This window comes from Xiphophorus maculatus, chromosome 20, assembly GCF_002775205.1.
Source record: "Xiphophorus maculatus strain JP 163 A chromosome 20, X_maculatus-5.0-male, whole genome shotgun sequence".
NCBI classification, from domain to species: Eukaryota; Metazoa; Chordata; class Actinopteri; order Cyprinodontiformes; family Poeciliidae; genus Xiphophorus; species Xiphophorus maculatus.
The window spans coordinates 9,204,168-9,331,164 of NC_036462.1; the positions used below are offsets into that span (position 1 = coordinate 9,204,168).

The 126,997-nt window shown below is 37.8% G+C and overlaps 4 protein-coding genes and 1 non-coding gene across 14 annotated transcripts in view; 1 reads left to right on the top strand and 4 right to left on the bottom strand.

The window, feature by feature from the left end:
- Positions 1-310: 310 nt before the first annotated feature.
- On the bottom strand, positions 311-62,136 carry eif4g3 (eukaryotic translation initiation factor 4 gamma 3). 7 transcript variants are annotated; one of them, XM_023353547.1, is made up of 35 exons: positions 61,557-62,136; positions 42,376-42,445; positions 38,588-38,755; positions 34,915-35,007; positions 32,242-32,274; positions 26,855-26,875; positions 24,769-24,948; positions 24,139-24,250; positions 23,834-23,994; positions 22,715-22,840; positions 21,586-21,739; positions 19,993-20,724; positions 19,195-19,283; positions 17,148-17,430; positions 16,899-17,023; positions 15,028-15,147; positions 14,253-14,408; positions 13,946-14,143; positions 13,682-13,828; positions 13,380-13,616; positions 11,851-11,955; positions 10,152-10,290; positions 9,733-9,839; positions 7,706-7,796; positions 6,537-6,654; positions 6,226-6,458; positions 5,933-6,045; positions 5,545-5,717; positions 4,413-4,538; positions 4,214-4,295; positions 3,865-3,963; positions 3,532-3,678; positions 2,977-3,058; positions 2,718-2,864; positions 311-1,363 (listed from the first exon to the last, which is right to left on the bottom strand). In XM_023353547.1, exons 1-35 carry the CDS (start codon positions 61,709-61,711, stop codon positions 1,182-1,184), a joined length of 5,304 nt encoding a protein of 1,767 aa, XP_023209315.1. In that variant the 5' UTR covers positions 61,712-62,136; the 3' UTR covers positions 311-1,181. The 7 variants fall into 7 exon arrangements, with proteins under 7 accessions (XP_023209315.1, XP_023209314.1, XP_023209317.1 ...); XM_023353546.1 differs by having other exon boundaries at positions 22,715-22,849; XM_023353548.1 differs by having other exon boundaries at positions 312-1,363; positions 6,238-6,458; positions 22,715-22,849.
- A 1,394-nt stretch (positions 62,137-63,530) lies between these two features.
- On the bottom strand, positions 63,531-84,579 carry ece1 (endothelin converting enzyme 1). Of its 3 annotated transcripts, XM_023325174.1 has the most exons (19): positions 84,465-84,579; positions 75,856-75,942; positions 74,325-74,463; positions 73,021-73,233; positions 72,050-72,174; positions 71,789-71,935; positions 71,352-71,417; positions 70,948-71,136; positions 70,685-70,827; positions 70,426-70,540; positions 68,550-68,660; positions 68,361-68,459; positions 68,136-68,213; positions 67,920-68,023; positions 67,498-67,608; positions 67,038-67,105; positions 66,732-66,922; positions 66,104-66,199; positions 63,531-64,388 (listed from the first exon to the last, which is right to left on the bottom strand). In XM_023325174.1, the coding sequence occupies exons 2-19, from the start codon at positions 75,940-75,942 to the stop codon at positions 64,212-64,214; spliced, it is 2,259 nt and encodes a 752-aa protein (XP_023180942.1). In that variant the 5' UTR covers positions 84,465-84,579; the 3' UTR covers positions 63,531-64,211. The 3 variants fall into 3 exon arrangements, with proteins under 3 accessions (XP_023180942.1, XP_023180941.1, XP_005802241.1); XM_023325173.1 differs by lacking the exon at positions 84,465-84,579 and having other exon boundaries at positions 73,021-73,209; positions 75,856-76,445; XM_005802184.2 differs by lacking the exon at positions 84,465-84,579 and having other exon boundaries at positions 75,856-76,443.
- Positions 84,580-88,053: 3,474 nt separating this feature from the next.
- Positions 88,054-107,189, top strand: alpl (alkaline phosphatase, liver/bone/kidney). 2 transcript variants are annotated; one of them, XM_014469945.2, is made up of 12 exons: positions 88,054-88,211; positions 94,085-94,250; positions 97,788-97,904; positions 98,972-99,087; positions 100,350-100,524; positions 101,266-101,441; positions 101,648-101,788; positions 101,905-101,974; positions 102,105-102,239; positions 103,002-103,193; positions 103,295-103,414; positions 105,178-107,189. In XM_014469945.2, the coding sequence occupies exons 2-12, from the start codon at positions 94,178-94,180 to the stop codon at positions 105,441-105,443; spliced, it is 1,581 nt and encodes a 526-aa protein (XP_014325431.1). In that variant the 5' UTR covers positions 88,054-88,211; positions 94,085-94,177; the 3' UTR covers positions 105,444-107,189. The 2 variants fall into 2 exon arrangements, with proteins under 2 accessions (XP_014325431.1, XP_023181036.1); XM_023325268.1 differs by lacking the exon at positions 88,054-88,211 and adding an exon at positions 88,794-89,058.
- Positions 107,190-125,523: 18,334 nt separating this feature from the next.
- Positions 125,524-125,595, bottom strand: trnap-agg. The gene has a single exon. It is a non-coding gene; the product is annotated as a tRNA-Pro (tRNA).
- Positions 125,596-126,565: 970 nt separating this feature from the next.
- LOC102238127 (guanylin-like) overlaps positions 126,566-126,997 on the bottom strand; it is a 2,463-nt gene continuing 2,031 nt past the window's right edge. Inside the window, exon 3 of the mRNA XM_005802182.3 lies at positions 126,566-126,997. This exon is cut by the window's right edge and continues 273 nt beyond it. The gene's annotated coding sequence lies outside the window, so the exon portion shown is untranslated.

Consider the following 126,997-nt stretch of genomic DNA (forward strand, 5'->3'; position numbering starts at 1 on the left):
AAAACAAGAACATGCTCATTGTTAATATTCTGGATTCGGTGTGAACTTGCACTTAAAAATTGTCGCTTAAAATTTGCTAATAAGCTGTCAAGAACCTCCTTAGCTGTTCTGTTGTTTAATGGTGTACAGTAAATATGTATATAGCAGCATATTTATGAAATGAAAGCCCATTTTGTGACGTAAAAGCCACTATCTCAAAAAATGTAATAATTGCAAAACATCTGACTGAGTGGAGATTAAATTAGGATTTTCACTGCTGCTCTTTTCTCCATCCAAACCTGAACGCACCACACACCAGTCATCAGAAGCGACCTCTGTAAGCCACACCTCCCACAACAATAAGTCACAAGAATCAAAACCTTTTAAATACATTTTTTGTCTTTAATGTATTTACAAGCTTTACTCTGCTCTGTAGGTCGGAAGAAGTATTACAAGCATCTTGTTTTCAGCGACCCTGGCCTTTAGCTTTTGAATGCTGAACTTTTGTTCTTTATCACTTTGTTCATCTGCGTAACTTGATAAGTTCTGATTTGCATCAGTTCCTAGACGCATATTTTCCCTCTCTTGAGGTGTTCATAACGCAGAGTGAGCCAAGGCAGAAGAAAATAACTTCCTGGTAATGACAAGATGACCTTTGACCAACAGAGTTATGAGTTCTTGTCTATTCACTCCTTTCTTTCATTTCTGCTTCCCCTTCATCCTAAAATAAAGATGCTTTTTACCCTGTTCTCAACCAGAGTGAAATCCAGGGAGGATATTTATCTCACAATTATTTTGTTATTATAAGTAATTATATTGTTATTTCTGTTGTCGCGTTCTTGTTGTGAGCATCTGCAAATGTTAAATAATTTTCGTATTTGCAGTCCTTAAAAAAATAATAAATTAAGGAGTCCAGAACCTATTTATCTTTAAGTCTCTTCTTAAAAAGTAACAAAAAAAGTAAGTTAAAATTTAAAACAAAAATATTTTCTATGTATGATACAGTATTTAGTGCTTCCATCGTTGGAATCCAAACTGAAGATGGCGGTAGGCTTCAGGACTGTACCGCAGGGGGAGGGAAAACAAAACAAAAACAAAGTTCCAGCCGTAAACACGTCGCCCTGTCCGTGCAGCCACTTGAAAAATTTGTTCTGCTGTTAAGGTTGCCGTTCCACTACGCCGTGTCCCGGGAGTCGCCCTTGTCAATTATCCTCCGACTCCTCCTCGGCTTCCCGCAGCCAGGTGAAGAACGCCGTGACGGACTTGAGGGCCACGCCCTTCCCGTCCTGCTCGGCAGGGTCTTTGCTCGACTCCCACTTGTAGAAAGCGTCCTCTGAGATGACGTCCTCATCATACAGACAGTCAAAGAACATCCGGAGAAGGTCTGCAAGAGAGCAGAAACGCTGAACCTCGATTCCCTCCCACATCTTCCCTCCATATCTATGATCAACACATGCTTTACAAAAACATTTTAGGCAAAAGATTTTTTGTCTTTACGTGAAAGCTGCAGTATGAAACTTTTATAAACAATATGCTTTTGACATATTAGCTAAAACTGTCACTATGTTGTGACAGTATAATTTGATTCAATCAAAAAAATAATAATAATAATTGAGCTCCTCTGCATCCATCCTGTTGTCCTACTGCCATCTGCAAAAATACATCTGCAGTCAGAAACAACCAATCAGAGAAGGAGTAGGTCAGTAATCCTCGTGTTCACGCTGCTTACACTTCCTTCTTGCTCTCTGCTAATCTACAGCTAGTTCCCGACATCAGAGTTCATCATGAATGCTCAGGGTAGTTACCATGGCTACCGATTATGGTGGATAAACACCTTCCCTTTAACAGTAAATTGTTTCTCTGTTATTGACACAGCTACGGTGCATACACAAGTGATTGAGAGCGCTAAGACCCTCCCCTCCTGGATCTGATTAATTGTTTCTGACATTGTGGTGTATTTCTGCGGGTGGCTGTAGGACCACAAGGAAAAGGTAGAGCTCAATTTCTTCAATTTGCGATAGTTTTAACAAATATGTAAAAATAAATGCGCATAAAAGTTACATACTGCAGCTTGCTACAGAAACATATCAACCAGGTTGAGCCTGCTTTCCTTTCATTAAAGACTATAACACTGAGAACATTTTGTTTGTGTTCCTGCTATTCTAAATATTAAGGGATATAACACATTTTTCATGCCCAAATTTAATACTTTTCACACAAAATGTCAAAGATTTTTGTGGTTTTCATGAAATTCTGGATAACAAAACATTTGCCTATCCTATTTTGGGTTTATGAGTTGAATGTTTGAAACCTCAACCAACAACACACACTTAATCTGAATTAATTACTAACTGATTAAATTCTCCGTAAGTAGCTCAAAAAAAACTAAACGATCAATAAAATGCGCAAAAACCAAAGCTGTGAAAAGATGTCAGTTAGAGATAAATCTGTCAATGCATTAAACCCTATTTATCTGTCTAAAAAAGATGTTGATATTTTAGGAGGTGGTATTTTAAACATAAACAAATTTTTATACTTTCAAGTCAGTAGTAGCCCTATTTTGTGCTTTTTGATTTTATAAGGTAAAAGGTAAATAATTGTAAAGCCTAATACTGAAAACTTTGTAGTTAACAGCAATTTTTTTAATAATATCTATAACATCTGTGTTCAGTACTAATCACCCTCTTATGTTTTAAGGATTAAAACCATGGCAATATTTGCTTTGTTTGAGCACTTACTTGGAGGCTGATCGAGTGAAACGATCAGCGCCTGAAGTGCATAAAGTGCTTGCAGCTGTCGCTCAGTGTCTGAGTTAAGGTACTTGAGTAAAACAGGCAACCTCTTCTGGATGATGGCCGTGTCCACACGACAGTTAGGGTTCTCATCTGTGGGCGAAGTGCAAGAGGCAGGGTTGGTGCATGGAAGGCTGCTCTGCTTGGATTTTGCCGCTGCGTACATGCAGACATTAACGAAGCGTCTCTTCGTTAAAGTGCTTACCTTTCACTGCTGCTTTACACACGGCCGTCATCAAAGCCCTCAGGAAGGGAGACGAGCTCGCCTGGGACTCATCCAGGTTTGCCTGGAGAGAAAAACTAAATCAGCTCAGATAGCTCATGCCACTAACGAAAAGAAATCTAGTTGGAAAGAAAGTTTTTTTAAAAGCACACACGTGTGGATATTCGGCTGGCTGACTACGCTGCCAACTCCATGTTAAACTTTAATGGAAGCATTAGCGTTAGCAGTGCTCTTCAGACTACAAAAAAAGCACTTAAAGGGGATTAAATAACTGAAGTGCATGTGACAGAGTACGGCTGATAGAATACCACAGCTCTTCTTTAAGTACTTCATAGAAATACAAAGGCAATATTGACTTGGCTCCTCCTCCTTTTAACCAACTGACATCATAAACTGATTTTTTGTCAATATGATTTTGATATATTGGAAATAGTTCAATATAAACGGTAATCAGTCAAGTATGAGATATATATGTTGTGAATTGGTGTGATATAAATAAACCCAACTGGTCTTCTGGGTGATTTTAAAGTGGCGTACCTCTACCCAGTCGAAGATCTGCTCGTCGCTCGCCATGTCCTCCAGGAGGAGCTTCTCTAGCTGCCGACGCAGCTCCTCAGGAGACAAGATCCTTTTGGTCTGCACCTCCTCAGGACTCGAACCTTCAGACTGAAGGAACTGGAGTTTCTGTTTGGAACAAAGTAAAAATAAAAAGGAGAGGAGAGGGGAGTGACAAGGATGAGATGGATAGAAGAACATCTGAGTGAATGGAAATGGTAAAAGACTTAAACCGGTAAAATAATAATAATAATAATAATAAAAAATGTTTTCTCAGATGAGGGATCTACAGCTCCTTTTTTTCCCCTTCCAAACCTGTTGTGAGATGAAAGCCTGGACATCCTCGCCTTCTGGTAGCAGGTCGGTCCAGTTCAGGCCCGATTCCCTCCATAATGATCCCACATTCCTATGGCTCTGTCAAAACAAAACACAACAACATCCATTTTTTCTGTCTGGACTGTCTTGTTTACCTCACTTAGCCAAAAATGGATAGTAATTCAACATAGTAGAATTGTAGTAAATCAAACTAAATGCTATGAATAAAAGTTCATACAAGGTAAAAACTTGATGGTTTATTGTAGAAAATTGTTCACTATTTTGTTATAACTAAACATGCTACAAAAATGAGTGTCAGGTGACATAAAAAAAACCTTGTGCTGCATACCATTTGTTTGCATAGTATGTGCAGTATTTCAGATATTAAGATCCCAGCTCTTCCAACAGGAAGCAAAGGTTTGCTTAATTCACTGTAAACAAACAGAAAGGAGTCATGAAGGTTATGTAAAAAGGTGGAACACAGAAAAAATACGCACTTTCTTTCTGGATAAACATGTGAAACATTCATGCAGGATCGGCTGGACCACCTGAAGAGCTCTCTCATAGAGAAGCATCCATCCTTCAGCAAAGGGCTGAGCAGCTCAGCCAGGTACAGCCATATGTGGGGAATGTCGATGGCCATGTCGTCGGCCAGCTCCAACGTGTCTGCAAACCTGAGGAACCACAAACAGCAGCAAAGCTTAGAAATAGAAGGCTCAAAATGAAGTTAAGATGGTGAAATACACGCTTTACAGAGAACATCTGAAGGTCTGAAGTTTTTCTTTTAATTATTTGTGTAACTACTTGTCTTCACCGACAAGCCATTTCGATTAGTTTGGTAATTGCCATTACCAAACTAATCTCCATTAGTTTCTACCAAAAATGGTTACTAATCTTCTTGGGGTTTAATTTATAAAATATTGAAATGGTCATAAAAAATATGGGATAATTTTAACATAAACTCAATATGTACAAAATTAGTGAAACCTTTTTACAAAAAGCATATGAACCTGAATTAAAAGAAAAATCAGGATATCAGTGCTCTTAAAAGGAAGTGTGGAATTTAAATCTCTGATGTTTTTATGCATCTTATTTCATTCATGAACTTTTTTGTAGACAACAGATTTTAGTGCATGCCACAAGTTTAAAAAAATTAACCATTCTTTTTCTTAATCTTTTCACATTCATGTGTAACTTTATACATGATTTGATGAAGAAAAATATATTTAGTGCAATAATTAAGCTAAAACTGTACAAAACATAGATACATTTTGCACTTAATATGAAAACACCTTTGTCTATAAATACATTCTACTCAAAACTCAAATGGCTTCACTCAGCTCAAATTCACTAATGGGATGCCATTGTTATTGCATTTAAGGAAATAAAATGTTATTTTTTTATTTAAAAAAGAATAAAACAATTTTTTGTTTATGTGCATCTTTTAATGTATTTCTAATACCCTTTAAAAAGGCTTAAGTTGTTAAATACAATTTTTTTTGAATGTGACTTTTTTTTTTTTACCCGATTAATCATCAAAATAATCAATTACTAAAATAATCATTAGTTGCAGCCCTGATATGTACAAAAATATATTTTTCCTAATTTACAGAAACAGTTCTGGTGCAAACTTCTGCTGGCTTCCCTCTAAAGCCTGAGGCCTGCAGCAGGTGGACTGACCCTCGGTATAGCTGTGCTTTGGGCAGCATTCCCTGCTGCACCAGCTGGAAGAGGAGCTGGCCCATGTGGTCCCGTGTGATCTTACTGCGCTCCAGGGTCGACTCCACCCCGACGCGCACAAAGATGTGCAACTGAGAGCCCAAGTCCAGCTCGTCCACACACTGGACAGCCTCCTGCAGGAAAACGAGATATCATCATCAAAACAAAATCAGCAGGACAAACAGGACAACTGGAACTGGAGCAGATTACACTGGAATAAACTCTGAGAGTCACAAAACTGTTCTAATGATTGCTGGTCAGGACTGACCCTGAAGGCATACTGGGCTTTGAAGGAAACGTTGCAGGAAAACACTCCATTTAACTAGCAGTGTGTTGAATTCAGAGCTACCTTGTAATCGTTTATGTGCAGAAACTCGTCAATAATGGACTTTGACTTTCGTTCGATCTCCTCCTCTGACCGGGCAGGTCTGTCTGGCTTCTGAACCACTGGCTCAGGTTTCACTGGAATAAGAGCGACATATAGATCAATGCTGGGTCAGAGCTGATAAAAGCCACATAGAAACGCACCGGCCACATCTTATTCTAGCAAAACAGAGTCTGTTAGTGAGTCATCTTGTTCAATCTGTAACTACACAACGACAAAACAACAATCTGTCGATTTTAAACATGTTAGAAACACACCAGTGTTCTCACCAGGTTCCCTGACTTTGCTGCGCTCCGGCTCAGTTTTGTCCTCAGCGACGCTCGGCCTCCGGGGTTCTGCTCCCTCCCGCTCTCTTTGCAGCTCCTCCGGGTTTTGAGTCTCCAGCAGCTCTTTGGAGCTACCGCCCCTGACGAACGGGCCGGGCCGCGACGACGACGGGGCCGAGATCAGCGGCTTTTCGCTGCGTTCTCTGGCTGCGTTGTTCCGACTGCTGCGAGGTGGAGAAGAAAAGGTCAACAAAGCGGAGGAAAACCAGTAGCTATAAGTTCCAGGTGGGCTCATGTTCTACCTTCCCAGAGTTCTTCTGGATTCATAGTCGGGGTTCTGTGGAGGCGTGGTGGAGGGCTGAGGTAAAGGTGTGGACTGCAGTGCAGAGAAACGGTTCAGGCCGGCGGTCCGAGATAGTTCTGATGGTTTGGGAATGAAAGAGAACAATGACAAAGAACACAATAAAATTGTTTTTTTCATCTATTTGTCAAGAAAGGCAGGATTTGTAATCATTTTTCCATAGTAAAATTCAAGCAATTTTCAAACATGTACCAGAAAAGTTTTCAAACTTTTCCAGCACCACATTTGGGAGATTAAAACAACATAAATGAACAGTTTTAATTCACTATTATATAATATAATTTATTACTGTTAATAATGTTTAGTGAAAGTGTTCTACATTATAAAACTGAGACAAAGTAAACTAAAACATAACAAAATGTTATGTTTTGTAATCTCTCTCACACACACCTTATACACCCGACTGGTCAAATAAAACACATATTTAACAGAAAAAGTCCCCTAATTTCAATCATGTTGTTTACCATACAAAGCATAAAACAATCATTGACCCATTAGGAATAATAAATAATTACATTGAAAAAATCCAAACAAATTGTGTTTCTGCTCAAATTAAATGCTCAAACACAATATACAAAGAAAGTTATAAAAAACCTGATTGTATCTAACCTAAAACAAGAACTGTTTAGCCTGGTTTAACTTCACGCAGTGAGAAAAATGTGTCTTTTGATTGAATGAATGAAAATATCTGCTTTCAATTATAATAAGATTTTCCAAATTTAGTCTTTTAATAAACTTTTAATACAAAACTGTGCAGTTTAGAAATCAAGCACTTTCAAGAACTTTATACAGAAATCAAGCATTTCCCAAACAACAAACAAACACCTAATTCTAATTCTAGCATTTTTAAGGATTTCTAGCATTTGTACAATCCCTCTAAATTGAAAATGCATTTACATTTTTCTTAAAATATAAAAACTGATTTTTAAAACGTTGAGGAAAAGGTTAGATATTAAGAATTTTTCTAGTTCCAGCTAATGTGAAAATAATCAAGTTAACCTTGACCACTGGGTCTTATTTGAACTTCATTTCACAACTGAATCAACTTATGATTCATGTTTAGGTCAATGTTTTAAATCTTGTTCGTTCGTAAGTCGGTTCCCCTCTTACCAGAGTCGCTGGCTTTGGCCCCTCCACTGCTGCCCTTCACCCACGTGACTTGAGCCCGAGGGCCCAGCTGGATCTTCTCATCCATCTGAGGCTGCAAATGCAGTTTTTGTTACATTAAACTGGGAAAACCTCAACAGATTTAAAAAAAAAAAAAACAACGCAATGAGAATGTTCAGCCAGTGATCTAATGATTTATAAATGAAAATAGCTGAAAACTAACCAAAAGTCCCCAGAGACAGCATTTAAAAGCAGAAGTCAAAATAATAATTAAATGTCCCCATAAACCTATGGAAAACTTGGGAGGTCAAGAGAGGTGTTAATTAGTCCATAAATCCTGGAAATGAAATCAAGAAGTAGTTACAGTCTATGGTAAAAAAAGAATTATTTGTTTTTTGATTTTGGTCAATCAGTACCCAATCCATCCAGCAGGGGAGGCAACTAAATGCACTGCAGAAGCTAAACCACAATAATGCAGACCAGATGAGGGCAGGCAGCCTTTAAAGAACAGTTCTGTTCCACAAGACCCATCCTGTCGGTATGGAAACGGTAAATTACATTCTACCAAAAAAAAAATCCAGCTGTGAGTGGCCGTGGAGGACAAACGCTTAATGAAGGTGAGAGACGTGTCGCGACATGACAAACTAAAGTACAGTGCTGAAACAGTTCATCACACTGCAACAAAACATTGGCTTGTTACCGGGCAGTTGCATACTTTCTTTGTGAATTAGTTTCTCATTTCATAACATTGAATTTAAAAATTAACTTATGCAGAGTTAAGGCATTACAAGAAAATCTTCTATTGAATCTAGTGTCTAATTTGCAACAACTTTGCAAAGTTTTTCTTTTACTTCAATTTAAGAGTAAAAAAAAAAAAAAAAATCACTCAAAAAATAATGAAGCATTATCGCTTCTATTACAGAGAGAGGATATAAGCTGGAAAGATGATTCTGTGGCTGCATAAATTATTCCAGTTTTATGTTTTTATATTATAAAAATCTTGCATGGATTATTCAGGTATAACATTATTGCATCTTCTTGTCAGAACCAGAATCAACATCTTCAATAGTCTGAGCTGCCGTAGCTTTTTGTGGAAGCACACACCTCAGCTTCACTTCCTCTACTGTCACCTTCCTAAAAAATGGCTAAAGTCATTTTTTACCAAAAGTGATTTATGCAAACCTCTTTATTGCCAAAAGATGAGTCGACTCTTGTCAAACTTGCTCAAAGTCTTTTGCTCGTCCATTTTCCCTGCTTGTAACACAGCAACTTTGAGGACAAAAAAACAAATCGCCACCTGGATTTAACTTAGCGGGCCTCCGATTGGATAATTACTGCAGGGCAATTATCTTTTAGCTGGCAACAAGTTATTTAACTCCAACTGATCCAATGAGTCACTTTATGTTTTTTCATGGTCATGGAAAGATGTTGGTCTGTTTAGGGCCAAATGAGGAGATTGAACACTTTGGGTAAAGAACTGTCCAATGCACTGGATTGGGTCTGAACAGCTGTAATTGACAAGTTGTCCCAAAAGATACTTTGATAAACGGCAATAATGTGATTTTGACAAATAATACATTGATAAAGGCATAATAGTGCAAGTTTCACCTTTAAAAGACCAAGTAACTTTAATTTTGTAAAGAGCACTTAACACTGGAACCAAAAACAATAAGTAAAGTAGGAAATATTCCATTATGAATACAAAATATCAGAATGGAAACATTAATAATCAGAATGGAAATTATTAAGCTTATTTAAATTTATCATTCAATTAATTGATTAACTGCTTATTAGAACAGATTGCTTTGACTGCAGATTGATTTGAAAACAATCAGATGAGTATCCAAATTAGTACCAGATATGGAAATGGCACAGATTGGATTTTTTGGGGGGTGAAAAGATCAGAATCTGGCCATTCAGATTGCCATGTAAAAGCTGAATATGGGTAGCATTTGGGCAAAAAAAGAGGATTTAGGCCGAATTCGCCGGCTGTGTGAACGCAGCCTATGAGCCTCAGGCGAATGGCTCACCTTGGAGATCTTTGGGATCTTATTGGGGTCGATGGTCCTGCTGTTCTTTGTCATGGGCACAGTGCTCCAGGTTTCCTCTTTGCGGGATTCCCTCTGCTCTCGTGGATCTACATCACCAAATAAACGCACCACAAACAAGAAGAGAAAATAGAATTTAATCATGAATTCAATGATGCTGTGAAATTGTACCTTTTATACAAAGGACATTTGAGACGTTTTCCACAATGTCTGTCGCATATGATGAAATATTATAAGTCAGGTGACAGATGGAAGACAGTGAGGGGGGCTTCCTGTCTGCTGCTGGGCACAATGGGATTTCTGCAGGCTGTACGGACAGGAAGTGTGCCTGTATGCCCGCAGGGTTCCCGAGCCGATGTGTGACTCTAAGCTTTAAAGAGGATTCTGACTACAGGACTGACCCGGCCGTCTCTTGCTGTCTTTGGAGAGCAGCTGCTGGTGAACCTTTCGCTGCTCTTCCTGCTCTTCAATCTTGGCCTCCTTGTGGATCTGCTCGATGGTCTTTGGGCCCGAGTCGGCTCTCCTCGACACCCAGTTGTGCTGTAGAGGAAACAGCACGACATTTGACAACACATGATAAACAGCAGCTCAACATCAATGCCATGATTTAATACTCTAGAGCTGAAACAATTAATCGGATTAATCGTGACAAATCGACTACTGAAATAATCTTCAACTAATTTAGTAATCGATTAAATGTTAACAACTGGCGTATGCTCACAAAAAAGGCAATTTTGCATCTAAGCATATTCTAGCCAGAAGTCAAGTTTCATGGTTTTAGCTTCACCTGGTTCAAATTCCATGAAAAAAAAAAAAAAAATCACATTAGGAACCTTTTGCATCAAATTATTCATCAGTTAATTGAAAAGATAAAATAAAATCAACATTTGAATCCTATGCTGTATTGATGTAAAGTCAAGGAGAAAGGACTGAGCTTTTCACATCATAATATTAGTATTTCTTTAGCTGCAGATGCCTCCTTTGCTATAACTGATCTAGCAAACACTAATGGAATTCTTTGTTATTTAATGTTAGGCAAGAAAAAATGTATTTTCGTATTAAATTAATTGTTTATTTGCGTCTTCTAATGCATTTCTAATATTGTATAAAAAACGTTAAGTGCTTAAATGACAAATCTAATGAATAAGATCATCTGATTCATCAATTACTTGTCAGAATAATCAGTAGATTAATGGATTAGTAAAATAATCATTAGTTGCATCCCTGATTAAAACCTGTTCAATGGCTGCCCAAAGTAGTAATCTTACTTTCTTAAATCATTCAACTGTTCATTGTCCACAAATCAATCTAAAAAGTTGAAGAGTTGTTAGTAAAAGGCTCAAGAGCCATAAATTTAAAAAAAAATTAAAATCCATGTGTTAAAACAAGCAGCAGTCGCTGACTAACCAACCTGTTATTGTTGTTGAATTGATAGGTATGAAAAAGTAAGTGTTAAAGCCCCTTAAAATAAGAGGATACAAACATATATCCTCTTTAATTTTTTATAAATCAATTCTGGCTGATAAAGCCATTTTTCTAGTTATTCTTAATTAATGAAAATATTTCTTATTTTAATCATCAGTCAAAAATTTTGAATAGAAAACTGCCTAAATTAGCTCTGAGGACATAAACTGAAGAGTTGATAGGTTTTCCTCCTTAAGGTTTTCCTCCTTGTTCCTTCACATAAATTAGTTTATTACAGTCCATTTGCTTGCTTGTTTAATTTAACTGGGCCATGATTTAGGGTTTCTTCTCCTGATTTTTTTAAAACAGTTACTCCATTAAACCACATAACTGGTTTAATCATCCCGATGTTGTTCATCTTAAACATGACAGTAGACTCTGGATAAAAACCCATCATTAATTTTAGAATGCGATTGGGAGACTAATCAGTCTTTCTCGTAAAAGAGTTGAAATTTGACTCCAAGGCTGATGGCATACAACAGGTTCAGCACAACACGACCTGAACAGCCAAGGTTGACATTCCAATATGTGAGAAAAAAAAAACAGATACAATGAAACAAACCTCTGTGGGAAAGAGGGCACAATGAAATCTTAAACGTATGAAACTAAAAATAAAGTACCAGAATACACACTTACCAATCTTAGGTCTATAACATCCTGGAGCATAAACCGTATCCTAGATGATGTCTTCCGCTCCTTGACAATTTTTTCCATTTGGTTGAAATACTGATCCATGCGAGGCTGCAGAGGAAAAAACAGTGTTTGGATGGTTTGAAATGAGCTTCTGTTTCATTAGGAAGACGATGCCAGAAAATAAAATCTTCTATGGATGCAATCCCAGGTACTGGATCTGGGTACCGATTGGGAGATTTCTGAAGAATCAGGATTATGAATTCCTGATACCCGCTCTTCTCCAGTGAGAGAGACAGACGCATTTTGCACTGCCCTTTTTTTATAAACCCTTGATTATTTTTGCCATGGATCCCAAAACTGATTTACATTGGTGACTGAGCGGTAGTGTGTCCTTTGACTGCACTTTAAAACATATGTATGACATTTATTTCATTAAATTTTACAAAGGACCTGAACAGGACTCACTACCTCCCTGTGGCTGTTTTGAAATGACTGACCAGTATCTGAACAGAAAGTTCTGAACAGATCATCGTCAGCTCCTCCAAGAGCCATTAGCAAACACCTGGTGGAGCTTATCATACAAACTACTTCTCAGTTCTACACTCCAAAGAACAGATGCAAATAAAATAATGTAGGAGCATTGTTGTGGTGACGTGTTGAAGACGGCGTGTCGGAAAGAGTAGGAGCTTCTTAAAGAGACAGAAGAAGACAGAGGCCCAATTTCAAAGCATCTAATGGTGAAGTCACATTTCTTATAAGTTATCGGTGGTATGTAAATAAATATATAACATTTTTATAACAGCTGAAGTTAACAGTTACTTGATTGTGCTATAAACTGGCACTAAGTGCCTAGAAAATACATAATACTACCCTTTAAAGTACTGACTAGTGTTTAAAAAACCCTCATCACTCCAAGATACAGAAGAATAGCTGTATAAATTAAACAGGCATGACAGAAAAATATTGGCACCATTTAATGACATTTATCTAATTCATTTTTCTGTAACCTGGAAACACTTTTCAGAAGGAACACTGATGCAGCAAAGCAGATCTAAGTCACATTTAGTTTCCATGCTGTTGAGAAGATAAACCACATCCCAATGTAAATGGCACCCAAGCACTGCTAGATCAAATCCTACCACAGACCTCACTTTTATGTCTTTAGAACCTTAGGAGTCTAACATTCAAACTGCAATAAAAACACCAATGGCACATCACGTCAAAAAGATTATAGGTGGCAAAATGCAGTCTAGCTGTTAAAGAGTAAACTAATCCCAAATAAAAAGCTAACCTGACAGAGAACAGTGTGTATTTTTGCTCTGTGTCCAACAGAGACGCCAGGCACGTTTATGGGAACACGAGGTGCTTTTTTCCAGTTGCCTTAGAACATTTTGGGGCAATTAAGTCTGTTAAACTGAGCTACTAACCTCCACACTAACTTTATAGTATTGCACCGACAAGTGGTATCAGTTGAACGGTTTGCTCAAAGCTAGAGCGATCAAGTATATTTCTTTAAACCTCCTGCTGCTCACCTTGGCCTTTTCAAAGTCCAGGTCCTTCCCAATGGTGGTAAGCAGCCTGCACAGGCACTCTAAAGACTCCTCGTCATGGTTCTTCAGTAGCTTGACCACGCAGTCATGCATGATGGCTTCGGTCAGCATCTTGAGCTTGAAGAGCTCGCCGATGAACTTGATGTTGCCAATGGAGCGCCGCCTGGCCTTGTCTTTGGCTTCCTCCAGCTCCTCCTGAAGCCGCTCGCGCTCTGTCGCCTGAAGGACAAACATCAGCTCCAGTAGCTGGAAGCAGAATAGAAAATGCTAATGAGAAGACAAACCGATGCAGCAGAGTCCAGCTCTTTCTGCTTCCTCTCGAACACCACGTCGTCTGCCTTGTCTTTCTCAAACTCCTTCTGGCAGCGATTTAGCAGCAGTTTGCGAAAGTTTACAGTGGAGTTGGGTTTGTCCGTCATCTGCACTTTGAGCTGCATAGAAACAACAGATAAAAGTCGGATAAGGGAAACCATTTAACTAAGATGCAGTACTCTCTATTCTATTTTTTTGTTGTACACCTATGCTAGTTGATTAAACGCATTGCTTACTGTAGCTAAGCACCGACACATTTGTCCATAAGCCACAGAGAAGCTGGGCTCATCAATGGCCTTCTCAAAAACCAGGTCGATGACCCCTTTGAGCCTCTCCTCGGTATCGATGGTCAGATCGGTGACCTGCTTCATCAGCTGGTTGAATTTTTGTGGCGTCAGCTTGTTCAGGATGCTTCGTACCTTCCTGAAGAGCTCCTGCAGCAAAAAGAAAACAAAAATACCCGTAAGGGAAGATTGAGTTCAGACATTAAGGTAGCTTAGTGTTGAGCATTTCCTTTGTGTTTGAGTTGTTTTGTTTTCCTGCCTGTGTTTTCTGCATCTCTGGATCCTCTGGAAGGCCCTCCCTCTTCATGCCGGGCTTCCAGGCGTTCTCCGACTTCTTCAGCTGAACATCATCGTTGACGGGCACGTTGACGATAATCTTCCTGGGTGGAGGCCGGCGTGTGCCCATGTTCATCAGCTGTGGTTGCAGAAAACACAGGGGCAGGACATTTATTGTACCGTTTATCGAGAAAGATTTGTTATAAGAATTGTGATTTATTGTAATCTACTGTTACGATAGATTATAGTTACTATTCAAAAAATTGACTAAAATTTTGTTTCTTATTTTCTCCCTTTTTTTCCACAAGAGCAACAATAAATATCAATAAATTCAAAAATATGATTAAATGAAGCCTGTAAGTGACGTTTAGTGATTTAAATCACACTTCTTTAAGTAAAGAAGCTTGAACATTTTTCAAGAACAACATTTATCCAGTCATCCAAAAAAATTTGCAATAAATAGCTTTTTTATGGTCACTTTTATCGCTATTACAATAGTACTACAAAATACTGTAATAAAATTCTATTTCTACAAAGGCGGTCAGTTTTCCTCTTGGTTTGTAGGTGAAAATTCTTGGTATAAAAGTAGAAATCCACATTTTTCTTAAGATTTTATTACCTCTATTTTTCCTTCATAGCAAATTTATATCACTCAAATATATTTACCTTCTATAGTTGCTGAAAGAACATGTTTTTCTCACCCGAAGTGTGTGTGATTTTATGAATGGCTATCGTCTGGATTTGTGTGTGTGACTCACAGCCGCTCCTCGTCCTCCGGTCATCTGCCTCCCAAAATCGGCGAAAGCAGGTGTGAAATCGGGACCCCTGGAAATCACCCTGGAGTCCACTGCCCGAGATGGCAACTTGTTTTGGTTCATCTGCGTGACACAAAGCATACACACCGTTACGCATGTGTGCACACGCCAGGCTGAGATAAACAGCAGGGGGCGCAGTGATCTTCTAACAAATCTGGCAACAGAGCAGAAGGGGCTCAGCATGCCCTGTAAGAGAGAGAGTGTGTGTGAATTTCCTCCTCAGTAATCCTCTATAGTTGACCTGCTATTAATGATGGGAAGACCAAAGCATCAGGGTTTGATTTATGATCAGCATTTTCTAAACTGATATTAAAATATGCTTGGCGTGTCGGAGAGACAATCAGTACTTTGGAACCAGATGTGGTGGAAGTGAAGAGGAGGGGGAAAAAAAGAAGAGTGGAGTGTGTGGGGGAGAACAAATCAGACTTTTTGTCGTTCAGCTGTCCATGACTTCCTGTCTGAGCTTTTCCAGAAAAACTCATCTCTCTCCCTGTGAGAAAAACGAAACTTTGGGACGGCACCAATCAACTGTTCACCGTTCTGTTTGAACAAAGTGGGGGAGGGGCAAGTAATCCTAACGCTGCCAAGAGTGACATAATAGCAATGTGATTTTAATCAAAACAGCATTTCAGCGGGCCGTATGCTCCACCCATACAAAGACGTGGATCTGAGCAGCAAACCAAGCTACTTCAACTTTGATCAAGACGTTCTGACAAACTAAAACCACGTCCATGTTGTTGTACTGAACAGATTAGATTAATTTAATACATCACCCAAAGTGGAATCCGCAGCACAGATTATGCTCATAATTAATTTGTTTATTCTTTATTGCTTCATCTTTAGACACATTTACGGCAAAGTCCCAGCACAAGCTTTCATAAGTGATCTTTTCTCCAACTAATAACCTATAATTCAGATTAAACAATCATTTTAGACACATTAAAATGGATGAAGCTTCATAATAAAAGACTTGATTACTTTATTATTAATGTAGCTGATGGATAATAATTATCTACAGGAGATCCAGTTACATCATGAATTTCTCACGAACATGAGCAATTTTACTTAGCAAAGAGCTTCAGACAAAACGGAAAACTGCAGCAGAAATTACTGATTATGTCAAACCCATTGGAAATCAAGCTGCAGGAAGTCTGACAGTTCTTTGTGTAAATAATGCGAGTGAAAATTTGTGGATGTTTCAACAGAATATGTTAAGTTTCATTTCAATAGCACCAAAATAACCTCATACGCAACTGAAACTAATGGTGATGTATTGGTTTCTCTTCCATATGGATGAATCAGAATCAATAAAAAGAGAAACTTGTTATCAAAATAAATTACAGAGTGACATATCTGAAGTATTTATTTCTGTTATGTTTGACAAATTAGGGCTCACAATAATGTAAACCAACATTTTAATTTCTCAGAGAAATTGAGAAACCACCACCAAAAAACATATTTATTAAAACATTTGCTTGGCCTTCGAGGCCTTTATTCAACGGCAATTTGAACAAATTTGGAAAGATGGAGGAGTGAGAAACAATTACTAACTAAGCCACATGGCATCAAAAGAAAAAGGGATTTTCAATACAAATACTATGAGTTACCAGTTATTGACACCTTCTGTTAACAATTAGCCAAAGTGGATGATTGCCAAAGAAGCTGGCTGTATCCAATAGCAATAGTAATGGAAAGTTGAGTGGAGGAAAAGCTCAATAGGGAACATGCATGATCTCTTAAGAGGACTGTTTAGTAAGATGTGTCGAACTAAATATGTTCTTTTTAAAAGAATGATCATATCTGCGTCACCTTACCTTGTCTAGCACCACATCGCTGATTGGTGGGAGCCCCTCAGGTTTCTGTATGCACTGAGGCATGAACTGGAAGCCCAACAGGAAGTCTCTACCATACTGTCGCTTCCCACTCGGATCAGCGAGGTCTGGAAAACCAAGCGGGATTGAAACAGAAAAAAACTCAACAGGCAAGTCAAACAGTGTCTTTGCTGAATACTGTCGCATAAAAATAAGAATTTGTAGAAAATCTTGTCTGCTGAGACTTCTTACCTTCCACATCTTGAGGAGTCCCCGTGGAGTTCTCCTTGTCTCCAGGGGTGGCGCCACCATCGCTGCTCTCTGTCTCGGAGGTGTGGCCTGCTCCGTTTCTCAAGGGTTCAGACTCCGCCTCGCCATTCTCCTCAGAAACGCTGGACTTTTCGTCAGCATCGGGGCTGCTAGTGGGAGCGACGGCTGAGGGGAAGACTGATGGCAGGGGCCCAGGGCTGCAGCTGAGGGGGGCCAATTGAAGGGCCTGGTCTCCAGCAGGCGAGCCGACAAATTTGGGCTCCTCCTGAGTGGACACCAGATTCAGTCTTCAGATGTAGGTTTTCTCGAACTGCAGAAAAGATGCTGCTTTTCTGCAGTTTCCTTAACATCTTATAAGAGCATAAAATGTGAAAAACTAAACACTAAATTAGGGCTGGGTGATAAATCTATCTTATTGATTAATCAAATTTTTGGTTTTTGGAGATTTAATTTTTGGAAAACCTGGACAATGCTCTACTTCATAGTGATGTCTGCTTTCTCAAGGCCGCCATCTTGTTTGACAAGGATGTTTTACCGCTTCTATCTATTTGGACTTTGGATTCAGATCAAATCTAACGCCAGATATAAGGGTCAGGTTGAGATTTTTTATTACAAGAATACAGTCAAAATAGTCTAAATAATGCGACCATAAAGATGTAATATTAAAAGAACAAAAGTAGTAATTCTATGAGAAGAAAATGAGAACTGTTGAGTATTTTGTGAAGTGGTACTTTGCTCTAAGTTTTACAAGTAATACTTAGAAAAACTTAATCTTTTAACACATTAATAGCATGAAATTATCATCAGTAGCAGGACATTGAAACGATTCTGTTTGCAGGACAATCCATTTTGCAAAAAAAGAACCACATGAACTGAGTTAGCCACATCTGATCTATCAAAGCATTTTTTCCTCTTTTCTAATTTTATGATGTTTTTTCTGGTAGATTTGCATTTTTTCCTGCCAATACTATGTCTATGTTCTTGACAGTTAAGTAAAAGATTCAGCCTGACCCCAAAACTCTGTTGTACAACTCACAGTGGGAAATATTGAAATAAAAGCCACTTTTAGAGGGATTTAAAAAAAAAAAATCATTTGTGAATTTTGTTTTTTAGGAAAAAAATAGAAAAATTGGAAATCTGCACTTTCATGACAATTTTTTTTTCCAATTCATATCGCCCAGCCCCATGTTAAATCTGTTTCACATGAATGAAAAAATAATGACTTTTCAACAAAACAGCTGGATGATGACCACCCACATAAAAATCCAAGCAAAATAGACAGAAACCTGTAGAGCCAATTTAGGTTTTTTGTTATGCCAAAACTAGTTTGACGTATTTATTTGTTAATTTTAAGTTGTCAAAAAAATGAATGATAACCACATGCTGTATGCCTTCTGTTAAGGTTTGCTGTCACACTGAGGAGGAAAGACCTTTGTCGGCTAACAAAACACTCCTCAAGTCTTAAGGATTTTCTAACTTCTAAAAAAAACTTCAATCAACCTCCAAATGAACCAGAATCGCCTCCACATGCTTCTTTTTGCGTAGCCATTTGTATCACTTAGACAAAACTCTGAAACAGGCGGTAAACTGAACCAACTTATAATCTAAGCCAGTGAGGTGTCTTTCAATTTGGAGCTTTTTGACTTGAAATAAACTCTTTACAGAACTTCTCCTAAAGCCTGAAATAAGCAGCTTGAGGCTATTTGTTTCTGTTTGATGATGTGACAACAAGACTTTGGGGCAACACCCTTAAAAAAAGCACAAATAGCTTAGAGAGGCTAACAAGATGGTTAAACATGGCTGAAGTCGTCTTGCCGTATTTCTTTTGGACTATAACGACCGAATGTCGTTTCTGTCTGCCTCCCTTCTCCACATGTGGAAATATTTTTCTCTTGAGCTTTTGCCCACATTGTTTCTTTTCTTTCCCCCTTACCCACTCTGTCCCACTACATTGACACTTTCAACTGCAAGAAAACCAAATACCAACATTTTGTTTAGTCACCAATTGTTTTGTTTCCAACAAACAGACCTCATCGTCCTTGTGAGGTGCATCTCCAGCACAGAACATTTCATTTGGTTTTCTCCAGGTCTTTGGTATAGCAGAAGAAGTCTGATTAACTGCAAGAAAACAGACAAGTGTTAATGTGCAATCAGAAAACGCATGTAAAGTACATGCAAACATTTCATAGTGTGTAACAATGGTTTGGTCACATTTATTTCTGGTGAAAAGTTTCAATATCAGACAAAGATAACCCATGTTAACTTAAAAAGACATTTAAATTACCTAATTTATTAAGAAAAAAAGGTAACCAGAAACAACTTCCACATATATGAAAAATTTACTTCAACCACCTCGAGTCACAGAATGCAATTAAGATGTCAGCCTGTGACTCAAACTTTGCCTGACAGAAAAGTCTTGTGAGAAAAAAACTAAAATAAAAAACTAAATAGAACATACAACATTAAATAGTTCTTGCAGGACAAAATTTAAGAACTATGATTAATGTATTTAAGGCCAACTAATTTTGTAAAAAAAATATTTTACGACATTTTCAAGCCTTCATTTTAGATACATTCATTTAAACCATTCTAAGGTGGCGGAGGAACCTTATATTTGTTTGTTGTTCGTTTGAAAAGCAATATAAATAAAGTGCCCAAAAAACAAACAAAAATCTATCTGATTATTTAAAATGTCAAAAATAGGACAAAATAGCAACAACACAAGAAATCTATGTACTTGAAGTGTGCCCAACTTATACAAACCAAAACCTCCAAAGTTGAACAAAAGAACATTAGAGTCTTGCTAGTTGAAAGTGAATCCTGTCACCTGTTGTAGGGCTCCTCCTGATCAGCGCCTGTTGCTGGGAATCCATTTTGCTCTCGCTTTGCACCTCCATTCCTGTTCTGGAGATGAGGTCCTTTACGTCGAGGGTTTTGCTCGGCTCATCTGCCTCTGCTGTGGCCTGCACAAGAGGCGGGAGGCCGGGGGGGAGCATGACTGGCAGGGCTGGGAGGGGGCTGGAGGTAAGGGTGACAGGCACCACGGCGACAGGTGACAGAGGGGAGAGCGCAGCAGCAATTGGCACCTCTGGCCTCATGTCAGTGGGCGCGCTTACAGAGGAGGAGGCATCTCTGTAAGCGGGAGCAGAAGCCGGTGGGACAAGGGGGACTTCGAGAGCCACAGCGTCGAGCTCACTCCCTGAGTCGGCGAGGCCATTCAAAGCCTTGGGGGCAGCTGACGGAGAAGCATCAAAAGTCTGCGGCGGTTCTGGAAGAGTTTTGTCCATGTTGGGCATGTGAGGTGCTCCAATGGGTGATTTGCTCTCTCCACCAGAGGAGGCAGCTGAAGCAGCGGGCTCCCTGGCTGAGGGACCAGCGCTGGCTGCTGTAGGTGGCGGAGTGGCTGTGGCGGCGGCGTGGAAGGGAAGCTCTGGCTCAACGGAGGCAGAGGGCTCAGACACAGAAACATCGGCTTCCAGTCTCTCTATAGGGGCTTCAGGCTGCAGGAGTGCAGGAGAGGAAGACGTCTGGACAACTGGCTCCAGTTTTGGCAAATCCACTGATAAGAAGAAGAGAAAGAAAGAAATGATGCAGAAGGATACTAAACAGTGATAATATTAAAGTAAATGTTGAACATGTTTTGTACACATTTCCCACAGTAAACTTCAAGCATTTTTCAAGCATTTTCAAGGTAAGTTTTCAAACATTTTCCAGCACCACACTTTGGATATAAAACAATACAAATGACAACACTTTCAATTCACTACTGTGATCATTTAATCAATTAATGATGTTTTGTGACTAATAAAATATTACTGAATGTTATGCTTTGAAAATTTTCTCTCACACACCCTATAGAACAAAATACTAATTTAGCAAAATAAAAAAAAAATCCCTCAATTTCAATAACTAATGTATAACATTTAAGACAACCTTCATTTCAATTAATATGTCATTGAGTCATTAGAAATAATAAACATGCCATACATCAGACAAATTGGTTTGTGTAAAGGTACCTGAACTTCCTGTACAAATTAAATGCTTAAATCACTTGACTTCCTACATGGAGTTTTTTCTCCTAAAGATTTATTACAAAACTGTGCAGATGGATTAGCAAGCAATTTCAAAAACTATGTACAGAAATCAAGCACTTTCCAAACCCTGAAAACATATTTTTGAAATTTAAGTATTTTCAAGAATTTCAAGCACTGATCAAACCCTGCTTGAGAAAACAAGAGGAGATGTTTTTAAAAGGTCTCCAGTTAAAGTGTTCCAGCTGAAACAAGAAGAAATATTTTGTACATGTCTGAATGTTCATTGTTCAGACCAAAAGTATCATTTTTGTGTTTGAAGTAAAAATTGAAAGAACATTTGAACTTATTAAAGCCTGGGATGTAGGAAGGAGGTTTTTTGGGCAGACCTGGCCCTGGTTTGTTGTCTGAAGCCCCGGTCGTTAGCGGCGGCTGCTGCATCTGCTGCGGCTCAAGCGCCAGGCCTCCGGGATGAGTCTGTTGCTGCTGAGGGGGCGGGGGCTGTGACTGCTGCTGCTCCGGAGTCTGGCTGCTGCTCGGGTGCTGTGATTTGAGGGAGAAAATGCGAAGATAATGAGGGTGCAGCCATAAAGTCCATCAACACAGAAAACCAGAAAATACAGGCATTGAAATGTAGGCAAGTAAACGTACAAATACACAAGACCACAAGTGGGAAAAAAGGAGACAGCGGTGGAAGAGAAACATGATGGGGAGGATGATTGTGGGAGGACTGTAAAGAGAAGGATGAAAGCTCAGGACAATGAAAACATGGAGAACAGGAAAGACACTGTTAAGATCCCCAGGAACACACAAAGAGAAAAAAGTCACTAACATTCCTCTTCAGAATCTAGACGAGAAATTCAATTTGAAATCAGTTTGTCTCATTTGTCTGAGGATTGTTCGCACAATCCAAGTTACTCTAAGCAGCAAGTCAAACTAATTACAGTTTCTTTCTGCAAGGATAGAAACATGCTGACTCAGGAAAGACAGGGGTATATGAGAGGATTCTGCAGGAGTTTACAGACTGATGCAATTGCCTGTAGAAGGCAGGAAAAACAACCAGCAATGGAAAGAAAGCAGGTGGAAAACAGAGAGAGATGTTTTAAACATAACAAGGCCTTGATCCTCTTACTACACGTCTTAATGTTCTAAAGTGCCTTGTGAAATTATTCTATTTGGGGTTCAATACACATACGCACCTCCTTTTTCAGATCATTTGTTGGGAAAATTGTTAAATATTATTAATTTTCCTTCCTGTTTGCAATGATGCATCTCTTAGTGTTGCTCCATCACATAAGACGACATTGAAAACATTCAGATTTGTATTTACTACCAAACATATCTGCAAAATTTAAGGTGTAATAAACCACTGAGTTTTTACTAATAAAGTAACGATTCTTGGAATTATTGTAATAAATTACTAAGAAAGAACATTCGTTTGTTCCTAAAAATTAACTCATGGCTCTTCTCATAATGCGGATGTATCGTAGGTCTCCCAGAGTCTTAAAAGAGTCATACCTGTGGTGGTGTTGGGGTGGAGGGTGGGGGACCGACAGGGGGCGTTGAGTTCCTGCTCCCTGAGCCCCCTGCCAAGATCTCTGCTGTGATATCCTTACCGCCCTGATTCGGGTCGCGGATACAGATCTGTGAGGACAATGGCAGAAAAAAAGAAACAGGGACCTCACTAAAGTCTTAAAGTCTGAGGCCAAGCAGAAGGCAGACACAGTGAATGAGCCTCACCTAACAACCTTAATCGATTATTAAAATAACTGATGAATCATGATTAATTGATTTTACCAATCCATTAATCAATGAATCATGATTAATCAACTATAAAAACAATTAACAACTAAATTAGTAATCAATTAACCATTAACTGGATTATACAGACTCAAAAAAAATGACAATTTTCGGAAAGAGTAACACACTCAATGTAGTAATTAAACAAAAAAAATACATTTGCATTTAAGATTAAAATCTTCCTTATCTGTGGATTTGTTCTACCAAAAACTCCTTTCACGGGTTTAGCTTCACCTGGTTCAACTTCTGTCCTAATAAGCACCTTTTGCTATCCAGTTGATCAAAAAAATAATCACCAGATCAGCCCTACACTGTACTGATGTTAAGTCAAGCAGAAAAGGCTGAGCTTTTCACATATTAAAGTTAGCTACCAATGACCGAGTGTTCAGTAAAGGAATGCTGGATATTGCATGTTAAGTTTGAAAATGTTTTTATTTGAAAAAGGAACTGTATTAGCTGTTTGCATTTTTTGTGTATTTCTAGCTTTGCATAAAAAAAGAATAAAACATTTCCAGAATGTGCCAATGTTTCTTTATCCAATTAATCATCAGAATAATTGATTATTAGAACAAATGTTAGTTGCAGCACTAAGGCTGTGTTCACACTGCAGCCTGAAGTGATCCAATTCCGATTTTTTGTCAAATCGGATTTTTTACCGTGGCCATTCACACTTCCAAAACATATGCAACCTGAATGTGTTTTCCATGGTCACGGGCAAACATCCTGAAAACTGCTGATATTTCTGTTACCAAGTGAATTGGTGACTTAATGTGTACAAATGTCAAATACAAGAACTAGCAAAGAACATAAATCAGAAAAAACTACTAAGATGCTTACTGTTTTCTTCTCACGCCTGGCTGGTTGAGGTTGCTGTTGTGTAGGCACTATGATCGAGGGTGAGTGGGGGAACAGAGTCTGGCCAGGGTAGAAGGTTGGGCCCGCTGTAGGAACTGGAGCAGGGACAGAGGGTGAAACCGGAGGGTGGTACCTGAGGGGATCTGAACCAGATTACAAGAAAAGAAAAGAAAATTTTTCAGTAAAAGCAGGGTTCTGGTTCCAGACTAAAGAGCTGATGTGGATTTATGCTAATGAGTGTTTTTGATTTGAGATTGCATGTGCTTAATGACAGGTGAAAGACTCACGATATGGGTTGGAGTACTCCCCTGGTCCTGGACCGGGGTAGAAGGTGCCAGAACCAGGCGGCTGCACTGAATACTGCTGTGGCGGTCCCACATATTGTGTACTGGGCCGATACTGGAGGGAGACAAGAGAAAGTGAGTGAAAATAACACACACACAAAATGTTTTCTTAATATTTTTAAATTAGGTGAAAAAAACCCCCAACAAAAAACATGACAGATACTGACATTAATAAGCTCGCGACTATGTTTGTGTTCAGCTTACACATGAAAAGATATGTAGTTTATATCTTAATGATTTTTATTGATCATTAAAATTGATCAATAAATTTAATGCGCTGATAAAATTTATGATTTTGCATGGTTTAATTTTCATTTATGTAGATATTAACATTGGGCTTTCACATTCAGTAAATATGATTAAAACTGAAAGATGCAAAATTAATTTCAGCTGCACAAAGTATTAATGAATCAATCTGAATAAAAATTTTAATTACTTTCGTTAAGTTTACAAAAGTAAAAGCAACATAAATAATGCTGAGCAGCCTAGCAAGAACTGTTGAAAACAATCTCCCTGATTCGTTTTTAAGCCAAACTAAACAGGAAAACTAGTTTTTGAAGGTTTGCATTTCACCTGTGGGATGTAGTACTGTGGAGCCTGTGGGGAAGGAAAAGGCATTGGGGCCATCGTCATCATGATGGGCTGATTGGTGGGGTAGACAGCCGCCGTGGGAGCCTGCGAACCCGGACGAATGGAGGGTGAGTTTGTCGGCATCGAGGCCCTCGCAGTCTGCATCTGAGTTCTTTGAAAAAACTGAGGGTAATATAAGAAAGACAGAAAAAAACAAGACATGTCAGTTACTGACTTTTTTTTTTTAAGGTGTCCAGATGTTTTCTCCAACGGGAGCCTTTGTTTTAGTCAGCTTAAAAATGTCTCTTGGATTTTCAGCATTAAAATCAGTTATTATGTTGAATGAAATGCAGAATAATACTTAGAAACATGCATGCTGGCATTAATCTTTGAGCTCCTAAATAAAAATACTGAATATGTCTTATTGGTAAATAATTGTTTTCAGAAACTTGAGATCAAAAAATATTCTATAAAGCAAGAGACCCAAAAACAACCAATAAAAATTTTAAACCGAAGATAAGAAAAGAAAATCCACATATTGTTACTGAAAAGTTGAAGTGCCCATGGTAACAGTTTTATCAGCACAATCAAATAAATGAAAAGTACACAGTTTCAAAATGGCTACCAGTCAAAAAGGGTAGGACAAATACAGATATTTGATTCCAATGGAACGTTTTTTTTTACTCAAACCAAATCAAACATACAATGTGCACTTTTGACAACATGCACCTGGTGACCCTGGCGGGCCACCAGGCTTTACTTGCGCCCCCACCAGGCTAAGCATTGTTTATTTATTTAGGGTTTTTTATGTAGCCTTTTTTAAAAAGACGTCATAATTGGTGTTTAGGTATTGTTAATGTCTTCCAGTAACACATAATTACCTAGTGATATTTTCAAATTTTCTGTCAATTTTAAACATTTTTATCTCAAAAACATGTTGAGCCATTAGATGACTGCTCTAGCATCCCTACCACTGGGGTTAGCAAGTTTTCTGAAGGTAACTCTGTGCACTAATTATGTAATTGGTTAAATGTATTCTGAATTTCAGTTATAAATATATATACTGTATATATATTTTAATCAATAAATCAACATCTATGCCAAAAATTATATTTTCTATGCAAACCACAAGTACCCATTTCTGTGCACAGGCATTGCCACCAAAATTACATTTTTAGAAATCTTCAAAACTTTCTTTGCCATATATCGGTTTGCCTCAGACGTGCTAAAACAGAAATGACTGCAAATGCAGTAACAGTGACTTCTGTAAAGCACGTCACAATGAAGTGCTTAAAATCAGGTAATTCTGTGAGAAAACAACAAAGAAAAAAAAAATACAAAGAAGGCCGCTAGGCCAAACCTGGAATATTCGACCGCAGTCAATATCCCACAAGTGTAGGACACAGGGATAAAACAAGGCTGTAAAACTGTCTAAAAATACACAAGAGTGAAATCACCTTCTACATAATATATTAGCCTGAGTGGTTCTATTGTAAATAGTTGTGGGGGAAATGTGGAAAATGAACAGGAAACTGTTCATTTACAGTCAACTAAAGACATTCTCAGTGAAATTCTCTGGAAAACTTTTGGTTAGGCAACAAATAGTGAAAAGACAAAAACGACTTTATAACACTGGCTGAAAACAAAAAGGGAAACTAAAATAGATCTTTATGCAACACAGAAACCACTTAAACTTGCTCAATACAACACAATTCAGAAACGTCACTGAAAATATTTTGACAGGAAGAAACAAAAACAAAGAAAACGCTTACAAAGGGAATATGCCGCATCTCTCATATTAGGCATGCAATTTATTTCACTGTGCAAGCTCATTAAAGATGAGTAATGAATGGAGCCAATTTGACAAACTTAAAAGTGTCAAAAGAGTCCTCTAGTGGCACTCTAAAGGACATTAGAGAATAAAACGATAATTACAAGCCTCCACACTCTGTTCACTGCGGTAAAGATGGAGGAGGGGTAGGGGAGGTGCACAGGATTAAACGTTAGGAGGGACAGGATCATTTCAGGATGATCCTCTTCATGCCATGCATCTCTGCAGAGACTCGACACAGAGGGATGTTAGTGTTACCTGGATGGGCCTGAATCCTCCCTTGGGGTTTGAAAGCAGTAAAGAAAGAGAAGCCAGTGGGAGGATAAACTGGTGAGATTTAAACATCCACACACAAACAGAAAGCTGAGCATCTTCTTCCACTTGACACACAAATTCATCATCATTCATTAGCCATTTTAACTAGCATTCAATGACAGAGAAAATCTGAGGTTTAGCTACCCTACGGCACAACAGTGCCGGTTTGACAACCCTAACTTTCTCACAAAATCATATTAAACCATGGAGATTGTCACAGGTGAGAAATTCTTCTTACTCAACATATAAAGATTCAACAGTGGTGACTCACCTTTGGCCTAGTATAGACTAAAAAACTTCTGCACCGCCAGACTACCTCATCTATACATATTGCCTCACTTTCATCGTATTCATGCAGCATCAATTCACAACAAGTCATCTTAAAAACGCAACATCCGGTTTGATTCAACAGTCTTTACCCGTAAGCTGTTTTATAGATGGAAAGTGTCTGTTTCAACCAAACTGTTGAGTCTGTTTTTTTTTATTTCCCAGACTGCCATAAAAATTAATTTGTCCTGATTTGATCATTAAAGGAGTGTGGTACTCATTAATCTTTGAACAAAAGTCTTAACTCTGAGCTTGTAACTTGATAGACATTGATGTTGAGCTTGCAGTGTTTCAATATCTTCTATAAAAGCAGGAAACTTTGTCCTTTTAGCATTCCTCTTTAATTTATTTCCAATTGACATGGAAGCATTAGTGGACTTCAATTTCCCCATTTTAAATTAAAAACAAATTAAATATAACAGATTTAAGCAACCACCCGTTAGGTCAGCCTCTTAAAAAAAAGACAATGAAAAAGAGCAAAAAAGATTCGATTCTAAGGTTCTACCCTTGCAGCTAGCTAAATTCTCAGAGTGCTTGCTGTGAACTCTTTCATGATGTAACCTGTTCAGAACATGTTTACTGCTGAACCACAGACCCATTTAGGACTCAACCCCACCTTGCCGCCAAAAAACGCTTTTCCCAGTTTGTGCATGACTTATTTATTTGGGGCATGCACAAGTGTAAACCTGTTCAAGTTCATTTCTGGTTCACGATTGCAAATAGAATGACAAAGTTAAAATTTAACAACCTGTTGGTGTAGTCTGTGCTTAAGCTTGGTGTTAGAGGTCAAAGTTAGAGGTGAGGGTAGCATTCAGGGCGTGAAAGTCAATCTATGAACAATTATGGGAAAGTGTTGGGGCTTGAGAATAGCAGAGCCTAAGAATGCCAACCGCAGATGAATACATCTCCACAAATGAATAAATCTTCATGTATTTACACAAGAGATGCACCGATGAGCACATTTTGGGTAAATATCAATATCCAATATATTGTCATTAAGGGCGGCAACCATTACACACATCTCTAATAATTCATCAGCATCGGCTGATGTCAGTCATTTTTTAACATTTAGGTCCAATAAGTAAAACTGGGCCAATCAACAGCAGATATTTATTTCCATCCTGTTGCCATTTGTGTTATGGGACTGATACCAATTTGTTAAATAAAAAACATATCGGTTTTTATTTTGTTTTTGCCCCCTCTCTTTGAAAAGCCACTTAGCGTTTCAGAGGTACTTTTCTTTTTTGAAATCACATTCTCATCTTTTCTTAAACTGACATTTTTTAACCCTAGCCAGCTGCAAACTTTACTCCAACAATGACTTATAGCCAGTCTGCAGCACATTTGCTGACTCAACTAAACTTCTTCTGTTGATATCAACTCTCAAAGGCTTACATGCGCCTCCACAAGTCTAACACTTTAATAGTTGAGACAGAGTGCAAAACTCCATATCATTATTTATTCCTCACCTATTGCTAAAAACATCCACCTGATAATGTCTACTCGACTCTGCAAAGCTTCATTTAGACAATGCAATGTCTGGTGTCTAATGGCATGTTCCAGCACAGGAAGGTTGCAGCTGAGTTGAGCAAAGATGTTGTTTAAATAAAACTGTGTGCTGCATGTCAATAAGGTGCAAGTCTGTTAGTGCATGTGAGCAACAAAATGTTTTAGCCAGCCTTAGTGGTATATCAGCCATCTCTTGAGTAACATGTTTCCTAAGTGATTGGAAATCATAGCAAACACTTGCTATTATGGCCTGTGGTGTTGCTAGTTCAAATAAAGATACTGAAAGCAAGAACCTTTTATAGAAGAAATACTAATAATAAAACGACTTACTGAAAACAGAAGTTGTTTGTTTTTGTGGTGAAATAACGTCTGACTTAGATCTTCTTCCTCAAAGAAACCGACACAGACGTCATGCTTCAAATCCATAAAAGTTCAAACAGAGTATTTTGGCCAAATCAATTTTCTCATATTAAAGCTTCCTTTTCTGTGCATCGAGAGTGTTTCAGGAGAACAATAGCTGTTTTCTCTGTGAGTATAAAGAGCGACTGTTCGGCTTCATCTGCTTTCCAATTCCACTTCCGTGGTGGCACAAGAAATCTCAGAGCCAGTTTGTGACAGCCAGAGCATGCACTCCAGTGTGTGTACACACACACACACACACACACACACACACACACTATCGCCAACGAACACACCCGTTACGCTTTGACACCATACTATTAATAGTCTACTTAAAATGTGTCCAAAGGGAAACATCCAGAAGGTGAGGATGTTACAGAGTGAGTTATACGGCGGCCGTTCGTTCAGAGCACAATGAATGAACGCATCAGTCTCATGGCAAGCTGCTGTGTGAATCAACACACACAAAGCCAACTCAAAGCCACATGAAATAAATGTCAACACCAAGACAGGTTTAAGACTCTTTCCATCCTCTAGGTAACACACAAACATCGTAAACACTGACCTGTCAGACAAAAACATCAATTTGCCCTTCAAAATCCACAGATGTTTGTTCTGCATGCGTCAGCTGTCCAGTTTCTGACTTCCTAAAGTGTCGGTCAGGAAAACAGACCTGCACTCTATCATTCATAGATATACTCCAAAATACTTCCTACCTGACCAGCAGTGACTTCATATTATCACAAATAAAAAATAATTGTCAATAAGGGTTAATTCTTCTAAAAGTAGTGAGATGTGATTATGTAATTTGCCATTGTTTGTCTAATTTTTTTTTTTCTTATTTGTAGCTTTAAAGAAATCAAATGGCCAAAAGACCAATAAACAGCAGTCTTAATGTTTACATACTGATAAAATCAAAGTCTCATGAAGATTGCACCAGATTTTCTCAATGCAAGCACTGAACTAACGCAGTTCTCATGTCTATGTTCATGTGTGGTGTCAGATTATTGTTAAAACAGATTTAACAGAATCTTACAGCATTATGTCTGAATTTTATGAAAGTAAAGAACATTTTACAGGTTCACACTTTAAATTAATCTGCTTCTGAATTTAGTGAACTGACAAAATTACGCTTGAGAGAACAGAGTGAGTCAGCTGTTCACTGTATGTAAAGTCGCCAAACGTGGAGAAACAGCATTCAGCTTCCAGATTTCTATGCACCACAAATCTGGAGCAAACTTCCAGAAAACTGCAAAACAGCTGAAACACTGAGTTCCTTTAAATCTAGAATAAAAACTCAGCTGTTTAGAGTTGCTTTTGAAACCTAATCATGAAACATTAATCAATAATCTGATGTGCAAAGTGTAATGTTGTTGACTGTGTGTTCTATGACTTTGTATTTATGTGTTTTTATGATGTAAAGAACTTTGAAATGCTTTATTGCTGAAAGGCGCTATATAAATAAAATTTAATTGATTGATAAATTCATAATTGCCAGAAATGTTATTTTAGGTCTTTTGAAGATTTATTTGAACAATAAATTTTTAAGAGTAGAATACTTATACAATATATTTCATTAAAAAGGTGCATATATAATGAAAATTAACTATACACAAACTCCCACACTAGTATTTGGTTCCTGTATCCATCAATGACTGGTGCGATTCTATCTGGCTGTTTGACTAGATAGGCTAATATGGTTTCCTTTGCTGGAACAGACCGTTAACTAGATGCCATGCATTCTTAGTGGTTTGGGTTGAGGTTGTAGCGCTACAACAACCACACATCATGATTCTACCACCACTGTGCTTAACAGTTGGTAACATTTTCTTTGGCTTGAAAGTCTGTACTTGAATTTTCCAAACATCCATCTCATCTTCACAAATTTGAGGTCAAGACGGTCTCAATTCATGACAACATTAATCTGTGACACTGGGGTTCTAAAAGATCTAGTTAAAGTCAGGCTTAAGCTTTTTTAGGTTATTGGGTTGTTCCTAAACATCCTGAGAAATTTTCTCTCACCTTAACGTGACCATTTGGTTCTTCTATATCTTTGCAATGTAGAGACTTTTCTCATAAGTACTACTTAATTTATACTAGTGTAAGACTCGTGGGTGTCATAACTCCAATTTTCACTCTTACACTAGGGCTTTAATCAATCAATTTCAAATTTTGTATAAAAAGGCTCAACTAAAAAAATTTTGCAGAATGTGCCAATGTTTTTATCCAATTAATCATCAGAATAATCGACAGAGCAATCAATAACTAGAAACCATTAGTAGCTCCCTAGTTTATTCTGCTAATTCTGGAATTCACAGCTGTTAAAGTTTTCACACCATCAAACATTCCAACAAGAGGGCACACATTTCAGACATCTGCTTGAAATAATATCATTTTAAATCAGGTGTAATCTTTGCCAAGATATTCCTCTAATGAGGTCGACCGCAGACATAACTAGAACATAACTAGAACTGCACAGAAATCAGGCATCAGAATTTGCACATAACTTTGGATATTAAAGTTGAAATCAGCAGTTTTTACATAACCCATGAAAGTCTTTTTAGTACCAAACACCTGAGCATGTATAAAAACAAAATTTTGAGTATAAATCAGTCCAGTAATTTGGCAACAGGCTTCTGGAAAACAATTACATCTAAAATTGATCACCATCTTTAATAATTCCTTAAGGGATCCAAGCAGAACACTACACTGAAATCCCAAAACCCTAACCCAAGTCAATATAAAGTTAATGTAATGAGGAGCATAAATATAAAAATGAAAAGCAATTAATTTCAACAAGTGTACAGCAACTTATTTAAGGGAGTTCAAGCCAGGTACAGATTGACATGATTATATGCAGAGAACTAAAGTCAGTCTAGATGTCAAAAAAACACACCACCACCCAAACAGTCATAGCTCACTGGAACACCCTTTTATAGTGTTCCAAGGTACTTAAAATGTTTTAAATCTGTATTTTTTAAGCACAAGCAGACCCTCCACAAAAAGCTCTTTTGCCATCAGGGACCAACACACTGCTTTGATGATGATGATGCAAAAGAGGGATGCAGGAGGGGCATCCAGCAGGGGTAAATTACCTGATGGTGGGTTGGTCGAGGGCCCGTAGCAAACTGGTGGGGGAGGGAGGAGAGGTCCAGCAAGGAGAGTGAAGCAGTGATGGCAAAGCGGGGAGAATAGAGAGCAGAAGAGAGACACAGATACAGTTTAGGATGAGCGATGGAGGCAGAGGCTTGAAAATACAATAAAAATACCACAGAGCAAAGCTTTAAAGACACATGGCACAAGATATATGACACGACTTCAGTAATACAAAGTCTACTGAATGCATTGGTATAGATTCAGGAGATATAATAATATGTAAACAAAACATCAAGGTTTTAAATTGTAATGATGCTTACAGAAAATTTCAATCAGACAATTAAAAACACGTATGCCTTGATCATTTTAATTTAATGATCATTGTATAGTCCAATAATAATAATACATGTAAAGTTATTTAAAATTTTGATGAGAAGATCCGTAGAAGAAGAGTGAATAAAAAACAAAAATCAGTGAGCGTGTTTCATGTATGCAGGAGGAAGATTTTAAAATCAGTTTGTTTTAAATATTTAACAACAGTTCTGATCCCACATAATTTTGGACACGGATGTATTTCAAGACTCAACTCAAAATTTCATCTTAAATATTGAGAGAAAATATTAATTTAATATTAATATTTGAAATGAAAAGTGAAAAAACAATTTTCTTAAACACTACAAAGGGGTGTAAAGAAAAAGGTTTTTTTTAAGTAGACTTGGGTTATTTATGTAGCTGTACTACCTGTTTTGTTTGCAACTTTGTACTACCAACAGACATGCTAATCTCATGCGTCATGTGTCAGAAAGTGCGTCATCAAATTGTTATATAAAGGAGTGGTGGGTAGCGCCAGGGATACAGAATAATATAGCATAATTCAACCGTCACCTTGTTGACCAATACAACAATAACAGCATTAATTACAACATTCATATACGTCTCATTTGCTCACGCTTCACTATCTCATTGGTTGTTGTGATGCTTTCAACATCTCCTGCTATGATGATTTCATAGCAGTAGATGTTCACATCTGACACAGAAGATGAAGTCCAAGTTGCTAAAGTTTTCAGACTTGAAATATCACAGCCAACAAAAGTCACATTCCAAATAGTCCTTCTGCATTGCTGATATTGTGCACATTGATAAAAGATATATTTGGAATATACAGCGAACCCTCGTTTTTCGCGGGGGTTGCGTTCCGGAAAGAACCTGTGATAGGCGAAATCAGTTACCTTTATTTTTTACAATTATTATACAGCATAATTAAATACTCCACATTGAAACCAAAGAACAAAACCTGTTTTCAGGCCTAAGCATTTTTTTAACAACTAGAACGCTTTCTTACAAATAATCATTGTAATCATCAATACGAAGTACAGTAGGAGAAATTGTGACTCGCGTATTTCACTGTTCCTCTGACTGTGACGCTGCGGCCTGACTCCGCTCTCTAGTGGCTTTTTCTTCTGAAGCCTGTGGTGCAGGTGTGGTTTTTCGAGAGAAGAACATAGTTATCGGTAGTTGTTGTTGTCGCTCTTTTTTCTTCTGGGCAAAAATATTTGCCAAAATTTGCCAAGCTGTATATTTAAATACCGTAACGTTATTGGCACACAGGTAGAGAAGAAGCGCGGAGACTGTTTAGCCAATCAGAACGCAGAACACAATGCACTGTGAAAAAAAAACTGCACAAAAAACTCCTCGAAGCAGCGAGGCCGTGAAAGGTGAACCGCGTTATAGCGAGGGTTCACTGTATTGTGCAGCGCTAGGTGAGGCTCCTCTGGGGCCAAGTCTGGACTCTTAGCATTTTTAAACATACTTTTTTTGTTTAAACAAGGAAAAGTGTTTGGAGGAATTCTCCTCCTTTGGTGCTGCCATTCAGCTGGCAGCAGCAGGTCAGGTATGATGTTCACTCTGCAACTAGTGACACCAGATAAAACCCAGCACTGCCTCTGGGATTTCTTTTAAAGGAGCTTAAACGAAGGACGGTGCATGAAACACATATTTAGCACTTTTGAGAAAGTGCCTGTCTAAAGTTGGTATACAGTGAAATTGGCCCATTCCTAGCTTACATTACATTACACACTAGAAACGCTCATGAAAAAAAGAGAAAAAACAAAATGGCCTTGGAAAATGACAGTGGCGAAAAACTAAATCTGAGGGAAATGTGTCTCGTAGTAGAAATGTATCTTAAGTACACTGATCCTAATTTAAATCAAGCTGTCAAATATGAATCTAAAAAAACCAAAAACTGCCATAATCCAAACACTGATAGTACACAAATAGTTTAATCCATTTAATTTAGAATTGATGTTTTAATATGCACAGCAGAGACTGCTGTGTGTGCTACAGAAAGGAGTTATATAGTGGTTAACATGAAAGATAAAAAATGACACCAGCATAAACTCATTTCCTGTGTGTCATCAGCGATAAGAACACCCACAGGGAGCTCATTAGGAAACAATACAGTCTCATTGAATTATTATAACTGTGTTAAGTACCTTGGCAGTTCGATCAGACAACAAAGAATCTCCTAGTGGCTTCTAGACTCAAGTTGGTTTTTTTTTCTCCCCCCCCCCATTCCCTCCATTTACAGATGCCTGACTTCAAATAGAATCATAATAGAGCTTAAAGTGTCTGAGGTGAGTCAGCTGGAAGTGTGGAAGCAGAGAGAAACTCACCGGGCGACTCTGTGGCTGTGCATTCATTGGCTGTGTTTGGGGAGAATACACTAAAGGAGTGGAGCCGGCGTTTTGCCCAGTGTTGTATGGTGACTGTCAAAAGAAGAAAGCAGGCGCAAACAGGTGAGAATTCGATACAGACTAGAAAACGTATAGCAAATCAATCATGACATTTCACACCATACAGGAAGTAAATACTAGAATAATACAACCACTGGCAGTGGAGGTTTGTGGGGAAAAGTGGTTTTCAGTTGAAGCTTAAGTACTCGGCGAAGATAATTGGTACCCTGAAGGACTCCCAATCCTGTGTTGCTTTATACTCAATCTAATGCGGCACAGGATGGCTTAGGCAGATCTGCCATCCTTTAAGCTGCTGTCGCTGTGCTTATGATAATTGTAGTTTGTTCTGGCTGACTCGACTATTTATAGAACGCTGGTGAGAGACATCAGCTGCTTTGGGGTGAGGCAGTGGGTCAGTAGACTATGACAGTAAAGAGGAACAACTGGATTCCTCATAAGTCGAGTCACTCGCTTCCAGAGACGCTGAGTCACGGTGTCGGGATTTATGCAAAGTAGGAGCTGCAGAGTTAACGCAGGTGCCAGCAGTGCAACAACGTCACTGTCTGACAGTGTTTATGTCTTTGGGATTCATGAACTGACCTTTTATGTTGGTAGTTTTACCCCAGCGGAGGTAATGCATGTCTCACTAGAGGGGAAGAGCAGCGAGTATTTTATCTAATAACCCACACATTCATGCTCTGTCCCTCTTAATTTAGTTAAGGCTCTGTCGCTCTTAATTTAGTTACGGCTCAATCTTGTCTCTGTTATGCATCCACTGATCTCGCCACAGCTACACAGAAAGAAACTCCAGGCAAATTCATACAAAAAACAACATTCAAAAGGAAAAATAGTCAGAAAAAACACAGGGGTTTTGACAATAACTATGAAACCAATACTGTACACACACGCGCGCACACACACACACACACACACACACACACAAGAGCATCTCAACAAATAAGATTATCAAAAAGTAATTTACTCTCAATACTTCTGTCTAAAAAGTGAAACTCATACCATACACAGAGATATAAGTATAAATGTATATGCCGTTTGAATATGTCAAACAACCCTTCTGTCAACTGTAACATGCAGCAACATAAAACATACCTCAAGTTTTCTTTAAATATTGAATAACTGTTTGCTTTGTGGTGGATGTGTTTGACTTTTTCACTTGATTTATCTTATTTCTTATTTTTAAATTATATGGATTACCGTTTGTCAGGAAATAAAGATTTCTAATAGAGCACAAACGTTTGTTAATTCAAATGATTATGCCTTACAGATAATGACAAATCTAAACATGGAGAATTTTAAAACAGAAATGTTGACCTACTCAAAAGCAATATATCCTCTTGTCTTACTTTATATAATGTTAAGCATGTCACAGAAGCAATCAACCTTTAACTCTGTGGAGTGTTAAAGAAGCCCAGATGTGGCTTAATGGCTGATTCAGCCATCTGCATTGTTGGCTCTGGTTCGCCATCTTCCTCTTGATAACACCCTGAAGAGTCTTTATGGTGTTTGGGTTGGCCAGGTCCAGCACAGGGATCATTAAACCAAGTAATGCAACATTCGGCTTCGTCAGCAGGTGCCAAGTACTGATGGAAACGAAACCAGCATCTTTATAGAGCTCGTCAGCAGAAGTAAAGGAAATGCTCTGAAACTTCTTGGTAGACGACTGTGCAGACTTTGGATTTGATAAAAACACAGAAGGCTAACAGCAGCAGATGGCACGGCTCCCTAAATCATCACAGACTGTGGAAATGGCACACTGGACCTCAAGCAACTTAGATCTTTTTCCAAGTTGGACTGAGCGATATGGTTGGGAAAAATATCACAATATAAGGGTTTTAAATTGGTTGATATTGATAATTAGTAATTAATTTTTGTTTTAAATAAATGAAATACTGTCAAACTGGTGATGCGACATTTTCCATTTTATCCATGGTTTCCTCTCGAGACATTATACTAATTTTCTCCCTTCACTCTACGCCCCTGTTATTGACTTTTAAGCAGCTATGAGGCACGGTGGCAAAACCTGAAACAGCTGCTGTGTAAGTTACTCAGGTTGTTAGTCGATGCCACCAACTTTGTTTAGCTTGCTGAGAGAAGCTGAGCATCTAAAGCTAGTTGTCCAGCCCTATTGGGTACAGACCACTGAACAATCGGGTTCTATAGAAATAAGCTTTTGTGCCTTACCTTCCTTATGAAGGGTCTCAATGACTGTCAACTGTCAATTCAGCACTTTTCCCCATGGTAGCATAAACCATAACATGGTATGAAATCTTTATATAAAACTAATCTTTATTGGTCTTATGTAATAATCTAATTTTCTTACACTGAATTTTGGTCTATCATTTTGTATAAGCCATAGTTAGCAAAAATAAACATTGTAATATATCAGAGTTTGTGTAGTTAATCTTGATTTTATGACATTGAGATTTTCAGAATTGCAGTTCTCTCCAACATTGTTAGTTATTGTGTGCGAACATAAAAGTGTTTCTAACTAGCTTCAGAGTTCACTTATTAAATGTGATTTAAGCTTGCTTATTACAAAGAAATCTGACTAGATTGTGGCTCAGCTTTTCCGATTTAAGATAAACATTAAATTTTACTTCCACTGTAAATATTGGTATTTAAAATATATAACTTTCTTTTGAAATGCTGTTTTCTGAATCATTTAGAATCTTGAAAGTCCTGTTGGGTGATGTCAAATTTGGGTGACGATATCACACAAATTTAAGCCAATAGTAACAGTTGTGCTTCTCTCTCAATCAGATTTCTCAGTTCAGGCATGTGCCAAAATATTTGCAATATGTGAAAGTCATTAGAGTTGAGAAGGCTGAACATGCAGTCATGTTCAGCACAGCAGAGCATGTCTGAGTGGGGCTTTATGATTTTATACTACGACATTAAATCAGTGCACTCATGCACATGATTCTAAACTGGAAAAGAAAAACAGTGAGAAAGACAAAAGAACAGAAAAACAAATGTGAAAAAAATATTTAAGGCAAAAAATGTTATTATTCACATATTCCCTGAAATATCTAAGTAGCATTTAAAATATTTACATTTTTTTCATCTTGCAATTTGAAATTTTCTGAGCCAGAATACAATACAACCTAAGAGTTTTCAGGATTCCAGCACATTTGTTCTCCAGACTCAAATCTTGCAAATGGAAACAATCAAGCTTGTTTTAGTGTACGATTAATTGCTTTATTGCTTATTGCAACAAACTTATCCTTGGTTTGTTATTAAGGATTTCTAAAAATATTTTTTTTTCTACAAGTTTATGAAATAATTCCAGTGATCAAAACTCAAATATGCAATATCCAAAGTCCACATATTAGGATTTGATATTCGCTATATTGCAAAATGACTTTGGCAGTAGAAATTAGGAATACATTTTTCCATACTTTTTAGCTATACCTATCCTTAAATGACAAATTCAATATTTTCCAGACAACTGGGAACCCTATGTTAAATAACAATGCTAACAACTGATCCTCCTACCCCTAACATCCAAAGTCACAGACAGACAAAAAGGACGAATGAAGAGACTGACAGAAAGATGGAGAGAGGATGACGGCGGCCGCAGTAACAAACTCACCCCTCCGCCTGTCTCCCAGCCCTTAGGGTAGCGATATGGGGAAGCTGTGGGTAATGATACCTGAGAGAGCGCTGGGGAGTGGGCATGACCAGGCGGGGTTCCCGCCAAGTTAGGGTGTCCCTTTGTGATGTCGTGAGCTGTGTAAGCGGGGCCAGCGTGCCTGGGTACCTGTGCGGCATAAAAGCAGAGTGGTTAGCCGCCTTCGCAAAATGAGATGTGACGGAGGTATGCAGAGCAGGAACAGCAGTGGCGGGACTCGACAGGTGATTAGTCCTCCCCTCCTGCTGAGGAGTGTAAATTAAGCACTCAAGGTGAAGTATTGCTCCCAGTGTGTGTGCGGAGGTAAAGACCTGCAGTCGATGAAGCTGCTGTGGTCTGACGAAAGACTGGCACAGTGGGCTGCACAAGACCACAGCCCAGACTGTGCAGTGAGAGGCCACAGACCTCAGATGGTTGAATAATTACATTACAACCCTACTCATCTGTAACAGATTGATAACACCTGGTGCAATAAATGCACTGTAGTCATGCAAAGTAAGCCCAGTAATAGTAATAGAGTTGCACAGAGTGTGAACGTAGCATGAGAAACTGACTGAACAGAGTAAGTAGTGATCTGAATACTGTTTCAAGAATAATAAACATGACATTTTTTTCTTTAGGACTTAAAGGAAATTTTTAGGGTTTGATAGTAGTGAAGAATGCTCAAAGTAAAATAACTCAAATTAACTACCTTTTCCCTTGTAACTATTATATCAAAAAAGCACCAGACACTACATCTTTAACAATCAAATTTGTCTGCTCAGTGATCAAGTCTTTAAATACTTCTGAAAGTTAATTTGAAACATGGCTCCTTGTGTTTGATCGCTTATCCCACTCAGAAAAAAGCGGAAAGTGAGTAATGAGGCTAAAAAGGAAGTTATTTTAAACAGATTATGTCAGCAGCTCACTTGTCTGTCTATGAGAGGGAAATATAAAATGATTCAATTTTATATTTCATTTTTAAGTTTAAAATGAAACAGCACTGCTTCAAACAATGCCAGAGATCAAAATTTGTTATGAACAGATGTGTTACTATTATGAAAACAAAATTAAACAATATAGAACAGATTCATCAAAAATGTGACTTACTATCTGAATCTTTGAAAATATAGCATAAACTATCGCCTTATTTCATATCCATGCTCCATGATCCATGATTTGTCTGATTTGCGGTTGATTTCTAGGTACAGCAGTTGAAGTGACATAATGCATCTACAGTAGAGATCCCTGCAGCATCTCTACAGCATAGCCCACTTCCCTCAAATGACCTAGGATAAAATCACTCGCTGCTGTTGCCAGGGGAGGGGCCTGCTCTACTTCAGGCCAGAAGCTGATTCTAAGGACATACAGTTGAGAGTGATCGGATGGGGGAGGGGCAGTAAGCAGCTATATGGTGGTTGTACATGAAAAGAGAGAGAGAAAGGGGGAGCAACAACAGTGACCAAGTAATCCCCACCTCCACCCTGCACAACTACCATCCCATGTCATCAGCACTGGTTATTTCAACCAGTGTCATCATTCTAACACTTTGCAACAACAGGGAAAGAAAAAGCTATTCTTCAGAAGTAGAACATCTTGTAAAACCTTATCTTTTATACTACTGTTGTGTTGTAAGAGATAAATCTGAATGATGAATAGGCTTTCTTTCCGGCAAACAGAGGCGTTCCTGTACGGTTTGCTTAATGTTCCTCCCACATCTCAGAAATGTCCTAAGGACAGCTTTTCATGTCAGAAAGTGCCTCTACATTACATCATTTAGCTCATAACTACTGCATTTAAATACATGAGAAGCATCAAGTGGTAACAATTTAGTAGTCTTTCTTACAACTTTCATTTTTATGCTTAGCGAAAAAACACCAGTCAGTTTCGTTTCATGAGCAAAAGCAAATATAAGGAAAGTGAAACTAACATTCCCATCGCCTTAGATTGCAGTCGAGGCCTATCTAAAACAAGATACATAATATATAAACATTTTCTTTCAAAGAGATTAAGGCAAATATTTTGATTTCAGAATATACCACCATGTTCTTAAAAAAGAACAAATTATCAGAGTCTGAGTAATGCGAGACGTTATTCTAAAGCGTCAGAATTATCTCTACACAGTGTGCTTACAGCATGTAAGACGGCTTGAACATCCAGTGTGTGCTTGACATACCAGGTTACTGAACATTACTATTCAGCAGTATGAATGCTCACATTGTTACCGTCGTGCCTCTTGATGTGAATGACCTTTTAGTTTCCAACTGACAGACATATATCAAAGTCTATGTAGCTTTCAACCAAGTTTAATCGCTGCCCTCCAGATGAAAAATGTGAGGACTAATAAAAGCATTAGCTACAGGGTAGATGGTCTTTCCTACTTGGAATTTTTTGTGCGCCGTACTTTTCTAAATGTTTCCATACGCCAAGTTTTAGTGTGAAAACTGCACACTCTTATGCATGAGACCCCTGATCACCAAAAAATAAATTCTGTGGAAAAATTAGGCGTGCAGCTTGGTGATTCAAAGTGGGTCAAAAAAGAAAAAAATAAATTATATATATATATATAAAAGAAAGGCTTATGATATAAAGAATAAGTACTTGCAGAATACATTTATTACTCATTATTTATCTGAATATTTTTCAGATGCTTCAGTTAATTCTTGGAATTGGGGTTTACAGCTGATAAAAAATGTTTCTGTAAAGATAGGAATATTGCATAAGACTAATAAAAACAATGTCTTTCACAAAAGGGTTATATTATGGCCAACATAATCATGGGGAAGAATGCTGACTTGGCAGATATCCAGAAGACAGTGCCAAGTCTTCTGTTCTCCACGTTGAAGGCAAGCCACATCACCAGATAAATTGGTGGATCACAGAATTTCATATCAGTGGCATGTTGAGGAAGAGGAAAAAGTGAGGTGGTAGAAAAAAAAAAGATACAAAACCAACTGGATTAACTGCAGCCTTGAGAAGTTTGCGAAGCAAGGACCACAAGAGTTTGAGGGAGAATCGCAAGACAAAGACAGTGGCTCAAGAGACACAGAGCAATCAAAGCTAGGATTTAAAAGCTTTGTTCTTGTAAAAAATTTCTCACTTTCCCTATTTGACTCGCTGGACAGTTTGCTGTCCTGCTGTCAGTGAACGTCACCAGATTTTAGCTTTCAGTTGAACCAAGACCTATCTATTTCCACAATTGGAATGAACTCTCACACGTATCTGTAGAAAAACTTTCACAGGAAACAAACTCTGGATTTGCATAATTCCCATTTTGAAAATCACTTTATTGAAGACCCAATTTTCAAAATGAAAAGAAATGAATGTTTGTACATTATTAAAAACTGTGTGCAATAATACCCAAGTGTTTTTTTATTGAACTACTGAAATGAATCACTTTTGCACTGAAATTCTCATCAATTGTGAAGCACATGTAAACTTAGCTACCGTAAATGGACGTCCTTACTTAGAAAAAAAATCTTCATGTCTGCTTTTATTTTATATTTTTTTTAAGAATATATGTTGTACAAACATACTTAGTCATTTTAAACAAATATCCATCAATTTCAATAAATATAAGGGGTAAGTATGATTGATGTCTTATCTGTTCTATGCCGTCACTGAATGAATTTATCCCCGACACATTTGCCGCTCACTGAACCAGGAAAGGCCTGGCAGAGTTATTGTACCACAATGGGGCATTCCTGGTTAGATAAAGGAAAATCAAAACAAAACAAAACAAAAACAAAACCCAGAGTAAAGAGACTCACGCTGTAGACAGCGACTCCAGGCTGTGTGGAGAAGAGCCGTTCGTCCAGTGAAGACTGAACACGAGGAATTCTGGGGAGTGTGCGTTAAAGAAAATTCAAGAAATCTGAGAACTGAAACATGTGTTCCATTAGAAAAAATTTGGACAGCTTTGCAGATAAAAGCCAAAAAAAACACTGTTAACTCTACATGCAGCAAACTGAACCACATGGGTGGAATTTAACTAGTTTATAAAGTGATGCACAGGAGATCTAAGGACTTCAGATAAGTTCAGCCTTTATCAAACAGTGACAGAACTCTGCAAAAAAAAGAGAATTTGATTTGACTGCATTTGCTTCAACCTTCAGAGGAATTCACAGTGAAGGCCTTTCCCTAAACCCCAGTGGCTTGCGTAGTTAATGTGATGGATCCCCAGATCACCCCACCCAAAATGCCCAATCTCCCAGAGTACACTATGTACCTTCATCATTTTTTGAAAGAGTTAAAAGGAAAATCTGACATGGATTTCTGGGCTACTTCACACTGGGTGAATGCCAAAGCAGAGGATTAGACAACACAGGAAGAGCACAATCTGTATACATTCTCCTCTCCCACTGCTTGTAGAATAATAATGATTGCTTATTGATTCCTCAACCACTCATCAAAAAACACACATCTATAATGCTTTTGGCTTTATTAAGGCCCAAGGAACTTTCTTTACAGCTTCTGGAACATGTAATAACGAGACTCTAAGGGGAGACATCAAATGTTAGGACGGACGGACAAAAGAGGGGAATGTGTAATATTCAAACAGCAGAGGGAAGCCCTCCGATTAGTAACCTGCTCAGGCAGCCGTCTGTGACAGGCCGCCTCACACACCACTGATCACATGGTTTAAGGGAAACAGAACGTCTGGCTCTCTTCCTTTCACCCAAATCACGCCTCCTTCTGCTCCAAGCTCCCTTTCTTCACTCCCCTCCTGCCTGGAGGGGCCCGTCATCTTTGCTGGACCCCTGCCAGCACCCCTACCCACAGCCCAGCGATACAACAGGGATGGAGGAAGATAAAGAAAGTGAAGAATCAGTCTTAGAAAAAAAAAAAGTTGCCGGTTCAAAACGCGGAGGCACAGCAGGAAACAAGATCTTTTTCCACTGCTGGGGAAAATTTTGAAAAACAATACGTGCCCCTGCCGCCTCCACTTTACACACGCGTATAGACACACGGATATTTGTAGCAATTAGCGGCTGACGTTCTCCATCATACGACAGTTTAGGTGGGAGGAAGCACAACATGTTGTGTAAAGACACAATATTCTCCCTGAACTGAACTCTAGAGGGGGAAATATAATCCTGAAAGCCTGATTCCTTAATGATTCATACAGCCTGCATCATCCAAGAAATGCAGCACTGCAAGTAATGAAAAATGACTATTTATGACTCAGTTAGAAAAATAAGTCATGATAAAGGAAACACTGTCAAACATTGCAGTTTCAGCACCCTCAACATGTGGGTTTTATTTGTATTTGACAGCATAAACATATGACAGAGCTTTAAACTACTGTCTGAAAAATCAATCAATAAAAAGTTTCTTAACTGTTCCATTAATAAAAAATGTAAATCAGAAAAGGAATAACATGAACAATCGGCTTTATTAGGGAAGGGCATTTATTGTATGGTTTATCATTTATCATGATACATTTCTTATAATAATTGTGAGTTAACATCATGATAATTTCAATTAATGATTTTAAGCCCCTTTAACCCCCCCCAAAAAAACCTATCTGCAGCAATGTTTGTTTTGCTGTTTTCTCAAGAGTTTTTTAAAAATATTTTTATTGAGAGCATCCCTAAATTATTACAGTAACTGCAATTACTATGTGTAGATAGTGATACAAATCACTCTTCTTTATGCGACTGGTGCCCTAAAGCAGCACAGTACAGTATTAATATTTGTGGAGCTGGGATTGCTGTCCCATGCGGTCACAGTCATTGTCACAATAGTACCAGACGATATCACGATAGAACCATGTCTAGGTCTCCCATTCTTAAGCACTAAACTACCACTGGTTGGCAGCAAAAGCTGTGACAACTGGCCATAAACCGTAGAGCTGAAGGTGAACCCAGGTTAAACCTGTCCTGAACAGGTGCACCTCCACCTGCGAACCAGGCGCTGACACAGGCAGGAAAAGCAGATGCAAAAACTATCAGAGGAGGTGAAGAAATCCAGGAGAAAAAAAAACAAAAAAATAAAAACAGGACTTTCTTCCATGTTGTTGCGCAACACCCCCCCCCCTCCTTCCTGTCTCTACTCTCTCACTCTCGTACTTCCTCTTCTGAGAGGGGAGATGTGCTACCAGCTCTCCATCTAACGGGTTAATTGAGTTTCCTAAATCTGCCGGGATTTACCCTGTCCAGAACTGAAGTAAACTCTGTTTAAGCTGGTTTCGAGAAACGATTCACCTGATTTTTAACGGCCTACATCCAGGTGTCTCACCCTTCTTCCCTCTGTGAATTAGCCAGACTGAGCAGCCTACAGCCAACTAGTTTCACAGAGCACACCTGTTAACGGTCGCTCGTTCTCTTATTTTACAACTTGCATTTGTTATTGAACCAGGTAGGTTTTAGTGACTCGGGCGAGTCCCAAGGATGACGTTTTAAATTTGGGCTACCAGCAACTTAAAAACATTTTAAACTTTTTCCTCTCCAGAATCAAACATCACAGCTATTTTACAACCATCAAAGAACTTTAAGGTGACTCATTAACTGAATGTCCACAACATCTTTTAGATTTTCTTTATGCTAAATATTTTATTAGTAAGGCATTTTTGCAAGGGTCAGTACAGCTTAATTCAGTAGCAGAAATAATCAAATAAGTAAAATCAATCATCTAGTCTGTCTTTCCCTACTGCTGACACTGAAAACTAAAAAAAGGGAACCTTTGAGAGAGACGGACGGAGCCTGGCGCCTCGAACCCCAGACCTGGCACGACGACGAAGAAGGTGCTGCAGCAGGAGGAAGACGCCGATCGATGAAGGCCAGGATCTCCGCAGGTCTGATGATGAAGAAGGTGTTGCAGCAGGAGGAAGACGCCGATCGATGAAGGCCAGGATCTCCGCAGGTCTGATGATGAAGAAGGTGTTGCAGCAGGAGGAAGACGCCGATCGATGAAGGCCAGGATCTCCGCAGGTCTGATGATGAAGAAGGTGTTGCAGCAGGAGGAAGACGCCGATCGATGAAGGCCAGGATCTCCGCAGGTCTGATGATGAAGAAGGTGTTGCAGCAGGAGGAAGACGCCGATCGATGAAGGCCAGGATCTCCGCAGGTCTGATGATGAAGAAGGTGTTGCAGCAGGAGGAAGACGTTGATCAGCGAAGGCAGGAATCTCTGTAGGTCTGATGAGCTTCTTCTCCGCATGGATGGTGAGGTCACACAGGACTTGGTGCTGGCAGGAAGGAAGGCACCAGTTCTTCTTCTTTGTCTTTGCCTTTGTCTTCATCTTTGTCTTTGGGGTCTGAACCCAGCCGATGAGAGAAGTGCGATTCGAAGCCACAGGTTGTGGGCCAGACGGGTTGGTCCCCATGGCCGGACAGTCTTCGGCTCTGTGGCTCCGGCTCTTCTTCAGCTGCAGAGTTCTTTGTCCATCTCTTGGCTCGAAGCTGCCCGGAGGATCCAACGAACGGTTCCTCTTTTGCACTCACCTTTTATAGGGTTTCTGACTGCTTAGACAGATGATCTCATATCCATCACTGTCTTACAGACATTTCCTGATGTCTGTGCTAATGTCTCAGGGTTGCTCAACCTCCTATGTCCATTGCCTGCACAACCTTTCACCTACTCTCTAAATAAGGCGTTGATCATCTCTGCTCTCCTGTTAGTTCCTTGCCTTTCACCTTTCACCTACTCTCTACCTCCAACATATCAGTGATGTTTAATTGCAGTTACACCTTTTACACCATTTCAAGTTCAATGTCAAAATCACATTTATATCACATTTATTTTCTTTAGCTTCTTTGATTTAGCATTCATTTATAATTTTATAACCATAACTTATATCACATTTATTTTCTTCAGCTTCTCTGATTTATCATTCATTTATGATTTTATAACCATAACTTATTAATTATACTTATTATAATCTTAATGTGAGTTATTACAGATGTTTTTCTGAAAAGAAACCAAGAATAATACATGATTCTAATTATTTGATGCCAAAGTTACAGTTACTTGTTTTTCTTGTAACTGTTCCCACAAATGTTCGTGTAAATATTATTACAAGTAAACCAATATTAATATAAGTATTTTACTTTGAATCTTATCAAATTACCAAAATGTTTAGATTTCATTCTTTAAACTTTCATGATTTAAAATAAGGAATAGTCTCAGCTATTTTTTATAAATCTGCAGGCTGGAACTTACTTCCTCTTTTTCCAGGAAACCTGCTTTTCCTGTTTAATGACTCTTTCTGACTGACTATGATTTCTTATGATTAGATAGAAAAAAGTAGAATTAAAGCAAAGTTTGCATGAGACAAAAACAACACACACAACTAGATTTATTTTATTGACACTTAAGTCTACTGTTGGGCCTAGATGTCACTTGAGTGATTCATTTTAAAGATAACTTTATTTATTATTACTGTTAAACTAACTTTATTGACACTTAAGTCTACTGCTGGGCCCTGATGTCACTTGAGTGATTCATTTTAAAGATAACTTTATTTATTATTACTGTTAAACTAAAATCTCCAGCATGGGGAAGTGGGATGAGCTCGGATTTTCTTGACACCCCCTCCACGAGGTCAGACCTTTCACATGCTGGGAGTCCATCACCCTCCTGCAGTTCGCCGTCCTCATCCCCTGGAAAGAGAAGAGGTTCGTCTGGGATGTGAAGATGCAGATTCTTCATCCTCAGTTGTCACAGAGGGCTCAGTGTAGTCATCAAAACTCCACTTCTCTTGACACCCCCTCCTTGGAGTTTTGATTTCCCCCATGAGGTGATGAATGTCAAAGAAAACTTGGATCGTTCTGATTCTTCTACAGGAACTTTCGCTGGATGAACTGTCGGTTCTTCAGGATGTGGGATGATTCTTTAGGGAAGGGAAGATGGGCTGAGACAGAAGGCCTCAAAAAAAAAAAAAATTCTGACTGTTCAGCAGAGCAAAGCAAAAAGCATAAGCATCATGACACTTTATCCGTAATCATGATCCTTTGCCATTTTAATCCATCAGGTTGTGACAGGAGTTCTTCTTTAGCATAGTCCAATTTCTTCACGGCCCTCCCAGTCCAAAGCCTTGAAGTTGTTCTTTGAACGGCAACCTTCCTGTAATAGTGGCCAGTCTACTGTAGGATGGCATGGTGCTTGATTCTCTGGCCATCGTCTCGTAATGTTCTGGTTCGCTGTAGCTAAGAACTGGCTTGAGCACTGCTTCCTCATGGACCCCTTTCTTCATCAGTAGTACTGTGTTGAAGTTCAGTACTTGCTTTACAAAAACTCGGGCGTTGAATCTCAGCTTGATCCCCGTAGCTGCAGGCCGATCTTGAGCTTTAATCCAAACTCTCTGCCCTGTTTTCAGTGACACTTTGAGCTGCAACTTCCCTTTTTCTTCTCTGAGCAAAAAGGAGAAGTGTCTTCGCCTCCCTGCTTTCTGTGACGTGAACGGAGTTCCTCTGCAGGGGAAGACCTGCTCTTCTAGCAGTTGTCACTGTGTTCATCAGCACCAAGAGGTACTTCTCACCTCTCTTTCCTGTTGTCCCCATTGGTTCTGCTACATCCATGCAGACTGAACCCCATGGGACTGTGCTCTTGATGAACAAACCTTCCATCCGCTGTCCTGGGTGCCCTGGGTAGCTGTGCAGAAAGTTGATGCAGTTCTGTTGAGGTCTCCTCCTTTTCCAAACGATCTGGACGGCCGGCTTCCTCCGGTTTCTTCCCCAGATTTTCCTCCTCGAAGTGATCATCCATCACTCCGTCTCTCCGTCGGTTCGAGTTGTCTATCCCCCAAAGCCTCTCTTTGCGCTCTTGAGCAGGGATGGGTCTAGACTATGTTGGCTACTAGCTTCACTGTCTGGATCCGGTCATTCTATCCTCAGTAGAAGCTTTCCCTCACCTGTACGCTATACAGTTACTGCGAGGGTTGTGACTGATGGCCTTATCAGTCACCACTAACTCTTTTCCCTAAGAGTTAGTAACCCAAGTGAGCTATTCAGAGTCTCACATCTGTTTTCACTGACTTGGCATAGGGCCCTCCTACTTCGTTAGTCGTGCCCCACGTTGGGCGCCACTTGTTGTTGCGCAACACCCCCCCCCCTCCTTCCTGTCTCTACTCTCTCACTCTCGTACTTCCTCTTCTGAGAGGGGAGATGTGCTACCAGCTCTCCATCTAACGGGTTAATTGAGTTTCCTAAATCTGCCGGGATTTACCCTGTCCAGAACTGAAGTAAACTCTGTTTAAGCTGGTTTCGAGAAACGATTCACCTGATTTTTAACGGCCTACATCCAGGTGTCTCACCCTTCTTCCCTCTGTGAATTAGCCAGACTGAGCAGCCTACAGCCAACTAGTTTCACAGAGCACACCTGTTAACGGTCGCTCGTTCTCTTATTTTACAACTTGCATTTGTTATTGAACCAGGTAGGTTTTAGTGACTCGGGCGAGTCCCAAGGATGACGTTTTAAATTTGGGCTACCAGCAACTTAAAAACATTTTAAACTTTTTCCTCTCCAGAATCAAACATCACAGCTATTTTACAACCATCAAAGAACTTTAAGGTGACTCATTAACTGAATGTCCACAACATCTTTTAGATTTTCTTTATGCTAAATATTTTATTAGTAAGGCATTTTTGCAAGGGTCAGTACAGCTTAATTCAGTAGCAGAAATAATCAAATAAGTAAAATCAATCATCTAGTCTGTCTTTCCCTACTGCTGACACTGAAAACTAAAAAAAGGGAACCTTTGAGAGAGACGGACGGAGCCTGGCGCCTCGAACCCCAGACCTGGCACGACGACGAAGAAGGTGCTGCAGCAGGAGGAAGACGCCGATCGATGAAGGCCAGGATCTCCGCAGGTCTGATGATGAAGAAGGTGTTGCAGCAGGAGGAAGACGCCGATCGATGAAGGCCAGGATCTCCGCAGGTCTGATGATGAAGAAGGTGTTGCAGCAGGAGGAAGACGCCGATCGATGAAGGCCAGGATCTCCGCAGGTCTGATGATGAAGAAGGTGTTGCAGCAGGAGGAAGACGCCGATCGATGAAGGCCAGGATCTCCGCAGGTCTGATGATGAAGAAGGTGTTGCAGCAGGAGGAAGACGCCGATCGATGAAGGCCAGGATCTCCGCAGGTCTGATGATGAAGAAGGTGTTGCAGCAGGAGGAAGACGTTGATCAGCGAAGGCAGGAATCTCTGTAGGTCTGATGAGCTTCTTCTCCGCATGGATGGTGAGGTCACACAGGACTTGGTGCTGGCAGGAAGGAAGGCACCAGTTCTTCTTCTTTGTCTTTGCCTTTGTCTTCATCTTTGTCTTTGGGGTCTGAACCCAGCCGATGAGAGAAGTGCGATTCGAAGCCACAGGTTGTGGGCCAGACGGGTTGGTCCCCATGGCCGGACAGTCTTCGGCTCTGTGGCTCCGGCTCTTCTTCAGCTGCAGAGTTCTTTGTCCATCTCTTGGCTCGAAGCTGCCCGGAGGATCCAACGAACGGTTCCTCTTTTGCACTCACCTTTTATAGGGTTTCTGACTGCTTAGACAGATGATCTCATATCCATCACTGTCTTACAGACATTTCCTGATGTCTGTGCTAATGTCTCAGGGTTGCTCAACCTCCTATGTCCATTGCCTGCACAACCTTTCACCTACTCTCTAAATAAGGCGTTGATCATCTCTGCTCTCCTGTTAGTTCCTTGCCTTTCACCTTTCACCTACTCTCTACCTCCAACATATCAGTGATGTTTAATTGCAGTTACACCTTTTACACCATTTCAAGTTCAATGTCAAAATCACATTTATATCACATTTATTTTCTTTAGCTTCTTTGATTTAGCATTCATTTATAATTTTATAACCATAACTTATATCACATTTATTTTCTTCAGCTTCTCTGATTTATCATTCATTTATGATTTTATAACCATAACTTATTAATTATACTTATTATAATCTTAATGTGAGTTATTACAGATGTTTTTCTGAAAAGAAACCAAGAATAATACATGATTCTAATTATTTGATGCCAAAGTTACAGTTACTTGTTTTTCTTGTAACTGTTCCCACAAATGTTCGTGTAAATATTATTACAAGTAAACCAATATTAATATAAGTATTTTACTTTGAATCTTATCAAATTACCAAAATGTTTAGATTTCATTCTTTAAACTTTCATGATTTAAAATAAGGAATAGTCTCAGCTATTTTTTATAAATCTGCAGGCTGGAACTTACTTCCTCTTTTTCCAGGAAACCTGCTTTTCCTGTTTAATGACTCTTTCTGACTGACTATGATTTCTTATGATTAGATAGAAAAAAGTAGAATTAAAGCAAAGTTTGCATGAGACAAAAACAACACACACAACTAGATTTATTTTATTGACACTTAAGTCTACTGTTGGGCCTAGATGTCACTTGAGTGATTCATTTTAAAGATAACTTTATTTATTATTACTGTTAAACTAACTTTATTGACACTTAAGTCTACTGCTGGGCCCTGATGTCACTTGAGTGATTCATTTTAAAGATAACTTTATTTATTATTACTGTTAAACTAAAATCTCCAGCATGGGGAAGTGGGATGAGCTCGGATTTTCTTGACATCCAGTAGCAGCCAAATGGCTCGAAGCCAGCATGCAGATTTCTAGTTTCTCCGAAGGAAAAACCACCTGCAGTCATGCAAAATGCAACACGTTTTCATACACTGAGCTCTAAATCTCCAACATATGACATTCTGGGGAAATTGTATTCTGCAGAAGAGTATCTAAGAAGAAAGAGGCAGATTTTACTAAAAAAAATAGTTGTTTTTTTTGCACCCATTCAGAGAACTGCACAGCTTTCTCATCTGTAGCAGAGTTCTTTCAGTAAAAACAACTCTGGATTCCTACTTCCTACAGTTTCAGAACAAACAGACCAAAACTGAGATAAAATCCCCCTTCACCACCACAGAACGAAGACTTTTTGAAATCAGTATAAATATTTATTGTGCAATATGTGCAATTATGGGCTCTTGAAGGATAAAGCGGTATCATAACACAAGATCAAATGTCTTGCGGTGAAACATCATCTCAATCAGGCCCTTCTTGAGGCTGACCGAGTAACCAGAAAGATGCAGATGCTTCATAGATAAATGCAGCACATGTAAGTCAAAACCAATCTGAATGAGAGATAAATAACTGGGTTTGAGTCTGTTTAGGTTCTGCAGGGAGTAAAAAGACAAGCATAATGTTAAAATGCTCTAGTGCTGCTAAAACAATCTGCAACTGATCAAAATTACAAAAAAGATTACTGACTGACATTTTGAGACATGGATGTCAAAAATAAATTAACTTTTGTGGTTATAAGGTATTGAGGAAACAATACCTCATCACCTTTCAGAGCATTAAAACTCACATTAAGAATTGCCTTACTGGTACACTGACTGGCCAAAAGGAAAACAAAACTATATTTAGTTACGATGCATCCCAGAGATTTTTAATCCAAATAGAACCAAGTCTTATAGGTAGTTGTACTTCGCCTTTTGAACAGGCACATGGAAATGTGTTTTTTTCCCCACAACTTTCAGATAGGAGAGCCCTGCAGCTGCTGCTAGAGGCCAACGGTGACTCAATCAAATTTAGCCGGACACCTGCACACATGGTCTGGTTTGTCTCTTAATTGGTTAACAGCAGGTCAGATTTAATGAACTACTAGCAGGACTTGATTACATTCCAAAAAGACATTAAAAAAAATAAGAAGAAGTTTATGCTTCCATCGATAGTGTAAATGTAGCAAAACTTCACAATAAAAGCCTTATCCAGGTGCAAAAATCTTAGAAATTTAAATAGCATGAGGCCAATGAAAACCAGCCAGAATATGTTTGTGAGAAAGTGATAAAAATTACTACCACTTACAACTGTTACTAATTGTAACACTGATGCTATTGAAGAACTTTAATAATTTTTTTTTCACAATAAACATGATAAAAATAAAACTTTCACACTGTTACATAAGTATTAGGTAGACATGTTAAATTTTACAAGTGTTATTGTTCTGTTTGAAATTAACATGAAATTGTTTTCATGTTAAGATGCAGAAGTGAAACATAATTCTAAAATGTTGACTGCGGTAAATTTAAGTTGGAAAAAGCTCTTTGCTCCAAATCAGGGTGCCTGTGCAACTTCAAAATGTCTTAAAATCATTATGTAAAAATAAGGCCTTAAAATGTCTTAGATTCATCTTAAAAATCAGTTGGTCTTCAATCACAGGTCTTAAATTTTGTCTTGACAAGGCTATTTAATCTAGTACATTCTATGTCTTTTTTTCTCGCGTGATTTTTTTTTCAGGTAAAATTTGAGTCACAGGAAGACATATTCATTATATCCTGTCACTCAAGACAGTTGAGGCTACCAGTAACTCACTGCTAACATACCCTTGCTAGCTAGTTTTTTTCATCTATCATGGGTAACTGCCAATTCATCACCAGTAGGCTGGGCGAAGTTTGTACATTTCTGTAAGAACATAGGCCTTATATTCCATTCATAATGGATCTTGGAAAATATTTTAAAAGTCTTTTGAATTTGTGAAACCTGCAGAAACTCTGAAAGTGCTACATTAGGTTTTTCTTTTCTTTAAAAGCTATGCTTTTGTGTAGGAAAATTGTGAAAGTCAACTGACCATCAGGGAATAATATTTTAATGCTTCGTGAGAGCTCAAAGTGGTGAGATAATTATTAACATAATTAGTTTCACTTTTAGTTTCAAGCATGCAGCATCATGAGGTGAGTGAATATTCAAAACTGCAGGCAAAATATTGAAGCATTGTTGTGATACTTGAGGAACAACTACACACGTGTATACATCGTGTATAAGCAAAAAAATAAATAAAAAGATCCAGTGGCTGCCTGGTGTGTCTTGGGAAAAAGTTATGTCAACTGCATAATAAGGTGATGCTTGAGAATTCCAATGTCATTATGTCTTTCTATGCCACTGAACAAAAAGTGAATATGAAGTATTGTGACGAATGTAGGGCTGAAAGGATTCCTCGAATGATTCGAGTACCTCGAGTACGGTTTTGGAGCGAACCGTAAGAAAGAAAGAAAGAGAAAGAGAGAGAAGGAAATCTGATTCCTCGGATAATCGTAAAATATTCTATAGAGTACTCGATTACTAAGATATTCTTTTACAACAGCCCTAGATGAATGTATAAAACATTCTGCAACCGAGGGCTTCAAGTGATGAAACTCAAAGTTTTACTATCTGTGACTCCAAAGATCCCATAATCATGCTAACAAATAGCCTGAGGATAACTTTTACATAGTTTACACACCAAATTTGAGGGTTGACAAACTAATGTGCATTCCTTTTTCCTTTTAAAAATCATAAAGTAGCTTCAACCACTCCTCCATGTCCCCTTGCCTCACAGTGACACATAAGCCTTGGTTAGGAGAGTAAAGCTGCTGTAGCTCATGCTTCATCATTAGCTTACTGTAAAGCCACTTAAGTGCTGAGTATGTGGGAGAGGGAGAAAGGCAAAGAGATGAGGAAATATAGCCTTACAGACAGCAGGGGTGTGATCAGGAGGATGATACTGCGTGATAAACTGTAATCTGCCATTGCTGAATAAATAAATAATTTAGGGGTGTAAAGTTAACAGCCTAGTAACTAAATAAATCATACATGGGGACCAGGAAAATAAAGCAAAAAAGGTTCAGAGTAAGAGGTGAGATATGTCTGCCAACTTGGCTTATCCATCCATACATCACATAAATTAAGGGGTGCTAGCTACACTGTCATAACTTATCAACACATATGCAGCTTCTTATTTAGAGAGGGGGCTGAAGGAATTGTTACGTCTCATAACTATGGTCCAAGTATCGCACAAAACCTTTCGGAAAATAGAGTATTATGTTGAATGAGCAGATGTACCTGGAACTTCAAGTGCTGCAAGGAGCTTTAAGTGGAGGTACAGGAAGTGAGTGGAGACAGCCCAGATGGTGCAGATACAAACATTTCTTTTCCCTGCAGGCTCACTGGCCACTTACAGTAACACACACACACACACACAGTGTGTATTTGTGTGAAGCAAAACTCACAAAGCTCTCACTGCCTGTCTGCTGTTGCTGAGACTGCTCTTTCACTACAGTATGAACAATGGATGGATGAACGGTGGCTCAACACAAGCAAACCAGATCTTAATGGTTCTAGATGGCTGCAACACAAACTATAAGCAATCTTTTAGAAAAGTTAGGGGAAAAGTTAAGCAGAAATTCAGTACAAAACAAATACATGCTTCCTCAAAGACTTATGAGAACTACAGTATATGAATTCAAACCACGATGAACTCAAGAAAGTCAAAAAACATTAAAAGGAAATGCAACAACCTTAACAAGTGGTTAGTACATCAGAAGAGGGCTGAATCAATTAATCATATTAACATGATTATCTAAATAATTGTCAACTAATTTAATAATCGTTTAATTGTTAATTGATGTATTCAAGCTCAAAAGAGACAATTTAATGAAAACAAGATATATTCAGAACAGCAATTAAGATAAAACTGTGCAAAATATATACATTTAGCTGTAAATATGTTTTAGCCAAAACTTCTCAAGTGACATAGCTTTAGTTCCACTTGGTTCAGATTTACTAAAGGAATGCTGTGGTATTGAATTTTAAATGTTTATTTTCTTAATTTTAAAATAAGGAACTGAAACATTTGTTTATTTGCATCTTTTAATGTATTTTTAATATTGCATTAAAAATGGTTAAATGAAGATTCTGTAGAATGTGCCATTTTTTATTCAAATAATAGTCACAATAATCAATTAATTGATAACTGAAATAATCATTAGTTATAGCTCTACATCAGACACAATCATACTTTCGTTTATTACATGAATGTTTGTTTATTTTGGTGGAGAAACAATAGGTAAAGTTTTGGTAATGGATTTAGCACTACATGGGAAAATACATTCCAACTTTTAATTGGATTATAAAAGAATAATAGTAATAAATAGCTAAGTGTTATTTCCCTGTGAGTATAAAACTGTTGATGATGTGGTATGTAAGAATTATTAGCTCATTGCTTTCTGAGGAAAAGTGAACTATACAACTACTGATGAGACAAGCAGGGCAAACACAAAAGCAAAAGAAGGAGCAACTTCCCTCTTTTGGGCAACAGTGACAGCAGCATGACGGGGCGGTTCGATTTCTTCTACTCTTCGGATAAAGTGACATCCTTTGTCCATAAAACCTGAACATCTCACTGGGTGACATACATGACCAAACTGGGAGAGCAAGAAGCTGGAGCCTCTAAGCTGGGCCAGGAAACATCTGAAAAGAGATTTTTCAAAGATTTTATGGATGAAATGTGTGCGACTCTTGATGGATGGGCTTGCAGCTGGATCAGTCACAGGCACAGAACTCCACTTCAAGTCATATGCAAGCAAAGTGGAGGTGTGGTACAATACTGCTGTGAGCTGGTATTATTAAAGATGAGCTAATTGGACCTTTTTTGGGTTGAAGATGGGCTCAGAATCAAATCCCAAACCTACTGCCAGTTTGTAGAAGCCACTTTCTTCACGCAGTTGGTTAGGAAGTAGTCTGCATCTTTCAAAAAGACAATGATTTTTATGCAGGATCAATGCTCCGTCACATGTATCCAAGTACTCCTCCACAGAACTAGCCAGTAAAACCATTACATATTAAAAAGGTATGACATGTCCACCTTCCTCACCGGGCCTGAATCCAATTGAGAACTGGTGAAAAAAACAGCCCACCTCTCTGAACCATGTCTGGGAAACTGTCGTTGCTGCTGCATAAAGAGTCAACTGTCAACAAATCAAGAAACTTGTCATTGGAATGTTAATTACTGTTAATGGAAAGGTGGGTGGCTATACTGGTTACTGATTATTTTTAATGTCAAAAATGCTTATTTGAACATTTTGGAGTTGTTTATAGTTCTCATTTATACAGATGAAAATATGAAAAGTCAGAGTGGAAAATGTGTTATTCATTTAGTTGCATAATAATTCTGCACAATAGCGGCTCAATAATTGTGCACATAAAAACATTCTCCTATGAAAGCCAAAACCTCACTTTTACCTTCTTAAACATTCGTGTTTGAGATTTATTAACATTTTGGATTAACTGGGTGAATTGTAGCAGGTGATTACTAAAAATAATCCTCCAACATAAGACTTGCCTAATAGTTGTACACACAGTGTTATTATGGTGTATAAAGGAAGTTTATACTTCCTTTATAGTTTATTACACCTAAGTCAACGCTTTGTAAGCCACTTTCCTTCAAGCTTGTTGGAGGATGTTTCTACCAATTTTGCACATCTAAAACGGACATTTTTGGACGTCTTCTTCACTTGGATTGGGTGGAGACAATCAGTGAATAACAACCACTGATTCACGTGAATTTATTTCTTGAACATATTTCAACTTTGGTCCAAGCTCATAATTTTCACTACTTTGTTTTTTCTCTTCCCCTCTGTCACAATAAACCACGTTTAGTTCTATTCTTGATTTTCTTGAGGACCAGATTTAGGAAACACTCCTCTAGGCTACATCTCTGCTTTAATAGTATAATTTTTTTTCAGATTTTCATTTCAGGATCAGTATTCTTCTACACAGATTGAAAATTGTGGTGGTAATACATCAATAAATAAATAAATTGATGGGGTGTGACTACATTAGCAAGGCACTGCACATCCTGTTCTGGTCAACAGGGGTGTACAACAAATCTCTACTGACTATTCTTGACAGGAAAGGTTCAGAATGAAGACGTCAAGAGTTATTGTTCTATCACATTCACAAACCTGAATTTACTCAAGTTGTATATCTTTGTACTACAGGAAGAAATCTCCCTGATAAAAAGATGCACATTCAACAGAGACTGAAGCTCTCTTGCAGTGTTTTAAGAATATGGGAAAAGATTTCACAGTAGAACTAGGGAGATTCTAACCTAGCTGCCTTAATTTAAAAATCACAATCTAACCTTGTCTAACTTCTTTAAGGATATTTACTATAAAGCTTTCTGCAACAACAACAAAAAAATAATTATTCTAAATATTGTGTAAAAGAAAGAGCTGTCGGTATGCAGGTTGTCTTCATCAGCCCACTCCCTCCCTGGAAAGAACAGCCCTGCATGCTGGCTCATCTCAACTCAGCAGTTTATTTATAACAGCCCACAGTGAGTATGCTCATGAGAATATTTTGTTGTGCAGACTGCATACACCTGTCCCGAAATGCAGGAATACACCGCTGTACGAGCAACCAGCTGGTTATAAACACAGCAAAGCTGCACAACTGCAATGGTAGGATTACAGTTCACTGATTGTTACTGGAAAAGGTCCATTTGTGCAAACACCTGGTCTATGCTCCAACTATAAATATAAGGAACTTTGCAAACTTGCAAAGCAGAAAGTGACAAAAAGGCAGAAACCCTTTTGAAGACAGATGAACCCACTGGACCACGAATGTGAAAACTGAGGAGATGCCAGAGGAAAAGACCAGGGGCAATTGGGGGGAAAAGCCTGCAGTTTTCTCAGCTGGGACAGCAGAGGGGTGAGGTAAACTATGGGGGGTTGGAAAAAAAATGAGAAGGGGGGCCTCGACAAGCTGGGTGACCTGGGCTTTTGTTGGCAGATGGTGGGAAGCACCACCTTGGCCTCTCACTTCGAATGCTAAGCAGCAGCGCTTTTGTCTGGCAGGCGCAGCAGCAGACGCATGCGCCGGGTGTTTCTCGGACAACCAGGAACAGGCAAGAACTGTGTGTCCACACACACATGCCACGCAGCACCGCCGTGCCTCTGTAAATCTCCACGCATCTCAGGACTCCACAAACACACACATTCTCCAAGCAGGAATTCCCATATGCCAAGAGCCCCCCTGACCAGATGCAGAGCAGCACGCTCCCACACTCCTGACCTCAGAACCCGAGGCGGAGCAAGAGGTCAGACGAGCAGCAACTCTCCGAGGGACACGTTCCTCGAAATGCAAAACTTTTATTTGGTCCAGTACTGAGACAAGGCTAATAACACAGAGAACACACACCTATAAAACTTCTCAGCAGAAATGTGTTTATTTTAATAGCAATTATATTCATTTGCTGTTCATTCAATCACTTTTTATGATTTATGGTGTCATGCAGTATTACAACTCAAAACTAAGAACCAATCAATAGTATCAAATGCATAGCCTAAAACTACCACCTATACCAATTTCTAAATCTGCAATGCTGACAATGCTATACATTTTTTTAATAATGTATTTACTGATTGTCTGGCTTTTGTCCATGACCCTTAAAAGTTGCATGTAGTCAAGTACAATTTAGGGGCGTCCCGATCTGATACCGATTTCAGAAATAAAATAGTTTAAATGACTTAAGATCATTATTTTAGGTAGGTATGGGCAAATGGATCAGGTGTTCTGATAGCTAATGTTGTTGACTATTGTTCTATGTTTGAATAATATCATCTGACCAAGCCTTCTCTAACAATCCACATTACAAAATAAGTAACAAAACTATATATGATTCGTGTTGATATCGTATCATTATCGGTAAGTGAAAAAGTTGTATGGGGACACTCAAAGTACAAAAACCCCAGAGGGCTCTGCATGGTCGGGCCAAACTGCCGAAATCAGTTCTCATTGCCGCAGTTGCATGATGAAAATTGCATAATTTTCTTCTCAGCCTCGTGTCGTCTGCCCCTTTCTGTCACAACCATTTTGGTGAATGTTTTTCCCCTCCTTTGCATGCGAAACTAACACGTGCCTGGTCAGGTTTTCGGGGGTGTGTTTGCTTATGTGGAAAACAGCACCAACAACTCAACTTCAAGAAGTCTTAGTTTCAGCCACAGAGCTGGATGGATAGTTTTAAGGAACAACTGTATTAGGCTGTGAGGAAGGACGTACTGATGGACCAAAACAATACATTTTAAGAACCTCCCTGGTTCTCGTCTGATGCTGTGGGCGTGAATGTCCCAACAATGTCTTCTTTTCTTTTTTGGGGCTCACAGTAAAATGGGAAATAAAATGAGATGGTGCAATTCATCAATTATTTCCTCCTCTGAAGGAACTTGTGAACTTGTAATGGTTGTTCCTGTCAGTCTTGACTGATGTGTTGACTATACTCTTGTAAGTCTCAAATATGGAAAAACACCATAGGAACTCGGCTCGGTGTGTCTTGTGGACTTTGAAGGTGTGTTTGAAAACAAATGTCCCGAAAGCACGTGAAATCAGATTTACGGTTCAACTTCGGTCTGACTATGCAAGGCCCCTAAATAAGGGGTGTCCAGCCGTTGTACTGCTCCAATACAGCTGATTCAAATGGTCCAACTTCCTCAGCATGTCAAAGTACTCCAGAGGCCTGCTAATGAACCATCATTTGATTCAGGAGTGATGAACTAAAACATGCAGGATACCAGTCCTTGAGAACTGACTTTTGATGGCACAGCCCTAAATAATTTCACTTACACATAATACACAATGAGAATCTGCTTATCAAATTGATTAAAAATTGAATAAATATACTTTACACTTCTAGAAATTTGGAGTCCTATTTACATTTATTAAATGGTCCTAAACACCATGATTCCAACTCTGCTCTTTACAGCTAGATTAGTGGCTATAAAACCCATGTCGACCTAAAGCTAGAGGTGAAGCAATCAGGCTTTTAATAAAACAGTTATATTCATAGCATACTCAGCAGCTCTGCCTTGATATCTTTAACGCACAACTGAAAGTAGGTTAGGAAAATTTAACAGTCATTTCAAACACCTTGAGTGAAAACAAAGACAAGATACAGCAGTTTTGTTCACTCGGATAACCTTCAGGCAGCTCCAAAACATTACATAATTGTGTATTGAACTATCAGCACCTGTGGGCTTTGCCCTGGGACCTGGTATACCCTGCTACTCACTGCCCTTGGAGAAATAAGAAACTGGGTGGCTGTGATTGTGGGTGGCAGGGAATCAGGTCGAGATATCACAAGCTGTTAGATCACAAATACACATGGTTTTGCCAGTAGCAAGCAGAAATACACATATACCTAATCCTCTCTTACTCACAGAAACACTACTGATACCACGCTATGAATAAAACAGGAGGTGACAACAACGGTGACTTCACTCAACCAAAAGCAGGCGTAGGTAATGTTAGGCCACCACTGAGCTAACTGAAAGGTAACTGTAGTAGGAAGACAATTTTATACCAATAAAAGCTAAGCACCCAAGAACATACCGCAAGTGTTTTTTTTTAAAGTTCTCAACTGGTAGTCCTTAAACAATCAGTTCAGAGTGACGAGAGGTAGGTCTGTGGTTTTGTATGACCGCTTTCAAGAGCCACTTCATCACCCATTCAAGAGCTCCTCTGGATTTAACATATCTAAACAATTCCTAAAGTGCAGGCCTAGTGCTAGCCGGTATTAGCTCAATTACACACACACACACGCACACACACAAAAAAAACTCAAGTCAAGGCGCTCAAATGGATGGAGCCCGTCGACTATGCGATGTAGCATCCTCTGACCTGGGAACTGGCCAAACACAGGGTCTGCCCTTGCTTCATCTTTGGCCGCATTGGCGCTTTAATGCGGCTGAAACATATTGCTAGTTTATGATGAGCATTAAACAAAGCCGGTAACCGGTGCGAGCAACCTGTGCTGGAGCTTTACTATATTCCATTATGCGCATTATTAAAAAAATAAAATAAAAACCGAGGTTACAACTCGGAGATTGACATATCTAGACGCATAAATAAGAAAATATACAAAACAGCGTCAACTACTTAAAATCAACTTGATATTTGTTAGCTAGAACTACCGGCTTGATTAGCTAACATTAGCACACTTAGCAGGCTAATTGTACCCTCCCCTCCCAGCTGCCTCCAACTGAAACCATCATCCCACATCCAACCACTACAATCTTCCAATAATCAAATCCCCTTGTCAGATGTTGTCAGAGAATAGAGTAAGATATATATATATATGATCCAGTTTGTGTTACCCATGTGAAAGGATACGAAGATGGTGGTACAGCGCCCGGCTGAGGAGCTGTTTGGGCTCCCGATAGAGCGGAGGTCAGGGTAGTCCGCAGTTGGCTCGACGGAGAGGGGCCACTTCCAGGTCCGCTAACTGCGACAGCGGTCTTATTGACCACTTTCGGTGGCAAACTCATCGCAAAAAAAGGAAAAAAAAAATCAAAAACAATACACTAATAAATACTGATGCAAACAAAGCTTAGCTTGCATTCATAAAGCAAGCGCAGCTGATCTTGAAGCAGGCCCCAAATCCCTTTAACGAACTGGGATAACGAAGCTCGAATAGCAACACAAACGTCTTTTTTCATGGAAAGTCGCTGTTCGGATCAGCGGTGCTATTCATGGGGACGGTTGGGAGGTTTAGCCTCCCTCGTCCGTCCGGAACCGCTGCGGATCCGGCTCGGTTCGTTTCTTAAAAATGAAACAATCGCCGCGGTCTTCTTCCTCCCTCGGCGATTTACCTTTTCTTCTCGGCAATTATGTTTTCTATCATTTTTTTCTCACAGAGATGGGAGACTTCGCCAACATGGCGTTGCGGCCGCTTTCAGCAGTCCGGGCAGGACAGATGATTCGGCAATTCTCGGCCAGTTACGGAGTCGCTCGGCTAATCAACTAACCTTCAGTCAAACACATCGCCTCATGTTCGCCTCACATCGCCTCAAAACCTGCTTGTTTTATATTAATGCTGTTATTGCCCATTGTTTGTAATTAGCATATTAAATACTTCATATAATTAAATTTTAATGTAGGATTTAAAAGCGTCAGTAAAACAAAAATTACAATATCGTGTGACCACAATTATATGCACCATGTTATATACTTCTTGTAATTTCTAAGTTTATATGAATCATAAATACATAAACAATATATAAATAGATAGATGAATAAATAAATAGCCACAAGCTACTGAAATAATATGCCGTTTGTCAGTTACAATTTAACATGAACGTGTTGACAGCGCCATCTACCGTTCAAATTCAAGACTTGCGTATACAAAATAAGAATAGTTCCTACTGAAGATAAACTATAGGTTTATCTCGGTAAATTAAAATGTCATCTAAATGATTTGGGAAATTTGAATTTAAACACAAAACCTGTTTATATTTGAAAAATAATTACCGTTTTTATTTCATTTAGTGTAGTTTATTATGGTTTCAAGTCAATGAAACCCAAGTTCAGTTACACAGATACTGTAATTATATTGCATAAAGTTAAAAGGACAATTTTTAATGCAAAAATGTTGACCGAGGTCAAGTTTTTTTGTGTGAATTACTCCATCAGTTACTACGGCATGGCAGTTTGCTAAGTCTGCTAAGTAGCCCAGGTTGCATTAACTGCAGTCTTTGTCTCATCTTCGTCTTGACAGAAACTCATAGATATAGATAATGTATGTGGTGTGGTTAAGAATTTGCTGGTCAACCAAATCCAGAGAGATTTTGGTCATTGCCTCTTCTTCACTCACTTGAATCTTCACTCAGATTCAACCTGGATTTTCTTCACAGTTTTTGGGCTCTGGTTCTCTTTTATACTTATACATCTTTTTTCTACCAAACCTTTTCCTTCCCACAATTTCTATTAACATGCTTGCTTTGGTACAGCACAGTGAACAGCCAGCTTCCTTAGGAATTATATCTTACCCAACTTGTGGAGGATGTCATTGGCCTGTCTACCAAATCAGAAGTCTCTCCCATAGTTATGTTGGCTATACCACAATATTCCTACTGAAAAGCCTATTAAAATCAAATTATCAGTCTTATAAATATCTTTATTTTCTGGTCATTTCAAACACTTGAAATCTATTATTTCTTGTAATGAATCAATGTTATGAATGAATGAATGTTACTGTTTGAATTAAAATACTGAAGTGAATTAACTTTTCAATGATATTCTCATTTGCTGAGGAGAAGCTGTAGGTAAATGACACATGAAATTAGAGACAGGTTATTTTGGCACAAATATTTTTTTCAAGATTGATTTTACTATACAAAATAATTTGTGACAAACCTTTACAAAAAAGACAATGCATGTTACATCATAGCTTAAAAATTGCTCATGTTCTAAAAAACAGTTTTATAACGTTTTTTGAAATATTGCAACGGCTCAATGACAAAGCAGTAGAATAAAAACAATCATACAACTTTTAAGTAAATTATATTGTTATAAATCTTGCATGTTGTTGCTTTTAAAAAAAATAATATATAAAAACTATAAATAAACCAGAGCAGATCCTAGCATAGTTTAAGATAGTATACACACGAAAAGAAAGAAACATCACTTTGTTTCTTTGTCACTTGTGGAACAAGCAGTTTGCATAATCTGAACAATCCCTACTGTTTTTTTTAACTATGTAATGGGATTCTTGTGTAGAAAAGAGATTTATAGCTACATTTAAGCTGAGGAAAGCTGTGTTCTACACTAATAGTTCTTGTGGTGAAGCAGCAAACATTGCTGTCTTCCACATGAAGCAGGCACATGTTGTCCAGATAAGGATCCTGACAAGCATTAAGTGGGACGGCATTAAGGGTTTTAGTGGTTCTTGTATTTTCATCCAAAGGGACTTCAGTATTGTTGGTATTGTGGAATTTTCCCTGTACCCACTTCACCATTTGTTGAAAGACAGTGCTAGGCAGCGAGGTGTCACCAAAGCTCACACTTATGTTTTGGGTTCATTGGAGCATCTGCTTTGCAGCCAAAGTGCTTTGAGAATTCCCGTGAGTTGGAGATGGTACCGATGACTCGAAATCTTGATGGGCTGTGGGGATCGGTGATAACACCCTCATGTGAGCTCTCAGGTGTCCTAACAGCACACCATACCTAAAAGCCAAAAAAGAAATAAATATTTTTTTGCTGTTTTTCTCATCTTTCCAATTCATGGCAAGCCTCTGGGATCACAGCTGTTTTCTATATCTTTAATGGGTTTTTTAAAATATCTCTAAGATAAACACCTTATTTGAGGCATTTTTGGGGTAAGATTTTATTACCAAGATACTTGTATGTTTATTTTGTAGTGTCTTAACTACAAATCTCTTCCATGTGTTCCTTTAGTTCTTTGCCAGCAATGTGAATCTATGAGCTCCAACCAGTGAATGGAGAACCTTTTTATACAAAATGTTTATGTCTGAGTGCCTGTGTTTATACATCATTGGGCTAAAAAAATATTAGTTGGTAGCATAACAAGTTAAAATGAGCCAATGAAGCTGGAGCTTAAAGTTAGCTTAAAAGTGTTTATCTCCACCACACATATCCTTAAATCAGAATCATCCTCTTAGTAAGGTGTGTGTTGGAATTGGCTTGACCACTTTTAAATTTATTTCTAAACTAACTTAGCTCTATGTGAAAAAATAATTTCCCTCTAAACCTAACAACATCCAGTGTCGCCTTTGGCAACAATAATTGCCAGTAAGTGTTTGCAATAACTGACATCACAGAAGAAATTCTGTCCCACTCATTTCAGCTTAATTGTTTTGGGGTCTTCTTGATCTTTTTGGAATGGCCAAGTCTAAACTTTAATTTGTTTTGTTGTTGTTCGAGGACTTGATGCCCAGACATTCTCATTCAAGTTTTTCAGCAAGAGAGGAGAATTCATAGTTTGATCAATTACACCAAGTTGTCTGGGTCCTTAAAAAGCAACCACAGACTATCACACAACCATCAAAATGTGTGACTGCTAGTATGTTTTCTGAAATGTGTAAATTTTATGTTCAACACTGGCATTAAGTGATTAAATAATGCAGAGCTTTAAGTGTTGGTTTTGTGCTTTTGTGACCTTCTGAATGAGTTGCTGATGTGTACTTGAAGTAATTTTAGCAAGCAGCCACTCCTGGGAAGGTTCACCACTGTGGATAATGTTTCTCACTGTAGTTTCTGGAGTGCCAGACTTTCCCGACTAAAAAGTCTGGCACTCCAGACTGGCACTCTAGCTTTGTCAGTTGTGGGCTAACTTTGTTAGCTAACAAAGTTTTTTGAATTTACTCTTTAATTTCTTTAAATTGGGACAGGGTGTGCTGGTGAGATCTTTCGGTCAGGTGAATTATTGTAAGTGAATCCTTGATTCAACAGTCAAAAATCAGACCTGGGTGTGACAACAGAAACTGAACTTAATTTTCCAAAAATGTGGCTGAACACTGTTAAGCCATGATTTAAGAGGAGTAAGTGTTACAAAAGGCTTAATTCTCTTCAAAATGAAATCCTAATTTGAAAACTGATTGCTGTATTTACTTAGGTTACCTCTGTCTAATATTTTTTGATTATCTAAAACATTAAGGTGTGATGAAAACAAAACAAAACTAGCAAAAAGAAGAAATCTGTCAGGCAGCAAATATTTTTGCACAACACTATAGTTACATATTTTCAACTTGAAATAAACACTAAAGCCTGCTGTGGATATTTATTGTTATTAGGATTAACAGCATACAACTTGTCACTCTATGCTCATTATTTTGGCTTTTAAAAGTAGAATGAAGCTGAACCTTAAAACATAATGCCAGTACAATCAGCAGAGGGAGGAATATCTAGTGAAATATACAAACCTGTGCAAATCCAACAAAAAACAGCTGATGATTCGTCATTCCCAGAGCCGGCAGCGTTGCTTCCTCGCCATTATTTTTGATCCAGTTCACATAGGCCTTCAAAGCAACAAATTTTCATGTTACACATATGGAGTCAGTTTTCCCTCCTCATAGAAAAGTACAATGTTTAGACTAGCTTTAAGTTAGACCGATGTTGCAGAGGAAATGTTTTTGCTTCCTGCTCAGTCATTGCTTCAGTTCCCTGTTACCTTCTCATCTGCTTCATAGCATATGACCTTTGATTACACGGAAAGAATGTGTTCATGTGAGGAAGTAACCAGAAGCTGACAAGGCCATTCATAACCACCTGTTGCCTTTCCAGACCTCACTGTAGATGGAACTGCGTACATTTTCCAATGCAGAAAAATCCAGATGACTATCAACAACCTTGACACCACAGTAACACGGCAGGGAGGATCACTGTCTGACTTTATACATGGTAAAATCTTACAAAATTTCTACAGTTCCCATGTGAATAAGGGTTTATAACAATTATGATAATGAAAAACATTTATCAGCACATATGGTAACAGTTTCTTTTAATTTCTTTGAAAAATATCAACAAAATATCTTTAAAATCAAATCCCACCTTATAAGCAGCTTTTAATCCCCCGTTGTCAGCAATGTTCTCTCCCAGTGTGTGTTTTCCATTCAGAGGCTCTTTGTTGATGCTATAGTTGCTGTATTGCTCCACCATGCACTGGGTCTGTCTCTTGAAGGCCTCCACAGAAGAATTCTTCCACCAGGGGCGCAAATTTCCATCTTTGTCATATTCTCTGCCTTTTAAATAAATCATGAAGCATGTCAGAATCTTAAAAAAAAATACCTGTTTTACAATTATTATTTTAATAAAAAATAAAATATTTTTATGGTTATCTTCCATTTATTTACAAACCTTGGTCATCAAAAGCATGAGTCAGTTCATGACCCATGACAACTCCAATTCCACCAAAGTTGAGAGCTCTGTAAAAAAAAATTGCACCCAGAGTTTAAAAAACACAATGCTTTTTTATGAGTAGAAAGAGTTGTTTTATTTTGGGAAATAAATCATGCTTGCAAAATAAGAAGCAAAGGTTTATTTTTAAAAAGTTGGACTGTTTTGAAATGAATAAATACTCAAATTAAAGGTTACAATCTTCCAATTAAACAGGTGTTATATTCATCAGTTGCTCTGACAATTGTAGAATAAGATGAAAATTAATTGCTTAAAAATCCTACAGTGTAGTTCTCTGAATTTTTGATTTAGATTCCATCACTCACAGTTGGAGAGTACCAAAATGAAAGACTTCTCCATTAGTCACAAGTGGGAAAAGTACGGACAACGTGATGGACTTGACATAAAGAGAGTGACATACTTGGGCCACGATCGACTATAGAACGGAGCCTGAAGGATTCCAGCTGGTAGAACCATCTCATTCTTTGTCGGGTTGTAATAAGCATTTACAGTCGGAGGGGTCATGCTCCACCTGCAAAACAAGAGCCGTAAAGCTGAAATAAGTTTCTCACTTCAAGGTCACAACAAATTGAGAATAATGATTCGCTCAACCTCCATGCCAGGTGGACTACAGATCAGTTCAGAGGGCATGAGAACAGCAAACTAACCTCCCACCCAACACAGCCTAATTAAATATAAGGATCGGTTCAGTGGAGAGAAGCTGGTTGCCTGGGAACATTTGTGGATGGCAGCAGTATTTTGCTGAGTCAGTAGAATGGGAAGGTGTTCCCTTCAAATCATGCTCTTTCTCTAAATTAAGATGGGCGACAATGAACAACTCACTGGTTTCTGTTGGGTGCTTTCCTCAGCTGGTCTGCAGTCACTCTGGCTGAGAAGTTGTAGTACTGCATGACATTCTGGAAGTAAAGATCTGACACCACCATAAACTAAAAAAGAGCAATGACAGGGAACGGAAAATGGATTGATCTGTTTTAAATCAATCAAATGGGATTAGGTGGTACATAGAAATAGCATGTGCTGTTAGAGAAGAGTACCTACATCATTGAACACTTTGTCCAGCTTTGTAGCGTTCATAATAAATTCCGGATATCCAACCATGTTGTAAATAGCATCTGCCTACAAAGGAAAAGAGGAAAAACTGTAAAAGTCACATATTTACACCAGGTGGCAGCGTTGTATTTCACTGCCACTTAGCTGTTTTGCAACAACAGTCCCCTAGTGATAGGGTTCATTGACCGAAAATAATCAGTCTCCTCCTTTTACCTTCTCCTTTGCAGCTTTTTTTGTATCTGAATCCATCCAGCTCACATCTCTCAAGCTATCCTCAAATGCCCCTTTAATTTCAGCAACCATTTCTTCAGCCTGAAGTGCAGACAAAACAGAGATAAGTAAAATAAATATAGAACCCCATCATGTCACACAGCAGCAAAACGTTTTGAAAGAGACGCTTACAATGGTTTTGCTGTCCTCTGCAAAAGTGTCCTTGACGAAGAGGGCACCAAGGGCAAAGCCCAAGGCACTGTCTGTGTCGCTTACACACAGCTTCCAACGTGGAGTACAGCTCTACAAAAACAACAACAAAACATGTCAAGGACTGAAACTGTTCTACATCACTACACATGTTTTACATGTTCTCACAAAATGAAAATGTTCAATTATGGTCACTTCCTGAAGTGTATTCTTTGCTTGTAAATCCGGTTTGAAAGCTTATAGGTAATATATTTTTAAAAAAATTTAGAATGAGTGAGAAGGAATATATGATTAATGTTACTTGGAAGATTTGGTTTCAGGTGTAGGTTACATGTTTGTACAAGAAGAATAATGGTGAAACTGCAGCAAAGTGCAGTGTTTGAAGAAGGTGGGCTATCGCCAGTAAAACTGCAACACTTAGATATAATATCAATGTAAACAACAACAGAAGCCCACACATGTCCATTTGGTGGCCACTTATATCTGACACAAAAAAATCTAAATGAAAAAAAAGAACAGAAACTTCAGCAATCTATAAAAAGCATTTTTGTTTAGCCAATTAAAATTTAAATGTGTAAGCGCATTTAAAATAAGGATTCTACAACTTATTTTTGTTTCACCAGATTGCTTGTAACCAGGTGATATACAGTCCCTGTTTGATAAAGACATGATTGGGTTAAAGGAAGGACAAGGATACCGCATGTTCAAGTAGGAAAAAATGAACAAGGTCACAGTGAGGAAGTGAGGAGAACTCTGAGCAAGCAAAGCAGTAAAAATCTACTTAAGCACACAGATCAGGATGGAAAAAGTGACACAGCTGCCCTCTCACGCAAAGCAAAAACACAAAGACACACACAGAGAGATAGAGTCGGTTTGTTTTTACAGCTTCAACTCTACAAGAAGCACAGCAGAAGGAAAAGGATCTGGCTAAGATAAGGGCTGGGGTCAGTGGAGCTTTTGACAGTCAAACCGTTACACACAGACAAGATTTCACTGAAGGGTTACTCAATGCATGGACCTATGTTTGAATAATATAGTTAGATTAATAGTGAATATTATGCTTTAAATTTATACATGGTACTTGCCAGATTTAATCATACACTTTGTAAATTTTCACCTTTTGTCACATTGCAACCACAAACTTCATTGTACTTTATCGGGATGTTAAGTGACAAACTGAATTGTAAAATTGGGCAGTGGAAAGGATACGTGTTTATTACAATTTTGGACAAATAAAAAAACATCTTTAAAATGAGTTTTACACATAATCTTGCACTTGGTCTTTAATTATGGTACAGATCTTGGGATATTTAGAGCATCACTAATCAATTTGTGAAGCACGTCTGTTCACAGAACAAAAACAAAAAAACAGGAGATTTTAAGGAAAACCAAAGAAAATGAGTTTCAGAAATTATAGTCAGTGATGTGACACACCGTCTATCAGTGTTTGATTTTAATATTGGGTAAATTCTGCTTCTCTGTTGGCAGCTGCACCCAATTATCTGTGCTACGTAAAAACAAAATATGGGAAAAAATGAATAAGGAAGTACATAAGGTCAAGAGGACAGTGCCAAGAGTGATGTCCTTGTGGACCAACTTCACCAACACTGTACGCTGAACTATAAAGGGAAAATAACCAACAGCCAATCGGGTATCTTAACAACTCTTCCCAGCTTCTCTTTTTCCGATAAACATGTGACAATATGGCTACAAATTTATAAAGATAAAAATCAGCTGCCAAATCAAATGTCCATAATATCACTATTTCTTATTTTATATGAACAAGTTTGCCCCTGAGTTTGTGTTAAAAAAATGATCTTGAAGGCCTAAATGTCTGGGTTTTTTTGTTTTTTTTTACCTTTTTAGTCCCATACATGACTTCAAGGAAGCGCTGTTCTGCATCCTGGAATCTTTGGTCTAAAACGGAAACCATTTTTCTAACCACCTTCATTATCATGTAGTTATTGAGTAGGCTGCAAAAAAAGAAAACGTCACATCATTGCTTTTGCTCATCCTTAAACACTATGGCACTTGTGGGAGTCTTTTGCCTTTGCATATATGATTTAAAAAGCAAAGCATGCAGTCAGAGTTACTAATAAAGTGACCTATAATTTTACCTTTTATTTGTGTTTGATATGAGCTCAGAAACTTTCTGGAGGTATTCTTTGGCATAGACAACAACAGGCTCTGACTCATTAAGTGTCACAGGTGCGAACACTTCTGTCAGATAAGGCATCCAGTCAATCGCAGGAGCCAGATCCTGAAACAGGACATGGATGAAGGTTTAGAGAGTTCTGAACACAATGCCTGCCATTTCCCTGCAGACCCACATGAAAAAGACCTGTGTTTCATGCTTCTTTTAGCCAATGCCATCACTCACTTTCAGGTCCTTCGCCTGTACTTTATGGTAAATAAGCTCCTCGTCTCGCCTCTCCTCCAGAGGCACTGTGATGTTAGCCAGGGAGGTTTCAAAGTCCACAATTTCTTTCATGAGCGTCTTTGACGTCTCTTCCGAGCCACCCAGGAGAACTCCTAACTCCACCAGGAAGTTGAGGTATGCTGTGAGATACTGCAAAATCCACATGAGAAGCACAATAAAAGAGCAGTAGTAGAGGGGAACAATATGTGTGTGTAATTCAAAACAACTACAAGAGCCATTTTAGGTATTCACGTGCATGCTAATATTAGGACACACTTTATGACGCACTTTAAGAAAATTAAAATATTTATTATTCATAAACTGCAAACACCGGCATTCTACCGTGTGTAATTACCCTATATTACCTTTTCATTGGCTGTTTTGTTGAGGTAGTAATCCCTTGAAGGTAGTCCCAGGCTAGACTGATCCACCTACAGTTAAAAGACACATCCCATGAATCTCTGCCCTTCTTCTATTTTAACACTCAGAGAGAACATATTGTTTTCATTCCTCAGCTATAAGCATGACTGTTTAAGAGCAAAGGCTCGCAACAGATCATCTCTTTAGAACTGGTTAATCTCATCTTTCAGGATAAACAGATATACACACGTCCAAGGAACAGAGTGAGGATTATCACGAGAATGTCATACATAAAATCGTACGCTTTAGGGAAGCCAACAAAAGCTGATTTTATTTGGATGTGGAACAGATGGGATATCATTTAAAATGTTGCTAAAAAGGCATTCCTCACATATCAATATAGAGCTTTGACAAATAAATGCATTAAGTAAAAAATGTATACCTGGATGACATTGCTGTTAGAGTTTTTGGAGTCTGTGCTAACAAACACAGTGAAGAAAGGGGAGGTCCTCAAGCTGGCAGAGACAGTTCGGAGAACTTCTTGGAAATTGTCCTTGTCCCAGGGTTCAGTCAGAGCCCACCCTCCTATCTGAAACGGACAGGCATTAATCAGACACACGGTGACGCAAAGATCTGGAAGCAATAATCAACAACAGGAACTGTACATTTGTTTGATGTGTAAGTACTCTTAAAAGAAGCATACCTGGCTGATTAGCTGCTGCAGAGGCTTTGCTCCTAATTCTTCGATCTTTGACTCATTCATGCAGGCCTGAAAGTATCGTTGGGCTTTTTCCTCAGCCTTACTCAGTCCTCTCATGGTTTTGTTTTCTGCCCAAGTATACAACAAGATAAATGAGGCCAGTAAAAACAGAAAATGGCTTTATCTTACTTTGGGTAAAGACAGTTTAATTATCATTTGGAAGAATTTCTGTTGAAAAACCGAACTTTAAAACATCTTTGGTTACTCTTTAGCATGGAATTCCACATGGCTCTACTCTCATTCTTATTTTACGTCAATGCTTTTTTGTGTCTTTTACAATTGCTTACTCATATGACCTATCACTTCTATGCTGATGACATTAAACTTTTGATCACCTTTAAACCTCAGTGAGTTGAGGAAGTTTTGATGCTACAGAATGTTTGAAAAATGATTCAAACATTGCTTGGTTGTTGGATAATTTATTCCAACTGAATTTGTGCTCCTGATAGTTTGCTCTCACAGACTCTGACCACCATGTCTGAAAGGTTGACCGGTCAGGACTTGTTTTCGATTCCTAAATCAAGACTAAAAGCCAAAGGCAGCAGAGTATTTGCAGAATGTCTTCAGCTGATTTTAAATCATTATCATGCAAAACAAAGGAATCTCATTTCAACAGTCTGAAAAAAGCAGTCCCCTTATGTTTTATACCAGGTCCTTGAGAATACAAGTAGATTTTGGTATGAGGGTTAAAGTTGTGGTGTGTGGCTTTAACAATTAAGTAATATAGAAAGAAGTTTGACCATGAAGGACCCTTAAAGTCAGTACTTTACAATGAATTCTAAAATGGACAAGAAATCAATGAAAAGACATTAAAACAGGAATGATGTAAGCCATCATGTTTGTTTAAAAAGTCTTGCTCCAAAGTTTTGGTCCAACAGAAAGTGAACACGGGCTTTTTAAGTGAAGACACTTACCTAACAAACGTTTCATCACAAGCATGTTGTGCTCCCACAAGTTGCTAAAAGGACCCCAGCGGGACTTTCCCTCTGGAAGAGGGTTGTTCTTCACCCAGCCCCCACAAGCAAAGTTGTAGAAGTCATGGCAGGGGTCCACAGATCTGTCCAGTGCTCCCAGGACAGAGCTGGTGACAGTAATGCATGGCTCTGAAAGACACAGGCCTGGATGAGCTGCAACAGAAAGATATTTGCAAAAAAAAAAAAATAAGATTAACATTTTGGATATTTCACTTTCTGCTTGTGGGAAACAGTAAAGAATTTGAAAATATTTCATGGTAAAACAAATATGCATGAGGGTTTTTAGAGCATCTGGAAGCTATCATTTTTTAAGCCAAAGAATACAACCTGGAGGGAATACTTGTCCCAAGAAAAGTCTCTTATAAACAGTCAGCTGAGAACTGACTAGGGAAATTATCATCTAAACTATCATTAACTCTTTATTGTCTAATTGAAGAGAAAGAAAATGATGAACAGATTCATTTAAAAAAGATCAGTGTTAAAGTGTGTTAATTTCTTTCGTGTACCCACAAAAACTTTTAAGTAAGAAAATGCTCAGTGTTTAGAGAAGTGAAAGTATGCATTATTACTCAGTAATAACAGTTGGCCTAGACTGAAACATTAACCATCAACCAGCCATATAAGGAATGAGACAGAGACTGATGCAAAATTATGAGCAATGATGAAGTTAGGCTTTCCCAGAAGACATTTCATCCTTGTTCCTTTTATTATTTCAAAGTGTGATCCAACATGCGATCCTGAATAGGAGGAAATGGCATTCTGTTTCCCATGGTAAAATTGAGGAAACAAACACTGATGTGAAGCAGCCAGTCGAAAAGATCTTTTCCATTATAAACAGGCTCAAGGGAAAGATTTCAAGCAGCTCAGTGCTAAGGTGTGGCCCCAGCAAAAGGAAAAATGAATGAGAAAGTACTGTGCAAATTATGCACATGAGGTGCATAAGCCAAAAATAAAAATACTTTTTCTGGAACAAATCAACCTGCAAGCAAAATTCTAAGTTATTTTGCCTCAAATATGATTTTTTTAATTATGATTCTTATCCTTTCTGGTATTTATGCTAAACTAATCAGCTTCTTGGGCTGTTAAATAACAGACATTAGAAAAACTATTTACCCATGACTGTATGTGCACTATTTTAAGAAGATTAATTTGCATTAATTGAGCAAAAACAAAAAAAATTCCAATGAAACTTGACGTGTGTTTGCAGTTAATGCATTTCAGGGTACAAAAAGCCTTAAGCTCACCTTGATTATAAAAGACTCCAGCAGAGATGAATGATATGAACAGGGCGACTGACAGGAGACACACTAAAAACAGCAACCTCTTCTCTTTTTGTGTCTTGTCCACCCAACACATGCTGCTCCGGCCCGGCAAAAAGTTCACCTGTGCATAGAAATACACACATAAAGTACGTAACTGAACTATTTGAGTCATAGATACCTGGTAGAAAGGTATTTGCAGGGTTGAATCACAAAGACTTAAAGCTTTAAAATACAAACTGGTTATTTTTACCTTGATGAATTAACCTATCATAGAACAAAACTGCTAAAGATTTCTGAGAGATTGGATGACTGGTTTGATTTCAGAACACAATGCTTTCTCTATGAAGCATTCTCAAAGTTGGTAAAAGAAAAGGTTACACATCCTTTTAATTGTTTCTATTGACATTTAACATTGGCACAGATGTTAAACATGTGCAGACATACACAGACACACATTGTTTGAAAAATATTATTGTATTTATTTTATTGTCTATATCATTCAACTTGGTTTTTACACTTCTAATCATATATTCTCTTAATCATGTTTAAAGTCTCGCTGTGGAAGCATATTCAATCTGCAGCTTTTCACAGCCAGTAAAAATTTAAGCTAATTAACCTAAAACAACAAGGAAGAATAGGATTTGAATCAAAACAATAATTAAGCTCCCCAGATACATTTCTGGTTGATTCTAAAACAATCAAGAGACTAGGGAAACAACAAAATTATCTTCTACAAAACTTTAAATTTAGGAATTCAATTATTTACTAGACCAAAATGTGCAATAAAAAGAAATGAGTCAAGCAAAAATGATTAGGTGCATTTTATGGTATGTAATTAAACAGTTAAATTGTTATTTAACAGTTAATTTTTTACACCCCTGGCAAATTTGGGTGTAGAAGAAGAATCCGTATCAGATACACAAAAAAAAAATACTGTCATTTTATTTTAAAAAAAAGACATGATAAAAAATATTTATGACCTTCTCAATAATTATGTGAGAAAATCTTTATTGTCATTACATGAATCAAACCTTTCCTAAAATGGCTGACTTGGTTTTTGCATGTTTCCACTGGCATTCAGACAATTTATGAGCTACAAGTCTATAAAGTTGGAACACATCCTTGTCATCACCCTAATCTTTCTCTCCCTCCACAGATTCTCTGTCAGAATGAAGTAGGGACTCTGGCTGGGCCAATGCAATTTAAACTTTTTAATTCTTTATTATTTATTCACAACTTCTGTTCACATCAACAAATATGTTTCTTGACACACATTGTTGGAAAAATTCAGATAGAAGTTAAAGATGTGCTTTTGATGTATATGTAGTAATAATAGTGTTTCATTTGATTCATGCAAAGCAATGTAGTCAATTATGTTCATTTTGTAAGCCTTTTGTTAAAGTATTTACTTGAAAATATACCGTTTTCTGGAGTATGAAGGGTTAAACGGGACTGATAATACAGCAGTGAAAATAATTACTGATTTTGATCTAAAGCAGTTTTGGGCTTTTACCTGCATGGGTGATGATCCGTAGACATCATCACTGGTAGAGTCCACCAGTTCCTCCTCATCTAACGTTGCTCTCTTATAGGTTGACATCTGAAAAGTCAAATGAAGAAATGATTCTCTCAGTGCTTCCATGTTCCATTCAAGCCCCTATCTTTCCCAGGTGAGAGATGTGAAAGAGAGGGTTTTTCATTTCTAATGTCTATTGTTCCTCAGCTCTTGAGGTTTCAGACCAGGCTTGTCCTTTAAAATCCATCAGGAAAAACTCTGTTTTTCAGGTTGAAACTATTTAATCCAAAAGCCAAACCCTCTTTTAAGAAAATGAAAAATTGTCAGTCCACTTCTTTGAAAGCACTTTCCCTATCGACACCTCTCGCAGCCCCCATTGCTTTAGGCACAAAGACAGACGTAACACCTAAAGTCTGTCTGAAAGTCCTACTAAAAGCTCCTTCTCTTTCTCCCTCTCTTTCTCTCTTCTTGAACTTCCTCCTCAGCCCATTCTTTGCAAACACGGAACTAGTGAAAAACAGGAAAGAGGTCTGACTTGAGCGATTTACATGACTGAGACAGAGTGTGCGCAAGTGATTGTGTGACGATGTGTGTCTTTGTGTGAGCACATTCCTCAATGTGGTTTCACTTAGGTTTAGGGAGGGAATCTCACCGCTACAGCACACCGAGTGCTGTTTCTATAGGACGAAATACACGCAGGGGTGGTGCATCGAAACAAAAGATCCTCCTCCAACTGCATGTTGCTGCTCTCTGTTGTGTTACCTGATACACAACAGCATGCTCCTTAAAATACCAAATGCTAACCAAAAGGTTCTAATAGTTTACACGTGATTAAACAATTAGTGGAGAGAATACTTTTTGAAACTTGTTTGAATGTAAATCAATCAGGCCTATTGACTGTATGACTATCATCCTCTTTCACCCCATAAAATCTCAGTCTCTTTCAGATTTAAGAGGCACACTTAACTCAATTATCATACTGCAGAGAAAGTCCTTCTTGGAGCTTGTTCAAGTTTAGTTTGGTGTAAAAAATGTCTTTTTGTTCTTGTTTAGTTTGTCTCTAGATGCAAACAGACACAGAAACACTCTTTGTGAACTAGAACTTCCGACATATGAAATATCACTTGCGCAATTGGAATTATAGTTTTATCTGATTAGGCTGACACGTTTGTGCTTGTAAGTAAATTATTAGTGTTCCTTAAGAGGAACTTTGATAATGGAGCAAAAACGAACAAAAGTTTTTATAGCAATATTTAGTCAAAGAGTCTGAAAGTGTTTGACTATATGTTGAGATTGACTCTTCGGATTAATTTGCATTTCATGTTTAAACGGGCCTTCCACGTTGATTAAAAAGAGGCATCCTGCCACTAACCTCTTTCTGCTGTATTGTGTCATTTACAAGTAGGATTCAGTAGTTGCTTACACCAACTGAGTTGATTAGAATTTACAGTCAAAATTCAGTTTCTGGGAAAATTTGTATATGACATAAGACTGCTAAAAACGATTTTCAACACTGTGATGTAATTTCACAACAAACACAATCACAGAGATTGACAACTAGACAGTTGTCCAACACATAGTCATTAAAACTTCTTCAAAATGACAGAAGGCTACAAAAAGTTATTACTTAAAAAAGCTGCTTGCTCTCAGAATGCTGGAGTTAAGGGAAGAGAAAAAGCTTGGTAGAAAAGAGGAACACAGGCAGAAAGAATAGCCACACTTAGAAGTTTTTGATTAACTTAACAAAGAATGCAGCTGATTAAGAAGTCACCACACACAAACATATCTAAGACATGAGCTATGACTGTTGCAGTTTCTGTGTAAACCCACTCATGAACCAGAGTTAATGTCAGAAGTCACCTGACAGCGACAGAACTGTTTCTCAGTGGTCCAAAGTTCTCTTTTCAGATGAAAGTTAACAATGAATTTAATTTGGAAATCGACATTTCAGAATCTGAAGAAACAGTGGAGAGGCACAGAAACCAAGTTAATTGAAGTCTAGTGTGACTTTCACAAAGTTAGTTAAAACCTATGAAGCCATTTCATCTGCTGCTGTTGGTCCAAAGTCCATGCAGCCGTCCAAATCATTTCAGTGGACTTCATGCTCTAATCTGCTGACAAGCATTTTGGACATGTTCATTTAATTTTCTAGCTAGTACCATCCAGCTAATGGCTGGCCAGAAAATGGCCAGCTAGTGCCATTTTCCTTGGCACTAGCACACACAGCAAAAATATCAATACTTGCTTAATGTTCATGGCTTCACTGTGATTTATTGTGCAGGAAATGTACCTTAAATAAATCCCTCAGAGAAAGCAAGGAGTACTGTGAAGAGTAAGTTAAAGGAAATCAGGCCCACTGATCCCAAAGAGCAGAAGGTTGCTGTTAAAGCAACTGGTGCCTCGTAACACCTCAGCAGAGCCAAACGCTTACTGGCTTCATGCCATGCTGAATTGATACAGTAAATAATGCAAAAAAAGGTCCCACGCATTAAGAGGAAATACAGTACAGAATACAGACATATTTTTAGTAGGTCCACATTTTCTGTGAAAAAATATTTCTGTTATTGAACTTAGGTAATAATAAAATGTTCTGAGAAACATTGGAAATCAAGTTTTCATTAAATGAAAGCTAGCTTGGCCATTGCCTTCCTATGCAATTCTGCTTAATTCTCATGTACCCTCAGTCTGGGATTTCTCCCATTGAGATGGATTTCTCTGGTAGAATTTCAACCTAGCCAACCAGGGACGTTTGGAATAGAAAGAGACGTAATGAACAAAAGCTTTGATTTTCTGCGCTGTTTCAAAATTGCAGTCTGAATATAGTTTTTCAATGGCAGCAGAGGACGTGAGTGAAGCCATTCATGTTGTCCACAAATCCAAATATTAAGCAAATAAAGTTGGAGCAAGAGGAATGTTTTAAGACATTTTATTGCTGGCAAAGATGTCATCCAGCTCAGCACTTCTCTTTTCACAGTGGGGGGCTTCAACAAAGTTTACGCATCCAGCAAGAAGTAATTTCTCAATAGCCGAGGGTCCAGACCCTCTGTACGAGACAAAGGGCTAATGTTTACCAGGCTAGATGTAAACCAAAAACAGACAAAAAAAACAACTCATATACACCATTATGCAACATGGGTCTAGCTTTGAGTGTTCCTTTATGAAATTACTGATATCAATTACATTTTCAGCAATTAATTCCACTAAAATGTGTCTGTTTATACAACTTATGTGAGACAATGAAGAGACTTCAGTATGTTTAATAGTGTTGTATAAATGGTGACTAATCTCCAGGCAGCGTCACAGAAAAACAACTCATTTCAGACGGGAAAACAAAACAGAACATAGATGGGCCTGAGAAATTTGTCTGAATGTGAACCTGCTCGACATCAGATGTGTAGCCCTACATGAACCCTCAGGCTCTGGTTTTTATCTGCTCATGTTAATCCATTAAATACAAAACAAACCAACTACACACCATGAATTCTTAAGTAAAATGGTTTAGATCTTTTTTTTATAAACACAACTGAACTGTAATCTATTTTTGAATGCATATAAACATGCCATTGAAGAAGTATTGTATTCCCACATCTTAAACAATTGCAGTCAAACAAGGAGCACAGATTCCAGCTAAAGCTTATTTCTGTTACACAAGATGTTCCCAAGTAACCCCAGTAGTACAGACAGTAAGAAATTACTGTTTGCCTCCTATAAATACTTACGGAGTAATAAGAAAATTCCTTTCATATTCAAACTCTCCCTGTACTGGTGAGTTTATTATGTCTTTTAAAAGCCCCAGAGCTGATCAGCAAAGTAAAACAGTGAAGTTGTGAAAGGGCAGAGGACTGAAATGTGTTGAGAGATGGAGCGAGATAAGGATGGATGGGGGCTGGTGAAAAGAAAGGGAGCTACTATAACTGTCTGACATTTTTCAATTATACAAGGGTTCTATGTTACCACTCAAGTGCATGGAAAGGTGTAATGGCAACACAATTATCTGATTTCTTTCTTTTGTCTCGCATTCCTCCTTTGCTCCATCAATGTTTACCCTATAATTTACTGAGGGTTTACAGAGGTTCCTCTGAAACTAAACAAAGAGTGCTTGGTGAACAGTCAGAACTATTGCTTTTTTGGTTTTTTTTGGCTGAAAAAGTATGACATTCCCCTAAAACATCTGTGACTTAATCATCCGTTCTGTGCTAGATCTGTGTGCTGATCAATGCAGAAAACTGGCATCGACCCTGCTGTTGTCACAAACACACATTCCTAAGCCCACATTCACTGTTTTTGAACACTTTCCTGGAATTGAAGTCTGCTGAAGTGCAGGAACATGTTACCACACAAACTGAAAGCCCTAGGCTGAATCAGTTCTTAGTGAAAACACAACTTCCCTTTCTCTGTTCATGTTATTTGGTGACTAATATTAGCCCCTTTTGAGGAAACATGTCATTATCAGTTAAAACAAGAAGCATTACATCAGTTTCTACAAATGTACAACACTGGAGACATTCAATGGCACCCAGCAGAAAGATGCTTATGATAAATGCATTGTTTATTTTAGTAGCATAATCTCACACTGAAAAACCCAACCTTTGATTGAGAACACTTATTCAGTGGAGAAAATCTGTTGGTGCAATCCCCTTTTGCTAATAGGACAGCCCTCACTCTTCTAATGACAGATAAAAAGTTGGAGCATACAGTCATGTACCTTTGCATCTTTTATAATCTATACTTCCTCCAGAATCTTGTGTCTTCTCTTATGCACCCATCTTTCCAGATCAGTCTCCAGGTTTTCTGTATGACTTTAATCTCAGGATTGTGATTACCAATGGGGAAAGTATTTGTTTTTTCAAATCTGACAAAGAATTTTGATGTTGTTTCGACCAAATATTTCAGAACATTTTACTGAAAAGCGACAAACTATTTTCTAATGTGGAATTATTTATGTTAAATGTGCTCATATGAAAGATTGACTTTGTTCTAATGCTAATGAGGTCAAATATATTTTTCACACATCTTCACCAATAACTGCAACCAATGCTGTATGCATTTCTAAATCACCTAAAATCAGGTGATACACATGAAAACCTAAAACCTACGCTCTTCCTAATGTGGTTGGGGTGTTGTATCATAAAATGTTTCTCAACACTTACCTTGTAATTACCATGAAAAAGAACTAAGAAGTAGGTCCAAGACATTTAGGTCCCAAAGCACAAATTTTGTGGTTATAGTCACTTCTAGAAGGTTTGTAGCAAATCCCCCAAAGTGTCCCACGATGTCTTCCCATAGAAAAAGCTGCTAATACACAAGGCCACAACCCTTTAGTGAGGCAGTAAACCTCAAACATGCGTCAGTAATTCGTCACTGATCCTGCGAACCAGACTATTATATGCAGCGTTAGAGCATTCCTCCAAGAATAACTTTTGTGTGTTTGAGACAGAGTGCTGCATGTGCTGCGGTGGATACCCTTTCACAGCTAATTTCTGAGGAAAACAAGAACAAAAAAAAAGCACAAAACAAGTAAGAATGTGATGATTTCTGGTTATACATGCCATGGACTACAAACTCTGCAGCTCATTTTACCATCTTGTGTCACTGGATTTAAGATCTAGATATAGTTTCAGACCGCATATGATAAGTAATCACTAAATGCCACAAACAAGTGCAAACCTGGGCCCTACATTATGTGGCAATCTACTTGACAACAGTAAAAGAACGGACTTCTGTTGAAACTTCTGCAATCACCTCTGACCAACACAGTCATAACCTCAGTGAGACACATAAAGAAACCACAGCTACATTAGAAAAGCTCACACTTCCTGTTCTATGTAAAACTTAAGGATAAACCAGCTTCAGGAAGAACAAATATCTTAGAAAAAGTATCAGTAATATATCCAATGTAATATGCCCTGTAAAATAAAACAATATGCAGGCTGTTAAGAAAAGTAAAATATTGAAATATGTGAAGTGAAAGGAAAGAGATCTTTTTTCCTCCTTTTAAAAAAAATAAAACTCAAAAGTGTGGGGTGCACTTGTATTTTGCCTACTTTTTCACATACCGCTAATTAAAATTCAGAGCAACTAAATTTAGTATGTAGTAAATAGAGTCTACATGTATGTCATTTAATCTCAGTACAAAGCAGTATTATGTAAGGAAATATTCAAAGTTTTGCACATTTCACTGAGGGCCGTTCCATCCATTATCCAAAGACTGAAAGATTAATGAAGAGCAACAAACTTACAATGACATGATGTTCCTCAAAAAGAGGCAGGCCAAGGAAGGAGAAGAAAGGAGAAAGAAAAAATATATTTACAAAACACTACATGAGGAGCAAATGGTTAAATGTTTCAACAAAATACTGACTTAGGGATAATATTAGTATAAAATGTTCTTTATGTTTCTAATTCACAGTTATGTCTTATTTTGTGTTGGTCTACCAAATAAAATCCCAAACAAATATATTTGACTTTGAGGTTAAAACAACATGTGGAGAAGTTCAAAGAGCATCAATAGTTTTGCAGGAAATTATGACCTTGTCGACCCTTATGTTTGCTCCAATTCTGCATCCTGCCATCTGGGAGTAAAAGTATTATGTAAGTTTGCATAAAAGACTGTCTGGTTCCCTGGGCTCCCATGTATGCAAAATCTGACCCTGTTCCATTTCCAGGGTGTGCTAGTTGACCTTCATAAATGCAAACCCTCTTAGCTTTAACATTATCATTGGTGTTCCCTGCGTTTCAGCCTGAAGGACACAGATAAGACAAAACTGTCACAGAGCTGAGATGTTTCCTTTGGAAAACAAAAAAAAGCCCCCATCCTGATAGTACAGCGTTAAATGAAAAATAAAATCCACTTTCCCAGGAAATCGGCTTTGTACTGCTTTACAGTGGGATTGTTAGACTAAGCTGAAAGACTTTAATAGAATCATAACACTTTGGATTTTATTTTTAGTGATTCATTAGCATGGCCGCATTGAGAAAATAAAGAGCTTGCATTTTCTCTCAACTGGTTTATAATATCTAGGTGGCAGCGTTAAAATTCTTCAGATTCCTGGCCATCAGAAGCCTCTGAGTCACAATTCTGTATACATTTCAGGTGCTCTGACGTATGTACAGGGATCAAATATCAGCCAGCCGTGTCTCATTTCACCATCATGCCATGTGTCAACTTTAAGCAGTCAGAGCTTTATGCTGAACGAATGTGAAAACTTTGAATTTGCATAGTACACACATTAATACTATTAAAAGCTGTTGCCTAAATATAATTAAATACCCTGCTGGCAAGATTTTTATCAACATAAGGTGAGGATTAAAGGAAAGGCACAGGGAAGCTTCCACAGGCACAGCCAGATAACAGGAGATTACTTGTTCTAGCAGTTGTTGTGGCAGGCTGCAGCACACTCCCAATCACACCTAGGTAATGAATAACCAAAGAGTAAATCAAGATCCCTTGAGAAAAGCAGAGCCAAGGTTGTGTAATGTTAATAAACTAGTAAATCACCCAAGCAGGAGTCCCTGCAAATACTGATCAAATACCTTCTACGCATACATCCTTTCAGGTTGTACATCTGGACAATGGTTTATAGCTTTAACCTTCAGGTTTGACATACTGGAGCAATAAATTAGGCAAGAAGATTGCAAAGCAGAACTAGCAGTGACACAATGTGGAAGGACATGTCTCCTCCCACACTGGGTGCAACTTAACTAAACTAAAATATAGATTGCATCTGCAATCTATATTTTCTCAAGAAACTGTCCCACAGGATCTTTGAAGACTGAGTTTTAAGTAGCTGTTTGCATATTTGTTCCTTTTTGTGTTTAGTTTTCCAGGAAAACATTGTATATTCTGTGGTGGTTTGTTTATAGAATATAAATATACTGTCACTTAAAATACTAAACCTTCTACTGACAGTTTATATGGAAAATTAGAGTATCTTTACTACATTTATGATTTGTGATATCTTTTCTGTTGCCACATTAGATCATGTCGGCTGTTATCTATTCAGCTTGGCCACAATAAGATAGAATAAAACAAACACGTGCAGCTGTGTTGTGGCTACACACATATTTTGGCTGAAATGATGTTTTGGTTGCAGCTGGTGGACTGGAGATAAAGTGTCACTAAATGGGTCACTGGCAATGACTGAGGCCACTAAGTGGTCGATGTGTAAATATGATGCTGGCTGTACGAGTCACTTAACATACCTCTGGGAATATGCGACCACATGGCCCTTAAAGCTTAAAGCTGACAAATGGGAGCCATTATCGTAGGAGAATTGAAAATCCATATAAAATCATCTCAAATGTTAGAAGTAAGATAAATATAGAAACAAGATAATATTTATAAATTCATTAGATTATTTAGGAGAAATTAAAAATATATATTTTGAACTTAATAGCAACAACCTGCATGCAATTTTCCATACACCATATATGTCACAAACTCCCAGAACTTTCTTTAAAAACAATGTCAACATCTTCTTCACAGCACGTAGTACAGTTCTGTGGCCAAATCACATCATGCACATGTCATAAAACCCCCATCAGTTTAAAATCAAGAGTTGATTACGCCCATAAAGATTAACTACAACCAGAGGACACGGTCTTACCCTGCTGTGACTCCGTCCGCCGCCACAGCCGTGACTTCGTAGTACTCTGACCAGGGGGACAGTGAGGGAGTTTCAGCTGCAACGACCAAAGACACCGTGCTACTCTGTCAAGATGGTTCCCACCCCGCTGAGAACTCGCTTCGCTCAAACCGCTATTTCCAGGAAATCATGACGCAGTGGACGTCACTACCTAACCAGGCGGCGAAATGGCGACGTCATGCTGAACTCTAAGTTAGTGTGTATATGGCAAGCCGAATGTAAGGGCGGTACAACAGAATTTATGTAAAAACGGCTTGCCATAGTGTGCAGGCATGTAGTGCAGCTAGTCTTTAAACACTTTAAAACGAGTAATTTGCAGGAAGCTCAAGTTTTTGATTAACAGCTTTCTTTTCGACACATAGTTAAGCAAGCAGCTTGAGGAATCTTTTATTAATTTATTTATGAATTATATAAATTTCAAATAATTATATACATTCATATAATTTATATAGGAATTGTATAAATTCCTATATAAATTTATATATGACTTTATTAATTAATATATATTATGAATTAATAAAGTCATAATATATATGACTTCATTAATTCATATAAAGTCATATATATTATGACTTTATATATATGACTTTAAACATATTCTGACTATGTTTACAGAATAGTCAGAACAGTTTTGTTTGACTGTTCGGTAAACTCTGGATGCTGCTCCCAGTCTTGGCCAGGATTTTCTTGCAAAATTATTTTTAACCTCAATGGTATTTTCCTGGCAAAATAATTGTTAATATTAATGCAAATAATAAAAATTATAAATATTTCAAGCTGACACCTGGGGATGCAACCTGTACTTCAACATTGAAAGTAAACAATCAAACAAAGACAGACAGACAAAACAACACCAATAAAAATTCTAAAACCCCAAACTTTATTAATCATAAGAAGGCAGAAATCTTATGACATGAACTTTTTATTGTAAAATTAATACACCAAAATTATTATTATTATTAGAGAATGTAGAAATTTGTAAAATACAAGAGAAGAGAGTCACTTTCTTCCACATGAGGTCAATGAGGACATTTCTATATTTATAGAAAATAAAATATAATAAGTTCATGATAAAGTAATACACCCCTGCAGAAGTTTAAGAAAAGGAAGGAAGGGTTAGATCATAAATAATTTTGGAATGTAATTGAACAACCATATTGGAATAAAACATTTGCATGTGTAAATACTGAATATTATTGGAAAAATAAAGCACCCTTTATGACAAAAGGAACAAAACAAACAAAAATAAATTGTGATGTTATGGTGAAATATTGCAATATTAACTGTGATTAACTATCCTTTTCCTTGCAATATTCTTCTTTTTCTTTAGAATGTTTCCAGCAGTCTCCCTGAGCTCTATATTAAAAGATAAATTACACTAGAAATCAGTCCAACTATACTGTAACATGTATATGACAGTAGCAACAATTACTGCAGCATGCAGTTGTATGCTGTACATAGCAATAAACTACATTTCTTTAGTAGTGAGAAGCAAAAATAGGGTTAACTAAAAATAACACCGGGCTAAATTCTCAGAAGAGGAAACTAATGAGGTTGGTAGAAAAACACAAGCTGTGATGAAAGCTCTTGATTGGCCTCTCAGGGTATGCTTTTACTCTGAAAATATCGATATGCCGGCTCAACAGTCCATTAAATGCACTGAGTAAACATCAGATAAGTGGGGTTTAACACTAATTGAAATGCACTGACAGGCTACAGTAGAAAAAAAATCACTTTATCATGCTGGATTTACAAAGACACGAGTGGGCTAATTACACAACAGCTTGACAGGAGGTTGTTCAAAAAGATATTGCGTTAAATTATTTTAAAATGGGAATTGATAGGTTTAAAAACACATATATAAATAGCTATGCATTTTGCATCCTATGTGAAGCCAAGATCTAGGTAAACCTTAGGTAATCTGAGAGTAGTGACAGAAAAATGTTCTACAGCGACATCTAAAGGACGGAATGTTAAACTGACCAAAGAGTTTTTACTGAATATCAACAGTGGCGGAAGTCCTATTGTGCAGCAAAATATGAGACAGACATGTAGAAAGGCCCAGATACATATATTATTTGAATACGGAAATGTTTAGAAGTCTGGGAGACCATTTGTAAATTTGGACAGGAGGGTGAAAAGTAGGCCTCAAACAGAAGAGGTTATAATCAATTTTAATAGCAATTTGAAAATATCCCAAATAAACAAGAAAATATACATGAAAAAAATGACAGGAAGAAAGGAAAGTTTAAACTGGAACATGCATACATAAAACATAGCAGTTCTAAATGTTTCATAGGATATTTAGAGAACAAACCAACAAATATAAAGATGTTCAATGCAGAGATGGGCTACAATAAATAATCCAAGCTTTAAACATCTTAGTGAGCTCTGATCAATCTGCCACCCGAAAATGAAAAGAGTATGCCAAAATGTAATCTATTGACAGGGTGGGCAACTAGAACATTAAAAGATAGCCTAGAAATGCAGAGTAATTGTAGGAACTTTGAATCCATCTATGTTAAACATGAAAAGCCAACACCAAATAAAAGAAGTAACCTCAGATTTCATCTTTCTAACAACAACAATGAAGTCTTGACTTGTCTCCTTAGGCTATTTTACATCAGTTCACAGCTTGAGACACTAGATTAACAACTCACATTTCATCTTTAGGGACATTTTTGTCAAGAAACAACAATCCAGTTGAACAGAGGGTATGGTAGTGACTCATGTCCTAATTGCCCTATTTGTGACCCTAAGGGCCCTGTTAATGCAATTTTTCAGACTACAACTTAAAACTTTGTTACTTCCGATTATGTTAAGAAGAGAAGAAGCCATTTGGATGAGACATGAAACATCTCTTGAACTTCAACAGAAGTTCAATTGCCTTCTATTTATGCAGATAAGATTATCTTGTCTGACCTCAAATCTATACTACTGTGTTGTGTTTCAACATGACTTTCCTTTTATAAAAGCTTAAAATTCCTTCATCTTTATTTACAGAATAAGTGCTGAATGAAAAACAGTTTAAACTATTATCAATGATGGCCAGAATTAAAATTACAAATGCAGTTCATAACAAACCCAGCTTTTTCAGCACAAGTAAAAATGAAAATCAATCAGACATTTTCCACTTCTAATGAAAAACAGAAGCCACCTGTTAGTTAATAATACTGTAATTTTAAGGACTGTTGATCCGATTTTTTTTTCTGACTGCATTGTAAGTCGTCAGTAGATGATGTAAACTTAGTAGAAAGTACAGCTCTAAGAATATGGTAGTTTTAGTGTAACAAAACATAACACTTTAGTGCTTCTAGTAAAAAAAACGGTTTACGGTAGAATGAATACAGAAAGTCTGCAACAAAAAGGATTTGCTGTACTATTATTATTATTATCATTGGAGCGTTTTTACTCAAGTGTGGCCATTCGTTGCAATGACAGTCTATCGTGAAGTAGTGCGTGGATCCACAGGCAGGTGGCGCTCTTGCTCCGTATTCCCACAACAGCAGTAAATCGTTATTTCTAAAGGGCTTTTTCTCTCTCTCCTTCCTCGTGGGTTACAGACCGCTATTCTGGGATCCGGACAAGTCCGGCCTTATAAAAAGCAGCGTGAATGCAGCACAAAGAACATAGATTTCAAGGTGAAGGGAGCTGAATGGACCGCGGACACATTTGGATGTAGATTTGTGCCACACAAAGTCCACCGTAGTAAGTAAAACTGGGATAAACTTTTTGTTTTGCAACACACTACCGGCTTCTTTGGGAGACACCACGCTGTCGGTGAGATGAAATGAATAAATGCGTTGCGATCGTCTTTTTCTGCGCGCTTTTCTTGCTACAGTTTATTACGGGATTGTTAAAACAAGCAGTTCTGGGTTTGTTTTAGAGGGTTTTAGTAACCTGCTGCACAGACGCTTTTGCAAAGTGCGCATCCTTTTGTACCTTTCTTGTGTAGGATTTCTTTCTATTTTTTTTTCCTAAATCCTTTAAAACGTATGCAGAAAATTGGGTTGAGCCCCAGCTTGTGTGGTAAATCCAGACATATTTTTAGTCATTCTGAGCATGCAAGAGGCTGGATGTGAGAAGCAAACAAGTTGCCCATTTAAAAGTGGGGCCAGGATTCTGTGTCCTGCCAGCCTGGTGGTTAGAACTAGAAATCCTGGCAGGATGGGGTAAAGGACACACTCATTCCTTCATTTCGATTAAGCTGTATGAAGGTAAGCCCTCATCTGTTCCACTTACATCATAATAAAAAGCCTAATCCATGCCTTGCTACAACAACCTGCTGGCAGTTTGAGCCTGAGGTGATCTGCATCTACACGGAAGAACTGGAAACCCTACTTGGCACCAGTTTGGCAGCATCGAAGTCATGTCTGAAGCGGGGTTTCATTTGTTGCTCACCACGCTGCTGTCTGGAGCTCTGATGGTGGCAGTTTTAGCTCTTCTTTGTTACTTCACCTGCAGACTGGCAGGATCACTGCCTCTGGGTGGACCTGGACGCTTCTGAGGACTTGTGCTGCTGCAGAAACAACTGGCAAAGTGCAACTGAGGAATGGTAAAGGAAACAACCTGGCATCAGTGTTCGGACCTGTTTATTTCCAGCGTGCCTGTTTCTCATTAAACCGGCACGTTGGTCCTGGTCCTGTTCCCAATTTAGGTTATTTTTTTGGAAGGTGCTGACAAGATTTTCTCTCCCGGTGTTTTGAAGTTTTATTAGAGGCAGCCATAAAGTGGGGAGGTTTGGTACTGTACCTAACGGAGCAGAGACTGGTGAGAAATACAGTAATTTCTGAGTAATCTAACCACTTAATGAAGAACTTGACTGTTAGTTACAAAGAGTCTGGCATCAAAGAGGATTGCGTGCAGCTCAACAGGAACAGGAAGCTATAAACAGAATCAAGAGGTTCAAGAGGTTTACCCAGGTCTGATGGGACCTGGGTAAAATATTTTTGTCTTGAAATAATTCATATCTAGAATCTTTTATTTTATTTTCCTGACATAGACGTGACCAGTCAATCATTTGCTGTTAATCGGCTTTGTTATGGCCCTTAAACCTCTCAATGCTCTGGAGCTCAATCCCATTAAAATGACCTTGACCATAAGCACAAGGAAGAAAGGAGGAGGGTGTGGATAATTATAGTTGAAAGGCTGGCAGGCCAGGACCCCAAAAGGGCCCCTGTTGTGGTCATAACTGCGTGCAGAGAGGCCTCAAGCTCAACTTTAGCTGTTCTGTTATTTCTCCCTAAGACCTTTTGGGGCTTTTAGGATCTACTTTTTGATTGATTTTTTTGTTGTTGTGCTTTTATGACTAAAAAACAGATAGTAATATTCAGCTTGAGCATGTTGCTTCTCTGTATTCCCTTAGAGTTAAAATGAAAATTTCACATACTCTATTTTTCATTTAACCTGTATTTAACCAGGTTAGTAATTAAGAACAGGTTATTGTGTTTACTTGTGTTATTTACAAGAATCTTGGAGGTGGGGAGGGCAGGACACATAGGCAGATCAATCAGCAGACATTTACAATAAACAAACATTAACAACACTCTTGAGGTAATACAAAAAGTAGATACTTTGACATATAAATGGAATAAAGTTCAACATGAAATATTTAAGCTGAAACGTACAAGTTTCAGACAACACATTCATTAACATATTATTTTAAAATTCTACTGATAAAATGGTCCCCAGCTTTAAGCTTTTTATAGTTTTTTTGCTGCAGCATAATGGAAAGAAAGTTCTTCATATTTTGATTTAATTGAGCATGATGTGTTGGCTTGAGCGTGTGCCATAGGGAGTCATAGAAGCTTGTAACAAACTGTAAAAACAAAGCTAATAGAGATTTAAGAACAAACACATATTGATAGATCTTCCTTTAGTTTTGAAAGGATAGTAAGTTAAGAACAGATTACTGACACTAGTTATAAAACACATAGATTGATTTAAACTGTTTTATCTTTTTAACTGATGGTAAATGTACAACTTTAATAAAGCAAAATAAAATGGGTGCTCAAATTTGAGTTTAGTTCGGATTTTTTTTGTGTGCACATAGTCAAAATATTATTCATATAAACTCAAATGTATGTGTGAAGGAAAATTTTAGTAGCAAAGTTTAAATAAATTTGAATGTACACTTTATGATGTTTCTATTAAAGGTTTGCACTCAGTTGCAGCTCAACAGGATATATGCTCTTCTGACCCTCCTCAAATAAGTGAAGAACAGGGTGTTCAGCAGTTAGAAATGTGAGACATGGCTAAGGTGATAAGCCTAGGTTGTAGAAATTCAGTTTCTAGTATCTGTTTAGCCATCAGCAGAGAGGCCTTTTTGGAGAAACGCCTAATGTTGAGCTGTGAATGTGTATGAAACCCTGCTCCACTGAAACTTACAGATAAGTAACGTATAGATTTTTACCTGACACTTGAGCCAGGGGGTGTGACTAAGTAATGTGTGATGTATCCTATGTAAATGAGGGGACGTTCAGCCCCAAGTCAGAACTCATCCGATTCTCACTGAGATGTGAGCTTTGTATGTTTTCTCCATTTGCAAATGTTAATTAAAGCTGTGTTTGTTCTCTTTTAAAGCTGAAGTTTGGTCTCGAATTTTGTGCAACTTAACATATGCACAAATGCTGATAACACAAAAACACTTTTTGTTGCCACCATTAAACCAGTCACTTTCAAGCAAAGTCCTCAAACAGCAGTGTTAATGTTGGGGCAATTTCAGAAGCTTACTGTAAGGCTGCTTTATTCAGTCCAAAACCAGTTTTGATTTGTATTTGGACTACTGTCAATCTTTGTCCTGCTTTAACACATTTACCTGTTGATTTGAGGTGAAGACAAGGAATTTGAAGATAGTTTTCCATTTATTGTTTTGTCTTGGTTGTTTCAGTAGCCTGCAGTGGTTCCTGAGTTATTTCTGAACATCCTAGACAATTTCCCTTTAATTTGAGGTAGACAATTTCAAACAGATGGTTGGAAACCTGGAGACAATTTGCTGCTCCAATGGGACAGTGATTCCAAATACATTACCAACCTAGTTTTAAAATGGATAAAGCATTGTGACATTAACATCAGAATCCTCTTCCTATACGCCAAAATTAGACTAGTTGAACATTTTAGAGTAAAGTTTAAAGACAAATATTTGACAAGAAAGTAACCAACTTAATTGAAAATTCTTCCAAAAAGAATGGACAGAATTGCTAAGATTGAATCAAATATTAATTATTTGAAGCTCAGTAAATCAGACTATCATAAAATTGTCAGCAATTCAATTTAATAACACAAATTTGTAATATGTTTTTTCTTACAGTTTTGTTTTTTTTCCTTAAAAAAATCCAGTTTAAAATCTATCTTATGCAATATTCTAAATCTGTAAACTAAATATTAATTAGCTGTGAGCAAAAAGTTTCAATATGATCTTCAAATTTAGCTTTATTGGCTAAGTTTGTACACACAAACAAGAAATGTGACTTTGGTTCAACTTCACTCTGATTATACAGATATTAAAAATCTAATTAAACATAAATAAATGCATGTTAATTGATCTCTAAATTGTGCATAGAGTGTGTGTGTGCATGTTGAGGGTGTGTCACCCAATGGACCTTACCAAGCTCCGCCCACAACCGACCCACGTGACCACAAGTCTCACAAACAAAGTCTCGCGGCGCCTTGTTTCTATGTAAACGTGACTCAATTAGTGCATCATTTCTACTGGATTTTCACAATGTATCAGCTTCTATAATGGACAGAGGAACTAACAAGTTCATGTCATCATCTGGGAGGAGGTTACTGGTTTCTCAGTCACAAGCTGGTTGCAAACCTGAGGTCAGCAGGTGTCAGTCAGTTATTTTTTATTTATTTTTTTATAAACTTTATTTATTATAATAAACAACAATACAATTGTACTGTGAACAAAAGTGTCAGTCAGTTATGGTAGATCTGAAATTTGGTTTGATGACGTCATATGAGAAGCTACAGACTGATTGGAGGAACCAAAGAGCTCTGTAAAGGTAAAGGCAAATCTTCCGAAGTTGGGATATAATTAATTTCATTTCACATAATTATCGTGGTAGAAGCCATTTGTTTGTTAAAATTTTATGAAATATATTTGTTCTATTTGATGTTTGTTGTGAATGACGTAAACTCATAAACGAACGAGGTAATTAGTCCAACGTTTAGAAACTACAGCGGCTGTAATGCGCCACAGCAAAGGTAAACAAAGGTAAAATAACCCAAACAGGTGATCAACTCAAAACCACTCCTACCTTTTTACTCTCTCTTTGTAGTTTAAGCACACCTGTTACCGTGGCAACAGCCTGCGCCCAGCAAGACGAGCAAAGACGTTAAAAACATAACATTCAGTCCGTTACGATATCAAGTTTCCAGGCTTGATATTTATTTCTCGATTATTAATCAGCGCTTCTCTGAACACAGCGATGGTTGATTGACTAGCTGTACTTGGTGCTAGCGTGGCTAACACGAGTAACAGTTTAGTCCAAAGCCTTTTCTGCTAAAATAAAATCGTTAGTGTATGTCAGATACAGACACATTGATATTGATCTGTTTAGCTAACGTAAGACTGTGTAGCAGACAGGCTTCAAGGTGTAGAAGTTGTATCAGTTCTGCCTTTATGCTGTACTTAACTAACGGGAAGCTAAGTGTGTTTGTGAGACGGCCGCGCACGTGACCACGTAGAATGGGCATCAGCCAATGAAAAGCGGCTCCTCTGGTAAGATCCATGATAGCTTTACTGCAATCATGCAAGGATAAGAAGATATAGGCAACAGATGGATGGATGGATACAATGTTTGAAATACATCTCTGTGTGTGTAAGACATCAGAGAGAAATGCCTTTAGGTTGAGCTACAGAAATAAATGTACTTTTCAATGATAATCTAATTTATTCCTATGAGCATGTTGTACATATTTGAGTCTGTATTTGTCATTTCGAAAAAATGCAGAGAAAATAATCCAAGATAAATTTAAACATCTGCAATAAATTTTTTTTTTTTTTTTTTTTCAGAATCATTGAAATTGTATACTATATGTACTATGATTTGTGAGTTTTTACTTATTCTGCCATGGAAAAGATCAACTCAATACACAAAGATCAAGTGTATTAGTATAAGATAAGTGTATCCAAACTTCTGACCTACACTGTGTTGATTTTATACATGTGACTGCATTCTTTGTGACTGCATTCTTCGAATGCAGTCACAAAGAATTGACATGCAGTCACAGTCAATTCTTTGCAGTCACAAAGAATTGTCTCTAAGGGAATAAGAAGAGTGTTGTTTGCGAAATACGGCTTTATGTCTCAAAGCTCTGAAGCTTGTTGTCAGTTGTAAACTAACTGTTACAACATAAACATACCAATTTCACTCCACTTCTACTAAATCTAAAATCACCCAGAGAGAGTGAATTATATCCTACTTGCCAAATTGAGCAGTGCTATTTGCTTGATACAGGTATCTTTAGTCAAATCATCTTGGAGTAAATAAATATTAACCCAGTGTGTCAGAGTCGGTTATAGAAAAATGACACATATTTAATTACTGGCCTCTGATCTTATTCTTTTGCAGCTGTGACATCGCTGCAGGCAGCCTTCCACAGCTTCCCAAAGCGGCATCTTATGTCTGTCTAGAGTTACGCATCAGCCACAATCAGACCACAATATGAAGACGTCAGGCCTGCTCATCGCTTGCTCTTTTCTGATCTCTGGATGCATGGGGATGCCACAATTCCCTGGTGAGTTACTCTGCAACCGAACAATACAAAGAGTTAGTAGTTAAATAGATATCGTTCTTGAAGGACATATTCTCAGGACTGGAGGAGTATGTTTTGACTTTTCAAGGAAGTTGATTTTTGTTTACATGGACATCCTGTTCAAAGCACTGGATATTTCACCCGCTGAAGCCATTTTGCTGGCGCCACAGTACATAACAGGAATTCATTGTGTTAATGCTATTACAAATACTGGGTATCCTGTTGTCCCGAGGTTTGGGTTTTTTAGGGTAACAGCTGTCACTGTTTAATGACAGGAAAATCCAAACAGTCCAGTTTTAGAATTTGTTATTCCGTTTTGAGCTTCAGTGTTTTATCCATTGTTGTGTGGCTATGACTTGGTTATATTCAAGCTCCCTAAACTCTGGTTGGGATTTAAAAAAAAAACAAGTTTATCAACATCAGAATCAGGTGAATATTTCACAATTTTTACCTGGGTTTCTCTAAGACTATCTTATCTCTTGATGCAAAGGCAGGTCACTGTCTTGAAGTTGGTGAAGTTGGTGAACTGTTACTGACTGAATTCAAGACTTTTTAAACTAAGAAAAGCAGTTCAGGTTTCTGAAAAGTGAATTTGATGCCTACCACCTGTAATAAGAACAAATATGTCAGTTCTGCTGCATTACATTCATTCTTGAAATGTCTTGTTTCTTCTGAACAAATGTTTCATATTTGGGTTTCTATCATATTAGATTAAGAATCTATTAATTATTTCCTATACAGTTTTTTTTAAAGGTTAAAGTAAATATGAGGCCATATGACATGTGGTCATTCCAGACTAAATTTACCAGGGGGCCAGGGTGAGGCCAATGTCTTTTTTTGTGGGCACAGAACAAAAGAATGAAAGAAAAACAGTAGTGCAAAATGTTGTCATTTAATATATTAAGTGAGCCATAGAGACTGTAATGACAAAATAGAAACTTTGGCTTATTTACTGGGAAGAATTAACTATTGTGATCTGTGTTTTTCTGTGTGTTTATTTTGAGTTTCTGTATCTTCTGAGTCTCCGTGTTGTTCTGGCTTCCCCTTGATTGTTCCCAGGTGTGTCTCTTTCCCTGATTACCTCATGTGTATTTAATGTCACCTGCGTCTCTGTCGGGTCCGTATGTGTGTGTACCAGTTTGTTTGCGCTTTCCATTCGTTGACCAGAGTTACCAGTGTTGAGCCCTTGTCTTCCGCTCAGCTGTGCTGCCTGGGTTTTGGACTTTTGATGTTTTTTGTGCCATATTTCTCATCATTAAACTACCATCATTCATCTCATCTGGGTCTACAGCGTTCTGCCTCACCACCTCACACTGCAGCTTATGACAGTAGGACCTGACCAAGAGTAAGTAAGGTGAGGTTGCTGCATTTTGGCCCAGATGGACTGAGAGGAATGGATCCAGCAGCAGGTGGAGTTGGCACAGAGGAATCTCTACCAAGATGTGGAGATCCTGTCTTCTCCGCTGCTGCTGGAGGAAATGCAACTGGAGTCGGACTATGATCATTTGAAGTATCAGACTCACACCCCAACAGCCACCACCAATGCTTCCCTGTCACTCCCGCCTAACATTTTTCAAATAGATTTCGAGGAAGATTTTTGTTACCTGTTTGAGTAATTCAAAAGAGACTCATTTTTATTAGAAATAGTTTTCGAGCTTTACGACTCATTCATTCAAAGAAATACCTTCACATCAGCTCCATCATCTTTGGGACCAGTACCACCTCCAGCTCCCAACTCTTGCGTCTCCGGGGCCGGCGCTGCCTCCTGCCCCAGCTCCTTTGGCTCCAGCTCCTGCGCCCTCCACACCTTCAGTCTCCGCGCCTCCTGCCCCTGTTAGTGGGTGCTTCCCCTGTGTCCCTCCAGAGCCCTCTTCCTGTGTTCCCTCATCGCCCCCTAGTGCTCCTTTGTTGCCCCCTAGTGCCTCCTCCTCGTTGTCCCCCAGTGGTCTCAGTGCTCCCTTGTCGCCCCCCAGTGGTCTCAGTGCTCCCTCGTCGCCCCCCAGTGCTTCCTCCGAGTCTCCGCCTCCCGAGCTCCACCGTCGCGTCCCAGTGGCCCCAGAGCTCCACCGTCGCCTCCCAGCGGCCCCAGAGCTCCACCGTCGCCTCCCAGCGGCCCCAGAGCTCCACCGTCGCCTCCCAGCGGCCCCAGAGCTCCACCGTCGCCTCCCAGCGGCCCCAGAGCTCCACCGTCGCCTCCCAGTGGCCCCAGAGCTCCACAGTCGCCTCCCAGTGGCCCCAGAGCTCCACCATCGCCTCCTGTGTCACTCCCCACCCCGGTTGGGTTGTTTTTTTGTTGTTTTGGACTCTGTCTCTCCGTCCAGTGCCCCTTCGCCCACCCTTGTTGTGTTTTGATTTTGGACTGATTTTTTTGGGGGGGGGACGTCTTGGAGCCGCCCTTGAGGGGGGTACTGTTGTGATCTGTGTTTTTCTGTGTGTTTATTTTGAGTTTCTGTGTCTTCTGAGTCTCCGTGTTGTTCTGGCTTCCTGTTGATTGTTCCCAGGTGTGTCTCGTTCCCTTATTACCTCATGTGTATTTAATGTCACCTGCGTCTCTGTCGGGTCCGTATGTGTGTGTACCAGTTTATTTGCGCTTTCCATTCGTTGACCAGAGCTACCAGTGTTGAGCCCTTGTCTTCCGCTCAGCTGTGCTGCCTGGGTTTTGGACTTTTGATGTTTTTTGTGCCATATTTCTCATCATTAAACTACCATCATTCATCTCATCTGGGTCTACAGCGTTCTGCCTCACCACCTCACACCGAAGTTTATGACAGCTTCGGTAAGCTTATGATAGAGATTTCAGAAGTTTTTCTTCACCTTTCCACCGAAACTCTTCTGAGTATCGGTGGAAGCTCTTTTGAGATTTGGTGGAAACTCAAAGGAGGGTTTGATTTAGGGACGGAAGCACCAATTAACCAGAGATGGAAAAAGTGAGAGAAACTCCCTACAGGATGGAGCAGGATGGGAGGTGCTGTAAGGGGGACTGTAAAAAATATTAAAGAGAATTCTATGTGTTAAGTTTAACTTCTTTATCTTCTTTCTTCTCTACTTCTCTCTCTAGTCTTATCTCTGAGAATAAATGATTTTGCTATTACTCTGATCTTCTAAATAAATAAAAGACAAATTTGCATTTCTCTGATTGACTCAGTGTTTCACTAATTATCAAAATAATTTATTACAAGACAGAGTCACTGGCATCTCTGAAGCTTCAAGTTGCAGACCCCTAATGAGATCTGGGGAAGCTAAAAGTGCAACCTTATAATTTTAAACTCACTATTAAAGTAAAATTGTAAAAGCAAAAAATGAAATTGTTCTAATGGTTTCTGTGCCAGAGCAATACAGGATCCATAGCAGCAGCCATTGCCACTTCTACAGGGACATTGGCCCCTGGTGTCCCTTATCTAGATGGGACACCATGTCACTTTTCAGGGACCTGCACATTTACAGTTTTACAAAATCTTATCTGTTTTTGTGACTTAGTTTGGTATGAATCTAACCAGAGTTCTTCACTTAATTACCCAGAACAAGAGAAAAATCCCAAGTTCTGGAATGACTGGGCTCAGCAGACCTTGAAGGATTCATTGGAACAGGATTTCAGTAATAAGAAAGCAAAGAATCTTATCCTCTTCCTCGGAGATGGTAAGCCTCTGATTGTACATTTTGTGTGTTGCAAAAAGTTACAATAGTTTCCTTGACAAAGTTGAATGGAATTTGAAATTGGTGGATCTGAATTTTAGAAAAATAACTACCAAGCTTCCAGGGTTTTGGGTGTTTTCTTTTTTTTTCGCATCTCTAAAGACTCAAAAATGCTCAGATGTTTTAAATAAGTGGTGGAAAGATTCAAGGATTCAGCTTTGAAGGACGAGGGAGATGTTTTCTACCGGGGTGAAGTGAATCAATAGCAGTGAGCAAAGCTGCTGAGCTTCCATCAAACTGCTGGGCTTCTGTTTATGTAGGGATGCTCTCTGGTTCTACAACAACATTCATCCTTCATTGGGCCTCTGATGTCTCTCCCCTCTGCATTCACAGCATGGCATTCTTGCTTATTGCTACATTCATAATCACATTAGCCCAGTCTTTGAATACCATAGAAAATGTGCATACTTGTTTAACTGGAATATGTCTGTTTGCTTTACACAGGTCAACAGATAATCTGTTCTTCGTGCTGACATTTAACTGAAAGTTTCTTTGTAGACCACAGGATTTGTAAAACACACACAACTTCAAATATACAAAAAAGACTCTCAGGTCAAGCTGGAGTTTATAGCTACACTTTAGGAAATAGCCATTTGCTTTCTACCATAATCATTTTTAGCATGCTGTAGACAGTTTTTCAGGCTAAAAAAATGAACAACAAAGTCTCGAAAATGCCCACTTCTTCCAAGCTTAAACACATAGTATGTAAATGAAATATTGTTGGGATTTTGTCTTTTTTCTTTGTTAGAGACATCTGAACAGACTCCTGCAGATTCCACAGTCTCTAATTCTTTTGCAATACCTTCAGGCAATCCGAATCAAAGAAAAATATTTTGCCTGACAGCAGTCAACATGCTCTAAAATGTCAGTAAAAACAAGATGATGTGTTGCTAACTAAGAATGATGAAACAAGGAGTGGATAGTATGAATGTTTAGGAATCTGTGTTCAGATGCTCCATGTTCCTTAGGCAAAAATCAATCCTAAAAGTCAACCTACTTTTGGTGTTCAGGAATGGGCGTCCCCACGGTGACGGCAGCTCGGATACTGAAGGGTCAGTTGAGTGGAAAAAGCGGCGAAGAGACGCAGCTGGAGATGGACAAGTTCCCATTTGTCTCTTTGGCCAAGGTCAGATTATCATATAATATTGAACAATCAGAGTCAAAACATACCCGCCATTATACCTAGAAAAGGTTTGGTAAGTGAATAGTTTATTAATAAGGGCAAAATCTCCTGCAACCTTTCATAAAAAGAGACAAATTCCAGAACTTTAAACTTAAGAAAACCCTTATGCTTTAAAAACTTCAATCAGAATGCTACATGCATAGTCAGTTAGGCCTCATTTAATTCTTGTTTTTTAGTGAGTTTTTTCCAAACTTACATTTACATAACAAAACATAAAATACATGAACAAATTGATGGGTGGTTTACACATATCAAATGTAAATAATTCAAATTACTATACAAGTAATATAGGGGATTCCATTTCAAAGCATCAAAGTTGAAATTATATATAGTACAGACCAAAAGTTTGGACACACCTTTTAATTCAATGAGTTTCCTTTATTTTCATGACTATTGACATTGTAGATTCACACTGAAGGCATCAAAACTATGGATAACACATGTGGAAATATGCACTAAACAAAAAAGTGTAAAACAACCGAAAATACCCCTTATTTTCTAGTTTCTTCAAAGTAGCAACCTTTTGCTGTGATTACTGCTTTGCACACACTGCATTTTCTTGATGAGCTTCAAGAGGTAGTCACCTGAAATGGTTTTCACTTCATAGGTGTGCCCTGTCAGGTTAATAAGTGGGACTTCTTGCCTTATAAATAGTCATGAAAATAAAGAAAACCCATTGAATTAGAAGGTGTGTCCAAACTTTTGGTCTGTACTGTATGTTGTAATGCAGTGCAATGCTAGGAAACACTATAAGCACTATATCAACTTAGGGACAACAACAGTAAGGGAATTGACAATAAGCAAAATGTGTCTTTGGATAAACATACTGTTACTTTCAAGATAATTAACGTGAAACATATTTAAAATTGTGAAACATGCAGCTACAGAGTTTGAGAACTCTTAGAATTAACGTTTTATATATCATTTCACCAACTTTGGCAGCACAAACATGATTTGATTAAATGTGCATTTTTATGTGAAACATTTACCCCCTGTCTGAAGCTAATGTACTTTGTCTTTGCAATGATACCACTACGGGGAAACTATGACACATTTCACTCTGCACATTTATATGAGATGTGACCTGAAACTACATCCTGTTATTCTATGTTGACTAGATGCAACTTATTTGCAATCCTATCACAACCTGATGAGGCTAACAAAAAAATAATACAACTAAATTATTGACTTGTGTTTTTTTGCAGACATACAACACTGATGCTCAGGTTCCAGACAGTGCGGGCACAGCCACAGCTTACCTCTGCGGGGTTAAGGCTAATGAGGGCACTGTTGGTGTGAGTGCAGGAGCTGTTCGCTCCCAGTGTAACACCACAAAGGGCAACGAGGTCACCTCCATTCTCAGATGGGCGAAGGATGCAAGTTAGGAGGCTTTAAATTTATTATAACCCTGGCATATTTTTGTTTTACCATTTTTTTGTTTTAAATTTTTATGTTGTTGAAATAAGAGAATTCAAATTGCAAGAATGAATCATTGCTGTATATATTATGTTATGTGTGAGCTGAATACTCACTTCAGTGACCTAATTGCTTCAGGCGCTGACTTCAAAGTCTTTGAAGAAAAGCTCTGTGGTCATGCTTTTCAGTTGATGCATTTTCATATTCAGCATTTGAACTTTTGACCTAGATGAGTGAAATCCATTTGACTGAAATAACTGTTTTATGGCGTGCTAATTTAGAAAAAGTTGTCAAACTTTTGTTTGTCATTCCTCACCTTTACGTACCTATATTAAAAGTATAAATGACATAGTGCTTTATTAGGACACTCAAAGATATTTTACAGAGTCACCTAGCACTCTCAGTGAAGCCCAGCCCGTTAACTAGCAACCCAAGCTGAGTTCTAGCATGTTTGACCATCTGATGTTGCCACTGTATTTGCTGTACAATGGCTGCTGGAAATACATCTAATGTGGCTTTAGGTGTCCTCAACTGTATTAAAACCTTTTCACTTCATTCTTCCTAGTTGAATCACAACCTATTGCAAATTATTAGGTTCGAAGAGATAAAGTTGAGTTATAAAATAATGTAAGTCACCAGTGTCACTGTTCTTCATTCAAAAATTAAACCCTGATTCAGACAGTTCTTTCTGTGTCGACATTGCAGAAAAGTCAGTGGGAATCGTGACAACAACACGCGTGAACCACGCAACGCCGAGTGCCGCCTACGCCCACTGCGTTGACAGAGACTGGTACTCTGACAACGAGATGCCAGCTGAAGCACTGCAGTCCGGCTGCAAGGATATCGCCAGGCAGCTGTTTGAAAACATTCCCTACATTAATGTGAGTCAGAGTTCCAGCAACAACTTTTAATACTTATGAAATACCATTTTTAATTGCAATGCAAACAGTTCTTTATAATAAAGTCAAAATACTTTTCTTTGTATTCTTATAAAAAGCATTATTATTTTAAATTGTAGCTTTACTAATTGTGTTTCAAATACAAAAAGCTATTTAAAGACTATTAAATCTAATTTTCCACTTTTTAGGTGATTATGGGTGGAGGAAGGAAATATATGTACCCCATAAACATGTCGGATGTAGAATATCCAGATATAACAAAGCATAGCGGCACACGGAAGGACAAAAGAAACCTGGTGGAGGAATGGAAAAGCAAAATGAAGGATGAAGTAATTTTTTTATTTGTTCTGCTCTTGTTTTCTCACTTCCCCAATTACATTTTCATATTTTCCTGTTTAAAATGACTGCAATGTTAAAAGTATTTTTAATTTCAATCTTTGAACAGAAGGCCCATTATGTATGGAACAAGGAGCAGCTCAAATCCCTAAATCCAAAAAATGTGGATTACCTGCTGGGTAGGTTTCACTTTCATTATGAGACTCTCATTGAAGTGTAAAGGACAAGTTATTACTCTTTGCATTCGCTGTATGCCTATTATGTGTGTAATAACTTGCTTCTCTTTGTCTGCTGCGACTATTTTTTCAGCTCTTTTTGAACCGTCAGACATGTCTTATGACTTGGACAGGAACAACAATACTGATCCTTCACTGACAGAAATGGTGGAGGTAGCCATCAAGATCCTACAGAATAACCCCAATGGATTTTACCTTCTTGTAGAGGGTATGCACTTGACTCTGTTTGGAGGATCACCTAATCTTTCCTTCTATGAAATCTCAGAACTTTTTCCCTTGTAGGAAGTATTTGTTTTTTAGATGATATGATACTGGTTTTAGAAAAATAAATAAACCTGATAAAGAGATAGCCAAACTTGAAAAACGCAGGTTGCTGAATATGCATTGCGGTCCAGAGGCAAACAAAACTGCCAAATTGCTTCCTGCAATTTGGAAAGGAAGGAAGAGTACAATACGTTGGAATGAGAGAGTTGTAAGGGGGTGCTTTACAGTAAGCGTTTTCCAAAGCTTTATTTGTGTTTTTAAAAAAAATTCATTAAAAATGTCTGTTACATACAAGCATTTACTCTAGAGGTCTGGTTTTGTTTTCAGTTTACTATAAGCACATACAAACTAGTGGTGGGACTCTGTTAACATCTTAATAGAATTAATTGCAATTTGTTGCCTTCTTCTTAAAAATCATATATTGCTAAAATAAGCAACATTCTCAATTCAAAGGCCATTTTTGCTGCTAACTTATTAGCAGCAAAAATCCCTTTGAATGATTAACATAATCATATACTTTTAGCCACTAACGGTTGGCTAAAATCAATGATTATGTTAATCATCCCCTTTGAATGATTAACATAATCATTCAAAGGGATTGGGGAATTAAGAATGAACTCTCAGAGTACTACAATACAATGTAACATTTGATTTAATTAAATACCTGCAACCTGCTTTCCTTGTAAAATGTAAATCTATTTGACAGGAGGACGCATTGACCACGGACACCATGAGGGCAAGGCCAAGCAGGCCTTGTATGAAGCTGTAGAAATGGACAGAGCCATCGGGCTTGCAGGTCGCTTGACCAGCATTCATGATACCCTGAGTGTCGTTACTGCAGACCATTCTCACGTTTTCAGCTTTGGAGGCTACACACAGAGAGGAAACACAATATTTGGTATGTAATGGAAAACGTAATACATAAAATGTAGCTGTGAGGTTGTATTTTCTTTGTAATGGTGGTCAAGCTTTGTCTCATCCATAATGCTGTCTCCACAGGTCTGGCCCCCAAGATAAGTGATGTCGATCACAAGTCTTATACCTCCATTTTGTATGGAAATGGGCCTGGTTACAAACTTGTCAAAGGTGAAAGAGAGAATGCTTCTGTTGCTAAATATGGTAAGTAGAATTTTTGGTTTTGCTCAAGTTTGGGATGTATTTACATCAGCTACATTACATCATACCAATTACATTACATTACATCAAACCAAACCATGATAACGCTGTATATCCCATCTTTACACTGAAGAGATGGTTACATTTGTTGAGCTTGCAGTTGGATGACAATAATTGTGCAGAACTCTGTTTGATTCTTTTTCTTCAAAGAAAGTAATTTGAACATGTCTGAAGAAATTAAAGCTGTTCTCTTTTAAATAAATGTATATTAGTGCTGACAAAATTCAAAACTATTCTGATTTTGGACTGCAAGGTTTTAAGCAGGAAAGGGCATTCATTCATATCAATAATGGATCCTCACACAGTAGGAGCAAAACATTTGTTTACAGCAGCTATGGTGAAGAAATCAGACTAATGAACTGCTTGAAACATTTTTCTTTTTTACCTTTAACATCTGTGCTTTAATATATTTTTTTTATGCAACACTTGTATGCCTATGGATTATTTTTTTTCTTTCTCTCTTTCATTTGATTGCGTTGTGTATGAATTGTGCTATTTAAATAAACTCCCCCAGGCTTGCCTATTGCAAAATGCAGACCGCAAATGTCCAAATCCTACCCATCAGGGATGGTATCATGAATATTGCCTGCTAGAAACAGTTAATGTTTACTGTAGCAATCCACTAATGTTTAGAGAAGATGTTCAGCAAGGGTCACTCAGAGAATCAGTTAAAAAAATAACCGTTAGTGGCTAAAAGTATATAGAAAATAGCATCTTGCACTACCTTAGATCTCAAAAGTATTCACATTCTTTTAAAAGGAAATGAGACAATGGTGAAATATTTTAAGACTTCTAGGGCATAGAATGTGTCATAAATCCTATAGAATTGAAGATTTAAACAAATTTATCACAGGACAAAAAATTAAAAATAGTTTATTATATCAAAAATGATTAACTAAAAGGTGCAAGAACCCGATTGCAAAAAAGCCTGTGTGGTTCTTCTTTAGTTCATATCTATCTGTAAGCAATTATTGTGAATCAGATTAACCTGAGGTAGAGTTGAGCTGTTCATTTGCGTCTTTGACGGTTCTTTAAGTACATCCATAGTTTGAAGAAATGTTACAAAAGATCTAAAGACGACAAACAAATCCAAAGCATATGCTGTACACAATGGCATAGTTAAGGCAGTCACTGATAATGGGAGAAAAGGTAGCATAATAGGAATGTTTCAAAGACTGGACATTTCTTCAAAACTGAGAAAAAGTAGAAACTGAAGGAGATGCAGGAATTCTGACAACTACTTTTTTCTCCACTAAGGAGAAGCATTGAAAGACAAAAGCATCCAAAGAACATGGGGCCAAAAGAACAAAATGTTCTAAAAGCATTTTGTCAGAACGTGCTATGACAGTGAAATCAAACCTAAACCTTTGGGCCGTCATGCCAAATGGCATGTTTGGCACAAAAACAAAAGAACACAAGACACCAAAAGAACGCCATATAATGAGTTAAATGTGGTGGTGGCAGCATCAGGCTCTGGAGTTAATATTATTCAGATTATTCTTTGTAACACATTAACTAAAATCTGTTATTTGCGAGGAGAAATTATAATTATAGATGATGACTACACTGTTAACATCAGAAAAAGTTGACATTTTATCCAATTACATTTTATCAGCCCGTGTTTTTTGGGGCGGCGCTTTTGATTGCCACTGTATTATTACACATAATGCAGTACTTCACCTTCTCATTGTGTATCTGTCTTGCAGATGAAAAGAACTACCAGGCCCAGGCAGCTGTGCCTCTGAGCTCGGAGACTCATGGAGGAGAAGACGTGGCTGTCTTTGCCAAGGGTCCCATGGCTCACCTGCTGCATGGGGTCCAAGAGCAGAACTACATCCCCCATGTGATGGCGTATGCGGCTTGTATCGGCCAGAACAAGAATCACTGTATGTTGAAGGACGGAGCAGTGGGCTTAATGCCAATGTTCTCCAGCATTGCAACCATTCTCACAATCACTCTGCTCCTGTGCTGACCCTCCTCAGACACGTTGTCCTGTTAATATCGTTCTTAATCAGTTTCACATTTAAGATTTTAGCAATTGTGTTTTTTATTTTGCACTGTCTCTATGTTTTTGTAATGTGACTGTTTTTACATAATTAACCAGCAAAATCACAAACTATTGTCCAGCGATTTAAAAAAGCGCCTGCCCCCCATTATTTTGTAATTTTTCAAATAATTATTTTTTTTAACCAAGACGGTGTTCAGCAACACTGGTACAGTGTCTTCAGTTCAGTGAAGAAGGCATGTAGATGAGAAGGATTGCTGAACCACATAGTCTTAGGAAGCAGTGAGAGGGATTTGAGGGATTTGTCAGCCCACTTTCAGGAAAAGAAAACGTGAAGTCAGAGGGAAAACTACCACCCTATTTCTCACCTTCCTGCCACACAACAAGAAAAAATACATACATTCTATTGAAAATCTTAAAGGGGATGTATAATGCAAAATTCATATTTTGCACATTTTTGTACTTCCGTTTGGGTCTCTACTGCTTCCAAAAACAGCACAAGAAAACCATTTTCTGGCAATAAGTTAATGTTTTTTGGTGTTTGTAAAATGAGCAGTTTAAAAAATCTCCAGAATGTAACGTCACAAATCATCTGGCACTGCTCCTCACCTAGCAACCCCAGAGAAATCCAGTCCGTCACCTAGAAACCCCAGCAAAGCCCAGCCCATCACCTTGCAACCCATTCTGGTTTTACAGCTGAATGCGCTGTACAGAGGCGGCTCAAAAAAACAAGCGTTTTGTTGTGGACTTGATTGTAAAATTGCACGTCTGTTTGCAGTTATTTTCATGTGCAATTGCAAATGTTGAATTGAAGGTGGCGTGGCCAGCGGCAGCTTATCTTTATTTAAAGTGACACCAGGCCCTACAGCAGCTCAATCTCAAAAGAGCATAAAAAAGGCAAAATTGAGTGAATTGAAATTTCATAATCTAAGAATGATTTTGTGGAAAAAAATTACCAAACATGTTTTGTACAGCCATACTTGTCCTATCTTGCTCAAGGAAGTATAACGTATCACCTTCGAAAAAGCTTTTATTTCTATTATTTCTAATTATTTTACACTTAGCAACTACTTAAAACTCGACAAGTTTAATTCAAAAATATTCAGACCAATAAAAAAACATTTTTATTACAGAAATGTGGGTATGATAAAAAATATGTTTATTATCTGCTTCAATGTGTTTTTTTTAAAGTTACTTTTAATCTTAAATAAGCCTCATGGACTTCATTTTCAAATTTACTGAATTTGACTGTACTGTTCTGTTCAAACAGTTATGCAAAATATCCTAAAGCAAAGTTAGGAAGAGCTCACGATAATATCAGAAACAGCACTGCAGCTTCAGTTTTGGACTCTCTGTAACGGGTATAGAGCTACAGTAGTTCAGCCATGTATAAACATGTCGGGTTTGCATTAGAAACTTTCAGGGCTAAATGTCTGAACTTGTTTTATATTGTATGACAGAATGAATAGAAACTACCTCGCATTCTTCCAAATAATTCCCACAGGTTGTCATCTCATTCATTGGAACGTTTTGGTTTCAGGAGACAACATTTTCCTGTCTGAACATGATAGAATCACTTTGTTAAACTGACTACAAGGATATATTTTTTGAAGTTGAACACTTTCCATTCTCATGAACACAAGATCGCTCACCCATTATTTTCGTCAATCATAATCTTTACCATGTAACCAATAAATTTTGATTTCCGATAAATATTTGGCTTTGATCTATTTATAAGTACATAAATGTTTGTTTTTTGACATATTTTTAGAACTTCAACAATAAAATCAATATACCTGACACAACAGCTCAGCTTAAAAACTTTTTTTAACTTCAGATAAAACATGAGAAGTTTCTTCACATGGTTGGTGACTCATCTCACTTGATTAGCACATGAAATTTGTCATTTTTCTCATTCCTGTGTATCAGGAGGAATATCAAAGGGCCTAAGTTAGCAGGAGCACAGAAAATGAGGTGTATATACAAGTGGATATGAAATTATCATGTTGTCACAATACATTTTTAATGTCAAAAATACTAGTTTATAAAACAGACTGCCTGTGCTATTGATGTTCTGAAAGTTTATCGTCTCTTTAGCAAATGTGATTATTTTAGTTTCATACAAAAAATACATATACCGTATTGATATGAAAGCAGTACATGTTTTATATTTGAATAGTCATTGTAATTGTGACTGATTGGTAAGTACTCATATTCAGTTTTGTTATAATAGTGTCAAAAGAATGCTTGAAGTATTCCAAAGGTACAGATCCTGATTTACTTCTGTTAGAAACATTTGTTTGTTAAAAAGAACAACAAAGACAGAAGTCTTTGCTTGCATGTCAGCAAGGAGCAAATGCAATGAGTTAGTCAGGTCAGAGCATTCTCTAACAAAGAAATGATCTTGCTTATATACACTTTCTACGTACTTTGCACAGATGATGTAAGATGGTGTTTTTGCAATCCCACAAAAACACCTAGAAACGATGGTTCCTCATTTCGCAAACAGGAATTTAACTTAGAAACTTTGTCTTTCTACATACTATAAAAGTTGCTTTGTGTAAGCTTCACTTCAACCGTCAATATGTCGTGTTATTCTGAACCCAGACTGTGTCTAGAAACATAAAGGTCAACAAATAAGTAAATGATAAATCAATTCAATGCAACCAATAACTGCAACAGACTCTTGGATACCATAAAAATAATAATATTGAACAAACATTTTTCCAAGAACTTTGATTTAATTCAAATAATCTCCAAAGAACATGAGATATGGCCTATGAATAAAGAACAACCGCCTGCATTCAGGTAGCTGAAACAAGCTTCTTCTGTAGGGTAACCAGGCTTTGTTCACCTGCCCCGTGGAGGCCATTTTGAAACTGCTGCTTCTCTGTAGCCAATAAGGTCATTAAAATGCTCCAGGGTCAGATAAATCTCCCTTAAAGAGCTGATGAGTATCACTGAGGAAAAGAATGTTAGGATCTTCTTGCTGGACCAGTTGCTTTAAATGACTGGAGGACCATGCAAATGAATGGATGGATGTTCAGACTCTTATGTTTGTTAAGCAGATTTATGAAGGTTTTCGTTATCAAAAATAAGCATATAACATGAAGTTTTCTACACTGAGGAGAAAAACATTCTGAATAACAACACAAGCCGATAGTGTATTATCCAAATATAAAAGGCAACATGCAACAAAATAAAAGTTGGACATTCTAATAACTATTTGTGTGGTTAGTATATAGAGATGCAATCTCAGACAAGCAAACAAAAACATCCATTTCTAAACAGACTTTCCATTGGATGCAGCTAAGAGTATAATTGATACCTCTTGGTCACATCTAATTCGTTAAATATAACAGGTTTGCTCCTAAAGATAAATTTCCATTTAAAAATGTGGAACTTAATTTATGCAAAATCACTGAATCTAAGCAGTGATTGATGTGTGGGTTACAAAATGCAGCTGCAGGATTATGTTTTCATTCTCAATATTCTCTACCTTAACTTCCTCATGGTTGCAGAGGGTACTGAATCCTTGTTTATTTTAATATCTTAATTGTATACCCTTTAAACACTTTTTGAGGAGCCTCAGAGACTGCTTCAAACACAGTAATAATCAGGAAGTTTCTTTTGTTCTTCTGGGTTACCACAAATGGGTCCACTACAATCCTGTCTTATTTCATTTCTTTTGTTTTCAGAGATCAACGGTGGATGTTAGGCTATATCTGAGTGTATCACAGTGTGTGAACTTTGGCTTATTCACACATTTTGCATTTGAGTCTCAGTGCTTCACCTAGTTCCAGAATAATTAAACAGGTTAGTTCCTAAAATGATGAAATGTATGATGAAACCTGGGAAATTGGTGTTTTGTGGTTATTGTTCTTTGAACTTTTCATCCTTGTGAAAAATTTAATGGTGAAGGAGAAGAATAGTTACTTTTCCTTGCAGATAAGGAGTACTGTAAAGAGGAAACAAAATGTGGTCTTATTAGATATGTTAAGAGAGAATTACAGAACGTCAAAATAATATAACATAAGAGTGAATCTGAACTCAGAAACAGAACAGATGCAAGAAACATAAATATATTTTTCTATATTTAGAAACGTAAATACACAAAAACTAAAAAACCTATTTGTTATTCATTTCAAATATTCAAGAGTATTGTATCTTTTAGAAAAGCTGGGGGAATTCACAATGAAGCCAGTTTTTACAAACGTGCTGCAGAACCATAAATAGGTCAAAACTAAAAAGCTTTATGTTCACATCTGCCTAAAGTTCAGAAATGTAACAAATAGGTCAGCCATAAATTTTGCAGAAATAAATATAAAACTTCAAAGACCCAAAGCTGACTGAACATAAGCACAGAGCTCATAATTTAAAGATCAGCTTCACATGATTCAAATATCACGAACCGTACTTTTACCTCATTATTTATGCAGGAGAAAATAATATTTTGGATTTCTGCCTTTCTTAACACTGAACTCAATCTAGATATAAAAATTTCTTGCCTACACAGGGATTTTAAAATGACACTGCATGTCATGGTAAAATTGAAATGATATATATCTTGGATCATCTTAAAAAGTTTCCAGAGTGCCATCCAAGAGTAAAATGCCTTAAAGCAACATAAATGAAATTGCTCTTTGAGACATCTCAGTTACTGCTCAGGGTTCAGCTGCCCAGGGTTGAGATTCAGTCATTTGATTCTTCATCCGTCTCAGACCATTTGATTTAGTCACTTTTACTTCTAGCTAGGGTGTTTTTTTTTTATCAAAGAACCTCATTTTTTTCCAAAGAAATCCAAGAAATCAACCTTAGAAAGCACGAGGCTTCATAAAATAAGCAAAGAAGCAGCAAAGACTTGCCAGTGTGTGGAACTCTAAAGAACTCAACCTTGTTTTTAGCTCTATTGTTTTGGAGCTCTCAATTTTTCAAGTGCTCAGATATTTTTTGTGAACAATTTCACATGAATAAGGTTAATAAGGTTACATGAAAAGTCATTCAAAAACATATCTACCATCATCCTCTTACCACTTCCTGTTGTCTTCTTTGTCTCTTCCATCAAACGTGCTGGTGTGTTGCTCACATGACTTATGTGATACAAAAAAATTTTCTGTTGCAGTTTTGCGGAATACACTAATTTTGGTGCAGTAAAAAAACAAAAAAACTCATTCCAGCGCAAAAACCATTTATTGAAAAAAGTTAGTTTTTTTTTAAATTTGCTTGTTTCCATTAAGTGAATGAATTTTCATAATTGCAATTTGCTCAATTTTATGGTCAATTGAAATGCATCTACTGTCTTTTGAAAAGGCCACAGAGGAAGAGCATCAGTGGAGCTACTGTCAACAAAATGTTTAGGAACCAAACTTTTGTTTTTTCTTTTTTCACCTGTCTGTGCTGTGCTACCATGAATAAAATGGCAAACAAGTTTCTCAAAAAAGTAACCTTTAAACATATTCATAATGGAAGAAAAGTGTGCAAGCTTAAACACAGTCTTCGCAAAAAGGTCAAACACTTCCTGTTCTGGTTTTTGAGTGCTCCATATGAAAATATGACAAGAAAGAAAAGCAGTGAAAAAAGCAAGCAGTCATTGTGGAACTGGAAATCTTATAAAGTTCAACTTGAAGTCTGAACCTCAACAAGCCCACAGAGGCCCATGAAGTCTAAAATGTAACTCCTGGATGTTTCCATTTGTTTTCCAGGTTCTTTGAGAGTTAAGTATAGCAAAAACATCCAAGTGTTACATGTTCTTTAGACATATTGATTTTCATAACAGCACAACTAGATAACCACTAAACAAGTATTGTTTCTTGGGAAGGGCACCGAGGAGAAAGCATTTTGTCTTTGAAAAGAACACGGCAGCATGGTTGACAGCACGTTAACAAAGTGTCTTTTAAACTAACTAAAGTAAGCTACTTCCCAGAAAATAAAACCTGAGATTTTGTAGATTATCAAGTTTGTAAGTCAAATGAGAATAAAGCTGCTGTAATGTCCTCTGCAAAGCATACATCTCATCTCAGCCTGACTGAAATGTCACAATGAAACATTAGGAGAGACAGGCAAAAAACTCCCCACAACGTCTATATTTTACAACATTTGAAAAAGTAGTTCAGCATTTTCTCACACAAGCCCATAATCAAAAATTACTGCTGGTGATTTCAACAATGGAGGAAAGGAGCTTTGATTTTTATTACCCATGTTCGCTCATTCTTGTTAAATAAATAATGACATTGTGTAAAATAGGTCTGTGTGAGTTTATGTTTATATATCGTCAAATTTCTAGTATAATGGCCTAACTCCTTTTTTTTTTTTTGCCAAAAGAGATTATTATTATTTTTTTGCCCAAATCCCTTTTGGCAAAAAATGACTTAAACAACTTAGGCCATTATTTTAGGAAAAAGATATGTAAAAACATTAAATCACTGTGGATCTATTTAATTTAACAAGTAATGTAAAAGCAACATTTGTATATCCCAGAAAAACAATAAAACTGCAATTATTAACAATTAATGCAAATAGACTAAAAGACTTGCAGGCCAGTCCGAGTTTGAGCTCTTTTCCGGTCCACATTTCCTTTTTTGCAAGCTTAATGAAAGCCATAAATCATGATGACTATCTCATTAATTGCTGCTTTGCTGATACTGACGTCTCCGAACAAGATTCCTGATTTATTTGTGTTTTGTGTGTGTCAGGCAAAAATCATTTCACTAGTTGCATTCACCAACTGTTGACCACTGATAAGGTAACTGCTTCTTCCCTGGTGTGTCTTATCATACTGCCACAGGGAATGTTGTTAAAAATTCAGCCAGATGCCGTCTTCTGCCTAAACAACTCCTCAACCATTTAAAAATCATCCAGAGCCCTAAATCCGGAGTGATACAGAGCATGGAAGCACTAGTCATACAGTCGATTTTTCACTCTTTGCTGTGTTTATTTTTTTATTCATGCTTATGGATGGCCACTTAATCTATGTAGCTTCTTTGTCAAACAGTCTATAACCACTAAAATTCTGTCAATCCTAATACAATTTGCACATTATTTAGTTAATTTTGTCTGAGATAAAATATTTAGATTAAACATTGTTATTGTAGATTTTGTATCACTGTTTGTGTTGAACTTTCACCTCAAGTTCAACTTTTTGCCTTGAGTCTAAGCTTTGATCTGAGTACAACCACAGTTGCACTTTATAGTCAGGAAGTGTTTTTTTAGCCTGCACACACGCTCACAGCTGCAGCTTACATACACACATAACCGCTGAACATCACAGAGGCTTAAGGTTTTAGAGTGACATCCCTTAGAGGGGATGTAGTGCAGAGAATAAAAACTGTGGATTGGATCCTGATTTCAGCTTCTCTTGGTTTATCCTTTAGGTAGACCAAGCTGAAAGCTCCAGCGCTGGATGGTGAACTGTTGCAATGATGTTTTGTGATGAGTAAAACATTTTTGCTTTGTATTTGATTGAGATTTGCTTCCATTATATATTTGAACTTATGCAAAAATCTCTTTATTATTTATCTAGAGTCCTTGTCCACCTGAGATAAAGTACCCGGTGTTGCACTGCCAGGCATAAAGCTGCAACAATACTGGGATTTGTCATATCAAATACAATATCAATACATATCAAATACAACTAAAATATTTATTTTGTTTACCCCCCCCCCCCCCCCCCCCAACAATAATAAAATAAACAAAAAACATTTCAGGGACTGCAGAGACAATTATAGTGCAAACTATGGCAATATATGGAGATAAACATTGCAGAGGAGTTTCTGTTAAGGTTTGATGTCAGATCAATTTAGTGACAATCTCTCATGGTTTTACAGTTGACCTATTCATAGAGGTTACTGCCCCAGTTAATGGCAAATAGCTAAAAATTGCAAAAAACCTGAGACCCCCTCTAAAAACTCTTATAACTGCTTATTTTAATAGTTCAAACACCAAATATATAGAAATGGAAACTGTTTTAGATAAGAGTGTTCCTTATCTCAGCTCTATAGGGTACAGGCAATCAGTGCCAAGGAAAATAATGGCCCCCATGGATCAATTGCTTTATAAATGCCAGCAAATAGCAGGTCAAATAGCATTGTACCTAGGCATTTTGGGCTCCAAAGTGGCATTTTCTTTCAAATATTTTAGAAAAAAAAATTGTGAACAGGCAACTTTGAATATTTTGCAAATAATTTGAAGTTACATTCCACAGAAAAATATGCTGAGAAACTGAGAATGGGCTACCAGTGTGCTATCCTTATATCAGGGGTGGGCACTCCTGGTCCTCGAGGGCCGGTGTCCTGCAACTCTTAGATGTCTCCCTGGTCCAACACACCTGAATCCAACAGCTGAATCTCCTCCTAAGTGCAGTCAAGTTCTCCAGAGTCCTGTTAACGACCTCATTATTTGACTCAGGTGTGTTGAAGTAGAGATGCATCTAAAAGTTGCAGGACACCGGCCCTCGAGGACCAGGAGTGCCCACCCCTGCCTTATATAAACCACAGGGTCTTGCATCATACCTGTCAGGGTTCCTGTGTGCGTGTGTGCGAGTGCAAGTAACACATCTCTTCCAGCGAGGATCTTGTTGGAGAGCCTGGGCAGCCTTCACAGGTGGAGCTCATCAGCCTCATCAGAGTGCTGGGGATAAAGGAGCAGCAGAGCCTTCACTCAGTGCTGGATGATTAACGTCTACTGGTAGTCACTCTGGCCACCTCTTGTTGTTGGCTATTTTTAGCTTTTGATCAGTCTCTTAAGAACCTACCTGAAGTTCATAGTTCTTGTTTTTGCTTCCTTTAGGTTTTTGTCACTGGATCTCTCTAGAGGAATCGGTTCAACCGTTTTCTCCTCCTGTGAAACTCCCAGCAAGTACCTACTTGCCTGCCTGCTCCACCGTTCCCCCCCATCTCCACTCCGCTCAGTCAGATCCCGGGCTCTCGGTCACCGCCTACCTCGCACTCGCCTCCAGAAGCTCCATCTCCATTCTCCACACAGGACCCCTGGGCACCTTTCTCCGACGCTTCACCAAGTCCATTCGAAAGTAAGCCTTTTTTTATACTGCATCTGATCAACTCATTACAGGCCACCAATAACCCAACTCTCATTCCAGACGCCACGGATTGCATGACACTGCCACTCCCTGATACATCAAGGAAACCTGTAAATTGTTGCTTGTTGTTTGAAAGAAATAAAACCTATACCTTAATTGAACTTGTTGATTCTGCATGTGGGTCAGAAGATTGAATCCGAACATGTCAATACCGCCCTAAAGTTTAAATATTTTGTTATATTATAACAAATATGTATTTCAAACTTATTTCAATTAAGTTTGAAATACAATTTCAAACTTAATTGTATTTTAATGAGATTTTACATTATGCACAAAGACTGAGCCTAACACAAAGGAACACACCAGAAAAGTCAAAGGCAAACTGTGATGGTTGATTAACCTTATGCTAAATGAACAGATCTATATATTTGAAGACTGAGCACTATGTAATTGGTTATTTACCTTCAATTTGCAGAAGTTGGTGGATCTGTCAATAACAGTCTTTGTCTAGTTAGTCATATATTTGCTTTTTTATGCATATCTTTCATTAAAAAGACTCTTTCATTTCTGAAGGTTACGTTAGAAGAATTTCACATAGTATTTATGTGTTAACTGCTGTTGCTGTAACAGCAGCTCGATTTTCCAACACCTTTCTTACTGTGAAAGCAGAGGAAGCTTGAGGCAAAGAGAGGCTGCCCCACTGTGCTGGTAGTGAGAGGAAAGAGAGGGTAGCACATACATGCAGATTAGGTGTTAACAGATGGTCGTCCACATTGCTGTGTAAAATCTTAGCAACAGGCCTCTGCACAGTTTGATTCAAAAGTCATTCTTTTTTCAGAAGGATAAGTTTCTTGCAATAGTTCTCAAACTTGTTCAACCGTTACACATTCAATCAGAACAAGAACAATGAACTTTGATGTATTTTAATGAGATTATGTGTGATTTATGTGACCATCATAATGAAGAACATGTTTTTCAAATGTATAAATTTATATTTAAAAGCATGACCTGCATTTAAGTTCCTGAACCAGAAATTTGCACGACCACATTTTGCTGCAATTAAAGCTGCACGTCTATTGCAGTATGTTTCCTTGACCTTTGCTCATGTAGAAACCAAAATCTTTGATCATCCTTATTTGCAAAATACTGACACTCAAGCTGAGGCACAATCGTTCAAGAGCAACTTTTGACAGCAAGTCTTGCCGCAGAATCTCAACTGAATTGAAGTCATTATGATTTTAATCTAAACCATTAATTTTTATATTTGCATATTTAGGGTTTGGTAGCAGACAAATCTCTGTCCCAGTGAACAGTTCTGTACAGCTTCTAACAAATTATCTTTCAAAGTTGTGCTGTATTCATCTCCATCCCTTTTCCTATTAACAGAGACGTTGACAGTCTCTGTTAATAGTTAATCTGTTAATCTCTGTCATTATGTTTCAAAGTTGAGATTATGCATTAAGAGCGACATGATTTGTCAGTTTTCAGGAAAGATTTGCTGACATACATTTTATTTTTTATGTCTGCAAAATAAAATGCTGGCATCTTATTTTATTGACATACAATGGGACAAAAGGGTCAGTTTTGTGTCCCATCTGACCACAATATGCTCTATTTTGGAATGAACACAGAGGCATTGAAATGTTAGGATATTAGTTTATTACCAAACCTGTCTGTAAGGGTCTTCATGATGCTATTAACTTTTTTTCTTTCAAAAAAGTTGGCAGCACAGTTGAATTTATACTGAGAATATAATATACAGTAGAGTATCTATTTAGTAACTATTTAACTTTTCATCTTTGGTTTTACTCAGGAGTACAGATGACTGAGTAGAAATGTAGGCCATGCTTTTGAATGTTTTGAAAACTATTCATAAAATATCCATAAAGTAATGTGGAAGCAAGAATATAAACGTTTGTGACTATAATGTGACAGAAGGTGGGAAAGTGACACTTTGTTTTTTTTATCAAAGAAATCAGAATCAGCTTTATTGGCCAATTAAACAGCATGTACATGCATTGCTGCTTTGATTTACTAAGAAAAAAGGGGATGTTGTGACAGGATCCAAAGGAAACCTTTTATGAAACGTGATGAAACCTGTTGCAAGTTAACTGTCTAATGGATGAAGGGGCTGTTTTTTAACTTGTAAGATGACAGCTGCTTTCTTCCCAAGTGTAAAATTTAAAGAGCAAGAATGGCATGTATAGAAAAAGCATGAAGCTCCAGATGATTTCAGTGTACCTCTGCAGTTTGTTATCTATACTGGTCTTCCCCCCGGTTACACTCACCTCATTAGTCTACAGTCGATATGCTCTTAAGCTTATATTATTCATTTGTTGGATTGTCTCAGGGCTGAAAGTTTTTTTTTTATTCTGTGGTGCCGCTGATTGTTTCTTGCTGTTTCGTTTTCAACTCTTGTGCAATCATCAGATTTCAGCTACAGCTTGTGTTTTGTATCCCATTTGTTTATTTTTAGAACTTTGACCTTAATGTTTACAGAATCTCCATCAAATCCTGTGACCATGAAAGTGTCTTATGAAATGTTTGTGCAACCCTCAGCTCCAAAGAACGGCAAACATTTTACAGTTAGTATGAAGAAGAAAACTGGGAAAGCACCTATCTGTGTCCCCTTTAAAAATAATGTGTAATGTGTAATTTGCTTTCAGTCACTTCTTATGTAGCCTTGTAGTATAATAAGTAGTAATATGGGTTCAGATCCCAGCCTGGGATCTTTCTGCAATCAATTTGCATCTTCTCCCTGCGAGTGTGTGTAACTGATCTCCATTGGCCTTTGGTGAGTGTGTGTGCATGGTGATTTGTCTTGCATGTGTGACTCTATGTTGCCCTGTGACAAACTGGTGACCTGTCCAAGGTGTATCCCTCTTCCCACCCAATGACCACTAGCGATAGACCCCACCCCTGCTAGAGATCCTCCAAGAATGAGCAGATATAGACATAGCATAGATTAATAGCAGCTCTTTTCAATAAGTGTAGATGTTGACAGGACATAAGATGTTGGGGTTTGTCTCCAAAAAGTTATTTTTTCTTTTTTTTTTTTCTTCTGTGTTAGTTTTGCTTTGGAAACATAGTGGCCTAAATTTTTAGCTCAAAATCATAATACTGTTTCCTTCATTGACCACCATCTCGCCTTGCGTACACTCAATTTCTGACTCCGAAACCCAATTTGTTTGTGCAACAGCAAACAAAACAAAAAAGTAAAATAAAAAATGCAATGTAACCCCCCCCCCCAAAAAAAAATTCAGTGTAAACAGAATTTGTAGATAACAGTCATGATTTGACTAGAATGTTAACACTGTGGTTTTGTGTTTTACGTAAGCTAAACATTTCACAGAAATGTTGAATATTCAGGGGGTTTCCACCAATCTTCAGTTAAAGTTTGGAAAGGCTTTCAGCAAAGCATTCGCAGGTTTTGTGCTTGACTAACTGCATTGTGTTTTGTGTTCAGAGCATTTAAGCTAAGAGGATGCCTCCTTTAACTTCTCTCAGGGCTCCATATTTTCCCTTTGCCCTCTCTTTTCAATCATTATTCACTTTCCCAACAGCCACACACACAGACTGATAATTTAAGAATTTAAGACAGGTGGCAGTCAGACTACTGAGAATCAGATATCCAGGAATCTGCAAAAAAAAAAAAAAAGTAGGCTTAACCCTATCAGTTAAAGTAATTATGTAATAATAATAATAATAATAATACACCAAAATTAAACAGAGCTCAATTATTTACCCTAATTTCTAAACCAACATTTAAAACTATGTGAAAAGAAATTTAAATTTAACTCCTAAGACATTGATTAAAATCTTCATGTATTTTTTCCTAAGGACAAAAACTGTCTGCGTCACAAAAATTGCTATAAAAATCATATATTACCATTCTTACTTACTTTAAACAAGTATGCGTTTTAAACCTACTCTGGACTAAAATATCCATATTGAATATTAATTATATTTTGTATCACCTGCATGTTCACATACTTTTGCAGTTTTACTGAAAAAAATTAACTGGCAAAACAACAAGAAAAAAACAAACAATCTAAACTATTTCAATAAAATTGTTTTCCATAATTATTTCTTTGTTTTTCATTATTCATTACTCATTATTAGGCTTTAGATGACCCAGGTTCCTACATCTTGCACTATTATATGTAGATATGTTTTTAAACGTTAACTTCAATAAAAATAAATAGAACAAAAACTCACAGCTCTTCTTCTGAAATTAGGCTTAAATTACACAAAACAGGTTGGGGCTTTTATTTTGTTCTATTTAGAAATGATATACTGTAATTTATATTTCAGTCTTCATCCAGTTTAAGGGGTTTAATGTAGGGGATCAGCTAAAAAACGGTCAGAGCCTCTTTAATCTTGACTGAGATTTTCTGGACATTTTTCAAATGGACACCACTGGATATGGCTTTATGAGACCAAAGACTCCAGCTGATTGGTCAGACCTGTGGTGCAGTTCTGAAGGGCTGTTCAGCATGAATCCACACAAATCTGATCTAGGAGTTGAGAAACTCCTAACAGATTAACCAAAGAAAATCAATAATCCACTGCCCCCTAGACACTTGTTTTCTTTTTGTGCTGGACAAAAACATGGAATGCGAAGGTTAGCCATCATCTTCCAGAAAGCTGGATCAAGGCACTCGTCATATTGGCTGATCTTCAAAACTGAAGTCATTTGTTGGATAAAGTAGGAAATTAAAAGCAAAGTACTTTGGATTTTTAATTATTCTGATTATGAAAGCCACAGTTTCTTTTTATTGTTTATAATGGATTACAACTAAATATTTGAAGAATTTGCCTTGTTGCATGAAATGAACTGAATGTACAGTTATTGTTTATTTAAACGGATCGCTTCTGGCTGCTAATTTAGTATGACGGCACATGAAAGGCTGTATAAAAATTGGCAGAAACAAAGGAGTCTTTGATGGATGTTAATGAGCCTCAGTTGGGATCTACTTATACCCTAGCAAACTTTCTGGGTTAATCATCATTTGCTTTCTTCTATTCAATCAACTGAGGCCATTAGTTGTAGTAAACATATATTTATATGCAGTGGAAAACCCCTTAAGCTCATGCAAAAAATTAGCTACAACCTCAGTATCCATCAACAGTTGCCTTATTCGGAAAACCCAAAGTTTCTCCTTGTTCGTGATCAAGCACAAGAGCATTAAAAAGTAACAAGTTGTTAATCACAGCATTATCTCAGTGCTGAAATCAACGCCTATCTGTCCATCTGCTCATGCAGCGAGATAAGTCGGATTATTTGCAAACTACAGCAGAATGAAAGCAAGAGTTAAAAGATTAAGTAAACTTGCAGACTAGAATCAATCAGATTTTCTTTTTTGTGTTATTTGTTTCTTTCAATGATACAACACAAATGATTTGGCAATGAAGTATTATAGTGGAAATTTGAGTTTAGTAGAGTTAGCCCCTATAGTAGAAACAAAATACTTTTATTGAAACGCGATATACAAAATTGCTTGCACACCTCCTTTCAATTTTTTCAAATTTTGCAATGTCATAACCTCCAACCTCAATGTACTTTATTGCAATTTTAGCTAAGAGAGCAAGAGAAAGTAGTAAATAATACAACATGCTGTGAGAATGCTTCTTTTCATCAGAAACAATGGAAATTTAAATTAAACGAAATGAAATGGTTGAGTTTAAACCTGTTAGAACACCAGAGACTGGGGCAGAGGTTCAGCTTCCTGCAAGGGAACAAAACTCAACATCCAGGCAGAGTTACAGGTAGCGTAGTAAGGTGTTCTTACTTTAGAAGGTCCAAGTCAAAATTCAGATTTAATCTAACTGAAAATCTACAGAATAATTCTGATGGAGTTATTTTACACACAAGAGGGTACGAATTCCAGTCCATGCATGTGCAAAACAGGTAGAGACAAACCACAAAAGTCTTTCAGCTGTGCCTACAGAGAAAATGCGGTTAGGGAAATTTTCTTCCTACAGGCTGAATACAAATACATGTGACAGATTTTTGTTTGTTGAATACCTTAGAAAGCAAGAACCCCTTTCTTCCGAGCACACAGTTATGCTCCCCTGGTATTGGTGTAAAACTTACATTCTCAGCAAAAATGCACTGAAGTTTGTAAAGTGACCAAATTTGGAACTTACATATATTCCCCCACTGTTCTGGAGAGTTTCTACCATTGAAACGGCAGATAATACAGGGAGTAACTTTAAAATATTCTGCATGTGTTAAATATGAGGTAAAACATGAAACGATCTATTTGAAGCATAACAACGAATATAACCAAACATCAAGTAAAACAGAGCAACTGGTGTCATTATTTTTACTCAAATGACACCTTAAAGTCCTCACAGTATGCCTGCTTAAATGACCATTGCTTAAAAATATGAATGCAATATTTCAGTTTTGAAATCTTCAGAGATACGTTGATAAAAATTGTCACAACACTACAAACTGACTTTGAAACTGTTCACTTGTCAAGCTTTTAAAAAGTCTAGGTCCTTTGATAGTTTTGTTATATAATTGTTATGTTTAATTATTTAAACATGCCATGTTATTAATTCAGCTGAAGCCGTTAATTTCCAGTAAAAAGCTGAGAGTTAAATTGGCAAAGCTGTTCTTCAGAAGTATATGGTCCGTAGAGAAGAATGACAAATATTTCAGCAGAGGGGATGTACTGTATGTGTTGTGACTTTCAGTAAAGTTTGCTTTTGGAGCCTCTTCTTGTGCCAATGTTGGACAATCTCTGGGACACAAAATAAAATAAAGAAGAAAACAACAGAAACTGTGCAATTTATATGCCAAAAACAAGAAAAATACACATTTTATAAAGTGTACATTAAGTATTACATTAAATGCATTTGAAATATTAATAATTAGATAAAATTACCTAGCATAGAAATCACATGGCCACATTAGGGTTATCGTAGGTTTCAGTGTTGCACAAGGAAGCTTTGACTTATGCAGGAAGTAAGAATCAAGTTTTGCACTTGCTGGCTAACATGATTTCCAATTTAATAATGTTCCTTTATTTAATCAGGTAAACCCCGTTGAGATCTAGTTCTCATTTTCAAGAGGGACCTGAAACAAACTTCACTCCCCGGGGAATCGAACCCCGGTGTCCCGCGTGACAGGCGGGGATACTCACCACTGTACTAATGAGGAGATACATATTATTAAGTCCACATTTATTATTGAATTAACATTTTTACATAGATATGTTAGAAACATTTATTTGTACTTTTTAACCTCCTTTGGTTATCACTGAGCCAAAACACACAGGATTTGGAGAAGATGTAGAAGTTTTCAGTGTTAACCGCATAGCACACTCCTGCATCCCCAAATGGGCTACCTTATTAAACATCTTTCCTCACACTGAGTGTTGAAACTGCTTTAGAGAAATGTTGATTGACACATATTTGCTTCTGGACATCAAAAATAGTCCCTGACGTTCCGTTAATTTAAGGTGTGACTGCATGAAACATTCTGATGGTGTTGTGAAAAAGAGGATTTTGACAGAATTTAAATATTGGTCAATGTTTCCAATAAATGACAAAGACAGCAACTCAGTACACTGCACTCCTTGTGACAATCCTATGAACATATACTGGGCCATCCAATGTTGTAATAATAATCTGCACAGTGTTGCATTGTGAGATACATTTGGCTTAAATGAGTGATACACCCCAACTCCATTTCTCCACTCCTAAACTGACATGTAAACTAAAGAAGCGAAAGATGATTTGTGCAATTTATTACAGAAATTTTATTTAGCAGAAGACAAAATCAATCCAAGTCTTTACGTGAAATACAATCGTCTCCTAAACATAATAACTTGTTCTACCACTTTTGCTGGCAGCAACTCCGTTAGGCATTTTTAGTCCACTCTTCTTTCCAGAATTATCTCAATTCAGACATATTGTAAGGTTTTCAAGCATTGTTTTTTATGATCACAATGCAACATCTCAAAAGGATTTAAGATTAAACTTTGACTTGGCTACTTCAAACCTTTATTTTTGTTTTTTATTTATTTTTTTCTAGTGTTCTTTGGATTATTTTCCTGCTGCATAACCTAAGTGCTCTTGAGCTTTACAAAGTGATGCAAAGCTCAAAATGGTGGAGTAGAATGTTTTGATTTGATTTGACTGAGAACAGCATGTTGAACAACAACTCTCATCTTTACGTCTCTGGGGCTTGGTTTTAGTTTGAAATTCAAATTAGAGAAAAACAGCAGAGACTAAAAACAGAATCCTTACATTTATACTTTGTAGAAAGGGTTGAAAGTCTGGTGGAATCTCATTTTCTCCAAACTGCGCAGTGTTATAGTTCACAAACCACAGTATTTGGATTAGAATCTGTCCCACCACGGTGCACATTGCTGTTTTTTTCTTTTGCAAGAACTAGTTCAAAGACATAGAGAACAAAAGTCATTTGGACTCCGAATGTGTCCAAACAAATTGACGGTATTTTCCCTCTTTATGTTTGTTTGCCATGCTGCAGACACATAGCATGGGCCTCTCTGTCCATGTAAACTGGGATAAGCTCCATAAACGTGACCCTAAACAGGATAAGAGACGTCTCTTTCCATATAAATCAGGCTGTGAAAATGAAAGAACTCTTTTCTCAAAGATATCAAATGTCCTACAAACATCACCGAGTAATCTCACTCCATGAGACAGGAAACAAGGCTGAGGTTATTGTGAACTTTGCAAGGACACCCCGACTAGGAGTACTGCTCCCAACAGTGTGTGCGTTTGAAGCCACAAGAGCTGAATAACAGAAGCTTGTATGAAAGTAAAGTGTAATTTCAATGATCACTGTACTAAAACACACACACACACACACACACACACACACACACACACACACACACACACACACACACACACACACACACACACACACACACACACCATCCCTTTTCAGGACTGTGGGTTAAGTGACATGTCTTGGTCATTTCCAATAAAGACTGGTAATTGTCTGAAACTTAATTATTTTGTCTAAGACAAAGTAAGATCCCAGAAGGAGGAAATAGTATTTAAAAAACCCATGAAAATTATTTGTCAAAACATTGACAAATATTTTTCATGCCTCTTTTTACTCCTTGCAATGTTTTTGGTGGGTGTAACTAAAGTTGGTTCACTGTTCAGAAAGATGTTATGACTTTATTGCTTTCCATGACTTTTATTGGACAGCTGGGTTTACTGTACAATTACAGTAAAAGATTTATCCCTCACATTTAATATTTTGCTTTATTCAGACATTTACATTTTGTTCAGTTATGTCGAGCAATACTAGTATGACAAAATGGATTACATTGCTAACTTTGTAATTAAGTCCCTTTGTAATTTCTACCCCCAAATTTAATCTGCTTTTAAGCTGCAGTATGTAACTTTTATAAAAAAATGTATGTTTCTTAAGTATTTGTTAAAACTACACTGGCACTATATTCTGACAGTAGACAAGACAGATAAGATGTGAAAAAAATCAAGCTACTTTACCTCTGGTTAAAAACAGCCAATCAGAGCAAGTCTTAATGTTGACAATCATTCTTGTGGACACGCTGCTCAATGTACTTATGGTGGAGAAACAACTTACCATCAGAGGAAAACTTTGTCCGCCATCATCAATGGCCATGCTAACTAGCCTGCACATTTACATTCATGTGGTGAACTGTAGCAGAGAGCAAGAGGGAGAGTGTGAGCAGCTTGTACACAAGCAGGATTTACAGTACTGATACCATTTTCCTGGTATCGGTACTGTATATTTACAGTTATTTCTAACTAAGTGGTGTATTTTTGCAGTTAGTACTGAGAGCGCAAGGAGAAGGCAGTGGAGATAGATTTTTTTCTACAGATAATCTGTGTTATGCAATATAATTTTAAAAACATCCAATTTTATTAATAACACTCTATTGCCAAGTTATTACTCATGAGGGATTGTTTCAAAATGAACCAACTCATAATAATTGCTGCAAAATCTGTGACTTGATGCAATCATCTGGGCTTTCTTGCTTATAAACTTATTTACCAGCTGAGTAAACTGAACTTGGTTGCATAGTATTATAGCTAAGACTATATTGGTATGTGTGCAAGTGAATTTGAATCAGTTACACCATAATATGAATGGATTATGGTGATTATTTACAATCTATGATGGTCTGCCGACCTGTCCAGGGTCACAGGCCTCTCATCCAGTGACCGTTGGAGTAAATCATCAGCCCCGTTCGTGACCCTACGTGGATAAGCGGGTAGAGACAATGGATAAATGGATTTACATTTTGTATTTAAATTGGATCTGTTGGTTCTCTAAAGTTCCCCAAGATCACATTTGTTTTGTGTATTGGCTTTATGTAAATAATCTAAATTGAATTAAAACTAAGCTAAATGAACAAAATCTAGATGATAAAAGGTAAGGATAAAAAAGAAATCAACAAAGAAGAGGGACATAAAAAAGAAATCTCATGCTGCTTTTGCTGTGGATTTTACAGTTTTATGCAACATAGAGTAAATGGTATGCAAAAAAGATATTTTAGTGTAGGGCGCCCTCTGGTGGGAATAACCTAGAAAAAACCCCACCAGAGCCGAAGAAAGAAATTACATTTATGATATTCTTTTGCAAATTTTCTGACAGTTAAAAAGCAACTTCACAATTTATTAAGAAAAAAGTCTGCATGTAAACCACATAACATAAATAAAGTTAACTTATTGGGTTATTCACTAAAAGCTTGAGATGAAAACTAACACTGTTTTGATACCATCAAAACAAACGTCTTTTGACATATATTTCATGTTTAATTTAACATCAAAAAACATGTTCGATGTTAATAAAACATCAAAACTCAAGATAGTAGTTATAATACTGTCACAACAGTATGATTACACAAGAACTAAAATTAACTTTGACATACTACTTTCAATACATTTCTATGATATTGATACTAAATGCATGGGTTGTGTCTACAGTATGTGTCAATCTCTTCGGTCAGAAGGCTGAACATTAAAAGAGGGCTCGTCCGGGATTTGAACCCGGGACCTCTCGCACCCTAAGCGAGAATCATACCCCTAGACCAACGAGCCACGGTAGAAGTAATGTGACCCTAAGTCCGTGTCTGACGTAATACGTTTTTTTTTTTTGCAGTTTTGTGATGTTGATACGCTACTGTAGGTGCCCCCTAGGGGGCATGGGGAATTTTTTTCTTTTGCGTTCTCTCGCAAAACTGCAAAAGAAAAAAATTCCCCATGTCCCGTAGGGGGCTCCGTACTACTGTGCTATTTTGCAGCGAGTGTTCTTCGGCGCTTTCACTCGGCTCCAAAATTGCTTTAACACGCTAGAGATTTTCACTGAACAAGAACGACTGTTGTACTACTCATTGTAACTGACATGCGTAAAAAGAGTTTTACGTTTCATTTGTTTACTTACTTAGTCATCAAAGGATTGCGCATTAAGTTCGGATACCTGTCGGTTAAAAACGTTGATATCCTTTACTTGGTTGTAATGTCAGTGAATTAACGCGAGAGGGCGACAGTTGTCCAGCAGTGACAAAAATCAAAGGCCGAACTAATTCAAGAGGTCTCCCTCTTTTCTATTTTTGTGCTAGTTCATAAAAAACAGTCTGCTCAGGGTTTAAATTCTCCTCAATCCTGAGATGTATGAAGTGGTTGAGGGATGTGATCAAAATGCCTCTCAGACTGCTCCCTTTGGAGGTTTTTGTCACATCCTATTTGACCCTGGAAAGCATTGGAGGGACTATAACTGTCTTCCACAGCAACACTCTCCAGAATGAACTTTAGAGTGGAAAAAGAGACGTGTGGATTTCTGGTTTCTCCCACGACTGGAATAAGTAGATGGATGGATGAGTAGATGGATGCTTGCATTTTCTTTTACAAAGGTATAAACATTTTGTTGATGTCCCAATTACAATATTTGTTGGAATTATAATTAAAAGAACAACATTAACCAAAGCAATAAATCATATTTTTATTTGAAAACATTTTAATGCAAATTTTGTAGGAACAAACTGGTACAAACATGCATAACTGACCACTGTTTTTTTTTTTTTTTTTTTTTTTTTACAGTAATTGTTATGGTTCACCTCTTTCATTTGATCTATCCATTAACTGATCCATTAGTCTCATTTGGTTGTGCAGTTTATAGATGAGCAGCTGCAATTTAGAGGCGACGTAGGCAGGAGAGCAGCTTTAAATAAAACTAAATGAAGCTTGTCTAAAGGGTAGATGAGTGACTCCTGTGGAAGCTGTGATTAAAGGCATCATCATGAGTGTCCAAACATAAGCCTAATAATAGACATGCAAAAACAAAAATCTATGTTACATGTAGTTGCTACTTCATTGGCTTTCTACCAAATTGAATGTCTTATTCAAGTGATGTGGTAAATCTCTGAAACAAACTTTGAAGCAATAATAGATAATTACCAACATCTGGAATGTGCATGTATAAAAAAATACCACATCTAATAAT

Excerpts from the sequence above, each read along its gene's own strand:
- ece1 (XM_005802184.2), bottom strand. The coding sequence starts at position 75,984 with ATGGAAGCACTGAGAGAATCATTTCTTCATTTGACTTTTCAGATGTCA. Across the intron at positions 67,609-67,919 it reads AAAGCACCCAACAGAAACCA|GTGGAGCATGACCCCTCCGA; the intron begins GTGAGTTGTTCA and ends CTTGTTTTGCAG. Across the intron at positions 64,389-66,103 it reads TTTTTGTTGGATTTGCACAG|GTATGGTGTGCTGTTAGGAC; the intron begins GTTTGTATATTT and ends TTTGGCTTTTAG.
- alpl (XM_014469945.2), top strand. The coding sequence starts at position 94,178 with ATGAAGACGTCAGGCCTGCTCATCGCTTGCTCTTTTCTGATCTCTGGA. Across the intron at positions 100,525-101,265 it reads CAGATGGGCGAAGGATGCAA|AAAAGTCAGTGGGAATCGTG; the intron begins GTTAGGAGGCTT and ends TCGACATTGCAG. Across the intron at positions 102,240-103,001 it reads ATTTTACCTTCTTGTAGAGG|GAGGACGCATTGACCACGGA; the intron begins GTATGCACTTGA and ends TCTATTTGACAG.
- eif4g3 (XM_023353546.1), bottom strand. The coding sequence starts at position 61,711 with ATGAGTTTGCCACCGAAAGTGGTCAATAAGACCGCTGTCGCAGTTAGC. Across the intron at positions 32,275-34,914 it reads CACAGCCACAGAGTCGCCCG|TTTGCTACGGGCCCTCGACC; the intron begins GTGAGTTTCTCT and ends CTCCCCCACCAG. Across the intron at positions 19,284-19,992 it reads CAGGAGGAGCCCTACAACAG|TTAATCAGACTTCTTCTGCT; the intron begins GTGACAGGATTC and ends GTTTTCTTGCAG.